Source organism: Papio anubis, chromosome 19 (genome assembly GCF_008728515.1).
Source record: "Papio anubis isolate 15944 chromosome 19, Panubis1.0, whole genome shotgun sequence".
Taxonomy (NCBI): domain Eukaryota; kingdom Metazoa; phylum Chordata; class Mammalia; order Primates; family Cercopithecidae; genus Papio; species Papio anubis.
Window position 1 is genome coordinate 930,758 of NC_044994.1, and position 101,809 is coordinate 1,032,566.

At 41.9% G+C, this 101,809-nt stretch overlaps 1 protein-coding gene across 10 annotated transcripts; it reads left to right on the forward strand.

Annotated features, from left to right (window-relative positions):
* The first annotated feature begins 1,052 nt into the window (after positions 1-1,052).
* Positions 1,053-98,676, forward strand: PTPN2 (protein tyrosine phosphatase non-receptor type 2). 10 transcript variants are annotated; one of them, XM_031658668.1, is made up of 12 exons: positions 1,053-1,334; positions 26,044-26,134; positions 48,510-48,610; positions 54,416-54,514; positions 59,969-60,103; positions 67,417-67,485; positions 69,341-69,550; positions 70,620-70,772; positions 81,477-81,658; positions 89,351-89,452; positions 90,267-90,359; positions 98,310-98,676. In XM_031658668.1, the coding sequence occupies exons 1-11, from the start codon at positions 1,266-1,268 to the stop codon at positions 90,316-90,318; spliced, it is 1,263 nt and encodes a 420-aa protein (XP_031514528.1). In that variant the 5' UTR covers positions 1,053-1,265; the 3' UTR covers positions 90,319-90,359; positions 98,310-98,676. The 10 variants fall into 10 exon arrangements, with proteins under 10 accessions (XP_031514528.1, XP_031514527.1, XP_021785609.2 ...); XM_031658669.1 differs by lacking the exon at positions 90,267-90,359 and having other exon boundaries at positions 1,058-1,334; XM_031658667.1 differs by lacking the exons at positions 90,267-90,359; positions 98,310-98,676 and having other exon boundaries at positions 89,351-90,154.
* The last annotated feature ends 3,133 nt before the right edge of the window (positions 98,677-101,809 follow it).

Genomic DNA, 101,809 nt, shown 5'->3' on the forward strand with positions numbered 1-101,809 from the left:
TTAGGTGGGAGACTTGCTCTCCCTGGGTAGAACACAGTATTCTTTGGTTGGAAAGCAATCTGATGAGCAGACTAATGCGAACGGTTACAGGATATTCTGTGAGATACCACGCCTTTAATCAACCGTAGCCAACTTTCTTTTTTTAACCTTCTGGCTAGGGTTTTCATTCTTTTATGTGATTAAGGACATTTTTCTGCCCCAAGTATTTTAGTCCTCTTAGCCGGCTCTGTCCAAAAGAACTGTCTTTGATGATAGAAACGTTCTACATATGTACTTTGTCACGTAGCAGCCACTAGCCATACATGGTTATACCACACCTGAAATGTGGCTGGTGCCACTGAGGAACTGAATTAATATTTAAAATTTAAATGCCAATACTGGATAGCACGGCTAAACCTCTCCTAACCCTTCACGTTTCTTATGAAGATTATATAGGAGAATATTACAAGCACTAAAAAAGAGCTATCTTAAATCTGGAGCAAGATGACTTCCCTAACTAGTACGTTTGTTTGGTAAAAGAGGACGTGCTCTTTTTTACAGTTAACTCTAATTCGTAAGTTGTAGAACGTTTTCTTAACAACGTGTATTCTCCCACATTCCGGGACAGGCTGCCTTTCCTTTTGCTCCAGCGGTTTATTTGGCATAAAATCTGCAGGCTTACAGGAGCTGACACCAGGGCAGAAAAGAATGAGGAATCTGTTCCCAAGTTGGTCACAGGCCGCTAAACTGACCTAGAAGATGTTTAAAATGAAATTCAAATACCGCACTTTAAAAAAATACGAAGGCTGAGAAGAAAACGAGAAATGGGAAAGCAAGAAGGCGGAGCGTGCCGGCGACTTCTCTGGGGACTTCCTCAGGGGGTCCTGTTCCAGTAACCCCGCTACCCACACCACCGCCTCCCTCGTGTCGGAAAAAGCCAGCCCAAGAGGCTGCCACCTCGTGCTGCGCGCCGCGACCACGGCCGCGGGTGGTCCCCTGGCCCCGCCCCCTCCCACCTGGGCGCCCCGAGCCCCGCCCCCGAGCGCCCCGCCCCGCCCCGCCGCCGACTCCGCGCGGCGCTCGGGCGCCGAGTCTGCGCGCTGACGTCCGACGCTCCAGGTACTTTCCCCACGCCCGGCCGGGCTTGGCGTGGGGGCGGGGCGCGGCGCGCAGCGCGCATGCGCCGCAGCGCCAGCGCTCTCCCCGGATCGTGCGGGGCCTGAGCCTCTCCGCCGGCGCAGGCTCTGCTCGCGCCAGCCCGCTCGCGCCAGCTCGCTCCCGCCGCCATGCCCACCACCATCGAGCGGGAGTTCGAGGAGTTGGATACTCAGCGTCGCTGGCAGTCGCTGTACTTGGTGAGTCGCGGACCCGCGCGGCGGTCGCCGACCTCCTCCGAGACCCGGGCTCGTGCCTTGCCCGCAGGCTCCCTCCCGCCTCCCCCGCCTCTCGCCTCTCGCCTCTCGCTCGGGGCGGAAGTGGCGGCGCGGGCCGCGTCAGGGGCGCGCCTGCGCTGACCGCTCTCTTGCGCCCTTTGGGGCAAAAAAAAGGCATGCTTGGGTTGAGCAGCCTCTTGGTTAGCGCAAGCGCAGTTGGTTCTGGAGGGCGGCGCCAAAGCGCCTTCTAGGGGAGCGCGTGGATACGCCACGGGCGTGGAGCGGCCGGGGTCGGGGTCCTTGGTGACTCTGTGGGGCCGCCGGACCCCGCAGCCTCGCCGTCGCTCCCACGCCGCTGTGCGTGGTTCCTGCTCGCGGACAGCTCGTGGTTCTTCTCTGGCCAGGTGTTTTGTGGCCGGGCAGGCAGCCGGCGTCCCCGGGAGCGGCGAAGGCGGGGGCGGGCGAGCGGGGCCGCGGCGTCCGGGTCCAGCTGGCGCTCGCGCAGGACCTGTCGGAGCAGGCCGCCGTGGGCGCCGGGCGGGCCGCCGCAGCCCTCCGCGAGGCGAAGCCCGCTCTCCTGGCGGAGCCGCGGTGGTTGGGGGTGGCTCGTGGCCTCGGGCGAGGGCGGCGCTCCCGGCACCCTCCGTCTTCACATTCCCCCGTAGCCCAGCGGCGCCCCGCGTGGGGTCTTCCCCCGCAGAATCTTCCCGGAACGAGAGAGGCTCTGCTTGTGTTCGTCCAGTGATAGCGTGTCATTCTCTTTATAGTTTTCCTTACTGAGGTATGCTTTCCCTGCAGTGAAACGAAGATCTCATGTGTGCTCCCAAACGAGTGTCACAAATGAATCCCCCCTTGCAAGCCCCCCTCAAATCAAAACAACCTTTTCTTGCCCTGAGATAGTGCCCTGTCCCCTCCCCTGGGGCACCCTGTTCCGACGCCTGTCGCCCTAATCGTGCCTGTTCAGCTCACGTAGATGCAATGTGTAGTATAAACACCTGTGATTCGCTTTTGTGTGTCAACTAGACTACCTTTTAATTCAAACAAAACTTTCTTTTAAAATGATTTAATTGCTTTCTCCTTCGTTTAATCCTCGCCGTATTCCCCAGATTGAATTTGGTGACGGTTAAGTTAATGCTGCTTCTGATGTTTGCTTCTCTGTGTGTAAAGTAAAAGAAAAGACGGGCTTTCCTGTAAATGTGGATGATCCTGGGTTTTTCCCCTTTCCATTTAATTAGATGACAGTGAAAAATGTGTTCAGAAAGTAACGTCTTCTTCTTGAACACTTTAGTGGGAAGTATAAATATCCTGATTCCCATGATACAGAGTTTGTTAGAATAGGGCTCCAAGTTTTAAAGAAATGCTGTTAAGGACTCTTCCAATTATAGACAATCTGAAACGCTAATTCTAGTAGGAATCTTAATGTGAAAGAGAGCCTGCCAGCTGTATCTTCTCCAGTTACATTTGTTTTAGCAGAAGCTGCTGTATCTGAGGGTTAGGTTATATATATCGAAATAGATTTGAAAAGAGAAAAGTGAATGTAACTTTATTCAGCTTAACATTTTGGTTTAAGAAATTTGATCTTCTTTAGTATCATTAATATCCTTGAAAATTCAATAAGAATTGTGATTCCTCTTTCCAGAAAAATAAAGTTACTCTCATCCACTGGAGTATTTCACATCCATTTTCAAAGAGATCAGGAAATCCTATAGATTCTTACTGAGGAATCCTGTAGTTTAATTGGTTGGTCAATACTCATATTATTATTTTTTCCTAGTGGAAAACAAGACCATTCGTTTGGTCATGAAACCATGACCATGCACACTGGTGTTACAGTAAAAGTAGGTCACAAATCAAGAAAGTTAGTAATGGAAAGCAAGTCAGGAAGTTTGGACTGTGTGTTTTCCTGTGGCCTTAGAGTTAGAACATCCATTCAGCCATTCCACAAATATGCCCGGACCCCCAGTGGAGTTGCAACTTTTGCTCCTGGCCGTGGGGATTCAGCAGAGAATGCTCCTGACAAGGTTCCTGCCCTCGAGGTGCTCACACTCTAGGGCTTATTCTTTTGGGGCCTCATCGTAGTTCCATATTTTCCTTCATTAGTTCATAACATGCTTGTTACGTGCTAGTGTTAGACACAGAGAATTCTAGTTAAAAGACAAGAGTCCCAGTTTTTCAGGATGCAGCCCTGTAAATAGGTAAGCAGATGAAAACGGTCAAGTGATACATGTAAAGCTAGCCTGAAGCACAGGGTGTTGTGGAGTTGTGTACCTAGGAGTCCTGTGTTTCCAAAAAAGGGGTTCACATGGGAGTTCTGGTGAAGCTTCTGGGGGGAGGGAGGACTTCACCTAAGTCTTGAAAGACATTGGCCAGGGGAAGAGGACAAGGGAGGTAAAGGGAATTAGTGTTCCAGCAAGGAGGGAGTGCACAAAGGCACTGAAGGAATGCTGAGAGAACCACCCACAGTTTAGCTTGGAGACTGGTGTGAAGTTGAGATGCTGGAGAATAAGGCAGAGCCTAGAAGGCCCTTGTAGATCAGACTAAGGAATTTGAGCTGGTTAATGGGAACTGACTGTGGAATCGTAAGCCTGGAAATACCATGATCATATTAACGGCTTTTTTTTTTTTTTTTTTTTGACAGAGTCCCGCTCTGTCGCCGAGGCTGGTGCGATGTCAGCTCACTGCAACCTCTGCTTCTCGGGTTCAGGTGATTCACTTGCCTCAGCCTCCTGCATAGTTGAAATTACAGGCACACACCACCATGCCCGGCTGATTTTTTTGTACTTTTAGTAGAGACAGGGTTTTGCCATGTTGGCCAGGCTGGTCTCGAACTCCTGACCTCAGGTGATCCCACTGCCTCGGCCTCTCAAAGTGCTGGGATTACAGGTGTGAGCCACCGCTCCCGGCTGATCATATTTACTTGTTAGCAAAATCGTTCTGACTGCTAGCGGGCTGGATGGGGAAAGTGTAGGCACGCGGCACAGGGCAGTAGTCGGTTGGAGTAAACCTGAACAGAAATGATGAGCTCCTGCACTTAGGCAGTGGCAGGAGGGATGGAGGGGAGATAAGAAATTTGAAATGAAATGGTAAAGGGGTATATGTTATGTGCAAGTTTGGTTTTGAAACTGTTTGATTCAATTTGAGGTACCTGCGAGACACTGAAATTAAGCTAGTTGAATGTATAAGTTTGGAGTTCGGGAGAGAGGTCTGAGTAAATGTGATTTTGGAAATCATGAACACATGGGTGACATTTGAGGTCTTGAGACATTGATGAGATCATCCAGGGAAGATACAGAGCGTTTGGAAATACCAAAGGCCAAGGACAGAATCTTGACAACATGTAAAAGGATGGGTAAAGAAAGAGGAGTTTGCAAAAAAGACTGGCGAGGAACAGCCGCAGAAGTGGGGAGGAAAGCAGTGGAGGGAGTTGAGGGTGAGCAGGGCCGCCTGACAGGTAAGGGCCAGCCTGAGATGGCCATTACATCAAGCAGCTAGATTAACAGATACCTTAAAGGGAGTCGTATCAGCAGACTACACAAGACAGATACGAGGAGTTCAGGAGAGAGGGTAGGAAGAAATGCAAACCACCAAGTGTACACTGCTCTTTAGAAACCCAACTTGAAGAAGTGGGGACAGACAGCTAAAATGAAGCAAAATGGTGTGACTTCTCACTTAAACGCTTTAACAGCTTCCCGTTGCTCACAGTGTAAATTCAGCCCTTCCTCCAGCTCACAAGACCTCACGGCCTGCATCTCGCTTGATTTCCCTGTTGCTTTCCTCCCTCTTTTCCACTGTGCTGTATTCTTGGAAGTGTGTGTGTCCATTCTCCCCTTAGGGCGTTTGTAAATGTCGTTCTCTCTGCCTTGGCACAGTTTTCCCCCCTTCTCTTTCCTTTCTTGCTTAAACTACCTCCTACTCATCCCTGAAGTCTCACTTCCTTGGCAGGCCTTCTTGACCTGCCCGTGCTGGGTATGAGCCCCGGTTGCGTACTTCTCTAGCATCCCAAGACTTCCCCTTTCGTAGCGGGAATTGGATGTCATACAGCAGCAAATGATTTCGGGAACACAATTTGCATGAAGCAAACCACTATCTTTAAAGTAACACAGCTTGAGTAGGAAAAAAGTGTTTAAGGTGGCTTTCTGCTTTGTTTAGCACAACAGTGGGTGATGTTTCTGATGATGTTTTTGAAGAGTTGTGCTTTTTTTGGTAATGCTAATGAAGCTGGGAAAAGAAAGGCTTTGCTCTTGAGCAAAAACTGGATACAACTAAAAGCCGGACTTAGTAGTAGGGGAACTTGATACCTTGCTGAAATTCTTGCAGGAGAAATGAATTTAGTATTTTGAGTCTGAAACTCTGGTCCCTTACTCCTTTTTGCTCCTGTTGAACAGTATCTTTTATTTCATGACTTTGATAATAGGAGGTTTCTTAGAAATGAATTCTTAGGTTGGAGCAGAACAGACTGTTAATCTGAATTTATATTTTTTACTACCTCTTCAGAGCTTTGTGAAGGCAGTGCCAGTGCTTTGCACAGCACCAGATGCTTAGTAAGCACTTGAAAATATGTGCTGAATGAATGACTTTTTACAAGGAAAGGGCAACTTGATATATTTATGTGATTGCAGGGATGAACCTAAAGAGAGAGGTGGAGGTTGAAATAGAAGGGATGATTGTTGGAGCCAGAAATCTTGGAAAGCAAGAGTCAGTGGGACCAAGAGCAACAGGTGGAAGAATTGATCGTGAAAGAGTGCTGGCCAGGCGGTGGCTCATCCCTGTAATCCCAGTACTTTGGGAGGCTGAGGTGGGAGGATCCCTTGGGGTCAGGAGGTTAGGGCTGCAGGGAGCCATAATTGTGCCACTGCAGTACAGACTAGGTGACAGAGTGAGACCCTGTCTGTAAAACAAGAACAACAAAACAAAGGGTGCAATTGAAAAAGTTTAATTTGGTCTCATTGTATGAGGTTAATTCTGACTTTTTGATTAATGTTCATGATCCCTTTTTGGCTTTTCTTTTCGTCACTACTGATTGGTGTCTGCACCAGGCTGACCTTTGAGAAAGGCAGAGAGAAGGAATGGAGTCTTTGTGCCTACTGAGGAAAAGAGTAAAACTGGGGAATCGCAAAAGCTGTGTTATGGGATGTTTCTAAGAAGTGATGACTCAAAGAGTTTATTTATTTTTAAATTCCTTTCTTTTTTAAAGATGGGTTCTCACTCTTGCCCAGTCTGGAGTGCCAGTGCAGTGGTGCGATCATAGCTCACTGCAACCTCAAATGCCTGGGCTCAGGTGAGCCTCTCACCTCAGCCTCTTGGAATTTGGTTGATTAATCAGGGTTTATAAACAGTGGAACTCCTGACTGACTTCATTTTTCTTTTTTTTTGCAACCGAGTCTCACTCTGTCACCCAGGCTGGAGTGCAGTAGCGCGATCTTGGCTCACTGCAACCTCCGCCCCCCAGGTTCAAGCAATTCTCCTGCCTCGGCCTCGCAAGTAGCTGGGATTACAGGTGCCTGCCACCAAGTCCGGCTAATTTTTGTATTTTTAGTAGAGACGCAGTTTCACCATGTTTGTCAGGCTGGTCTTGAACGCCTGACCTCAGGTGGGCCACCCGCCTCGGCCTCCCAAAGTGCTGGGATTACATGTGTGAGCCACCATGCCCTGCCACATTTTTCTTTTTCTTTCTTTCTTTTCTTTTTGAGACTGGGTCTCACTTTGTCACCCAGTCTGTAGTGCAGTGGCATGATCTCAGCTAACTGCAGTCTCAACCTCTTGGGCTTAAGACATCCTCCTGCCTCAGCCCCCCACATCGCTGGGCCCGGCTAATTTTTTTTTTTTTTTTTTGTAGAGACAGGATTTAACCATCTTGACCAGGCTGGTCTTGAGCTCCTGAGTTCAAGGAATCCATCCACCTCAGCCTTCCAAAGTCTTAGGATTACAAGCATGAGCCTCTGTGCCTGGCCATTTTTCTTTTTTCTTTCCTTTTTTTTTTTTTTTTGAGACAGAGTCTTGCTCTGTTGTCCAGGCTGGAGTTCAGTGGCGCCATCTCGGCTCACTGCAAGCTCTGCCTCCCAGGTTCAAGCAATTCTCCTGCCTCGGCCTCCCGAGTAGCTGGGACTACAGGCGCCCACCACCACGCCCGGCTAATTTTTTGTATTTTTAGTCGAGACGGGGTTTCACTGTGTTAGCCAGGATGGTCTCCATCTCCTGACCTTGTGATCCACCCGCCTTGGCCTCCCAAAGTGCTGGGATTACAGGCGTGAGCCCCCGTGCCCGGCCGCCATTTTTCTTTATTAGAAATTTGTAGTTCAAATATTGTTAGAGAACAGTTTTTACCATTTGTGAGTCAGCTAATTTTTAGAAGTCAGATGTCAGGTGCACACTGTTCTTCTCATACTTACAGTGGGGCAGCCAGTTAGGCAGGTGAATCAAAGCTGTCTTATTCTTTTTTTTTTTTTTTTTTTGGACCGGGGTCCGGCTTTTTTGCCCAGGCTGGAGTGCAGTGGCCGGATCTCAGCTCACTGCAAGCTCCGCCTCCCGGGTTTACGCCATTCTCCTGCCTCAGCCTCCCGAGTAGCTGGGACTACAGGCGCCCGCCACCTCGCCCGTCTAGTTTTTTGTATTTTTTTAGTAGAGACGGGGTTTCACTGTGTTAGCCAGGATGGTCTCGATCTCCTGACCTCGTGATCCAACCGCCTCGGCCTCCCAAAGTGCTGGGATTACAGGCTTGAGCCACCACGCCCGGCCAAAGCTGTCTTATTCTAAAACACTTCCCTTGCCTACTAGTTACACATTCTCCTGCCTGCTGTCTGATCTCAGTGCTTTTACATGGTTGCACAAACTCTGAATTGCCTTGAAGATTGGCTGCTGTCTTACACCTTGGAATCTTCATATGTTGGATATACTCCATGCCTACCGTATCTATTTGGGAAACATCGTCAAGACTAGACTCTAGTCTTCTCGGGCAAGAGAAGACTTCTTCTTCTCTCGCTTCTTAGTTCACTATATTCTTTTATTAGAATATGAACCGCATTGTTTTGTAGCTGTCTACTTCTCTGTGGAGCTCCTTGAGGGTGGTCGTCTTCTTTGTTTTCCCACCACCTACCTGTGGGACCTGAAACATGTTAGATTCCTGGTAAATATTCAGTAAACACAGGAAAGCTGCTTCCTTTTAAAATGTCAGCACCTTAGTTTATTCCAAACCCCTCATTTATGGCTGAGGAAATACTGAGCTAACACTGTTGTGACTTACCTGATTTACAATATCTGCTAGTAACATAACTGGGACTCAAATCCAGTCCTTCTGATTCTCATTTCAGCACTGTCCTAATTTACCCGTGTGACTACCTATAGTGCTTTCTTCGTGTAATCTATTTGAGATCAGTGGCACAGAGGGAATCATCTTAATTTTGATGGCCAGGAGGGAGTGGATGTGTTATAATAGGTAGGGTCGTTTTGGGACTTGAGGCCTTTAAAACAGTGTCTGGGATCCAGGATCAGACTTGAAAGGTATTTTCAAATCTCCTGAAACTGCTAAATTTTATGTACGTGTGTTCACAGGTATTTCGTTTCTAGGTGATTCCTTAGCTTTTGTCAGTTTCTTAGTGGATATGTCTGTGATCCCTCAAAAGGTAAAGACCACTGCTTGAAGGGAAAGCAGCCTTGGGAAGGGTGCCCCAATGGGGAATGTATACCTGGAAATCATATTGTTTTGCCTTTGACATGTGTTTTATAGATTACCGATATCTATAATTACAGAAATCCAGATAGTTGCATTTGTCCCCTAGCTTTTCTAGTTGCCTCTTTTTTGATTTCTTGATTTTAACCAGAATCTTTTTTTTTTTTTTTTTTTTTTGAAAAGGGGTCTCACTCTGTCACCCAGATTGGCATGCAGTGATGAGATCGTGGCTCACTGCACAGATGCACGCCACCATGCTTGGCTAATTTTTTATGTTTTGTAGAGACGGGTTCTCATCATGTTGTCCAGACTGGTCTCGAACTCCTGGGCTAAAGCGATCCTCCCGCCTCACCCTCCCGTAGTGCTGGGGAGCCACAGTGCTTGGCCAACCAGAATCTTAAAAGCCCTTTTTACTTTTTCCAGATTGTTACTCTGCAGAGGATTCCTGATTCCCAGTTGGAGAACCATTATAGCTCTCTCAGTCTCCTCATGTTCTTTTAGCTGCCTTGTCTTTGTCCTCTTACCTGCCCACTCTCTTCTCCCTTTCTTTGCTTTGGTCCTCAAAATAGTCTGGGTAAACCAGAGAGATGGACAGATAAGGTCTGGGTATGCAAAGTTCAAATTAACATAAGTGTGCTCTTCACTGTCTCAAATAAACGTTATGTATGATTTGTTTCCCTTGGAAATCCTCATCTAAATTCTCTACTTTCTATTCCTTAACTTAATACCCCATTAAGGTAGTTTTTTCTTAATGGAAAGCTGTTGAGAGTCAGAGGATATTTAAACCAACTAACAAACTGGAACTTTTAATAATACCAACCTTACTTTGGATAAGAGTGATTAGCCATATACTAAATCCTAAATCAGTTTAACATATAAACTTTAAGACATAACAGATGATAACTGAGGAAGAGATACAGTTCCACAGACTAACTTTAAAGAATATAAGCTCTGACTCTCCTGAGTAGAAGAAAACTAAACTTTTCTGTTACATTCTTTTTTTTTTTTTTTTATTGAGACACGGAGTCTTACTCTGTCACCCAGACTGGAGTGCAGTGGCACGATCTTGGCTCACTGCAACTTCACCTCCCTGGTTCAAGCGATTCTCCTGCCTCAGCCTCCCAAGTAGCTGAGACTACAGGCATCTGCCACCACGCCCGTCTAATTTTTGTGTTTTTAGTAGAGATGGGGTTTCACTGTATTGGCTGGGCCAGTCTTGAACTCCTGACCTCAGGTAATCCACCCACCCTGGCCTCCCAGAGTGCTGGGATTACAGGCGTGAGCCATGGCATCCAGCCTGCTATATTCTTCTTTTTTTTTTTTTTTTTTTTTGAGACAGAGTCTCCCTCTGTCCCCCAGGCTGGAGTGCAGTGGCGCGATCTTGCCTCACTGCAAGCTCCGCCTCCCGGGTTCCCACCATTCTCCTGCCTCAGCCTCCTGAGTAGCTGGGACTACAGGGACCCGCCACCACGCCCGGCTAACATTTTTGTATTTTTAGTAGAGACGGAGTTTCACCGTGTTAGCCAGGATGGTCTTAATCTCCCGACTTCATTGTCTGCCCACCTTGGCTTCCCAAAGTACTGGGATTACAGGCGTGAGCCACCGCGCCCGGCCCAGCCTGTTATATTCTTAACTGGAATAACATTGCCTTACAGTGCCATTGTGTGAAATAGCTTTTAAAAATGAATGTAATGCCATTTTAAATGTATTTAAACATAGTGCCGATTTAATGGTCTATATATGGTACAGTAGTACTAATGGTTCAAGAAGTTGTTTTGACTTAAGAGTGAAATCCTTGCTTTTAAAGATCATAGATGCCTTTAGACACATATAAAATGAAACATGTTCATGAGAGGAAATGTCCACACAAATACAGTCCCCCCAGACTCAGCATGTGATGTTAGTAGGTTCATAGGCCCACCTGGTGATCCCCAGGATAAGAAATTGTGGTCAAGAAACCGATTCCAGGGGCCAGGCTGGTGGGTCACACCTGTAATCCCAGCACTGTTTGTCTCAAAACAAACAAACAAACAAACTGGTTCAAGGTTGGATACTTTCCAAACGAAAGGAATGGAGGAAGGGAATACAATGAATAACTTTTCAAATCCAGGACATCTGATTTAATATGCCATTTGCTCTATCAGTTTCATTTGGTTCATGTCACTGATCATTTATAACCTTATTTCAAACTGCTTTAATTCCCCTAAGGAAAATCTGATACTGAATTGTTTTATTTCTTCTTTCACTATATTTGAACAGTTTTATACTCTGAAAGCTATCAATTTCTCATTACAGTTTGCTTTATAGTACACAGGAATTGTTCCTGTGGTTTGAGCTAAGGCTACAGGATTCCTAGAGTTTGTACGCCTCTAGTCCCAGTAAAGGACCTGGTACGTCAGGGTAGCCCTAGAAATTTGGAGTGACTTCGTAACAGTGGGAACTGCTTCTGTTCTATTTTTTTTTTTTTTTGTGGTTTTTTGTTTGTTTGTTTTTGTTTGTTTGTTTTGAGACAGAGTCTTGCTCTGTGGCCCAGGCTGGGATGCTATGGCATGATCTTGGCTAACTGCAACCCCTGCCTCTTGAGTTCAAGCGATTCTCCTGCCTCAGCCTCCTAAGTAGTTGGGATTACAGGTGTGCACCACCACACCCAGCTAGTTGTTGTATTTTTAGTAGAGATGGGGTTTTCCCATGTTGGCCAGGCTGGTCTTGAACTCCTGACTTCAAGTGATCTGCCTGCTTCCCTCCCAAAGTGCTGGGATTATAGGTGTGAGCCAACGCGCCTGGCCTACCTCATTCTTTGTACTGTAATAAAGTCCCGGTTGGGCAATAATCTAAACATAAAATAAATGAAACCATAAAATTATATAAGAAAACAATGCAGAAAATTTTTTGTAATCAACAGAATGAAAAAGGATTTTTTATGCCATGTCACAGAAACCTAGAGAAAAAAGGTTTGATTTCATAAAAATTTAAATTTTTGACATGAAAAAATAACATAAAGATCAAAAGATAAAAATTTTTGAATATTTGCAATATATGACAAGAACTGAACTTTCTTAATACGTAAAGAACTACATATCAAAAAGAGAGCGGAAATACAAATGGCTTTTAAAAACAAGAAAAGCTGTTCACCTTCACAATAATAACAATTGCAAATTATAACTATACTACCATTTTTCACCTATCAAAGATGAAAAAGTTTGTTAATGTAATTGGGTAGGTGAAGCTCAGGCACTTTCTTACATTATTGGTGACTATGCATTGATACAGCTTCTTTGAGAGGTTGTTCATAGCAACATTATTTGTAATAGCTAAAACCTAGAAATAACCTATATGTCCATTGTAGATGACTGGCTAAGTAATGAATAGTATTCAGTTGTTAAAAATAACTTATCATCTGTATGGAAGTATTTTGGTGTTTTTTTTTGGAGACAGAGTCTCCCTCTGTCGCCCAGGCTGGAGTGCAGTGGCGCCATCTCAGCTCACTGCAAGCTCCGCCTTCTTTGTTCACGCCATTCTCCTGCCTCAGCCTCCCGAGTAGCTGGGACTACAGGCGCCCGCGACCACGCCCAGCTAATTTTATTTTTTTAATATTTTTAGTAGAGACGGAGTTTCACCGTGTTAGCCAGGATGGTCTCAATCTCCTGACTTCGTGATTCGCCCGCCTCGGCCTCCCAAAGTGCTGGGATTACAGGCGTGAGCCACCGTGCTTGGCATATGGAAGTATTTTTAATATATACCAAGTGAAAAAGCAAAGTGCAGAACAGTATGCTAATATCTGTTTTGCGAGGGTGGAATGGATATATGGATGGAGGAAGACAGGCAAGCAGTCTGGCTTCTATAAGGATAGAGTATCTTTCGGAAAATATAAAAGACACCGGTTACAGTTATCACCTAAGGCAAAGGATTGAGGGAAAGGAGAAAGTGACTTAACTTTTTCACTATATATCCTTTTGTACAGTTTAATTTTTGCCATGTCCATATAATCCATATATACATAGAGGGCATATGTATATAAATATATGTAAATATAAGTAAAAAAATGTGCTAAAGTTAAGTCCTGAATTCCTATCTGTATCTACTGCCTCACTGCAGTATAGTCTTGGAAGTCTGTTTTTTTATTTGTAACACCTCTTAGATAACATACAGAAAGCACAGAGCACACGCCTGACACACAGTAGGCTTCAGTGACAATGAGCTATTCTGTTCTCTAAACTCTCTTCTCAAAGACAACAAATGTGATGAAGAAAAGAACTTATTCCACCGGAGATCTTCTCTCCCCAGCCAGTGGCAGGCATATTTAGGGCTAGAAGTAAGTAGTTATTTTACCATCCTGAAGTAATGGTGTTTCAAAGGATGCAAGATTCTTCACTGTGTCCTTTTCTGAGCATCTTTATAGAGAGTGTGTGCACAAACATCTGACTAAAAAGGGAACATTTTTCATCATACAATTTAGGATTCACTCAGAGACCTAAAGAAAGAAACTTAGATATGTTATCCCATAAGTGGAAACTCATTATCAATTTGGGATTATTTTAAGGTCCTACCTTATAAATTGTAAAATTAACAAGATTATTCTTTTCCAGTTTCTTCTTATTTGCTTCTACATTGTAGCAGTTCAACGGAGAATATGGTCTAAGAATGTAATGTTTTCTGTATGCCATACGTAGAAGAAAGCAATGTACGAAATACTAAAAATATGATTTGACATTATTTAATAAAATACTATAACTATTTTACCCCGATAATGATGGAAATTAGGTTGCAATAATACAGAATTTATAATAAAAACTTCAAAACCAAGCGCCATGGCTCACGCCTATAATAACAGCACTTTGGAAGGCCGAGACAGGCAGATTGCTTGAGACCAGGAGTTTGAAACCAGTCTAAGCAGCATAGCAAATAAATATAAAAAATTAGCCAGACGTGGTGGTGTGCCTGCAGTCCCACGCACTTGGCAGGCTGAGGTTGGGGGATCACTTGAGCCCCTGAAGTCAAAGCTGCAGTGAGCCGTGATCACCACTGCATTCCAGCCTGAGCGACAAGGCAAGACTTTGTCTCAAAAATATAAGTAAAATAAAATTAAAACTTTACTTATTTTTTTGGCTGGGCGCGGTGGCTCAAGCCTGTAATCCCAGCACTTTGGGAGGCCGAGATGGGCGGATCACAAGGTCAGGAGATCAAGACCATCCTGGCTAACACGGTGAAACCCCGTCTCTACTAAAAAATACAAAAATCTAGCCGGGAGAGGTGGCGGCGCCTGTAGTCCCAGCTACTCGGGAGGCTGAGGCAGGAGAATGGCGTAAACCCGGGAGGCGGAGCTTGCAGTGAGCTGAGATCCGGGCTCTGCACTCCAGCCCGGGCAACAGAGCGAGACTCCGTCTCAAAAAAAAAAAAAACTTATTTTTTTGAGACGGAGTCTCTCTCTCGCCTGGGCTGGAGTGCAGTGGCGCGTTCTCGGCTCCCCGCAACCTCTGCCTCCTGAGTTCAAGCGATTCTCCTGCCTCAGCCTCCTGAGTAGCTGGGATTACAGGTACATGCCACTGCACCCAGCTGATTTTTGTACTTTTAGTAGAGATGGGTTTTGCCCTGTTGGCAAGGCTGGTCTCAAACTCCTAACTTCAAGTGATCCGCCTGTCTTGGCCTCCCAAAGTGCTGGGATTACAGGCGTGAGCCACCGCACCCAGCCTTAAAACTGTAAAATTCAGAATATGAGCCTTTGTTTTATAGCTTCACTTGTTAAAACATAAATCAGGGGCCAGGCGTGGTGGCTCACGCCTGTAATCCCCACACTTGGGGAGGCTGAAGTGGGCAGATCACCTAGTCTCCATCTCCTGATCTCGTGATCCGCCCACCTCGGCCTCCCAAAATGCTGGGATTACAAACGTGAGCCACCACGCCTGGCCTGAAGTTTGATTTTTTAAAAAGAAAGGGAGAGTTGTTAGGCATAATTGTGTAAATAGTGGTAAAAATTGACAGCAAGAAAGGCGATAGAAAACTATGACGAATGAAGATGATGGCTCACGCCTGTAATCCCAGACTTTGGGAGGCCAAGGCGGGCGGATCACCTGAGATCCGGAGTTCAAGACCAGCCTGGCTAACATGGTGAAACCCTGTCTCTACTGAAAATACAAAAATTATCCAGGCGTGGTGGTGCGCACCTGTAATCCCCAGCCACTTGGGAGGCTGAGGCAGGAGAATTTGCTTGAACCCGGGAGGCGGAGGTTGCAGTGAGCTGAGATGGTGCCACTTCACTCCAGTCTCTCCGGTCAATCTAGACAGAGCGAGACTCAATCTCAAAAAAACAAAAATGAAACAAAAAAAAACCTATGACAAATGAGTATAATTTTCCAGGACCATTAAGGTCTTGTAATCCCATACGCTGGAAGCTTTTATTGTTGTTGTTTTCTGATTTATCATTGAAGTGACCAAAGCACAGTGGTAAGAAGAAACCTTTGTGATTACTTGACACTAGAGAAGGGTCTTTCCCACATATTTGAGACTTAAGGAATTGATAGTGAACAGTGTAAGGAGCCACACAGGTGTGGGTTAAGAACTGATGTATGTATGCACTTTCTGTAAAGATGACCAAACACACGTTGTTAGACAAATGAAAAATTCACCCCAAGATCATTGAGGGCCTGCAAAATAGTGTGAGATAGAGGAAGCTGTAATTCAGGTGTCCAAATACAAGAGCAGGTGGAGAAAAGAAAATAAACTGAGAACAGTAAAGAGTGTTTTTTTTTTTTTTTTGAGACGGAGTCTGGCTCTGTTGCCCAGGCTGGAGTGCAGAGGTGCGATCTCGGCTCACTGCAAGCTCCGCCTCCCAGGTTCACGCCATTCTCCTGCCTCAGCCTCCTGAGTAGCTGGAACTACAGGCGCCAACCACCACGCCTGACTAATTTTTTTGTATTTTTAGTAGAGATGAGGTTTCACTGTGTTAACCAGGATGGTCTCGATCTCCTGACCTCGTGATCCACCTGCCTCGGCCTCCCAAAGTGCTGGGATTACAGGTGTGAGCCACTGCACCCGACCTGTAAAGAGTTTTTAAAGTTACAACACACATTTGTTAAAATGGAATGTTCCGTACCAAGCTAGCAGAGTAGATAATGCAGAATACTGAGGTGGCTTGAGAAAAATCTCTCAGAACTCCGGAAAAAGGTGTGAGAAATGAGCGTGAGGCGCGAGCACTTCCCTGAGTCTGATGGACGTTCCGGAAAGGGAGCAGAGGAGACTGAAGCGAAACTCTGTTAAGTGACAAGACTCAAATGGAGAAACTAACCCAGTTCCGATGAAGACTCGGCACATACCTATAATGTATTTTTTTTTAAGTCTGCCAAAAGAAAATTTAAATTTAAGGTAAATTTAAGTCTGAAAGAGTAAGCAATACAGAAAAATCTTGACAGCAGCTGAGGACAAAAAAAAAAAAATACCGATATTGTTGAGTGTGAGGCAAAAACCTCACTTTCAGTCTTTCTTGAAAAATATTGGCAAAATATGCCCTTGATTCAGGAGTTCCATTTTTATTTCATTTCATTTTATTATTTATGTATTTTATTTTTTGAGACAGGGTCTCACCCAGGCTAGAGTGCAGTGGTGCAATCACTGCTCACTGCAGCCCTGACCTGGGTTCGAGTGATCTTCCCAGCTTTGCCTCCCAAGTAGCTGGGACTGCAGGCATACACCACCATGCTTGGCTTTATTTGTTTTTAGTGGGTTTTTTTGTATTTTTTGTAGATGTGTGGTTTCACCATGTTTCCCAGGCTGGTCTTGATCTCCTGGCCTCAAACAATCCTCCTGCCTTGGCCCAGAGTGTTTTTGTTTGTTTTTTGTTTTTTGGAGACAGTCTTGCTCGGTCACCCAGGCTGGAGTGCAGTGGCGCCATCTCGGCTCACCGCAACCTCCGCCTTGTGGGTTCAAGCATTTCTCCCGCCTCAGCCTCCCGAGTAGCTGGGATTACAGGCGCCCACCACCACACCTGGCTAATTTCTGTATTTTTAGTAGAGATGAGGTTTTACCGTGTTGGACAGGCTGGTCTCAAACTCCTGGCCTCAAGCAGTTCACCCGCCTCGGCCTCCCAAAATGGTAGTATGACAGACATGAGCCACTATGCCCAGCCTCAAAATTGCTTTATTTATTTATTTAGAGACAGGGTCTAACTCTCTCATCCAGACTGGAGTGCAGTGGCAGAATCTTGGCTCATTGCAGCTGCAATCTCCCTGGGCTCCCACCTCAGCCTCTGGAGTAGCTGGGAGTACAGGTGCACACCACCATTGCCTGGCTAATTTTTATTTTTTAGCTACAGGGTTTTGCCATGTTGCTCCGACTGGTCTAGAACTCCTGACCTCAAACAACCCTCCTGTTTCAGCTTCCTGAAATGCTGTGATTACAGACGTGAGCCACTGGCCCCCAGACTTCCATTTTTAAAGGGTTACCAAGAGGGAATGGATGTGGTGGCTCATGCCTTTGATCATTTCACGAGGCCAAGGTGAGAGGATCATTTGAGTTGAGCAATTTGACATCAGGCTGGGCAACATGGTGATACCTCATCTCTATTTGTTAAAAAAAGAAGTGCCGGCCGGGCGCGGTGGCTCAAGCCTGTAATCCCAGCACTTTGGGAGGCCGAGACGGGCGGATCACGAGGTCAGGAGATCGAGACCATCCTGGCTGACACGGTGAAACCCCGTCTCTACTAAAATACAAAAAACTAGCCAGGCGAGGTGGCGGGCGCCTGTAGTCCCAGCTACTTGGGAGGCTGAGGCAGGAGAATGGCGGGAACCTGGGAGGCGGAGCTTGCAGTGAGCTGAGATCCGGCCACTGCACTCCAGCCTGGGCGGCAGAGCGAGACTCCGTCTCAAAAAAAAAAAAAAAAAAGAAGTGCCAGGAAGTTGAAGAAGTATGTATAATAATGTCTAAGGATATTCATCATATTGTTTCTAGTAATCGTGAAGTTTTTGAAATTTAATTGCCGATGGAATTGGGTAAAATGATAGCGTATTCTATAACAAAAGATTTTGCATTTTGTAGTTGCTATGCTCTGAATGTGTATCCCTCCAAAAATTCATATATTGGAACCTAAATCCTCAATGCAGTAGTAGTAAGTGGTGGGGTCTTTGGGAGATGATAGGTCTTGAGTGCAGAGCCCTCATGAATGGGATTAAAGAGGCGTGAAGGAGCCTGCTTCCCCTTCTACCATGTAAAGATATAGCAAGAAGGCACCATCTTTGAGGCAAAGAGCAAGCCCTCCCCAGACACCCAGTGTGTGGCCAGCTTGATCTTGGGCTTCTCAGCCACAGAACTGAGAGAAATGATTTTCTGTTGTTTATAAATTACCCAGCCTAAGGTATTAATATTTTGTTACAGTAGTCCAAATGGACTAAGACAGTAGTCTTTAAAAATGATGATGAAACTGTATTGACAGGAAAAGATATCTTTATTTTAAGAGATTAAAGCGGGTATATAAATAATATGCTTACATAGTCCCATGTTTATTAAAAAAATGAAAGGTTTATTGATTCAACCATAAAGTGAAAAATCCGGGAAGTTTAGATTATCTCTGAATCTCGTGGTAGTAGACTTGACCAGTTTTCCTTTTGGCTCATCAGTGGAGTCCTCAGGTCTAACAGTGAATATATATTAATTTATTAAAAGGTAAAGATACTGCAGAAGATCTCACACAGTTAAAAAAAAGGTGAGGGGTGAAGGTATCAGAAATTCAGTGGGCTTCCAGGAAAAAAAAGAAAAAAAAAAAGGTAAAGATCCTCGTTTCTCTCCAAGGAAGTCACACGGAAACTAAAAGCACTTTGTGGCCACATAGAGATAAAGAGTTGTATTTACTTAACAGTCCCCTGAGGCTGAAATTAATGTGTGATGAAAAGGTTAAATGATACTTCTTATATTTTTGTTTTAGGAGACTGATGGGTTTTAGAAATCGTTCTGTGGGCCGGGTGCGGTGGCTCAAGCCTGTAATCCCAGCACTTTGGGAGGCCGAGACGGGCGGATCACGAGGTCAGGAGATCGAGATCATCCTGGCTAACAGGGTGAAACCCCGTCTCTACTAAAAAATACAAAAAACTAGCCAGGCGTGGTGGCGGGCGCCTGTAGTCCCAGCTACTCGGGAGGCTGAGGCAGGAGAATGGTGTAAACCCGGGAGGGGGAGCTTGCAGTGAGCTGAGATCCAGCCGCTGCACTCCAGCCTGGGCTACAGAGCAAGACTCCGTCTAAAAAAAAAAAAAAAAAAAGAAATAGTTCTGCGAAAATGTAAATATTTTACACTTTTAAAAATATCAGTTATTTAGAATATTTCCTTTTTTTTTTTTTTTTTAAGATAGGGTGTCACTCTGTCACCCAGACTAGAGTGCAGTGGAGTGATCACAGCTCACTGCAGCCTCAACTTCCCAGGCTCAAGTGGTCCTCCTACCCCATCCTCCCAGGTAGCTAGGACTACAGGTGTACACCACCACGCCTGGTTAGTTTTTGTATTTTTTTGTAGAGGTGGGAGTTTTTCACCGTGTTGGCCAGGCTGGTCTTGAAATCCTGGGCTCAAGTGATCCTCCCACCTCTGCCTCCCAAGTAGCTGGAACCACAGATGTGTACCACCATGCCTTGCTAATTTTAAAATTTTTTAATAGAGGTGGGGGTCTCTCTGTGTTGCCCAGACTGGTCTCAAGTGATTCTCCTGCCTCAGCCTCCCAAAGTATTGGGATTACAGGCGTGACTCACAGTGTCTGGCCTCAGTGTCTTTAAAGACCATCCTATAACACCAAGTTAGTTTGAGGATTCTACGAATGTCTGCTTAAAGACAACCTTCTGAATTCTCTGACCCTCTTGAAAAGCTTGTTGCGGTGAAGAACAAAGTGTAGTGATGACTTTGTGTGAAGTTTGCTGTTGGAATTTCTTAAGCAGGAATCCTGAAACTTTGGAGTCCCTAAATTTAAATAGTACCATTTAGGCACAGTTACTGCTTATGAAATGAAGAGGACCTGGATGAATAGAGAAAGTCTTACTCTTACATTTCAACCCAGCATTATTTGAGCCCAGCAAAATTGCTTCTATAGTAGAATCAGTTTAGTTCCTTATTTTAAGCCATACATATGTATCAAGATATATCTATCTATATATATAGATATATATATATAAAATTTCAAGAGGGATTAAACGGTATTATGTGAAAATATTAGGAGGTGAAATAATAGGAGAAAGTAAACACATTGAAAGTAGGTATGTTCAGACTGGGCGCGGTGGCTCACACCCGTAATCCCAGCACTTTGGGAGGCAGAGGCGGGCAGATCATGAGGTCAGGAGATCGAGACCATCCTGGCTAACACAGTGAAACCCCGTCTCTACTAAAAACACACAAAAAATTAGCCGGGTGTGGTGGCAGGCGCCTGTAGTCCCAGCTACTCGGGAGGCTGAGGTGGGAGAATCCATTTAACCCAGGAGGTGGAGGTTGCAGTGAGCTGAGATCGCACCACTGTACCCCACCTGGCAACAGAGCAACACTGTCTCAAAAAAAAAAAAAAAAAAAAGTAGGTGTGTTTAGAATTTAAAATCTTTGGGCCTAGAGATAAGCTGTAAGGCGATTGATTAGAATGGACCATTTCATAATGTCCCAAAAGTTAGACGACTTTGGAAAAAGAGGTGGTGGGTGGTCTTAATGTAGGCAATGCACATGTGTATAAATTTCAGATACAGCTAAGGAGCTAAATGGATTTTTTTTTTTAACCAAATAGCATGTATTAATAATAGCTCAGTTCCATTTACTGATTTGTTTTTCCTTTGTTTATGTCATATGTTATCTTTCCATGAGACTGTGAGTTTATGCTACTACCAGTGTGGTATGAGGCCTGTTTTTAAAAGAGCTGCATGCTGTTCAGTTGGATATACCACGATTTGTTCAACCAGTCTTTTCTTTGTCATTAGACATTTAGTTTATTTAAAGCCTTTCAACATTATAAATAATTGTGAAAGATATCTTTGTTCTGTGAGTTGCCTACGTTTTGGATCATCGCCACTAAGAAAGAAATTAACTAGTGACTCAATTCTTCCTTGCTTTTTCTGAGCAGAAATCATATTAAAAAGAATTAGGTTTAAAACTTTTGGTTACATTATACTTTAAAGCAAAGATTCCTGCCATTTAGATCTGGTTTTGATTAAAGGTGTGGTTTGGTATTAAATGAGAACCGTGGTTTTCAGCTGCGTGTTGGTGGGAGGTATGTTCGTGATGGATTTTGCTGTCGAAGGACATTTGGCAATGTCTGGAGAGATTTTTGGTTGTTACAGATGCGGGGAGGGGTGCCGCTGACATCTAATGGGTAGAGGCCGTGGATGCTGCTTCCTAACATCCTGCAATACACAAGACAGCCCCCACTGGCTCCCCCCCCCCCAGCCAAAATTAGCCAGCCTAAAATGTCAGTAGTGCTGAGGCTTAGAAACCTTGGATTAACAGGCTTCACTGCTGATGGGAAACATTCTTTTTTTTTTTTTTTTTTTTTTTGACAGGGCCTTACTTTGTTGCCCAGGCTAGAGTGCAGTGGCGGGATCCTAGCTCACTGCAGTCTTGAACTCCTGGGTTCAAGCAGTCCTCCTGCCTCCGCCTCCCGAGAAGCTGGAACTCCGCACGTACACCGCCATCTCTGGTTAATTAACATTTTTTTTTGGCCGAACTGCTGTCTCACTGTGTTGCCCAGGCTGGTCTCAAACTCCTACCCTCAAGTGATCCTTCCACCTGGGCCTCCCAAAACACCAGGATTACAGATGGGAGCTGCTGTGCCCGGAAGGAAACAGTCGGAATGTCTCTGTGATTGAAGGGGAAAGTTTTAGCACCAGAAGACAAGTAGAGCTGGCTTTGCCTTACGTGATAGACCCAGCGAACAGCTCAGCTGTCTGCTTTCCCAGTGCCAGTTAGACAGACACAATATATTTTATAGCTTATGCAATGAACTTAATACATTTTTTTTTTTATTTTGAAAGGGAGTCTCGCTGTGTCGTCCAGGCTGAAGTGCAGTGGCGCGATCTTGGCTCACTGCAAACTCCGCCTCCCAGGTTCCCGCCATTCTCCCGCCTCAGCCTCCCGAGTAGCTGGGGCTACAGGCGCCTGCGACAACGCCCGGCTAGTTTTTTTGTATTTTTAGTAGAGACGGGGTTTCACCGTGTTAGCCAGGATGGTCCCAATCTCCCGACCTCGTGATCCGCCCACCTCGGCCTCCCAAAGTGCTGGGATTACAGGCGGGAGCCACCGCGCCCGGCCAGTGTGCTTATAAAATTATTTAGTTTTGTGTCTTGGGTATTCCTGAAAATGCCTCATCAGTGACAGATCTAGTTGTTGAGATTTGGTTTTGCTGTGTATATTAGTTACAGACCTAATTTAGCTACATTGGAAAGAAAATTCATCAGTAACTGATTTAACAAATAGGAGTTTAGGTTTCTCATGTGATATGAATTCTGGAGAGAGAATTCAGGGCTCTTACTGTGGCTTCTTGATGTCACCCATGACCCAATGCTGATATTTCTGCTTAGCTTTCTTAGGAATGTACATTTTACCTTGTCACAGGATGGCTCCTGCCTGTTCCCACCCCTCACCCCGACAGCAAAACCTGTGTTCCAGGCAGGCAGCAGTGAGGACAAAGGTACCTGGAGCCAGTCCTCTTTGTCAGCGTTTTCCTGCAGCCCAGCCCAGTGGTTTCTGCTTATTCCCATTGGCCAGACTGTCACAGGACCTTAGAGGCTGGGACAGATAGTTTTCAGCTGGGCTCATTGTGGTCCAAAAGCAAAAGCAGATACCTTTAGTAAGAAAGAAAGGATATTGGGGCTGTGCGCGGTGGCTCACACCTGTAATTTCAGCACTTTGGGAGGTTGAGGCAGCCAAATCATTTAAGGTCAAGAGTTCGAGACCAGCATGGCCAACGTAGTGAAACTCCGTCCCTACTAGAAATACAAAAATTAGCCAGGCACGGTGGCGCATGCCTGTAATCCCAGCTACTCAAGAGGCTGAGGCAGGAGAACCTCTTGAACCCGGGAAGCAGAGGTTGCAGTGAGCCAAGATTGTACCACTGCACTCCAGCCTGGGCAACCGAGTGAGACTTTGCCTCAAAAAAAAGAAAGAAAGAAAGAGAAAGAGCATATTGGAATAAACAGCTATTATGCATCTCTGGGAGCTGCTTTTTTAAATACTGGTTCTTTTAAGTTCACTGAAATTTTTTTATAAAGTAAGAACAAATGATTAATGTTGGAGATTTGAAAGAATGGACTCAATGCAAGAGATCTTACTAGCTGAGAAAATAAAATGTATTTATGTTATGAATATATTTCTTAACCCCAAGAACTTGGCTGTTGTGTTGCGTTTTGTAAATTTTAAATCTCCCTACCACTATACTGGGCGCCCTACCGTCTTTTGTATAGTGCACACAAAGAAGTGTGTTTCTCTGAGCTAAAAATAGAAATCTGCACCTGACAGATGGCCTTAAGTGTGGAAAATGGGTGTCTATCACAGAAGTAGAAGAAGTGGAGGGAGTCCTGTGCTGCTTGTTGTTTTAAACCTCCTTTCCCCGCAAATCAGTATCTTTCCTATACACTAGTAATGGCCAATAGGTTTCTATTTTGTTTTAATCCCATTTACAGTAGCGACAAAGCCTATCAGGTTTCTGAGAATAAACCTTTATCATACATTTATGCTAACCTTTAGCATACCTTTATGAAGAAAACTACAAAATTAATTAAAATATCATGAACTGCAATGCAAATGGGGAGAATAAATAGGGGTCAACTTGCGTTCCAGATACATTGATTACAAAGCTGTAGTAACTAAAATTTGATACTGTCTCAAGAGCAAGCAAATGGTTCTGTGAAGTAGAATGAGGATCCAGAAACAGACCCCTGCTGTGCTGAAACTTGGTTTATGATAGAACAGGTGTTACTGATAAATGCAGAAACCAGTAAATGGTATTAAGTCAATTAGCTTTCCATTTGAAAGGGATACAATTAAATTTCTTTTCCACATTGCAGGCTAATAACAGTGTCTTGTATCTTGCAAAAGTACTGTTACCAGTCCATTCACCTCCAGAAAAATGTATATATTAGAAATTTGTGCATCATGTTCCCTAAATAAAAACTTCAGATACTTGGCTGGCAGTGATGGCTCAAACCTGTAATCCCAGCACTTTGGGAGGCTGAGGCAGGCAGCTCACTTGAGCCCAGGTGTTCTAGACCAGCCTGGGCAAAAAGTGAGACCCTGTTTCTATAAAAACAAATAAACAAAATGGCACCTAACTTTTAAAATGCTTCTTCTTACATGTGATAGTGTGAGCAAAGCACAATTTAGTTTTTGCCATTAAAGCATGCTTTTTTTTGGTTTCTGTTACACTTCTGTATTTCCTTTAATTCTTGGAATACTGTTTCCTGGAAGATCAAACCTGACCATTCTGGATACATCAGTAGTGAGAGCTTAGTGCAGATACAGCCTTACAGAATGTCTTCCACGTTGAAGTGCAGAGAACCCGAAGGCACCTCGGATGAGCCTCAGGCCTGCTGGTTGTTGCAGTGGTGCAGTCTCAGCTCACTGTGATCTCCGCCTCCCGAGTTTAGTGATTCTCATGCCTCAGCCTCCTGCGTAGCTGGGATTACAGGTGCTCACCACCATGCCTGGCTAATTTTTGTTTTGTTTTGTTTTTGCCGTCTCACTCTGTCACCCAGGCTAGAGTACAGTGATACGACCTCGGCTCACTGCAACCTCTGCCACCCAGGTTGAAGCAATTTGCCTGCCTCAGCCTCCTAAGTAGCTGGGATTATGGGTGCCTGCCACCGTGCCTGGCTAATTTTTGTAGTTTCAGTAGAGATGAGGTTTCACCATCTTGGCCAGGCTGGTCTTGAACTCCTGACCTTGTGAACCACCCACCTTGGCCTCCCAAAGTGCTGGGATTACAGGTGTGAGCCACTGTGTCCAGCCTAATTTTTGTATTTTTGTATTTTATGTTATGTTATGTTATGTTATGTTATTTTTGATAGAATCTTGCTCTGTCACCCAGGCTGGAGTGCAATGGTATGATCTCATCTCATTGCAACCTCCACCTCCCGGGTTCAAGCAATTCTCCTGCCTCAGCCCTCCATGTGGCTGGGATTACAGGTGCCCATCACCACACCTAGCTGATTTTTTGTATATTTAGTAGAGACAGGGTTTCTCTATGTTGGCCAGGTTGGTCTCGAACACCTGAAGGTGATCCCCTGCCCTAGCCTCCTAAAGTGTTGGGATTACAGGTGTGAGCCACCGCACCCGGGCAAATTTTTGTATTTTTCATAGAGCTGGGGTTTCACAATGTTGACCAGGCTGGTCTTGAACTCCTGACCTCAGGTGATCCGCCTACCTTGGCCTCCCAAAGTGTTAGGATTATAGGCGTGAGCCACCGTGCAAGGCCTGTTGCTGAACATTTATGGCTTTAGAAATAATTTTTTTTTTTTTTTAAGGAGAAGTAATGAGAAACATGATAGAAATAAAATTTGAGGATATTTCTGGGTTCAAAATAAAGTAACAGTTAAATAGCATGAAGATGAAGAAATAAATATTTTCAGGTAGAAACTCCAAAATTTAGGTAGATGGTATGAGTTTTCGTCAGAATTTGACTGTGATGTGGCTGACCATAGATACCTCCGTTGCATTAATTCTGCTTCATAGAGAGTTTGATGCTTGCTTGTAGGTATTGAATAGAGCCTCATTAGCAGTAAGTAAACAGATCTAGAGCACAGACTTTGGCATCTGGAGGACCTTGGTTCAGTCCTGGGGCTGGCACTTACTAGCTATGGGACCTTTGGTGGATTTTTAACCTTTGAAAACCTTTCATCCCTCAGATAAAATGGGAAAGAAATCGTTTCCATTAGTATTGTGAGGATTAACTGAGGTGATGTAGACAACGTGCTTTGCCTAGTACTTGGCATATCATAAGTGCTTAATGTTATTTTACACTGGCTGGGAAGATGATGTTTTGCTGTGGAAAATTTAAGAGGGATATTAAAATATATTTTTGTTATTTTAAGGAAATTCGAAATGAGTCCCATGACTATCCTCATAGAGTGGCCAAGTTTCCAGAAAACAGAAATCGAAACAGATACAGAGATGTAAGCCCATGTAAGTACTTGTGGGTTTGTGTGCATGTGTATTTTTTGGTTTGTTTTAGGACGCAGGGTGTAGTGAAAAGGAGGGCTTGGGGTCAGTGTTGATAAATACAATATTTTTTTTTTTCCTGTTTACATAAGACACATTCTTTAAAGAAGAATTTAAAGGCGTAGAATAGTAGAAGGAAAAATAATTACCCATAATTGTTTCATCCTTCAAACATAGGCACCATTATTTTGGTGTATTTCCCACCAACCTGTTTTTCTTATACACAATTTTTCTTTCTTTAAAATAATTGTAATTATAGATGTCTATATAATATCCATATATATTTCCTTTTCATATTATTCCGTGGCCTTTGTAAGTTTTACTTAAAATAGTTATTGGTGTAGTTTGGTTTCTTTCCTTGCCCAAGTTATAAGAGTAGTATGTACTCACTGTAGAAAACTTAGAAAACAGAGAAAAGTATAAGGAACAAACTTATTTAAAAATAAATAATAACAGGTTTATATTCTTTGGAGTTTTTAAAAATAAACATTTTAAATGGAAAATTAGAATCTTGCACATACTTATTTGTAGCTCTTCTTAGCAGTACATTGTAAACTTTTGTTTATTATAAACACAATTTTTAATTGCTTTGACAGTGGCTTTGGATATACCACTCTTGCATAAGTTCCCCTGTTGGACGTTTAGATTATGATGTATACACATACACACACAATTGTGTGAACAATGATAATACTAGAGTTTTGGTGTATTCGTCATGCAGTGATTTTATTTTTTGTTCTGATTCATGCAGCTTATTCAGATACTAAATTGGGCCTCCTTCCTGCTTCAGCATGTTTCCCTATGTTTGATTTTAGTGGGCTAAATGTAGGTTTTCTCTTTAGGGCTCCTTGTTATAGGGACTTGAAAAACAGTATCAGATTGATCATGTTCTGGTTTTTGCTTGTTTCTGGTTGTTCCCCTGTTGACTAGGGTATGGTGCTGCCTGTTAAGATCTCCTATGTAAGTTGAACGATTTCACTCTGTTCAAGGACAGACTGTATACTTTTATATACTTTGTAGTCATTGGTTATAGGTAAGATATTTAGGGTCTGGATGTACCACTGAAAAATCCATCAGTTACTGGAAAAAAAAGTCCTTATTTTTATTCTTACACGAATAGAATGTTTTTCTTATGTTGACCAAGTACATTTCCAAGAAAGGTGTATTGGCTGATTTTGGGCAAATCAAATGAGAAGCAGTCTCTCAAAATAGTTCATGTTTGTTATAAATTACTATTAAATACTATGTTTCTCTTACATGCTTTTTTCTTTACTACCAGTTAGAAGTGTTCTTCAAGATAAGTAGCTGGAAGAGTGGTTTTCCATTTTCTTTAGTTGCAGCACACTTGAAGATATGACCCACTTCCTCTGAAACGTGGCTCATGGCGGTGGCAGTTCTGGTGTGGATGTGTGTTCAGGGAATAGCGGGTGTGGGCAGTAATTGTAATACTTAGGTGCCCTTCCCCTGCCTCCAAATCTCTGAAAATCACTGAGCTAGAGAGAATAATTCTCTAATGTTACTATGAGTTTTGAAGACAGTATTTTCCAGTTTTACACCTTGCTTTGATGCTTTTAATTTTTTAAAAAACTTTTTATTTTGAAAATTGTAGATTTGGATGCAGTTGTAAGAAATAATACAGAAAGATCGAGTATACCCCTTACCTAGTTTCCCCCAGTGGTACCATCTTGCATAGCTACAGTCCAATATTACATCTGGAAACCTGAAACAATACAGTCCGTCCAGGTTTCACCAGTTTTACATGCACTCATTTGTGTGTGTGTAAGTTCCGTGCAGTTTTATCACATGTAGATTCCTGGGATCACCACCACAGTCTGGATGCAGACCAGTGGAGCATTCCCGTCACAAGGTCACTTGCACTGCCTTTCTGGGGCCACCGTCTCCTTGCTTGCATCCTCCTTCCCCAACCTGGTATTGCCTTTAATTTATATATATTTTTTGTAATTGCAGTTATTGGATGTACTACACTACATTTGAGTCCTGTAATTAGTTTTATCAAATTGATCTAAATGGGATTTTTGTTTGTTTGTTTGTTTGAGAGGGCGTCTCACTCTGTTACCCAGGCTGGAGTGCAGTGGTGTGATCTTGGCTCACTGCAAACCCCTGCCTCCTGGATTCAAGCGATTCTCCTGCCTCAGCCTCCCGAGTAGCTGGGATTACAGGTGTGCACCACCACGCCTGGCTTATTTTTGTATTTTTAGTAGAGATGAGGTTTCACCATGTTGGCCAGGCTGGTCTTGAATTCCTGACCTCAAGTAATCCACCTGCTTCAGTCTCCCAAAGTGCTGGGATTACAATCTTGAGCCACCACGCCCTGCTGATAATTTGTTTTTCAACTGGAATGGAGACTTTTTTTTTTTTTTTTTTTTGAGACAGTCTCGCTCTGTCGCCCAGGCTGGAGTGCAGTGGCCGGATCTCAGCTCACTGCAAACTCCGCCTCCCGGGTTTACGCCATTCTCCTGCCTCAGCCTCCCGAGTAGCTGGAACTACAGGTGCCCGCCACCTCGCCCGGCTAGTTTTTTGTATTTTTTAGTAGAGACGGGGTTTCGCCAGGTTAGCCAGGATGGTCTCGATCTCCTGACCTCGTGATCCGCCCGTTTCGGCCTCGCAAAGTGCTGGGATTACAGGCTTGAGCCACCGCGCCCGGCCAACATTTTATTTTAAAGTAAAAACATTTGTAACTTAAGTTATCCTCAAGTATATACATCAATAAAACTCTTATGATTTGTCTCCTTAGCTTTTAGACTTAACGTTGTATACCTGCAGTTGAAGGCTGCAGGGAGACTCTGTTTAAAATGTGCGTGTCAGGCCTCCCTCCATCATCGTTGCTACCAGGCTCTTCCTGTATGCCTTCTCATTGAAAAGCACTTAGCCTTAAGAGAACCGAGCTTCCCTCCTGTGGGCCACACAGTGGTTGTCCACTGGAGCTGTGCTCTGCTGGAAACAGCCCCCAGTGCATGTTCTCTCTAATCTTCTTCTTCTTTGCCCCCTCCCTCCCCACACACGCCTCCCTAGTAAGCCATGTTCTCCTGAGCTCTCACGTGGAGACTGCTCATTCTTGCTGCTCATGTGGCCACAGGATTTTCTAGTCTGAGCCAATACGCTTCAGCCTGCAATTGGAAATGATCTCTTCCAAGGCTTGTGGGGCCAGCACGTCCCCACACCACCCTGGCGCCTCTCCTCTCCTGACTTCAGTCGTTCACTGTCTTTCTCCTTACCCTCTCCTTCCCACCTTCCTCAGTCTGGGTGACTTCATGTCTCTGGGAAAGAACTACGGCTCATTGCTCTGGAGTTCCTAGGCCTGTTCAGCTCCAGTGACACTGACCTTTAGTCATGTTCCCCTCTGAAATCTGAAACTCTGCTGCCTTGAGGCTACTTTCTGTCATTCCAGCTTTCACTTGCTTACTCCCACTGCACCTGCTCTTTGACTTCAGCAGGATCCTTAGTTGACTTTTTCATGTGTTGTGAAGTTGGAAATGTACTGAATTGAAATTTCGATTAAAAAATGTAGTGTAGCATACTACGTCGTCCTCTAACCTAACTATTAATAACTGTCTTGCGGTTTTTATATTTAAAAAATAACTGTGGATTTTTAAATTTCACCATTTTGTGAAGCTCCAGCTTGGGAAGAGTCAGTCGTTCGTCCTCTCTGCCCTTTGGGCAGACGAGCGTGTGCCTTGGGTGGACTCCGGTGTCAGGTGGGCTCGGGGTCGCCTTGCTGTCCTCATGCCCTCTTCAGCTCCACTGCCACTCTGCTCCAGCTCTGCACCGAGTGAATCATCTCTCAGAGCCCCTCACCACACTCAGAATATCGTCCTGCTTTCAGTTCTACAGATGAAAGTTGTAAAAATCAGGAAACACCACCTCAGCTTCATGTTCTAGCACCTGGAAACTCACTTTCTTTTGCCCCTGTCCTTCCCTAAAGTCCCAGGAGAGAAGCCTCCCCTCCCTCTGTCCTAGCCGAATCCTTCGTTCCCATCCTCCTCATGGGCACTGCTCCTCCTCATCACTGCGTTTTGTGTGTTTTCAGCCTCTTTCTGTCTCATAACTTCTTCCCTTTTGTATAAATGTGGTTCGCTCTCTTTTGTCTCAACCCTTATATCCCACCCCAGCCCCCACGTCCTTTCTTGCCTGCATGGGTGGGCATTTCTTACCTGTGCACAGGCACACACAGGCTTAAAAGAATCACTGTGCCATTTGTCTCTCCACCCTCCCCACCATGCATGATTTAGCCTGTGCTTCTTCCCCAGCGTCCCCACTGAAACTTACTCTGAAAGCACTGTAGCTCCAGTTGTCAAATGCAGCGAGAGACTTTCCACTGCTTTCCTTCTCTGTGACTTTTGACATTATTCTCCTGCCTCAGCCTCCCAAGTAGCTGGGGTTACAGGCACACGCCACCACGCCCGGCTAGTTTTTGTAATTTTAGTAGAAACAGAGTTTCACCATGTTGGCCAGGCTGGTCTCGAACTCCTACCTCGAGTGATTGGCCCACCTCGGCCTCTCAAAGTGCTAGGATTACAGGTGTGAACCACCACGCCCAGCCGACCGTGCCTTTTTTCCTAACCCCGTAATTTTTCCGATTTTCCTCTTTGGCCGTTCCTTTATTTTCAGGGTGTCTCCTCCTTACTTTGCCTTTATTTCTTCAGGAGTCTGTTTCTCTCTCCTTCTCACTGTAACACTTGGATGAATGATCCCGTCTGCTGTGAGTCTAGTTTCCATCTCTGCTTATAACCCCAAATCTCATCTGCAGTCGTGGACTTTTCTGTCTACAGGTCTGTGTATCCAAGTCATCATCTCTGTCTGGGTGTCCTGTAGCCACCTCAGACTCAGTATGTCTGCACACTGAGTGAGTGTTCCTCCCTGACACAGTTCACTGGCCTTAGCCCCACAGCTGCCTTTTCTCCTTTTCCCCATGTTCATAAGTGGTGCCGTTATTTACACGTTTTCTGAAGCCGGAAACAGATTCTTCCCTCATTCAGCTCCCACGTCACTAAGTAATACTAATTTCCATTTCCATGATGTATTCTTTTTTGTTTTCTTTTTCTTTTTTTTTTTGAGACAGGGTCTGGCTCTGCACAGTCTCGGCTCACTGCAACCTCCGCTTCCCAGGTTTAGGTGATCCTCCCGCCTCGGCCTCCTGAGTAGCTGGGACTACAGGTGCATGCCGCCATGCTGAGCTAGTTTTTTAGATATTTTTGTAGAGACGGGGTTTCGTCATGTTGCCCAGGCTGGTCCCAAACTCCTGGACTAATGCAGTCCGCCTGCCCCAACCTCCTGATGTGTTTGGGATTACAGGTGTGAGGCACCGCGCTCAGCCTCCATAATGAATTTTCTTTCTTTCTTTTTTTTTTGAGACGAAGACTCCCTCTGTCGCCCAGGCTGGAGTGAGTGGCGCGATCTCGGCTCACCGCAAGCTCCGCCTCCCAGGTTCACGCCATTCTCCTGCCTCAGCCTCCCGAGGAGCTGGGACCATAGGCGCCGCCACTACGCCCAAATAATTTTTTGTATTTTTAGTAGAGATGGGGTTTCACTGTGTTAGCCAGGATGGTCTCGATCTCCTGACCTCATGATCTGCCCGCTCGGCCTCCCAAAGTGCTGGGATTACAGGCGTGAGCCACCGCGCCCGGCCCATAATATATTTCAAATCCGTTTTCTTCTCCGTTCACGTTGACTTGGTTCAGGCCCTGCTATGCTTTTCCTCATCATTACATTAAGCCTCCAAACCAGTCTCCTTGTTTCCCTCCTGTCCCCACTTCAGTCCGCTTTCATAGTATCCGGAGTGATTTTTGTATAATGCAAGTGCGTTTTCCACTCCCCTCTCTAATAGTGCTGCACAATGTTTATGAAGAAGTTAAACTTCTTTAGCGTTATGATGCTGGGCTTTCTGGGGATCGACCCTTTACACACCTCTCTGAATCTTTTCTAGCCATTTTCCTAGAAATTATTCATTTCAGTAAAACTGAATCACTTGGAGTTCTTCCAGTGTGACTGGTTTTTAATACCTCAGTGTCTTCAAATATGTCATTTCCTTTTTGAAATATCCTTCCCCTCCTGTCTCTGACCCACCTCAATCAAAGTTCTCCTTCTGCAAATACCAGCTCAACACCCTCTTTCCCGTGAGTGGCGTTCTCATCCAGTGGAGGTGGTGGTTCTCATTCACTAAGTCCAGGGGGGCTCAGGAATGTGTATTTTTAGAAAACTGGGATGGTGTTGATGTGCCTTTTCTAACTGCTGATAGTCATTATGTCATTTAAAAATGTGTTTCTGGGCTGGGCGCGGTGGCTCATGCCTAAAATCCCAGCACTTTGGGGGGCCGAGGCGGGCGGATCATGAGGTCAGGAGATCGAGACCATCCTGGCTAACAAGGTGAAACCCCGTGTCTACTAAAAAAAAATACAAAAAAATTAGCTGGGCGTGGTGGTGGGCGCCTGTAGTCCCAGCTACTCGGGAGGCTGAGGCAGGAGAATGGCGGGAACCCGGGAGGCGGAGCTTGCAGTGAGCCGAGATCGCGCCACTGCACTCCAGCCTGGGCGGCAGAGCGAGACTCTGTCTAAAAAAAAAAATGTGTTTCTGGCTGGGTGCTGTGGCTCATGCTTATAATCCCAACACTTTGGAAGGCTGAGGTAGGAATATTGCTTAAGGCCGGGAGTTTGAGACCAGCCTGGGCAACATAGATCCCATCTCTACACAAAAAAATTTTTTTAATTAGCTGGGGCGTGGTGATGCATGCCTGTAGTCCCAGCTATTCGGAAGGCTGGGGCAAGGGGATCACTTGAGATCGTTAGTTTGAAGCTGCAGTGAATTGCAATGGCACCACTGCATTCCAGCTTGGGTGACAGAGCAAGACTGTCTCTAAAAATTTTTTAAATGCGTTTCTATACATAGTACTTGACAGTTGTTGATTTGGTTCAGAAAACATTTGTTGAAAACCAGCTACATGTCTGATACTGTGCTATGTATTGAGCATGCAATGATGAATATATGTGGTCTGCCCTTGAATAATTTACGGTATACTTGAGGAGATTAACACATAAGCATGTTACAGATATTTTAAGATATGACAGTGCATCGATGGAGCTGAGAAGAGGCTCTGCCCAAGGAGGTGGGGATGGCTTTTAAGAAAAAGAATGGTAGCCCCAGCTGGGTAAATAAAGGGGAATGGAAAAAGAATTTTTTAAAAATTCAGAGTCCCAGATCTTTCTTTTCTAGATGTGGATTCAGCCGGTCTGGAAATGTTTATTTTTAAACAATCTTACATGATTCTTTTACACTCACCATGGCACCATTCCTCAGACTGACATATGGAAACTACATTTGGAGTTCTGAATATGAGAAACATAAAGAAAAAAGGATATTTTAAAATAGAATTAGGTTGGGTAGCAGCACATGCTTGTAGTCCTAGCGCTTTGGGAGGCCGAGGAGGGAGGATTGCTTGAGCCCAGGAATTTGAGGCTACAGTGAGCTATGATTGTGCCACTGCACTCCAGCTTGAGCAGTGTGAGACCCTGTCTCAAAAAATGAAGAAAACTGAAAGGATTTGAAGAGGTCCACCGTCTTCATTTAATTGCTACAATCCAGAGATGCCTTAGTTGTCTCAGTTAACTGTGAGACAGTATAGAAGAGATGGACAAGAACTTGGTTGTTTGAAAAGAGAGTAGCTTGTGATGGTTACTTTGGGAAATGTCTTTATGCTGTTAGAGACTACCGCCAAATTTTTGAAACCTTCCTATTTGCAGTACAGGTAGAAATCCCAGTTTACTATTTGGTCTAAAAGGGAGTGCCAGCAATTGAGTCAACTGTCATGTCTTTTCACTGGCCATGAAAGTGTGTGTGTGTGTGTGTGTGTGTGTGTGTGTGTGTTAAAAACCCATAACATAAATTTCTTGTGGGTGTGTATTAACAATATTGTTAACTGTATGAACATTGTTGTACAATAGATTTCTGGAACTTTTCCATCTTGTGTAACTGAAACTAAATCCATTGAACAACTCCGTATTTTCCTCTTGCCCCAGCCCCTGGCAGCCAGCATTCTGCTTTCTGTTTCTATGAGTTTGATTACTTTAGACACTGAATATATGTGTAATCATGCAGTATTTGTCTCTCTGTGACTGGTTTGTTTCATTTGACATACTGTCCTCAAGGTTCATCCTTGTGAAACAGTCAGACTTTAAAGGAAATTAACAGACTCATGATTCTGGTGGTGTCAGGTTACATAGTCCATGGTTTCTTGCTGCTACAAAACAAAAAGATTCTCAAATAAACATATTTTTTAAATGAGTTACTGGAGGGGGAAGAAGGAAGGGAAAACTTCTATGCTTCCTGCCTGCTCCCCCTGTGATCTTAGCAAGTGGCATAGCTACTTTGAATGCAGATGTCAGTATCAGCTCTGAGATTTGCATGCAGCTAGTAAAGTAGCCTCAAGATGTATTAAGCAAAAATGAATAGAGTTGTGGAGAGAAATTGACAAATCCATGTTCATGGGCTTCTTAATGAGACAAGATATTTGTAAATAAATAGATTTATGTAATATTGTTAACGTTAATATAAGAAGAAAAATATATAGAACCCTATATCCATCAATTGGAAAATGCACATTTTTCTAGGAGTTACATGGACTATTTGTAAAAAATAGACCATTGACTAGGCTATTAAGTATATCTTAAAATTTAAGAATTCCTGGCCGGGCGCCATGGCTCATGCCTGTAATCCCAGCACTTTGGGAGGCTGAGGCAGATGGATCACCTGAGGTCGGGAGTTTGAGACCAGCCTGACCAACATGGAGAAACCCCATCCCTACTAAAAATACAAAAATTAGCCGGGCGTAGTGGTGCATGCCTGTAATCCCAGCTACTTGGGAGGCTGAATAAGGAGAATTGCTTGAACCCGGGAGGCGGAGATTGCGGTGATCCGAGATCACGCCACTGCACTCCAGCCTGGGCAACAAGAATGAAACTCGGTCTCCAAAAAAAAAAAAAGAATTCCTATCTTATAGCTCATAATTTTTTATCTTAATGTAATTAAAATATAGATTATTAATAAAAAGATAAACATTTCCATAAATTTGGAAATTTTAACATTTCTAAATCATGAGTCAAGACAAAATTATAATAGAAACTTAAAAATACTTAAAAATAAGGCCGGGCGCGGTGGCTCAAGCCTGTAATCCCAGCACTTTGGGAGGCCGAGACGGGCGGATCACGAGGTCAGGAGATCGAGACCATCCTGGCTAACATGGTGAAACCCCGTCTCTACTAAAAAATACAAAAAACTAGCCGGGCGAGGTGGCGGGCGCCTGTAGTCCCAGCTACTTGGGAGGCTGAGGCAGGAGGATGGCATAAACCTGGGAGGCAGAGCTTGCAGTGAGCTGAGATCTGGCCACTGCACTCCAGCCTGGGCGACAGAGCGAGACTCCATCTAAAAAAAAAAAAAATTAAAAAAAAAAAAAAAAAACTTAAACAATATATAAAATACTGCTTATCAAACTTGTATAAAGCAGCTAAAACAGTACTGCAAAGAAAATATATTGTCTTAAATATTTATATTATATTGTATTTATTGTTAATTTTTAGATGGAGTCTTGCTCTGTCACCTAGGCTGGAGCGCAGTGGTGTGATCTCGGCTCACTGCTCTGCCTCTCAAGGTGCCTGCCACCGTGCCCAGCTAGTTTTTGTAGTTTCAGTAGAGACGAGGTTTCACCATCTTGGCCAGGCTGGTCTTGAACTCCTGAACTCGTGATCCACCCACCTCAGCCTCCCAGAGTGCTGGGATTACAGGCGTGAGCCACCGTGCCCGGCCTCATTTTTGTATTTTTTTTTTTTTTTATAGAGTCTCCCTCTCGCCCAGACTGGAGTGCAATGGCACGATTTCGGCTCACTGCAACCTCCACCTTCCGGGTTCAAGCAGTTCTCCTGCCACCAGGCCTGGCTAATTTTTGTATTTTTTAGTAGAGACAGGGTTTCGCTATGTTGGCCAGGCTGGTCTCAATCTCCTGACCTTGAGCGATCTGCCTGCCTTGGCCTCCCAAAGTGCTAGGATTACAAAAGATATTCTAATGTTAGCTACCCTTACATTCCTGCAATAAACTTAATGTGAACATGATGTATTATCTTTTTAATACATTGCTATATTCAGTTTGCTAAACTTTTGTTAGAATTTCTACATCTATATTCACTTGCATTCATTTGCATTATTATGAAACATGCCTGTAAAATCACGTGGTCCGGTGTTTTCTTTGTGGGTTTTTGTTTATTAATGTCTTTAACTGTAAGTGGACTCTTCAGACTCTGCTTCTGCTTGAGTCAGTTTGGTAAGTTATATTTTTCTAGGAATCTCTTCGATTTTTTCTAATAATCATATTTATTGCCATAAAATGGTTGGCAGTATTCAATTCACGCTTCAATTCCTTGTATACCTATATTTATGTGCCCACTCTTTCTCCTTATATTGTTTATATGCAACTTCTTTCTTTCTTGTTTGATTGTTCATGCTCAATCTTGACAGAGTTGGTCAGTCTTAACTGAGGTCAACATGGTGAAACCCCGTCTCTACTGAAAATACAAAATTAGCTGGGCGTGGTGGCTGGCACCTGTAATCACAGCTACTCGGGAGGCTGAGGCAGGAGAATCGTTTGAACCTGGAAGGTCGAGGTGGCAGTGAGCCGAGATTGCTCCATTCCACCCCAGCCTGGGCAACAAGAGCAAAACAAAAAAACTTCATCTCCAAAAAAAATTTTAAAACTTCAATTTTAATCAAAGCCAAATCAAAGCTATTTATGATGTTAATAATTTATTCCTGTGAGCCATTGATGCACTGGAGTGGTTCCAAGGAAGAAGAACTAGAACTCTTAGAGAAGAAGCTAGCATTGATTAGACAGGGAAAGAGAAAACCTAAACAGAACAGCACGATAGCTGACTTCAGATACCTGAACTTTATATGGAAAAAGGAGTTCTTTATCCTGTGTTAAGCCCAAAATATAGAACTAGGGTTCATGAGCAAATAATAGCATTGGTGAATATCAGGTTAGCATTAGCTCTTAAAAGCTGTTCTAAACCTATGAATGAACCCTCTGAACTGGTATACTTGTTATTGGAGGTATTCACGCAGAGGGTGGATCTTCTCACTGTCAGATCTTCTAGAGAATATTTGTGAATGAATTATAGAGGGTTGTATTAGATTACTTTGATCTGTTTCTTGTGTGCTTCATTTCTTGCCCCTATTCATCTCTTTCTCACCTTCTTCCTGCATTCACCTTTTTGTCCTATTATGTTGTTAATTCCTTAACAGGTGCAGCTTTTTTTTTTGACTGATAACAAAAATTTTTACATAGTTTTGTTATAGGGTAGTAAAGTGGGTATTAAAGATATCATTAAGCTTCTCCTTCTCTCTCCCTGAATAATTAAAAGCACTTGGGGTTGGGCCCACATGTGGAAGACATGTAAGTAAAGGTGGTAATGTCCTTGAAGATGAAGCCTGTGATGTTGGGTTGGCATTAGTGAATCCAGGTACGAATGAATGCATGGTTTCAGTGAGTATAGATACACAGATAGGTACGAACATAGGTGTATATACATGTATGTCTTATCCCTGTCCACGGAGAAATTTTGAGAGCAGTGATAGCTGATTAGCATTGGGTATGCTTAGCTTTTGATATCCAAATTTTATTCTCCACTGGGAGGAAAATAGAGCTTTGGAGAAATGACTGGTTTCAGGTCACGGACAGGGGAAGTGTAAGAATAGCCTGGAATGTCTTGTAGTGACAGAACGTAAAGACATGCTCAAAAAATGACGACGACATATCAGAAGGATGTAGAAGCCAACTTGAGTCCACTGGCCAAATCTGGGATAATCTAAGCATGAAAATAAATAAGATTACAACCTATTGAATAAAATAGGAATTAATGAGCCTATACTGATGTAAAGAAACAAATGAATACATAAATGAGGGATAGGGAAAGTTCTACCTTTGTATAGGTTGCCAACTAATAAATATTGAAATGGATGCTAAACTTAAGTGGGTGAAAATTTGGTGAAGGACAAGATATTCACATAATCTTGAAGTATCCCTTTATAAAATACTTATTAAATATAAAAAGAGGAATAGTAACTCTACACTGGAGAAGTCTGGCCAACACCAGCCTTAAATATGTGATCATGACCAGTAATGAGACCTATCACGTCAGAATCCTGAACCACCCGGTAAGATGCAGTGAGCACATAGCATCCCTCTGAGATGAACATGCCAGACATACACAAACTGAACTCTTCTGTAGGGAGAGAGATATCTGACAACTCAAATGGAGGAACACTGTAAAACAACTTAGAGTTTTCAAAAGGTTAAAAAATACCAGGAAAGAACAGATTGTATCCTTTTGTTTAAAGGACATTGCGGGGCCCGGTGGCTCAAGCCTGTAATCCCAGCACTTTGGGAGGCCGAGACGGGCGGATCACGAGGTCAGAAGATCGAGACCATCCTGGCTAACACCGTGAAACCCCGTCTCTACTAAAAATACAAAAAAAAAAACTAGCCGGGCGAGGTGGCGGGCGCCTGTAGTCCCAGCTACTTGGGAGGCTGAGGCCGGAGAATGGCGTGAACCCGGGAGGCGGAGCTTGCAGTGAGCTGAGATCCGGCCACTGCACTCCAGCCCCTGCACTCCAGCCCGGGCTACCGAGCAAGACTCCGTCTCAAAAAAAAAAAAATAAAGGACATTATTGGGACACTTGGTGGAATTTGAATGGTCTCTGGATTAGTAAAGTATTACTGTTAATTTTATAATTTTGATGACTATACTGTAAGTAGGATTATGTCATTGTAGAAGATTAAAAAATGGAATAATCAGTTATGTTTGCAACTTGCTGTCATGACTTGGAAAGAAAATTCTTTGTACTTTACTTGGAATTGTTCTGTAAGTTTTAAAATCATTCAAAAATACAAATTAAAAATATATATAAACTTGGGGTACTGAATCCTAGCCAATACATGAAGTCAAGAAAAGGAAATAAAAGGCATACACGTTGGAAGGGAAGAGATAAAAATGACCTTATTTGCCGATGACATGTAGAAGATCCCAAAGAATCTACCCAGCAGTGTCCTGGAATTAGGGAGTGAGTTAAACCAGGTTGTGGGATACAAGGTCAGCATATAGAAGCCAATTGTATTCCTGTATATTAGCAACAAACACATGGAAACCAAGACTAAAAACACATTGTTGTTTACAACTGCTCTAAGAAAATGGAATATGTTGGAATATATCTAACAAAATATGTATAGGACCTGTATGTTGGAGAGCACCAAACACACTGATAAAAGGAATCAAAAGATGACCTAAATAAATGGAAAAGGCCTACCATGTTCATGGATTGGAAGACTTAGCATAGTGAGTCAGTCCTCCCCAGATTGTTCTGTAGATCTGTAGTGACTCATGGTGTCAAATTGTTCCTAAAGGTATAACACAGTTTCTGTCAGAATTTCAGGAAGATTTTTTTGTAGATAAAAAGCTTATTCTTTTATGTGGAAAGGCAAAGGAACTAAAATAAAATGGCTAAAATGATCTTGAAAAATAAAAACTAGAAGCAGCAGTCTACCTAATTTTAAAACTTAATGCGTAGCTACAGTAATCAAAACAGTGTGGTAGTGGCAGAGGGATGAATACGTAAGTCAGTGGAACAGAATCTAGAAATGGACTTGTAAAAGTATGGTGAACTGATGTTTTGACAGAGGTGCAAAGCAATTTAAAATGAAATCTCACACCTTACACAAAAGTTAACTGAAGATGGATCACAGATGGATCATAATGTAAAAGCTTTCATTAGAAAATGGGAGAAAATTCAGGATGTGAGGCTGGATGAAGAGTTCTTAGCTATGATACCTAGAGCGCAATTCATGTAAAATATCAGTAATTTATACTAAATCAAAATAAAAAACCTTTGCTCCTCAAAGCACCCTGTTAAGAGGATGAAAAGATGAGTACAGACTGGGAGAAAATGTAAACCAGGTATCTGACAACTCAGATCTAGACTATATATAGAATTCTCAAAATGTAACAGTAAAAAGAAACAAAAACCCCATTTAGGAAATGGGCAAAAGATTCGACACAGATGGCAGAGAAGCCTGTGAACATATAAAAAACCTCGTTAGCCATTAGGAAAATGCAAATTCAAATCATGGTGGTGGGATGTCACTAGACATCTGCTGAAACAGCTAAAATAAAGAGATCACAAAACCCTAAAAATGCAGAGAAGCTGGATCTCATATATGGCTAGTGGGAACGTAAACTGGTCCAGCCACTCTGGAAAGTAATTTGGCCGTTTCTTTTTTTTTTTTTTTTTTGAGACAGAGTCTGGCTCTGTGGCCCAGGCTGGAGTGCAGTGGCGCGATCTCGGCTCACTGCAAGCTCCGCCTCCCGGGTTTACGCCATTCTCCTGCCTCAGCCTCCCGAGTAGCTGGGACTACAGGCGCCGCCACCTCGCCCGGCTAGTTTTTTTGTATTTTTTAGGAGAGACAGGGTGTCACTGTGTTAGCCAGGATGGTCTCGATCTCCTGACCTCGTGATCCGCCCGTCTCGGCCTCCCAAAGTGCTGGGATTACAGGCTTGAGCCACCACGCCCGGCCTTGGCCGTTTCTTAAAAAGCTGAACGTATGCTTCGCCTGTATGACCCAGCGCTTGCACTCCTGGGCGTTTATCCCAGAGAAACGCAGTCGTCGGTCCACACGAAGTGTGTGCGTGAATATTCACAGCAGCTCTATTTGTAGTAGCCCCAGATTCGAAACAACCCACGTGTCCTTCAGTGGGTAAGTGATTAACTATGGTGCATTCATAACACAGAATACTACTCAGCAATAAAAAGGAAGAAACTTGATGTAACAACGTAGATAGCTCTCAGAGGACTTACGCTGGGTGAAAACAATCCAGTTCCCAGTGATGGCACAGCACATGATTCCATTTATGTAACATTCTTGAAATGATGAGACTTCTCAGAGGGAGGGCAGATCGGTGCTTGGGGTGGAATGGGGAAGAGTGTGCCTGCCAAGGAGCACGCAGAACCTTTGTGCTGATGGAATAGGTGTGTCTTGTGGTGGTCATGTGAATTTGTTTGTGGTAAAATGGCATGGAACTGTACACACACAAATGAGTGCCTGCAGAACTGGAGAAATCAGAATAAGGTCTGTTGATTGTAGCAGTGTATTTTCACGCTTCTGAATTTAGGAGTGGGGCTCTGTGGTGAGCCCGACGGTGTCCCTGGCTGCAAAGAGCTTAACTCTGGCAAGAAGGCTGCTACTGGTCAGGCTTGGCTGCTCCTGCTGCCCTCCCCCAGCGGAGCTGATCAGAATCTTGCCCTAAGAGGCCCCTCTTAAAAGCCACAGCACCTTGGGTGGGCTGGCCTGCCCTAGAGCACTTAACGCTGGGCTGAGGGAGCTGCAGAAGCGTGCAGAGGGAGTGCTGGAGTCCAGGACAGTCAGCTGTACACGGGATTGGGGCGAGGGGGTGGTTGTTTCTAGATTAAAATGCAGATACATGATCAAGTAGAATTTTGAAATTCCTGTAAATTTTTAAGGTAAAATAGTAATTACCAAGGAATTTTGTTCTTTAATACCCTCTTAGGGTATTAAGGAGGGTTTGTCAGTGAAAATAATCAAGAAGGACTGGTCCAATCGGACCACTGATTTTGACAGACAAGAGAACAGACCCCAGAGTGCCCCTTATCAGAGGACTGTCAGCGACTGGGATGCTGATAATGTTTCTCAAGTAGTAGTCACCCTTTTCTGGGAAATCGTGGCTCTGTCTGAGATCATGTAGGCTGGTAGAGCCAAAGCAGAGATCAGAATCCACATCTTTAGATCCCTCGAACTCCCCTCACCCGTGTTCTTCATCTGCACCGCAAAATTCCAGATACCTGTACTAAAAAGTCCTGAAGGTTTCTGCGCTGAATTAGTTTACGCTTAAGAAAGTCAGTGAACGTCAATTCATTTCCTGCTTATGCTTCAGAATGGGTTGATAGTGATTTGTCATTCTAACAAAATTCTAGCAGCTGTGGGAATTTGAGTATGTGAAAATCTTCAGGAATTCATCATATAAACAGTGCAAGTACTTGCTGACTTAAATTGTTATGACACTCTACCAGGTAGGCACTCTGAGAAAATGGAAGTAGCAGCCCTTTTTCCCTGATTGTCAAATTTAGGAGGTGAGAGAAATGAATCAGTACAGGATTTCTCGACTCTCCGAACCTAACTGCAGACTGCTCCTCTCCCCTTTGTCCCCGTGGCTCAAGCCACATTCTTCATGTCCCTCTGACATGTTAGGTATGTACCACCTTAAGGCATTGGCCGCTCTCTGTGCTTGGAAGACTGTTAACTAAAATATCCGTGAGACTGACCCCTTCCACATCTGTGCTTACATGTGACCCACCTGGGTGGTCAGTCACAAGGCCGATCCTGACCACCCTGTTTAGAATTGCAGTCTGCCCCTCTCCCCAGTGCTGTGAATCCCGTTACTCTACCTTTTTTTGTAGCATTTATTACTCATGTACTTTATGCTTAATGCTATATCACCGATAATAGATATTTGGTCCACATTGTTTGCATGGTGTCTCATGGGCCTTTGGATGTGATGAAAGTAAAATCCTTTCCCCTAAGTCCCTCTACCCTCAATTTGTTTAGGTTCTATCTCTCCTAGAAGCAGAGAGTCTGAGTTTCAAAGAAAATGGTGCAATACTGCTGGGCGCTGTGGCTCACTCCTGTAATCCCAGCACTTTGGGAAGCCGAGGCAGGTAGATCACCTGAGGTCAGGAGTTCAAGACCAGCCTGACCAACATGGAGAAACCCCGTCTCTGCTAAAAATACAAAATTAGCCAGGCGTGGTGGCACAGAATTGTAATCCCAGCTACTCGGGAGGCTGAGGCAGGAGAATCGCTTGAACCTGGGAGGCGGAAGTTGCAGTGAGCCGAGATCGCGCCACCGCACTCCAGCCTGGACAACGAGAGCAAAACTCCGTCTCAAAAAAAAAAAAGAAAGAAAGAAGAAAAAATGGTGAGGATACTTACTGATTATTTTAAAGTGAAGATTAGTATGTCTTATTTTATACAAGCTACCAAAGAGGAAAAATGTCCGTTTTCCAAACTAATGAATTTTACCTATTTTGTAAAGACACTTCTCAGGTATTCTTTTCATTGCAGACTCTTGGGGACAGATTAAAGAGGACTTTTTCAATTGGGAGGTTTGTGGAATCAGAATTTAGTGACATTGTCCTGGCAACTTTAGGATCTTGAAATCATGATGGATTGAAAGACACTGACAATTTCAAGGGCAGTAAACTATTGTTTGGAAAAGGTTGAACTTAAAAATGTTTCCTAAACAACGTATACTTTATTAGCAAGGTTGTGATGGTGCTTCCTTGGAAATACTCTTTCCATTCCCACTGCCGCTACCTGATTCAGGCCTCATCACCTCTTGATTAAGCTTTCAGTGTATTGGTGTATGAAGTTGCCTTCCTCCTCGTTCAGTCCATCTTATATGCTGCTGAGAGTTATTTTTGTGAAAATCAAATGTGTTTACACCAGTCCTTTAAAGAACTTCACTGGCTCACGCCTGTAATCCCAGCACTATGGGAGGCCGAGGTGGGCGGATCACGAGGTCAGGAGTTCAAGACCAGCCTGGCTAACATGGTGAAACCCCATCTCTACTAAAAATACAAAAAGTAGCCGGGCGAGGTGGTGGGCGCCTGTAGTCCCAGCTACTCAGGAGCCTGGGGCAGGAGAATCTCTTGAACCCAGGAGGCGGAGGTTTCAGTGAGCCGAGACCACGCCACTGCACTCCAGCCTGGCAACAGAGCGAGACTCCGTCTCAAAAAAAAAAATAATAACTTCACTGGGGCCCTGTCCAGAGCCTGTGCCTGTAGCACAGCCCACATGCCCTTCAGGGTCTGCCCTTAATGTGTTTGGGGACCCCTCTTTCTAGCTAGCTCGTCAGCCTTTCTGAATTTGCCAGTCCTGCACACTACACCGTTCCCTGTCATTCCTCCTTATGATGTGTCCTCTGCTGGAATTTCCGCTTCCTGCTGATCTCACTAGGCCTATTCAGGTAGCAGCTGCTCAAGCTGCTTCCCATGGTATTTTATGCAATAAAGTATCAGTACTCAGAGTCACCGCCTGATAGAATTTCTTTTTTCCTTTTTAAAAGCTTCAAACAAATAATGTCTTACCTTTAGATCCCTATAGGTTAAAATATATTTGTTGACTAAAAATTGTGTATGATTACTCAAAGTGTTCAATGCAGGGAACACACCAGTTCATCATGGAGGCATTTCATCAGAGAGTCTAGTTAGAGAAGATACGTCATGGACTGCGTCGTCACAGAAGTGGGGTTTGTGTGAGAGAGGAGTTGGAAATCACACCTGAGTGGAGAGCAGCGTGAAAGGTGATGTCAGCAAGAATTTAGGATGTATAGAAAGGATGGTAAAGACACCAGCTGGATGGATCAGGGAGACAGGGAATGCAGAACCCAGGAAATGTGTAATCTCTTAACTTGCACAAGCCTAGGTTTCATTTTTGTGTTCTAGTGTGTTACACTGGCGATGACTTTACTTCCCTGAGTGACCATGAGATGGGTGTGGTCCATATTCATGTGCACTTCGTAGGGCTCTGAGGACTGAGAGAGGTGACCCAATGACTAGTGTCACACAAACGTGACATGTCGTAGGCACCAAATGATTCTAGACAGTGGTTCTGGTTGGTTTTGTGGTCAATTAGAAACCTTTCATCAAGTGAAACTTTCTTTGCAGAGCAAACAATTGAAAAGTTAATATTCTACATGTACTAAGGTTTGTATTCTCCGTTAATATGGGGGAGTATATGGTAACCTGGTGTTTAGTGCTAGCTATGTTTTTGGCTCATTGCTCAGTTTATGAGAGAGAACGCATAATATTTGTTGTTCGACCATTTTACTTGCAGGATTGAAGAGAGTTGACATATCTAGAAAATGCTTTGAGTTCTTGGACATCACTATTTGAAAACGTACTGATTACCCTTAGTTGAGAATGGGAAAATCTAAAGGGGAAAAGTCACTGGTTCACGCTGTACTATTAGAATTGGTCATCTTCTTGCCTGACTTGTAAGTTAAGGATGCTTGATCTTTGCTGTGATGTAACTTGTTGAGGATGAATTGTAACCAGTTACAATGAATACAAATTCTCCTTTCTGTTTGACCTGGAAAACTTTCCAAAAGGAGATGTCTTTACAATAATGATATATTTGGTGAAACCTGTGGGTTTTTTTTTTTAAAGAGCTTCTGATGACAGTATTGAAAGAGGAAACTAATCTGTATTGTCAGCATAGCCACAGCTAGCACTAGTCATTTCTTGAGAGGTGGAGCTGTTTCTCAGAAAACACGCTGTTTAAGGGTAGGAGGTGAAGGGACTCCTTGTCAGAAATTGGCTTAATTTTTATCCAAGTTATAAACCACAGTTCTGTTTGGGTATTGCATTTCTTCATTCACTCAGTGACAAGAATTAAGGCAGATGATGCTTGTAGGAAAAAAAGTGTGTGTTCTTGATAGTTCTGCTACTGGTGCTAGTAGAGGTTGAGAAATAAGATTTCCTGTGAAGTGTGGTTTGGTTGTTTTTGTGGTATCTCATGCAAAAGAGTTTGAACTATGTTCATTTTTCTCCGTTTATTGGATCCTTTAAAAGATAGGAAAGGGTGAGATAACCAGACTTACAATGATGGTAGAGTACTGTGGGCTTTGGGACTCCTGTAGCCCAAAGGTTATGGGATGCTGCTGTCACGATAATCTCATTTCAGAGGTTCCTGTGGAAGAGGAGAAAGGATGTACCTTTCTGTGTGTTCTCATTCAGAAGTCAAAAGTTTTTAATGATTTTTAATGGTTTTTAATGATTCGTTTACAGATTTGGAGCTAGCCGACTGATAGTATCTGGGCAGGGTAAAGAGACCTGTGACTCAGGTTGTCAGGGAACCTGTGTGTGCGCTCACAAACTCGGAACTATGTGTTATGATCCTTAACTGGAGAAGAGGCAGTGCCCTTCTTTGTTATCTTCACTAAGGAATATGAATTATAAAGTCACAGTTTCTCATAAAAAGGCTTTCATAGTTTCACTTCCTGAAATGTGTATATTCACAATCTTTTGCAATAGTTATTTTAAGGTGATGTGTTTTAGTTAATTTTTGTCTCTACAGCCTCTTCTAAATCAAAAAGTTATATATGCTTTTAATTTTATATTAATCTTTTTAAATTTTTGTTTTTTGTAATTTTAATATATTTTTAATTTATTTTAAAGTTTTATATCTCTTTTGCTTTAAGATTTTCCTTTTTAAATTGTTTTTCATTTTTCCTTCATATGTATTTTTCTTAATAGAACAGAAGAATTAAAATAATATCTAGTGATGTAGGTATTTGAGTTTTGTTTTTAATCAGCCTTGAGAAGAAAATGCAGGCTCAAATAACATTTGTAGTTGTAAATAGCTATAGAGTTTTCCCAAGGATTACCTTTCTTAGTATTATCTGATAACAAAATTTAAAAAAAAAAATCCTGAGAAAATTCACTGTTCCTTTGCTTTTGTTGACTCTATAAATTAATGTGAAATAGGAAGCGAGGCTGCTGCCAGGGGCTGAGCCCTGTAGACCCAGTGCCCTGCAGGTAGTGCCCTCCTCCATACTGCCCCCCAGTACTGCATCTGGGCCTTTCTGGTTTGTGGTTACTGTGCTTATAGAGCATTGAGGTAACCCCTGGTGCATATTTTACAGATTGAAGGAAAGTAACAGTGAATTTTAGTTCAGAGTCCTGAGGGTGTCAAATAACTCTGGCTGAAGGTCTTTCTCTAGGTTTACTTCCTCCATAGCTGGGCAAGGGTGTGGGGTGGTGCCATGTGGGGTAACCAGATTCCCAGCACCCTGTGAGGTAGACCTTCCTGGGTTTTATGGATTCCTACCGCATGTTAGTCAAATGGCTGTTTTCAGTTGTGCAATAGATATGAGTAGCCTTTGGTTTGTGTTCTTTCTGTGATTACAACATGAGGAAATACATTCCTCTGGTGTGATATTTTAGTGGAACTTTAATTTTAAAATCATGTAGCATTCTAAAACCAGGCATTATTTTTTTGATATGTTGTCTAGGAGATACGTGGTCTTTATTTTAATTAGGTTGCTGACCTTTTTACTGTTTTACATAATATAACAGTTAAAGGGTGATTAAACTGTTAAAAAAAAAAGTGATTTTTAAAAAAGTGCTTGTTGACATCATCTTTCCGAGAACACTAGTGTATGTGATTTACTATAACAAGACCTTAGTTTTTCCTGTTGGCAAATGACATTTATATTTACAGAGGTCTTGGGTTTAGTCCAGCAGAAACATCTCAGATAAATTGATGTGTGAAACTAAAGCCATTTTACATTTCCTTTCATATGGGGATAATATAAACAGTGTTTTCGTTTAAAAGTAAAGAGAGACTGGCTATTTAGTATGGATTTCTTTGAGGGGACAACTTGCAATAGTATGCATTCTCTAGAGTTAAACATCAAACACCATGTTTTTAGTTTTATAATTCAGTGATATGCATCCGGCAGTTGTGTGTTGAGGATTCTGAGTTAATTCATGGGCTTTTTCTCCTGGTGTCATGCTTGTCTTCCTTTTCCATCTAAATGTATAAGGTCACATTTTGTATTTCACATATTTAAATTAGCATAAATTCTCAATCTATGAGATTTTTACTTTTAAAAACTAGAAATATCTCTAAACTGTTAACAGAGTCTAAGTAGTGAAGTATGTTCAGTGGCCTTTTAGAAAATTCAATTGGAATATTTCAACTGTCTGTAAATATTTTCAGCATTTAACCTAAACACAGTTCAGTGCTAAAATGTATTTATAGTGGAATTCTTATCTATTGAGCAACGAAGAGGGTGAAATATAGTAACCTCGGAAATGTAGTCTCATCTATTTGAGACCAGTTACCGTTTTGTAGGTAGACCAGTCAATTCTTAGGTACCAAGAATCTGAATGATCCTTTTACTTTTAGGAAGGTAAGTACTTTATTCATTTAACTATGTTTACTTCTGTTCGATTTTTCAAGTCACAATGGCTAATGTGCTACAAACAGAAGCACTTCCCTTCCAGCACTATAGTAACAAACAAGATTACATTTTATAGTTCTTAAACAAAAGTAGAGAATAGTTTAGGATTTGTCTCAACTCTCTTATGATGCTAATCCATTTTTCTTATTTCTTCTATCCTTTTGTAAATACCTAGAATATTAATATGAAGATAAGAAAACAGTAAGTTTGAAATGACAGTTGTGGTTTATCATTCTCTGTTTTCAGATGATCACAGCCGTGTTAAACTGCAGAATGCTGAGAATGATTATATTAATGCCAGTTTAGTTGACATAGAAGAGGCACAAAGGAGTTACATCTTAACACAGGCAAGTAGTACGATACCAAGCAAATGTCTGAAAATGATATGTTTGTGGTTGTTCTGCTTTAAATCATAGGGAAAAGTATATCTTGACTTCTTTTGGAAATGAAATGGTATTTCAGTTTTTTCTGACGATGTAATGAATTTTGGACGTTATAAAGTTTTGAAGCTTTGAGTATTTAAGATAAAAGGCAAGTTATTTTTAATATTACACATTCTGTGAAGGAAAATTGTTATGAAATGGCTTAGGCCAGTTCTTTGGGCAGGTTGTTCCTTACATTATATCTGACGCAGAGCTCTGCAAATGCTTCTTAGCATCTTCTGTTTCTCTTCCCATACCCTGTGGCAAAACCAGAGGCCCTAGACGCCTCTTCTGTAGCTCCCCCTGCCTTGCATATATCTTCAGAGAGTACGCCAAGCCCTGGATGGTGTATGGTCATCGTTGAGGACCTGTGCAGGTGCTGAGACCAGGTGTTCCAGAGGCCCAGCTGCAAGGCCTTGTGCTCCCTTTGGCCTTCTGTCCAGTTGCCTCTGAGCGCATCAGCCACACCTGTGTGCAAGCATGATTTTCCTTCCATTCTGAGATAATGGGAGAGATTTTTGTGTATCCACAGCTACTCTTTATTCATCAAGTAATAAAGACTTGATTAATGGTGCTGTCACTTCCCCCTAAAGATTTTTAAATATTCAAGAGATACACCATAATATTTGATATTTTTGAAAACGTAACTCGAATCAGAATGATTTACTTGAAAGAGAAAAATGTTTGATAAGTAAAAAGATAGGCAGATTAATGTAACTATGAGCTATTAGACTACATCAGTTCAAAGGAAACTAAAATGCATTATTTTACTTGAGGTAATACAGCTTCTGCAAGTCAAAAATAGAAAAACAGCCCATGGAAAAAACTGGCATAGGACATAAACTCCTAGTTCAAAGAACGAAACAAAGGTGGACACCTTGCACTTGAAGAGATGCTCCCTTCATTCAGCAACCAGGGAATGGGCCTTTCCCCTGTCAGAACAGGAGAGATTTCGAAGTGTGTAGTACTCAGTCTTCAAATACTCTGACCGACCAAGAAAGTCTACTTAGAGAAATACAGTCAGACATAAAGACATACATGATAGGCGAGGCGTGGTGGCTCACGCCTGTAATCCCAGCACTTTAGGAGGCTGAGGCACATGGATCACCTGAGATCAGGAGTTTGAGACCAGCCTAGCCAACATGGTGAAACCCCATCTTTACTAAAAATACAAAAATTAGCTGGGTGTGGTGGCGGCCACCTATAATCCCAGCTACCCAGGAGTCTTAGGCAGGAGAATCACTTGAACCTGGGGGTTGGAGGTGGCAGTGAGGCAGGATAGCACCACTGCACTCCAGCCTGGGCAAAAGAGCAAAACTCTCTCCAAAAAAAAAAAAAGACATACGTGATCATGTTCATTGCAGTCTTATTTTAACGCATCAGACTCAAGCAATCTGTAAGGGACTGGCTAAAGAAGTTAATCATACATACACCATTAGTGGTTATTTTTGGAGCTGGGGAATAGAGACTTTAATTTTCCATTTTCTTCCTTTCTGTAATATTAGAAGTTTTTTTAAATGTGCATTCGTATTTTAAACTACTGTTTAGAGTTAAAAATTTTATTTTCTGTTTGAAATAACTACAGTTGACCCTTGAACCACACAGGGTTGAACTGTACTAGTCCACTTACAGGCAAATGTTTTTCAACCAAAAACGGGTTGGAAATACGGTATTCATGAGATGTGAAATCCATGCATACAGAGGGCTGACTCTGTGTATCTGCAGGTTCTGCAGGGCCACCAGTGGGGTTTGGACATGTGTGGATTTTGGTATCCTGCAGTGGGTGGGGGCGGATTGGGTCCTAGAACCAGTCCCCTGTGTATCTCCAGGAACTAATAACATTACAAAATAGAGAAGAATTACCACCCTAGATCCCTTATCACAACACTCTCTCCCTCTGTACCCTTTTTCTCCTTTTCTTTTGTGTTTTGTTTTTTGTTCTCTTCTTAGTTCTTAAAAACACAAGTCTTTCTCAAGATTCTAAATTAGCCTTTTTTTTTTTTCTTCCCTCCAGTCTGCACTACAGCCCTTTAAGACCATGGTTTTAACCTTTGTAACCTAAGATAGGGTAGACTACTGTCATGGTACCTGTGCTTGAATCTTGGTGCCAGCACTTCATTGGGTATTCACTGACCCAGCAAAGACTTACTGAGACCTACTCTGTGGCAGGCATTGTTTCAATAAAACAGACTTGTTAAAACCCTACTGTTATGAATTTTACATTCTAGTGGGAAATAAAATGAATAACAGTTAATAATTTTGTAATAGTGTTTTTACATGCTTTGTATAATTTAAACCTTAAGACAACCCTCTGTGGTAAATAGTATTACCTTTACTTTATACACAAGGAATCTAAGGAGATCCAGAGATATTAAATAACTTTTTTTTTTTTTTTGAGATGGAGTCTCACTTTGTTGCCCAGCCTGGAGTGCAGTGATGTGATTTCAGCTCACCACAACCTCTACCTCCCAGATTCAAGTGATTCTCGTGCTTCAGCCTCCCAAGTAGCTGGGATTACAGGTGCTCACCACCACTCCCAGCTACTTTCTGTATTTTTAGTAGGGACGGGGTTTCACCGTGTTGCTCAGGCTGGTCTCAAACTCCTGGCCTCAGATGATCCACCTGCCTTGGCCTTCCAAAGTGCTGGGATTACAGGTGTGAGCCACCGCGCCCAGCCTCCTAGTGATTGGTTTTGAACTTCTTGTCGCTGTGTGTGTCCTGAAGGAGCCCTGCACATTTAATGCGAGAACTCAGACGCCTGTGTCTGGCTTTTTGTTCTCTCCTGAGTTCCTCTCTATATTTGTCAGGTCTCTATTGGATATTTTTACTGGATTTCAAAATCTGCACGTTTTCTATCTTTTTTACCAAGGCAGCTGCCTTCCTATTTTTCTCATTGGGATTGAAACTGTCCTCATTGTCTGCCAAGTTCTTTCTGATCTTCTGTTGCCCCTCCCTTTTTTCAGAGCTCTCTTCAGTTACGCGTGTCCTATTGCAGCAGCTTTTTAAGGTCTCCCCTTGCCACCATCCTCGTCACTCTACTGGTGTAATTGCCGACTGCATCCCTCCACTTCCACTTCACTGATCTATTTGTCTTTCCCAAATATGCCCTAAACTTTCATGCACTTTGCCTTATGCTTAGAGGGCCTGGAATGGACCCTAACTGCCTCCCATTCTTCTGCATTCCCTCTCTGTATTAGGACCTTTTTTGAGGCTCTTCTGTAGTTTCCTTCTCAGCCTTTCCTGCTCCCTAAAACCTGGGTTTAATTTACTCATATTCTTGTGGTACTTAACTGTGTCCACTAGTCATACAAGTATTTCTCCTTGCCACCTGTGCAGGCTCTTCAAGAGCCAAGACTGCACCTCAGTCTAGCTCGTGACCTTGCACCCAGCAGGTTGTTTAGAATGGAGGATACAGAAAACTAGAGATGCAAAATGCTTATTACCCCAGCTCTTCTGATTGTCCTTTGTAGATTATTGTTTCAGTCATCTTTTTCGTCTGAGTTTTATGAATTAGTATTTTTTAAAAATCACCTCCTTGGTGTATTATGTCTGTTTTGCAGATGAAGAAAATTGGTGGCATTGCTAGTAAATAGAAGAGCTGAGAGGTGAATCTCTGTCCCTCTGATTTAAAAACCTGTGGCTAGGTGTAGTGGCTCACGCCTGTAATCCCAGCACTTTGGGAGGCTGAGGCAGGTGATCATCACCTGAGGTCAGGAGTTTGCGACCAGCCTGGCCAGCATGGTAAAACCCCGTCTCTACTAAAACTACAAAAATTAGCCGGACATGGTGGTGCACGCCTGTCATCCCAGCTACTCAGGAGGCTGAGGCAGGGAGAATTGCTTGCATCCAGGAGGCAGAGGTTGCAGTGAGCTGAGATGATGCCATTGCACTCCATCCTGGGCAACAGAGCAAGACTCCCATCTCAAAAAAAGAAAAACCAGTGTTCTTTATACTATAGCAGCTATGTTCCTGTTTATTATTTAGTCTTTAGGATCACCAGTGGAATGGCATGGGATGTGATTGTGTGTATACACCAAGGAGTGACCTCACTGGCAAATTGCTACATCCATTTTTTTTTTTTTTTTTAAATAAAGAAAAAGGCATTCATTTTACTGGGGCTTTCCTCATTGCTGTTTTTACCTCTAGACTGTGTTTTGTTTTGGAAGTAGATCAAGTAATAGAAAAACAAGTTGAGTGAAGAAAACTCTATTCTCAAATACTAGGTTGTAGTTTGTCGGGATCCTCACTAGACTTCTAGCATTTTTACAACTTAACCTAGGTTTATTCATTTAAGTAATATTTATTGAGTATCTGCTACATACTAAGGAGTACACCAGGCCTAAAGATGCTTTTAGTCGGCCAGGCACCATGGCTCACACCTATAATCCCAGCACTTTGGGAGGCCGAGGCAGGTGGATCACTTGAGGTCAGGAGTTCGAGACCAAACTGGCCAACATAGTGAAACCCTGTCTCTACTAAAAATACAAAATGTAGCCAGGTGTGGTGTTGGGCGCCTGCAATCCCAGCTCCATGGGAGGCTTAGGCAGGAGAATCTCTTGAACCTGGGAGGCGGAGGTTACGGTGAGCTGAGATCGCAACGCTTCTCTCTAGCCCGGGTGACAAGAGACGCCATCTCAAAAAATAAAAAATGCTTTTAGTCTAGAACCACTTTGACCCCCTTGTTGCACGTGGGTCTGAAGTTCTGGGCAGCCCTAGCCCCCACTCCTGACTCTGCCCCTAACTCTTCCCACTCTGCTACATTCCATGTGAGTTGAACACATGTTCAGAGTTACTTTAGGTGTAGCAAAACTACATCTCATTTTAACCTTCTCGTTTAAAACTAGTTAAAATTTGTACATAGGCTTTTCATCTCTTATTAGTCCTTTCTTTTACCCTATGCTATCATTAAAATGTGAAAGCAATTGGAAATACATGAAATATTTTGCTTTTGTCCCCGTGGCATTGTTGTAACGTGGACTGTTGCCCCTTTTTGACTCTGCCCAGTACTCTTCCATTGAGGCCATACATACTGTGCATTTGTAGATGAACAGTTTCATTGTGGTTCAGGTACTTGAATGATTCCTACTTTTTCTAGAAATCTTTTTGTAGTTGACTTGAGTTGATTGGCTGGCCAGTGATAGTGGACTTTTTCTCGTGGATCTTCTATGATGTGTGGGAGGCAGGTCCTGTCATTTGACGGCGGAAGATGAAGAGGACAGAAATTTCCTTTGTCTACCTTCTTTGCAGCTGGAACATGATCTGTCAGACACTCCTGCTTGTGATTTTGTCTCTGGTTTGCCTATAGATTGTTTATGAATACTACAGCCACCTTCATGTGGCAGTGCCAGCAAAAGCAAGGGGACAGTAGTGACAGTATCAAGAGCAGCATCCCAGGTTGACTTTCTTTGTGGCAGGACCTTGCTTGTGCCTCAACCCTTGGTTCCTCCCCAAGCTTGGCTCTCTAGTCCTCAACTCTGAAAGCCACCTGATATCTTAATTCCTTTTTTGCCTAAGAAAATAAAAGTCAATTTTGATAATTTACAACCACAAATCCTAAGTAGCACAGACCTGGTTTTGAAATCAGGTGGATTGGAAGTCTTGGTTTACTTCTTATAAGCCCATCCACTGTCTGTCTTGTAACATCCCAGGAGCAGACTTGACGAGGCCTTCCTGGAGCCTTGCTCTTTCTGTCTGCTTCCCTCATCTGCTCTTTCTCCTCTCTCCTCACAGGGTCCACTTCCTAACACATGCTGCCATTTCTGGCTTATGGTTTGGCAGCAGAAGACCAAAGCAGTTGTCATGCTGAACCGCATTGTGGAGAAAGAATCGGTGAGTAATATTTAATATTTACAGCTTAGTATACTGCATGTGATCATTAGCATATAAAGATTTTCATTTTGGGGCCAATATTCATTCCTTAGTTTTGGCCTTTAATTGCTAAAGGCTAGTGGTCAAAGTGTTTCTGTCCAGAAAAACTCATTTATCCTTTTCCTTTCTTATTTTAAGTATTTATATAACAATTGCAGACCTTTCATCTCCAAGATAGAAATATAATGGAATAAGTACTGACCAGCAGTGATACATAGATCTTTGGGATCCCTAGGAATCCTTATTGACCTGTTGTCAGTAAGCCCTCTTCCAGCTTTAAGATCTTGTACTGTTCTACTTCAGATTTCTTACTTTATTCTACATTTCATAATTGCTGGTTTTTACTGATGATGAAAATTTCCTAATCCACTTCTAATCAGATGTGGCAATGACATGCCAGAATTTCCGGCAGTGTCAGCATAGTCGTTTACAGTGATTTTTCCTGATCTTCAGTATCATTTAAAAATTAGGGATTAGGCCAGGCACAGTGACTCAAATCTGTAATCCCAGCACTTTGGGAGGCTGAGGCAGGCAGATCACTTGAGGGCAAGAGTTTGAGACCAGCCTGGCCAACATGGTGAAACCTCGTCTCTACCAAAAATACAAAAATTAGCCGGGTGTAGTCCCAGCTACTTGGGAGGCTGAGGCAGGACAACCGCTTCAACCTAGGAGGTGTAGGTTGCAGTGAGCCGAGATTGTGCCACTGCACCCCAGCCTGGATGGTCGAGTGAGACTCTATCTCCAAACCACTGCACTTCAGCCTGGGCGATAGAGCGAGACTCCATCTCAAAAAAAAAAAAAAAAAAAAAAAAAATTAAGGATTATGACATTGTCAGTTTGAGCAGCATTGCAGACTAAATGATTTGCAAATTTCATTTTTCTCATTTTGGAGTATAATTACTGTATTAATAAGATAACACTGCCACCAGAATTTAGAAATCATGTTTATGGTGGTCGGACCTGGATGGTTAACCAGTGTCAGGTTTAATTATTTTGGGGAAGATTACTTCAGAGGTGGTGGGTAATGTGCTATTCATCAAGAGACCCATAATGTCTGATTATTGTTCTTTTTATTTTTATTAATAGCCATTATTGGTCAGTGCTCAGCTTCTTAATTCATTATGGGTTACAGAGGGTGATAATCCAGTTCTGTCATTACTTCTTTTAAAAGCAGTTTTCCAAAAAAAAGTGGATTCCCTGTTGAGGTCATCTGTCCTCAACAGATGACCAATTAGGAGTTTTTCTGGTGGAGAGTGGCAGGAGAGGATGAATTATTATGGGTTTAGACATATTGGGTTCATTTTACTCCTTTGCAGTTATTTTCCTTATTTTTGATCAAATTATCCTGTCATTGGCTAGCAGCAATCTCTTTAGGTTGGGTCCTGAGTCCTTTTTGTTTTTGAGATGGAGTCTCGCTCTGTTGCCCAGGCAGGAGTACAGTGGCATGATTTCGGCTCACTGCAACCTCCACTTCCTGGGTTCAAGCGATTCTCCCGCCTGAGCCTCCCGAGTAACTGGAATTACAAGCACCCACCACCATGTGGCTAATTTTTGTAGAGACTGTTTTACCATATTGGCCAGGCTGGTCTCAAGCTCCTGACCTCAAGTGATCTGCCCATCTCAGCCTCCCAAAGTGGTGGGATTACAAGCATGAGTCACCTCACCCAGCCCTGAGTCCTTTTTAACAAACCTTTTAATAGTTTCCTTGGCTGGGTGCAGTGGCTTACACCTGTAATCCCAGCACTTTGGGGAGAGTTAGGTGGATTGCTTGAGCCCAGGAATTTGAGACCAGCCTGGGCAAATGGTGAAACTCTGTCTCTGCAAAAAATACAAAAATTAACTGGGCGTGGTGGCGCATGCCTGTAGTCCCAGCTACCTGGGGGACTGAAGCAGGAGGATCGCTTGAGGCCAGGAAGACGGCTGCAGTTAGCTGTGATCCTGCCACTGCACTCCAGCCTGGGTGACAGAGAGAGACCCTGTCTCAAAGAAAAATTTTCTTTTTTTTTCTTGCTATCTGTAATGACTGCATATTGCAAGCTCATCTGGAACGCTTGCTGCCCAGACCTGGAGCCAGCCATTTCTCTGCGGAGCTTTGGTTTCTTTTAATGGGCGGTAGTATTTCAAGATCACAGCAAAAATAAGGATATGTGTTGCTACTGGACTGGTCATTGTTTTTAGGGCTTTTCAGTGGACAAAAGCTAAGGAACAATATGTATATGTTAAGATAACCTACTTTAAGAGTTCATAATATTTCCAATTTAAATTTGGAGCTATAAGGGCTGCTTAGCCCCTTCCATCTTATATCTGCTACTTCCTTTTTCATACCAATAATCCTGGTTCTCAAAGAGATGAGAGATACAAGCTATCTTGTAATGATCATTTCCTTCTTCGCATATCACATACAAAACATAGCCATAATCATGATATCATCTACTACCAAAATAATTACTGAAAATGGTTTACAATTTTTAATATTTTTTTCTCTTCCTGAGGTTTCTGAGTTGTAGTTTACAAATGTAAGTCTCTCCCTTATATCCCTTGTAGACTCTTAGTTCTATAAGCAAGCATTAGTTAATATTCATCAACAGTCTTTCTTGATGTCTCCCCAGTCACTCTGACTACAGCTCATTCTCTAGTGGATCCTAAGGAGGGACTTGTGAGCATTATAGTCTCCGATTTTTTTACATGTCACTGATGGTTCATCTGCTGTCTTAATATCTGAAAGTCAGTTTGGCGGGATATAAAATCCTTGACTCACGTGCTATTCTTTGAACAGCTTAAACATTTTTCCGTTTCCTTCTGGTCTTCCACCAAAGTCTAATGGACATCTTATTTCCTTTATAAGTCTCTTGTTCTTTTTATCTACACTACCCAATAAATTCCTTTTTTCTTTTTCCTCAGGTATTATTCGTTTTACCAAAAATATGTCTTAGTGATTGGCCATTCTTGGTCAGTTTTTACAGGTACACGATGTCTTATTGAGTGTTTGACTTCGAGTACTTTTTTCTTAGTTTTTAAATACTTTTTGTTAAAGAAATATTTGTTGAGTTACAGTCCTTAGTATTTGTTCTGCTCCCTTGCTTGCTTTAATGTTCCTCTTTGGGTCTTCCTATTATACATATGTTGGATTTTCTTTGCCTATCTTTTTTGTTCGTCACATTCTCTTATCCTGTTTATCTATTTCTGTTTTACTTAAAAAAGATTTGTTTTTTCTGGCCAGGTTTGAGGGCTCACAGCTATAATCCCAGCACTTTGGGAGGCTGAGGCAGGAGGGTCCCTTGAGCCCAGGAATTCAAAACCAGCCTCGACAACAAAGTGAGACCCTACCTCTACAAAAAATACAAAAAGTAGCCAGGTGCGGTGACATGCATCTGGAGTGCCAGCTGGGGTTGGGAGATCACTTGAGCCCAGAAGATTGAGTCTGAAGTGAGCCAGGTTCACCCCAGTGCACTCCAACCTGGGCTACAGAGCTCTTAAGACCCTGTCTCTTAAAAAAAAAAAATTGTTTTCCTCTTAAGGCATTATTATCTATTGTGTTTAGTTCTCTCTTCCTTCCGGTTTAATCCTCATTTCTGAAATGATGTGTTCTATTATTTGAACTTTTCTATCTTCTATCTTGTTTCTGAGTTGTTCTAATTTTTAGTCTTTTACTTCTTATATCATTTTTTGTTTGTCTTTTAACACCTTTTAAAGAATTAATTCATAGTGTTTATTGGTTTGGGAGATGTTTTTATTGTTTGTAGCTGTTATTTGGAAAAGGAGAAATGGCCATTTTTTTAAAATATTTTTTTCTGGTATTTTTGTCCTACCGAAATGACTATTTTGCCTTACTTCAGTCTGCTGGCTTCATACTTTGGCATTTGGGAAGATATGTTTATTGTCACGGATTTGAATTTCATATCAGTAGTTCTGCCAAACTCTAGGTAAAAGGGGTTTATCTTCTCATTCTCTCCCCCAGTTTAATTTTAGTAAGCAAATATACAACGTTAATTTCTAAATGTCATTTTTTTGTTTGTTTGTTTTGAGACTGGGTCTCACTTTTGTCATCCAAGCTGGAGGGCAGTGGCACAGCCTCAGTGCAGCCTCGACTGCCCATGCTCAGGTCATGTTCCCACTTCATACTCCCGAGCAGCTGGGACTATAGGGGTGCGCCACCGCACCCAGCTCATTTTTTGTATTTTTTGTAGAGACAGGAATTCGCCATGTTGTCCAGGCTGAATTTCACGCTGTTGCCCAGGCCAAACTCCTGGGCTCAAGTGATCCACCCACCTCAGCTTCCCAAAGTGCTAGGATTACAGGCGTGAGTCACATGTGCCTGGCCTTAGATGGAATATTGAGTAGTAGATTCATAGGCATTTGTGGAAAATACTTGTAAAATAAAGCCTCTTCAGCAACATATTTTTTTTTTTTTTAAACGGAGTCTTGCTGTGTTGCCCAGGCTGGAGTGCAGCGGTGCGATCTCTGCTCACTGCAAGCTCCGCCTCCCGGGTTCATGCCATTCTCCTGCCTCAGCCTCCCTAGTAGCTGGGACTACAGGCGCCCACCACCACACTTGGCTAATTTTTTGCATTTTTAGTAGAGACGGAGTTTCACCGTGTTAGCCAGGATGGTCTCAATCTCGTGACCTCATGATCTGCCCGCCTCAGCCTCCCAAAGTGCTGGGATTACAGGCATGAGTCACCATGCCCGGCCAGCAACATTTATTTTGAAGATAAAATTATTGGAAGGGTTTGATAATTTTAGAAACATAAAGTGAATGTCCTGACGTTAAAATATAGGTAATCATGCTTTAAAAATGATAATTTTTATTTTATGAATATGATATCTGTGGCTTTTTTAGTTTATACGTTACAGAAACACTTTAAAAATGCCTTATAAGACTGGACGCGGTGGCTCATGCCTGTAATCCTAGCGCTTTAGGAGGCTGAGGTGGGTGGCTCACTTGAGGTCAGTAGTTCAAGACCAGCCTGGCCAACATGGCAAAACCCTGTCTCTACTAAAAATACAAAAATTAGCTGGGTGTAGTGGCAGGTGCCTGTAATCCCAGCTGCTTAGGAGGTGAGTCTCACGACTAGCTGGGATTACAGGCACCCGCCACAGTGCCCAGCTAATTTTTGTATTTTTAGTAGAGATGGGGTTTCACCGTGTTAGCCAGGTTGGTCTCGAACTCCTGACCTCAGGTGATCCTCCCGCCTCAGCCTGCCAAAGTGTTGGGATTACAGGCGCGAGCCACACCCGGCTGTAAAATTTCAATCTTACTAAAATACATTAAGCGCAGAATATAGTAGTGGCTTCTTAGTTTTGGGTACTTGAAAAAATATAACATGTACATGTGTGGTTTGTTTTCATTTTTTAACTTTATGGTTTCATGATGTCTATAAACTAAAAAAAACATATACATATTTCTAAATTTAGGTTAAATGTGCACAGTACTGGCCAACAGATGACCAAGAGATGCTGTTTAAAGAAACAGGATTCAGTGTGAAGCTCTTGTCAGAAGATGTGAAGTCGTATTATACAGTACATCTACTACAATTAGAAAATATCAATGTAAGACCTTTCTTGCCCAAAAGTCTGGACTTTATATGGTGGTTTAAAGAATTATTCTCTATTATTAGATTTGAAGTTTGATAAGCACATGCATTTGGATAATACCTATAGTATCTAGTCATAATCACTTTGTGTGCCTGCACGTAGTAACTTTCTGAGGACTCTAAAGAAACAGTAGAAACTACGAATTTCAAAGTTCAGGTTGTTATTTGGGGATTGAAAATTGATTAATAGAAATACATGGGGATTAATAGAGAGGCCTTTAGAGTCAGGCAAACCTGGATTCAGATCCAGCTCTGCTACTTAGTAGAGGTATAATTTAGACTTGTTGCCCACCCTCCCTGAGCCCTTCCTCATCTGTAAAATGGAGATTACTGCGCCTCCCCTCCAGGGCTGTCCTGAAGGTCAGATGAAGGTATGTATGCAGAGCACCTGACCTCAGTAGATGCCCAGGAAACAATAGCTCCCAAGACCTGTGACAGCCAAGAATAGCAAAATCGTCAAGAAAATAACTTACAGGCCGGGCGCGGTGGCTCAAGCCTGTAATCCCTGCTGGGAGGCTTGAGAAGCGGGTGAGATCACGAGGTCAGGAGATCGAGACTATCCTGGCTAACATGGTGAAACCCGTCTCTACTAAAATACAAAACAGGCGTGGTGGCTGAGCCTGTAGTCTCAGCTACTTGGGAGGCTGAGGCGGGAGAATGGCGTGAACCGGGGAGGCGGGCTTGCAGTGAGCGAGATCCGCGCCACTGCACTCCAGCCTGGGAGCACAGCAAGACTCCGTCTCAAAAAAAAAAAAAAAAAAAGAAAATAACTTACAAAGCTATTGTTAAGTGATTCACAACACAAAAATTTGTCCTGAGTTGTGAAAAAAATGAGATTATTTTATATATATGTAACACACATACATATATCCATACATACATATACATGTATAAATGTAGCATGTGGTCTCAAGAACATTTACTTGGGTGTTTTTTATATATATGTAACACACACATACGTATATCCATACATACATATACATGTATAAATGTAGCATGTGGTCTCAAGAACATTTACTTGGGTGTTTGGTGGGTTGGTTGGTTGGTTTTTTGAGAGAGTCTTGCATTGCCACCCAGGCTGGAGTACAGTGGCATGATCATAGCTCTCACTGCGGCCTCCAACTCCTGGCCTCAAGAAATCCTCCCACTTCAGCCTCCTGAGTATCTGGGATTACAGGCATGAGCCACCATACCTAATTTTCTTTTTTTTTTTTTTTGTAGAGACGGGGTCTTGCCTTGTTATCCAGGCTGGTTTCAAACTCCTGGGCTCAAGCGATCCTCCCACCTTGGCCTCCCAAAGTGTTGAGATTACAGTCACGAGCTACCATGCCAGGCCTTACTTGCATTTTTCTTCCCCAGAAACATACGAAGTGTTCCTTGGGCCTTGGCTGAGATACATACACATAGTGGGTTATGAACCTGCTGTTGCCGGGGTGATGATTGGGGCATTTCTCCCCCTTTTGCCATTTACCTCTTTTGCCTTCTTTGTGTTATAATTAGAATAAACTAGAAAATAATGAAATGAGAGTAATTCTGAGATGCTAATAGAAACTGTGATAGCTTGAAAATAGGAAAATGTTTAGCCTCATATGACTTTAGGAATGTATGTAGTCTTTAAGTGAAATACTGTTTTAGTTAACCATTAAGTAAATTAAGTGATCACTAACAACACAAAGCCTTAAAGAGAAGGGATACACACACACACACACACACACACACACACACGTATACACACGTGCTTTTTAGATGTGTGGCAATCCCTTTTATGGTGGATCCCTTGAAACACTTGTGTTTTTTGCTGCATTGAGTAAGCACAGGTGCATGCTGTGTGCGTGACGCCTAGGTTCTGGTTTTCCTTCTGTCCAGCTTCCCATGACATCCATAACTAAGCTTATTATGCAGTCTCTTCAGTCACCTAAAAAGGCTCAAAATTAGGAATGATAATGCTTAGATTTATTTATAAATTCCCATTAGTATATTTATTTTGTCCCAACTCTTTCCATTTACATGTGTCTTAAACTGCATTGAGATACATCAATAACTCTTTGATACTGGACTGAGCTGTACATTATTCATTCCCAGAAACAGAACTATATTTCCACAAGGTTCTCAAAGTTCTCTGAATCATCTTCTCTTGGTATTTATCCCAGGTAATTACTCATTTGCTTATGGCATTAAAATTGATTTAGATGAAGGGCATCGATGTGTTTCCCTATTTCTGGAACAGTCCTTATTGAGAATTGATGGTAACTGAAGTAATAATAAAATGAAATGATTTTTGTGTTTTGTTTATCAGATTCCAAAATGCTTTCACATGTATATCATTTGACCAATAGTCTTCAGTTAGTGTGGACAGTGTAAATATTCTTATTATCCCCATATTTTACATTATAAAAATGAAGAGTTACGTTAAAATCCATTCGGTTATAGGACTTTTTCTACTGATTACTTAGCTAATAAGTGACAGACTGAACTCATTAGTTCTCCTGGTCCCCTATGTTTTAAGACAGAATCTCGTTCTGTTGCCCAGGCTGGAGTGCAGTGGCATGATCTTGGCTCATTGCAGCCTCCACCTCCTGGGTTCAAGTGATTCTCCTGTCTCCGCCTCCCGAGTAGCTGGGACTACAGGTGTGCACCGCCATGCCTGGCTAATTTTTTGTATTTTTAGTAGAGATGGGGTTTCGCCATGTTGGCCAGACTGATCTCGAACTCCTGACTTCAGGTGATCTGCCCGCCTCAGCCTCTCAAAGTGCTGGGATTACAGGTGTGAGCCACTGTGCCCGGCCATCTCCTAACTTTTGACATGGGGATAAGTCCTTTTGAAAAGATGCTAATTGTTGTAAAGAGAAATACTGATTCTGAAGCATGTTTCTGGAGTTGAGGCCATCATGTGACCTGGCCAGCCACCGTGTTTTAGTTGCTAGCAACTGTGTGGTACAATGACATGATCACTGGATTTTTTTATTGGCCTGGGTTTAGAACATACCATAATGTAATAGCAAGCATTTGTTTGTGTTCTACTTTATAATGTTTCATTAGAACTAGGGATTCTTTATTCTTTAGAAGGATAAAGTGGCTTTTCAGTATGAAAGGCAGAATTACATTTGCCTAAGTAGATAAACTGTAGAATCAGATAGCCTGACTTTGAATCCTGACTCTGCCACTCTTGCTGAGGGACTTGGGTCACATTACTTCACTGTGGATGATAAACAGTACCTGCTTTATCATCTGTGAAATGAGGGTGTTGATGTACCTACTACATAGGATTGCTCTAAAGATCAAGTGAGTTAATATCGTGACAGTGTCTAAGACATAATGCGGGAGCCGCAATTACCTTTTTAGTGTATCAGTTTCCTTTCTGTAATAGTAATGAATTGGAAGGGACAACAGAAACGGGGAGTAGTTGAAAAGGATAAGTTTAGAGAGAAAGAACGAACCAAGGGAGTGAGAAAAAGTGATGATGAAGTAGGGGGCTGATAGCCAACCTCAACCCGCAGATCTCTGTCTTTATTGAGGTCTCTGCGGTGCAGAGATCCAGTGTGCATCTGAGGGAGTCTGACCTATGTCTGTTAACAGGTCCGAAGGTAAAGCTGTTGTCTAAGCAAGCCCTGCGCCGCCTCCAGTCTAATGGAGCAGCACAGTGACATACGAGGAGCCCTTTACAGTGACTTACTTAAAGCTAAAAGTTTGGACCCTTGCCCCTGAACGAAGAGATTGCATCTCTGCAGTATGGCCTGTGGCTTAAGCTATGGAGATAATTTTGAGGGGTTTTAAAAATACAAGGTCATCTAGAGTACTTGTCTTTTAGTTTTTTCTTTTTAGTTGCCCTTCACTATTTTTGTAATGTTGTTGGCCAGCTTTATGTTTAGTGAGTTCCAGGAATACTGTTATAATGCTGACTGTCTTCTATTTCCCTATCCCTATAGATTAAGCAAGATGAGAGTCTAATTATTATGATGCTTAGCTGGGATTTGATTCAAAATCGTTTAAACAGTTTATTCTACCTAGAATGTCCTCTCTCTTCTCTGCCTTTGTATCCTACACGTCCTTAGTAACCCCTGTGGCCCACTTCTTTCTTAGGTCTCTCCTGACATATATCTGTGACACATTTATCCCTAACAGCTGTGATTCTTATACTTTTTCAGTAATTTAAATATTTTTTTTTTTTTTTTTTTTGAGACTGAGTCTGGCTCTATCGCCCAGGCTGGAGTGCGATGGCCGGATCTCAGCTCACTGCAAGCTCCGCCTCCCGGGTTCACGCCATTCTCCTGCCTCAGCCTCCCGAGTAGCTGGGACCACAGGCGCCCGCCACTTCGCCCGGCTAGTTTTTTGTATTTTTTAGTAGAGACGGGGTTTCACCGTGTTAGCCAGGATGGTCTCGATCTCCTGACCTCGTGATCCGCCCGTCTCGGCCTCCCAAAGTGCTGGGATTACAGGCTTGAGCCACCGCGCCCGGCCTTTTTCAGTAATTTAAATATTATCATTCTACTGCTTGTTCAGTACTTCTCTCTGTCTAAATCTTGACTCCATAATGAGGTTTTTAACTTCCAAGGGGCTGGGAGTTATCTGCTGCCTTGGCACTCCCCGGCCATTGCACGGAGTACATTTTAACCACATTGCACCTGAGTGATTGTTGTAAAACACAGATACAGTCTTTCTACCGGCCTCTAAGAATTCTTCTGTAGCTCCCGTTGGTCACTAAAAAAAGTGTCTGTCCAGTGCACAAGACCGTGACCCAGCCCAGCCTGGTCCTTGCCTCCTTGTCTAACTCCCTCTCCTTCGGGTATCCAGGATTAGTCCATGCTAACAGACAGGCTTGTCTAATAGGTTAGTTCCTTGGTGGGGGTGGGTGGCTACCTTTGCATATTGCTTTCTCTCTGCTTAGAATGCGAGCCTGTCCCTCGCCACTTCTGCCGCTCCTCCTCATCTAGTGAGTTTGATCTGTCTTTCACAATGAATTGCAGTCAGTAAATATTTATCACTGACATACTGACCCTGGCAAAAATTGATGAGAGACCCAACTAAGGCAGTGATAGTGAAGGTACAGATTGGACATCTGGTTAGGACATAGGGTTGACAAACTTTGTCACTCTTTAGGTGTAGAGGAAATACCCAATGAAGAGGTTGAAAATGTGTTGAGTTTTACAATTGACTGGAGCTTTCTAGGGGCCACAGTAAAGGCAATTGGTGAGTATAGTTGTTTTAAAAATACCCAGTATCTGTTAAGCATTTACCATGTGCAGGGATATGGCAGGCACTTCACATTAATTGTTTCATTTGTTCGTTACAACAGTTTTGTAAGTTAAGTAGTATTATTAACCCTATTCACAGATGAGAGAACTGGGGCTTAGTGAAAGTCTTTTAGAAACAAAATCTTGGTACCCTCCATATATACCTAAAGTGTGAAAGTAATTGGGCCTGGGGTCATAGAGCTGTACAGATTTTTTATAATTGGAAAATGTATAATCTTATTATGTATTTATGATGATTATTAACTTGCATTTGAAGGCTGTGAACAGGGCATACACTTAAATTGCTGTGGCCTAACAATTCCTGTTGTTACACCTGCTCAACTCACAGGCTATTTTCCTGGCTTCATCTATGCAAGTTTGACATCCCTATAAAAAGACTTTAAATTTAGAATTCTCTTTTAAAAATGTAAATGGGATTTTGCCTTAGAACAGCAAGCCGCTGACATTTTGTGCAGAATGTAGTATACATAATGCAAAGTTTTAGACAGAAAGTTTGGCAGGCATGTGTGGAGCAGCTGCAGACAGGGACAGCCTATAATTGTGGGTGCAGCCTGGGTGTGTGTAGGAAGTGGGGTGAAGCAGCGAGAAGCTGGGGGGCAGCGGCTGGGGATCAGAGGGGAAGTAGTGTGACTTGGTGGGCTGGGGGGCAGCGGCTGGGGATCAGAGGGGAAGTAGTATGACTTGGTGACCAAGGAGAAGAAAAGGGTGCTTCTGCAGTTTTGAAAATAAGGAGTTTGCCAAAAATTGTAAAGTCTAAATGCAGACCTTGTTTGGAATAAAGATGAGTTTTGTTTTAGCTTTGTATCCTTTGGCAACCCTTTTTTCCCTCTCATTTTTTTTTTTTCCTGCATGAAAAAGAGGGAAAGGGGTCCATCCAGTCATGCATATGAATGTTTCTATTACCAGAGTAGTAAATATATGAATCTTATGCCTTCATGTGGTCCTTTGTAACTGTGAATTACATGATTTTGGAAAGCTGTGTTTTTTGAATCTTGTTTCTGTAAGGATAAATTAATCAAAGTTAACCTCTCAAAAAGTCCTGGTTCTGTAGGGGGAGAAAAAACAACAACTGATTTTCAAAAATCTATTAGTGGGGAAGACTTTATTATACAAACAGTCATGAGCATTTCTGGGAACTGGCTTCCAGTATCCCAGACAGTGTGACCTGAATTTGAAAAAAATTGAGACCACTAGTCTTGAGCCAAAATCATACAAGCAAAGAGAAAGCAAGCCGTTGCCCAAGATTGTAGGGCGACCATATGTTTGAGCCAGGACATGATGAAGTAATTACACGCAGGACCCCATAGGAGCTCTGGGCCAGAAACCACAGAGCACTGCAGGCTCCTGCTCAGAGTGGACCACAGAAAGGCCCACACAGACTGAGTCTGGTCCTGCCGATGGCCACAGCAAGTAAGAAACAAAGTGGGTTATTAATGTCACTAGAATCTTAACCTCGTTTACAGGAAAACTTGGAGTTAACTGTGTCCCGCGCTGTCGAGAACCTGCCTCTAGCCCATTCCTGTCTGTGTTGCCTTGTTAACTGCCCACCTGCTGTTCTGTAAAAGGACACGAGAGTTTACCCTTCTTATTTTAGAATGTTTTGCATTCTCTTTTTTAATGCAATAAATTTACCTTTTTTTTTTTTTTTTTTACCTACAGTAAGATTGACTCCTTTTGGTGTACAGTTATGTGACTTTTGACAGTGCATTCAGTCATGTAGCCACTGCCCACAGCAGAAACGTAGATCGGTTCTGTCACCGCTCCCCTGCCCCAGATGTTCTTGTGTTGCTTGTGTACAGTCATGTTCTCTGCCCCCAGCCTCTGGCAGCCAGTGATCTGGTTTCTGTTTCTGTGAGATTCTGCCTTTTCCAGAATGTCGTATAAACGGAATAGTATAGTATGTAGCCTTCAGTCTGGCTTTATTCACTTACCATAATTAATTTAAAAAGAAATGTCTTAAAACGTAGAAACCGTGATCATTTTAATTCGTAATGGAGAAATTTTTTATTGCTTTTAGTATATTGAGAACTTGTGGATCACACTGTATTTGAAATTATTAATGCTGGATGTTAAAAGGTCACTAAAAGTATGTACTTTTTAAAAAATTTATTTCACTGTACTTTATTAGTATCATACCTTATATACTGAGTCTGGGATGTAGAAGTCAATTTCTACTGCAAAATAGGGGTTTTTTGTTTGTTTGTTTGTTTTTGAGATGGAGTTTTGCTCTTGTTGCCCAGGCTGGAGTGCAATGGTGCGATCTGGGCTTACCGCAACTACTGCCTCCCAAGTTCAAGCGATTCTCCTGCCTCAACCTCCCAAGTACCTGGGATTACAGACATGCCCCACCACGCCCAGATAAGTTTGTATTTTTAGTAGAGATGGGGTTTCTCTGTGTTGGTCAGGCTGGTCTCAAACTCCTGACCTCAGGTGATCCACCCACCTCGGCCTCCCAAAGTGCTGGGATTACAGATGTGAGCCACCACGCCCAGCCAAAAATTTATATTTTTAAAGTGAAAGCTAACTTCTAATTTTGGAAATTTTTATTGGGAGCAGGATATTATAATAATAGTCTTTAGTTATTACACCATTAAACATCAAGGTTTTTTACGTTGTTTCTATGCCTCCTCCCTCAAAAAAAACCTCCTACAATAAAACTGAAAAATTGCGCAAAGACGTATTAGTGGAAGACCACTGCTTAATTTACACCAATGAAGAATATAAAGCAGAGAAGTGCTCCTTGGGGCAAAAGGCAATTGGCAGAAAGCTGAAGAACATTTTCATAATGAGTTAGAAATACAGACCATCAGGAATATCCAGGAAGCGTTAGTGATTGCCAGGCAGGCCTAAGAGACAGGAAACATTTAGCATGTTGGTAAACCATTTTAGCACATCAGCAAAAGCATATAAACAGCTTTAGGACTGGAAATTATTGCCATGGGGAAAGGCAACAATTAGAGGAACAATTCCAATTAAAAATGTAAAGATTGGTTCTTTAGATTAATTCTTGAGTTGCTCCCCTATGCCTGTGTAGCAGAATCTAACAGATAATCATGTTAAACAGGAAATTATATTTTAAAAATAAACTCTGAAATTCATAAAAAGGAAAATGTTAAAGAATGTAAAATTACACTGGTAGAATTTTTTTTTTTTTTTTTGAAAATGGAGTTTCACTCTTGGTGCCCAAGCTGGTGTGCACTGGCATGATCTCTGCTCACTGCGACTTCCACCTCCTGGGTTCAAGCAGTTCTCCTGCCTCAGCCTCCCAAGTAGCTGGGATTACAGGCACGCGCCACTACGCCTGGCTAATTTTTTGTGTTTTTAGTAGAAATGGGGTTTCACCACGTTGACCAGGCTGGTCTCGAACTCCTGACCTCAGTTGATCTGCCCACCTCGGCCTCCCAAAGTGCTGGGATTACGGGCATGAGCCAATTGCGCCTGGCAGACATTTTTTAAAATAGAAAAAAATAGTCCATTCATGATGCATGAATTAAAGAAAATATTGGTAACGTGTATGGTAACAGATTAGTAACTGAGAACCCAAAGGCTGCCCCAGGTTGCTTCGAATCCTGGTTCTGCCATGTTCCAGCTGTGTGACCTTGAGCAAACTACTTACCCTTTGTTTCAGTTTTTTCACCAGGAAAATGGGTTTTAATAGGATTGTTGTGTGGATTTAGTTAATAAGGAAAGTGTTTAGAACAGGCTTCCAAAATAGTAAGTGTTGTATATGTTAGCTATTATTAATACATCCCAAATTTCCACTAAAGAAAATCTTCCCTAATTTGTATATGGGATTGTCAGAAAACAAATGGAAAAATCATAGTATAAACAGCCTATATGGCTGTAAAGGATTACACAAAACACATGATCTTTCTGAAGTAGTTTTTTTAAAAGAAAAAAAAATAGAACTAACTTCTCCTCCCTTGATTTTCACTTTTTAGAGTGGTGAAACCAGAACAATATCTCACTTTCATTATACTACCTGGCCAGATTTTGGAGTCCCTGAATCACCAGCTTCATTTCTCAATTTCTTGTTTAAAGTGAGAGAATCTGGCTCCTTGAACCCTGACCATGGGCCTGCGGTGATCCACTGTAGTGCAGGCATTGGGCGCTCTGGCACCTTCTCTCTGGTAGACACTTGTCTTGTTTTGGTAAGTGCTTCTTGCGATCTCATTTTAATCTCATTGATTTTTTTTTTAATTGCTTCCACTGGCAAGGAATAAGCACTGATGTTGTATCATAGAACTGAGGTTTTTCAACTTTTAACTTCTACTTTTGGAAAAACCTAAAAATCTCATTTCCATGTTTGCAACTGCGCCTTATTCATGACTGGTAGAAATGTATCCAAGATGATTTTAGAGGTTCCTAAGAAGATGTTTTTCTTCCTGGTAGCTTTATATTACAGAAATAATAGGTCTCTTCCCCTCATTTTTTCAAATATAAATTCATATGTAATACTGACTTCCTCCTCAGACAAATACTTTATCTCATTTTTTTAAATTTAAAAACTAGGGATAATGATAGACATATTTCACAGGGTTGCTGTGAGAATTCAATGAATTAATACATTAAGGGACACTTAGAAGAGTCCCTGGTGTTTTCTGAGCATTCCATAAATGTCAGTATTACTGTTACTCGCCTGAGGTTCCTGTCTGTGCCCCCAAGGGCTAATTCTTTCTGCACCAGTCAATCCCAGTCCCAGCCTGTATACAGCCTAAATCTTTTTTTCTGTTTTTAGGACCTTTATTTTTTCCTTACTGGCCTCTTTCCCACCATCTTTAGATGGGTGCTGTGTATCCAGAGATCGTGTCTGTAGTGCAGACATGAAGGAGGCGGAAGGGCAGTGAGCAGAAAGGTTGACTCCTGCCATGACTTAAAAAAAAAAAAAAAAGTCCTTATACTAGTCAGAACTGATTATAAATCCTTCCTTTAACCAGTGACTGACCAGAAGGAATGAGATTACTATGACTGGTTTGGAATGAAGTGTGAATCAGCTGAAGAATCAGAGTCCTCCATCTACTTGAGTGGTTGAGATGTGGGGAGGGATGAGTAGGCTGGGATAGTTGCTGTGTATGTAACAGTTATAGCTGCAGGGTTAAATTATCGTTGTTCTTTCAGAGGAGAAAATGCAGAGCAAAAATCTTAGCAATGATCCTGCATTGATTCTGTTTCCTGGGTTCCAATAACAAAAAATTTGTCTGATATTTGCCTTTCTTGCAGATGGAAAAAGGAGATGATATTAACATTAAACAAATGTTACTGAACATGAGAAAATACCGAATGGGTCTTATTCAGACCCCAGATCAACTGAGATTTTCATACATGGCTATAATAGAAGGAGCAAAATGTATAAAGGGAGATTCTAGTATACAGGTAAACTTTATACACGTTTAAAATCATATCTATTTGTTAAATACACATAGCATCAAATAACTGCACTCCACTTGAGCCCTTGTCTTTGTTTCAAAAAGTATGTTTGAATTTTTGTGGTAAATCCAATTGGCTGTCTTAAAATTGTAAAATTTTAGCTAGCTTCCTCATATATACTCAGCCTCAGGTTAAATCCTGTCTGTTACTTAAAAGCCCTTGTAGAAACAAGATTTCATTAAAGAAACTGAATTTTTCATTTTGGGGGTGGTTAAGCTTTTAATTATTAAAGTAGCTGGAAACTTCAGATACTTTTGCCCTCATTACACACTAATACTTGGTTTATATAATATTTGACTTTATAACAAGCAACTTGAATATTTATGGCAGATATAATGAAATTCCAGCAAAATGTTACATTCTTCTGGTTGATGGCTTTATTCTCATGAAGCTATTTTTACTGCATATTTGTAGAACCTAAATTCAAAGACTGATCAGAAGTTTGTGTTATGCACTAAGTTAAAATGTAAAATAGAAACAACCACAGACTCCATTTTTTGTATGGTTTAATCACATCATATTGGACGTAAGCAGATACTGTAAATTGATGCGTAATATAAGATAGACTGACTTTTCATTCTATTTCTCTTATGTGAACATATTTACTAGCACTTTCATTTCTGTGATTAGTAGCCAATACAGGAATATAACTTAGACCCTTGGTGTCAGAATAAAGGTTTGTTTTAAAAGATTTTTTCCAAATCTTTAAATAGCATTAAAATATTCTTAATGAACATAAACCTTAGGGTACTCAGAGCCAAAATACTCAATGTGTGGAAAACTCAGCCCACAGAACATGTCCTGCTTCAGACACTAGACTTTGGGAACACTGGCTTTCCTGGGATTACTTTGGCAGTGATCAGTGATTTAGGTGAAGTAAAAGTTATTTCAGATGTTTAAGATTAGGAAAATTTCCCTTTCTAATCGCAGTGAGCTTTCACCAACTTAAATCTGGAGGTCAAAAAGAAAATCAAGTAGTTCAGTCAGATTTCCCCATGCCTTCACAGCCTGCTTCCTGGCTGTGGTGAGGTGGGTCACTGGGAGGGAAGTGTATGGTCCTTTGGATTGTGTCTTTCCTACCACTGCTTTTTTTAAGTTTTGTATCTTTAGTTTTAGAATACATGCTTTATCTGAGGATGGATCCTTTTTATCACAGAGATCAGGTTTTCTGGACACTGTTTTGTGGAGTCTTTGACAATGCAGTTTGTGGCTAGGAAGGATTTTTTTCTGTTAATCTGGTATGGTAGAGTCCTCAGACTCTCAGTTCTACAGCATTTTCTGCCCCTGTTCCAGATAGGACATTGGAAACGTCTTTGTCCTTCAGGTACTCAGGATCAGAAAAGCCTGCTACCCATTCCAAGGGGTTAATTTCTGCGGAAATGGTCTTGGCATTCTGAGAATCTCTGTCTTTTAATTGGTGCATTTAGACCATTGGCATATGAAGTGATTACTGATAAAGTTGGATTAATACATACATACCACACGTGCTACTGTTTTTTTTTCTTTTTTTGAAACACAGTTTCGCTCTTTTTGCCCAGACTGGAGTGCAATGGCGTAGTCTCGGCTCACTGCAGCCTCCGCCTCCCAGGTTCAAGTAATTCCCCGTACTCAGCCTCCGGAGTAGCTGGGATTACAGGTGCCTGTCACCACTCCTGGACTAATATTGCATTTTTAGTAGAGATGGGGTTTCACTGTGTTGGCCAGGCTGGTCTCCAACTCCTGACCTCAGGTGATCTGCCTGCCTTAGCTTCCCAAAGTGCTGAGATTACAGGCGTGAGCCAACACACCCAGCCCAAAGTGATTGTATCTTAAGTCCGTAAATATGTATAATTATAATCTTAAAGTATGTATTCATTTACAGAAAACTTTCAAGGACCTTGACATTCCTGTAGATATATAGGCTATTTGTAATTGCCTTTCAGCACAAGGTCAGGCATAAATACTTAAGCTGGTTGCTGGTATTACCACATATTGATTAGCAAATTCCCAGTATTGATGACAGTAAACCTCCCAGAGTAAATATCTAGTTTGGCAATTCAGAACTAATGTTGTAAGAGCTACAAAAAATTAGCTGGGCGTGGTGACACATGCCTGTAATCCCAGTTACTTGGGAGGCTGAGGTAGAAGAATTGCTTGAGCACGGGAGATAACGAGTGAGGGCTCAGGAAATGTAGTATCTTCTAGAGGCCGAGGTTGTAGTGAGCTGAGATTGTGCCACTATACTCTAGCCTGAGTGAAAGACGAGACTTGGTCTCATGGAGAAACCCTGTTTCTACTGAAAATACAAAATTAGCCAGGTGTGGTGGTGCCTGTAATCCCAGCTACTGATCTACAGGCACGTGCCACCACGCCCGGCTAATTTTTGTATTTTTGGTAGAGAAGGGGTTTCACCATGTTGCCCAGACTGGTCTCAAACTCCTGATCTCAAGTGATCCGCCCACCTCGGCCTCCCAAAGTGCTGGGATTACAGGCATGAGCCAGTGTGCCAGGCATGCTTTTTGCTTTTTAATACCTCTGGTACATGATGACAGTGAGACAAATTAGAAACTAGTTTATCCATTCTATGAATGGATTTCCCAGAGACTTTTTAAAGATCTAAATACAAGCATTGCTTTTAACAGTACCATATTGCACAAGAGTAACTCCAGGGAATGAATGTTCCATAAGTTCCAAAAAACTGTAAGTTGCAATATTACATCTCTGTTTAAAATCATTAAACTCCTCGGGCAATAAGTAGAGTATTCCTTATTATTTTTTTGTTGTTGTTGAGTCGGAGTCTTGCTCTGTCGCCCAGGCTGGAGTGCAGTGGTGCGATCTCGGCTCACTGCAAGCTCCTCCTCCTGGGTTCACACCATTCTCCTGCCTCAGCCTCCCGACTAGCTGGGACTACAGGTGCCCATCACGCCCGGCTAATTTTTTTTTTTTTTGTATTTTTAGTAGAGATGGGGTTCACCGTGTTAGCCAGGATGGTCTCGGTTTCCTGACCTCGTGATCCGCCCACCTCGGCCTCCCAAAGTGCTGGGATTACAGGCGTGAGCCACCGCGCCCGGCCAAGTATTCCTTATTAATTAGATCCAAGACTCCTTGCTTCCTGGATAAGATCTTCAAAGAAGGCCATCCCTGTCCATACTGAGTCATTTGGGCCAGTGTAGTCATAGTTAATCAAAACCATTGGCTCCCACTGCTTCTACCTGTACCACCTGCCACTGGCAGATATGTAGATGGTGGTCATGTCCTCATCCTTTCAAGGACTCGAGAGACTGTAGTCGCAGTGTGTAGGTTATATATGCCTTTTTCTTCTCTGGCATGTAAGTTGTCACTGCTTTCATCTGCAGGGCCCAGATGCACTCTTCTTCCTCTACCTTCGTCCCTAGGAATGGTGACAAGTGAGGAAACGTAGTATTTTCTAGACATGATGCTGGGCTCTTCACATGCCATCTCATTAATTACAACTGTCTCCCAGGGTAGATGATGACGTCCTCTTTCATAGAAGAAACGGAAATTTCTCTTCATTTTGGTCCGAATCCTGGTTTGGGTTGCCGTATACTCCTGAAGTCCATGCTAGAGGCATGCTGGAGGGTGTTTCCCTAGCCCAGTGGTGGGCTAGCCAGCTGCCTGGGGCTGCTAGTGTACCTGATATCACAACCCTGACAGTTAAAGTCCTTTAGCGTCATAAGGACCTACTTGGAAATCTCACTGTTGGTTCCGCCCTAGACTGAACAGTGGCAAGGAGCAAGAAGGTTCCAGATCACATTCAAGCACCACTGTGGTCGGCACTCCAGTGTTACATACCTGTGGATTAGACATGGATTAAGATTCAAGCAAAATCTACCTTGGCTGAAATCTTTTTTAAAAAATTTGTGGTTTTTGTGCAGTGCCACTGTATTTTTTTATTTTTTTGTTTTGTTTGTTTTATTGAGACGGAGTCTTGCTCTCTCGCCCAGGCTGGAGTGCAGTGGTATGATCTCGGCTCACTGCAACCTCTACCTCCCGGGTTCAAGTGATTCTCCTACCTCAGCCTCCCAAGTAACTGGGACTACAGGTGCCCGCCACCACACCCAGCTAATCTTTTGTATTTTTAGTAGACATGGGGTTTCACCATGTTAGCTAGGATGGTCTCGATCTCCTGACCTCTTGATCCACCTGCCTTGGCCTCCCAAAGTGTTGGGATTACAGGCGTGAGCCACCACGTGCCCCGGCCTTTGTTTTTGATTGACACTTAGTAATTGTACCTATTTATGGGGTTCAGTGAGATATTTTGATACATTTACACATTATGTAATGATCAAATTAGACTATTCAGCACATCTGTCACCTCATACATTTATCTTTGTGGTGAAAACATTCAAAATCCTCTCTTCCAGCTATTTTGAAATGTATATTTCATTATATATTATTATATGCTAATATATTTCATAGTACTTGAAATATATATGTATATGTAAATATTTCAAAATAGCTAGAAGAGAGGATTTTATGTATATATAAAATGTGTATGTATATACATTTTTTTTGAGATAGGGTCTCATTCTCTTGTTCAGGCTGGTGTGCAGTGGCACAATCATGGCTCACTCATTGCAGCCTCAACCACCTGGGCTCATGGGATCCTCCTGCCCTAGTCTCTTAAGTAGTTGGGACTGCAGGCACATGCCACCACATGTGGCTCATTTTTAAATATTTGTAGAGACTGGATCTCACCATGTTGCCCAGGTTGGTCTCAAACTCCTGGGCTCAAGTGATCTCCCGCCCCAGCCTCCCAAACTGCTAGAATTGCAGACATGAGCCACCACACCCTGTCTGAAATATTAAATATTATTAACCGTAGTCATTCAACTGTGCAGTAAAACACCAGAACTCATTCCCCTATTGAACTATTGTTCAAGTTCTCCCCATGCCCACTCTTCCCTACTCTCCAAAGCCTCCAGCAGGTACTGTTCGACTCTCTGCTTCTATGAGGTTAACTTTTCTAGATTCCACATGAGAAAGTGCACTATTTGTCTTTCTGTACTTGACCTAATGTCCTCCAGTTTCATCCATTTTGCCACAAAAGACAGGATTTCTTTTTTTTTTTATGGCCAAACAGTATTACTATATATGTGTGTGTGTGTGTGTGTGTGTATGTGTGTATATATGTATATGTTACGTATATACGTATACGTGTATATATAACATACGCATATATATGTGTATGTATAACATGTGTATGTATATATGTTATATATACACGTATACGTATATACGTGTGTATGGGTATATACATTCCACATTTTCCTTCTCCCTCCATTCATTGATGGACATTTAGGTTGATTCCGTATCTTGACTATTGTGAATAGTGCTACAATAAGCACAAGAGTGCCAATATGCCTTTGAAATCCTAATTTCATTTCCTTTGGATAAATACCCAGTAGTGGGATTGCTGGATCTTATGATAGTTCTATTTTTAATCTTTTAAGGAACCTTTATACTGTTTTCCAAAATGGCTGTACTAATTTACATTCCACCAGCCATGTACAGGAGTTCCCCTTTCTCCACATTCATGCCAGCATTTATTTTTTGTCTTTTTGATAACAGTCATTCTAATTGGGGTGTGGTAATATCTCAGTGTGGTATTGATTTGCATTATTCTGATTAGTGATATTGACCATTTTCTCATGTAGCTATTGGCTCTTTGGATGTCTTTTAAGAAATGACTATTCAGGTCTTTTACCTGTTTTTAATTGGATTATTTGTGTTTTCTGCTCTGCTATTGAATTTCGTTTGAGTTTCTTATATATTCTGGATATTCATCCCTGTCAGATGTGTAGTTTGCAGATATTTTCTTCCATTCTGTAGATTGTCTCTTCAGTCTGTTGATTGCTTCCTTTGCTGTACAGAAACTTTTTAGTTTGATGTAATCCCATTTGTCTATTTTTGCTTTTGGGGTCTTATACAAAAGACCCTTCCCTTGCCCAGACCAATGTCCTGAAATGTTTCCCCTATCTTTTCTTCTAGTATTTATATTTGGGGTCTTATATTAAGTCTTTAGCCCATTTTGAGTTGATTTTTTTAATATGGTGAGAGATAGGGGTCTAGTTTCATTCCTGGACATGTAGATATCCAGTGTTCCCAACGCCATTTTTCAAAGAGGCTGTCCTTCACCAGTGTGTATTCTTGGCGTCTTTGTCAAAAATAAATTGGCTGTAAATACGTGGATTTATTTCCATGCTCTCCTGTTTTATTGGTCTTTACATCCATTTTTATGGTAGTAGCAGGCTATTTTGGTTACTGTAGCTTTGTAGTATATTTTGAGGTCAGAGAGTGTGATGCCCCCAGCTTTGTTCTTTTTGCTAAAAATTGCTTTGGCTTTTGGCGTCTTTTATGATTCCATACAAATTTTAGGATTATTTATTCTGTTTCTAAGAAGAATGTCATTGGTGTTTTCACTGGATTGCATTGAATCTGTAGATCACTTTGTAGCATGGACATTTTAACAGTATTAATTTTAATCCATGAACATAGGCTATCTTTCCATTTATGTCCTCTTCAACTTTTTCCATTAATGTTTTATAATTTTCATTATAGAGATCTTGCACCTCCTTGGTTAAATTTATTCCCAGGTAATTTTTTTGAAAATGGAATTGCTTTCTTGATTTCTTTTTTTCAGGTAGTTTGCTAGTGATGTATAAAATTCTACTGATTTTTATTTGTTGATTTTGTATCCTGCAACTTTACTGAATTTGTTTATTATAACAGTTTTTTTGTAGAGTCTATAGGGTTTTCTATATATAAGATTATGTCTTCTGCAAACAGAGACAATTCGACTTCCTCCTTTCCAGTTTGAATGCCCTTTCTCTTTCTTTTGGTTAATTGCTCTGGCTAGGGCTTACAGAATTATGCTGAATAAAAGTGTTGAAAGTAGGCATTCTAGCCTGATGCCACACCTGGAATCCCAGCAGTTTGGGAGGCTGAGATGGGCAGATCACGAGGTCAAGAGATTGAGACCACCCTGGCCAACATGGTGAAACTCTGTCTCTACTAAAAATACAAAAATTAGCCGGGTATGGTGACACGCGCCTGTAGTCCCAGCTACTCAGGAGGCTGAAACAGGAGAATTGCTTGAACCCGAGAGGCGGAGGTTGTAGATCACACCACTGCACTCCAGCCTGGTGACAGAGCAAGACTCCATCTCAAAAAAAAAAAAAAAAAAAGGGCATCTCTGTCTTGTTCCAGATCTTAAGAGGAAAAGCTTTCAACTTTTTCATGTTCAGTATGATACTAACTATGGGTTTGTCATACGTGGCTTTGTGTTGAGGCACAGTTTCCTCCATACCTAATTTGTTGAGAGTTTTTATCACGAAGGTATGTTGAATTTTTTTTTTTTTTTTTTTTTTTTTGAGGCAGAGTCTTGCTCCGTTGCCCAGGCTGGAGTGCAGTGGCGCAGTCTCGGCTCACTGCTGCCTTCGCCTCTTGGGTTCAAGCGATTCTTGTGCCTCAGCCACCCAAGTGGCTGGAATTACAGGCCTGTACCACCACATCCAGCTGTTTTTTGTATTTTTAGTAGAGATGAGGTTTCACCATGTTGGCCAGACTGGTCCCAAACGCCTGACCTCAAGTGATTCACCTGCCTCAGCCTCCCAAAGTGCTGGGATTACAGGTATGAACCACTGTGCCCAGCTGGTATGTTGAATTTTATCAAATGGTTTTTCTGCATCTATTGAAATGATCATATGGTTCTTGTCCTTGATTCTGTTGATTTGATAGATCATGTTTATTGATTTGCATATGTTGAACCATCCTTTCATCCCTTGGATGAATCCCACTTGGTCATGGTAAATGATGTTTTTAATATATTGTTGAATTCAGTTTCCTATTATTTCATTCAGGATTTTTGCGTCCATGTTCATCAAGGATATTGGCCTGTAGTTTTCTTTTTTGTTGTATCCTTGTCTGGTTTTGGTATCAGGGTAATGCTGGCCTTATAGAATGATTCTGTAAGATTTCCCTCTTCAATTTTTTGAATAGTGTGAAAAGAATTAGTATTATTTAAATGTTTGGTAGAATTTAGCCATGAAGCCATCAAGTCCTGGGCTTTTCTTTGATGGGAGACTTTTTATTACTGATTCAATCTCACTCTTTATTGGTCAGTTCAGGTTTTCTGTGTCTTCATGGTTCAGTTTTGATAGCTTGTGTGTCTAGGAATTTAGCCATTTCCTCTAGGCTTTCCAATTTGTTGGCATACAGTTGTTTATAATAGTCTCTTACAATACTTTGTTTATGGTATTAGTTGTAATGTCTCCTTTTTCATCTCTGATTTGAGTCTTTTCTTTTTTTAGTCTACTATAGGTTTGCTGATTTTGTTTACCTTTTCTAAAAAACAGTCTTTGGTTTTGTTGATCTTTTGTATCTTTTTTAGTCACTTTATTTCCATTCTTCTGGTCTTTATTATTTTCTTTGTTCTGCTAATTTTGGGTTTAGTTTATTATTTTCTAGTTCCTTTACATGAGGTTGTTTATTTGAGATCTTTCTACTTTTTTTTTTTTTTTTTTTTTTGAGGCAGAGCTTCACTCTGACCCCCAGACTGGAGTGCAGTGGCACGATCTTGACTCACTGCAACCTCCGCCTCCCGGGTTCAAGTGATTTTTATGCCTCAGCCTCCCAAATACCTGGGATTACAGGTGCCCACCACCACGCCCGGCTAATTTGTGGTAGAGACGGGGTTTCACTGTGTTGGCCTCACCTCCTCACCTCAGGTGATCCTCCCGCCTCCACCTCCGAAAGTTCTTGGGCGTGAGCCACCCGCCTGGCCTGACTGTGATTTTTTTCTTTTTTTAATTTTTTGAGACTTGTTTCGTGGCCTAATATATGGCCCATCATGGAGAATGTTCCATGTGCTGATGAGAAAAATGTGTATTCTGTGGCTGTTGGAGGGAATGTTCTGTAAATGTGTGTTAGGTCCATTTGGCCTAGAGTGCAGTTTAAATCCTGTGTTTCTTTGTTGATTTTCTGTGTGGATGATCTGTCCATTGCTGGAAGTGGGATGTAGCGTTCTCTGCTGTTACTGTATTGCAGTCTGTGTCTCCCTTTAGGTCTGATAATATCTGCTTTATATTGTGTGCACCAGTGTTGGGTGCATAGATACCTGAAATCATTACATCCTCCTGCTGAATTGACCGCTTTGACCTTTGTTTCTTTTTACAGTTTTTGGCCTGAAGTCTACTTTATCAAAATATAGCTACTCCTCTTCTCTTTTTGGTTTTAATTTGCATGGAATATCATTTCTCATGCCTTCACTTTCAGGCTTAGTGTGTCCTTACAGGTGAAGTGAGTGTCTTGTAGGTAACATAGAGTTGGATTTTGTTTTTTGTTTTTTCATCCATTCAGCCACTATGTCTTTTCAATGAAGTATTTAATCTATTTACATTCAAGGGTATTATTGATAGATAAGGACTTACACCTGCCATTTTGTTAATTATTTTCTGTTTGCTTTGCATATTCTTTATTCCTTTCTTTCTCTCTTATTGTTTACCTTTGTGGTTTGGTGATTTTCTATAGTGAGAAGCTTTGATTTATTTCTCTTATTTGTGTGTCTGCTGTAGTTACTTTTTTTCTTCGTGGTTACTATGAGGCTTACATTAAACATCTTATAGTTACAATAGAGTGTTTTAAGCTGATAACAACTTAATGTTTGTCTCATAAAATATTTTTGACTTTTACCCTCCCCTCAAACTTACACTTTTGTTGCTTAATTTACATCTTTTTATATTGTGTGATCCTTAACAACTTGTAGCTGTAGTTACCATTAACCATTTTTTACTTTTAACCTTCATAATGAGGATTTGAAAGATTATATTCCACAGTTATAGCAATGGAGTTTTCTGAATTTGGTAATTAATTTACCTCTGTCGGTGAGATCAGATTATCGTATGTTTTCATGATAGTAATTATACTTTTGCTTCCAGTCGAAGCAACTCCCTTAAGCATTTCTTGTAAGGCTAGTCTATTGGTAATAAATTCTTGCAGCTTTTGCTTGTCTGGGAAAGACTCCATTTTTCTTTCATTTCTGAAAGATAACTTTGCTAGTAGTTGTATCTTTCAGCACTTTGAATATATTATCCGATTCTCTACAAGCCGTTCTTTCTTGGCATGAACAGGTTTTCTGAGAAATCTGTTGATGGGAACCTGCCGGATTCCCTTACACGTGACTTGATCCTTTTCTCTTGCTGCTTTTAGAATTCTCTATGTCTAACTTCTGATGGCTTTATTATAATGTACCTTGGAGAGAGCACCTCTTTGCATTGAATGGATTTAGCATGCTGTGAGTTTCATGGATCTGGATACCAATATTAAAATTATGTAACTATGACTAATAGTTGAGTGTGGTCCTAGTATAGTTTGCCCTCAAATAGGTAAAAGTCTACGAGATTTTATTAAGATTATTATATTCAACTATATACTGATGTACATAAATATTAAATGCTTTATTGTTATAAAATTTTGAAATTAAAATAAGCATAGTTACAAGCTACAGTATGGCAAAATGCCTTTTTGTTTTTCACTCATCTTTTAGCATCATTGGGTTTTCTTAACTTGAATATATGATTTTAATTCATAAATTTTTTTTATTTAAGGAAAATAAATTTTTAGTGTTTTTTATTTCTCTTCCCTACCTAGAAACGATGGAAAGAACTTTCTAAGGAAGACTTATCTCCTGCCTTTGATCATTCACCAAACAAAATAATGACTGAAAAATACAATGGGAACAGAATAGGTCTAGAAGAAGAAAAACTGACAGGTGACCGATGTACAGGACTTCCCTCTAAAATGCAAGACACAATGGAGGAGAACAGTGAGAGGTAAGCTTTCTATAACTACATGCTGAAAGATGAGGCTTTTTTATTTTAGAAATAAATTTTATGGGATCAGGTGCCATAGGATTTCAGGTATGTAATTTTTATATTAGGAAAATACAATCACGCCTGTAATCTCAACACTTTGGGAGGCTGAGGCGGGAAGATCACTTGAGTCTAGGAGTTTGAGGCCACCTGGGCAACATAGTGAGACCTTATCTCTACAGAAAATAAAATTAGCCAGGTGTGGTGATGCGAGCCTGTGGTCCCAGCCACTCTGGAGACTGAAGTGGGAGGATTGGTTGAGCCGGGGAGGTCGAGGCCGCAATGAGCTGAGATAACCACCACTGCACTCCCACCTGGGTGACAAAGCAAGACCCTGTCTTATAAATAATAATAAATAATTATGTGGATATGATATATGATATGAAATAATATAGGCCCTTTTTTTATTGAATTAATATAACCTTTTTTTTTTCTCTGTCACCCAGGCTGGAGTGCAGTGGCACAACCTCAGCTCACTGCTCCACCTCCTGGGTTCAAGCGATTCTCCTGCCTCAGCCTCTTGTGTAGCTGGGATTACAGGCACCCACCACCACGCCTAGCTGATTTTTGTATTTTTAGTAGAGAGACGGTTTTGCCATGTTAACAAGGCTGGTCTTGAACTCCTGACCTCGGGTGATCCACCCGCCTCAGCCTCCCAAGGTGCTGGGATTACAGGCATGAGCCACTGTGCCCGGCCAAAGAGCCACTGTGCCCGGACAAATTAATACAACCTTTGTTTCTTACCTGAGGGTATTTGATGACAAAGATGTTCTCAAGGAGCTTTCAGCCAATACTTATAAATAGAAACCAATTCAAAAATCCTTTAAAACAATCATGATTGAGTGTAAAAGTTAATATAATTAGGTGCTAAAATATATGGTATGGTACAGAAAGTAATACGGATATCTGCCATTTGTACTATAGTTATAATGTAACTGATAATATGCCTTTAATAAAACATTTAAACATGTAAGCTTAATTCCATTACTGGAGGAATAAAAAGGCGTTTTTAAAAAAAATCCGTATGACTGTGGCATCTATTCAGAATTTTAAATTACAACTACATTTCTAAGACTGTCTGTCACAGATTAGGAAGCTGGTAACCTGGTATAAGTCACATAGCAAAGTGAATGAGCTTTTTATTTGCTCTGTCCTGCATGTCTGAATACCTTTTCTTCACTTTTTGCCAAACATACTTCTTATTGTGGGGATTTTATCTTGTGGTTGTATTTGTTAGATTGGAATGAAAATAGTCAAGGTCTGCCACACATTATAGCTTCACTGCTCTATTTTCCTAATATAAAAGTTAAACGTGAAATTTTATCAGTGCTAATAACATATTCCAATACATAATACATGTATTATTATAGATTACAGTGGAAGAGTTTATTATGGTTTAGCAATGTTATTCCTAATTTTTGACTTCAGTAGTTTTAGACTGCAAAAGAAAGCATGATGTTTTTTGGTTCCTTTTTTCATCTTAAATAGAATACCTTTAAATCAGGAAGTAATAGTTTTAAATTACCTTAGCTTTTTCAATAATAAGGCTTTCAGATTCCTAGTGTTATTGCTTTTTTCCCCCTTTTATCTAGTACTATCTGCAGAATTAAATGAAAAACAGGCTTGATGACTGAAATGGCGTTCTTAGTATTTCAGAAGTGTTGAGTTTTAATCTACAAAGATTCAGACCGGCCATGTTAATCCCAGTGAGTTAAATCACTCATCCAAGGCTGCGAATACAGAGGAGACTAGAAAAACCACTCCGGAGTTACAGAGTGATTGCCAAAGGCTGTTTTATGGGGTCTCTGTGTGTATGTGCCTGTAATGTTTTCACATGTGGTGGCGTTGTTTTCTTCTTTCCCTTTTTTCCTTTCGTGTCTGATAAATGAGACTGGTGCATGTTTGAAAGCAGAGAGAGAGTCCCAACAGAAAAGTAAGTGGAGAAGGCTGATTGCAAAAACAAGGTTACAGAAATAAAAAAGAGGAGGCCGGGCATGGTGGCTCACGCCTGTAATCTCAGTGCTTTGGGAGGCCAAGGCAGGCAGATCACTTGAGGTCAGGAGTTCGAGACCAGCCTGGCCAACATGGTGAAACCCCGTCTCTGCTGAAAATACAAAAATTAGCCAGGCATGCTGGCACACACCTGTTGTCCCAGCTACTTGGGAGGCTGAGGTGGAAGAATTGCTTGAACCCAGGAGGTTACAGTGAGCCAAGATCATACCACTATACTCCAGACTGGGCAACAGAGCAAGACTCTATCTCAAAAAAAGATAAAAAGAAATGTAAAAGAAGAGCATAGGATCAGGGGTGTGAAATAAAGGTTACTCTGAACAGTTTTATTTTTTAATCAGTCCTAGTAATTTTTAATACCTATAGATAGCTTTGCATTAAAGATCTTAATAAGTCTTATCGAAAGAATTTCAACTTTTTTTTTTCCCCTCAAAGATGGAGTCTCGCTCTGTCACCCAGGTTGTTGGAGTACAGTGGCGCAATCTTGGCTCACTGCAACCTCCGCCTCCTGGGTTCTAGCAATTCTCCTGCCTTAGCCTCCCAAGTAGCTGGGATTACAGGCCCCCGCCACCACACCCAGCTAATTTTTGTATTTTTAGTAGAGACAGGGTTTCACCGTGTTGGCCAGGTGAAACCTCCTGACCTTGTGATCCTCCCACCTCAGCCTCCCAAAGTGCTGGGATTACAGACGGGAGCACCATGCCTGGCCAGAATTTCAACTTTCAAAAGAAATAGAACACAGTACTTTCTTGTATTCATTTTCATTGTTGAATATCCTCCAAAGCAGTGGTTTTCAAATTGAAGGTCAAATCACATAGTTGTGAAGTTTATTGGATTATAAACATTTTAAAACATTATCAGCATATCAAAAATAATAACATGAATTTAACAGATGCTGGCGAAGTTGTGGAGAAAAAGGAAAGTTTAAATGCTGTTGGTGGGAGTGTCAATTAGTTCAACTATTGTGGAAGACAGTGTGGTGATTCCTCAAAGACCTAAAAACAGAAATACTATTCAACCCAGCAATCCCATTACTGGTCTACACCCAAAAGAATATAAGTCATTGTACTGTAAAGACACATGCACGTGTATGTTGATTGCAGCACTGTTCACCATAGCAAAGACATGGAATCAATCTAAATGCCCATCAATGATAGACTGCATCAAGAAAATGTGGTACATACACAGCATGGAATGCTGCGCAGCCATAATAAAGAACGAGATCATGTCCTTTGTAGGGGCTTGGATGGAGCTGGAGGCCATTATCCTTAGCAAACTAATGCAGGAACAGAAAACCAAATACCACATGTTCTTACAAGTGAGAGCTAAATGATGAGAACACATGGACACATAGAGGGGAACAGCACACACTGGGGCCTGTCGGAGGGTGGAGGGTGGGAGGAGGGGGACAGTCAGGAAGAGTGACTAATGGGTACTAGGCTTAATACCTGGGGGATGAAATAATCTGTACAACAAACCTCCACGACACAAGTTTCAAGCTTACATAACAAGCCTGCATGTGTACGTACCCCTGAACTTAAAAAAGAATTTTAACCTGTTTTTATACATGTATGTGTGATGTATAAATTCCGTATATTTACATCTACGATGTGTACATATGTAAGTGTGTGTGTGAGGGTACTCTGTTGTGAGGCTGTTTCTTACTGTAGGTTACAGTCTGAGTTTGAAAGCCAGTATTCTCAATTACAGTCCAACCCAGAAACCCAGTTCACTGAGAGAGAAACAACTTGGACATATGAAAAGTCTGGAGCAGGCGGAGTGGCTCATGCCCGTAATCCCAACACTCGGGGAGGCTGAGGCGGGTGGATCACTCGAGCCTGCAGTTCAAGACCAGCCTGCGCAACATGGCAAACCCTGTCTCTACAAAAACTACAAAAATTAGCCAAATGGGGTGGTACATGCCTGTAGTCTCAAGGGAGGCTGAGGTGGGAGGATTGCTGGAGCCCAAGAGGTTGAGGCTGCAGGGAGCCATGATCACACCACATGATCTTCTGTGGGCAAGGGTCCACGGGAGGCATAGGGTCCACGGGAGGCATAGGGTCCACGGGAGGCATTCCCGTTGATTAATGGCCTAAGTTGCATAAATATAAATATATGGGAAAACCTGGGCAGGTCCCACTTGGCAAGTGATTACACAGACTAATTTCTTTAGGCCCCACTAGGAAGAAAAGATTTTATCACAAATCGAGAGTAGTCTGTCATTCTCTGGAATTGTGTTCTTAAATTAGATAAAGGCATGCCTTGGTATTTGTCTCTAGTCCATTCCTGAATCATGTAGTGCACTTTTGGAAAGCAAAAACCTCCATTCCATTCTTTTAAATGAGAAAAATAGTATGTTCTCAGCCCAACCAGAGAGCATAATCAGTTCCCCCAAATATAGTACAAAACCTTTTAAACTCCTATATAGCATTTAAAGCACTAATTATGTAATCATACAACACTTAATGGACTCATTATTGGGCTTATATGGTAAATGACAAAATACTAGATACAAATTATAATTGCCTTTTATACTGCAATGAAAATAAAAAATGAAATAATATGTTAAAGATTATATCTAAATTGGAAGCTTGTTACCGATACCCCCAGGCTCCTGGCAAAAGCTGAGAAAGGGTCCATGGGAGGCTAACCCCCCCTCTGGTTTTATACATATTTTGCCTACGCTTGAACACAAATGTTTTTCACTAGCAGGTACATGCATATTTGTGATAGTGAATTTTCAATTCAGAGAGTGAATTCTGAGTAAGAATTTTTGCAAGTCATTATAGCAAATATTCAGATGGAGTTCAGACAGCCAGGGATACCTAGGTATATGATAACAAAAAGTGAAAAAGACATGAGAAAGCACCATAAGATGAACAAAAATAGCAAAACACAGTCCGTCCTCAAGTTGCGGAATATGTTATGAAGATAAAACAAGTACCCAAGTTAGCACATTATTAGTAAATTATAAATTACTTCAAATTAAATGCCGTAGAATAGAAGGGCTAGAGGGGGTGGAGCGAGGATAATTGAGTATAATTGAAATGAGAGGACAGGAGAGAAGGGAAGGTTTCTATTTTAGTGGGGAACAAATTTGGAGAACAGCAAAAAATGGCAAGAACAAAGTTCTGCATAGCAGGAGAATATTGGCAAGCACTTGTGTGGACATGTGTTCTCAGTTCTCTTGGGTACGTATCTAGGAGTGGAATTGCTGGGTCATATGGTAACTCTATGTTTAACTTTTTGAGGGGCTGTCAAAAGCTGTTTTCTATGGCAGCTGAACCATTTTACATTCCCACTAACAATCTCTTGGGGAGAGAAGGTTCCAGTACACCAAAGAAGTGTAACATTGATTAAAGTATTCTAATACATAATTCAATTCAGATTTCTCTTGTCTGAAAGGTTCACCATATAGCTTTTTTAATAAACAGTTTTATGGAAAGATAATTTATATGCCATAAAGTTTACTCCTTTAAAGTATACGATTCAATGAATTTTAATACATTTACCAAATTGTGTAGCTGGCACCACGATCTAATTTGAGAACATTTTCCTGATCCCAGCTTCTGTAGCTGTTTAAAAAATATTTCAAGATTAATCAAAGATTCATACTGTATTTAGTTGATGTGAGTCTTTGGTCTCCTTTAATCCCTACCTTTTTCTTCCTTCCTTGACATTTGTATTTTTGAAGCTTCTAGACCAGTTATCTTTTAGAATACTTCATGCAATGCATTTCTTTAATCTTTATTTATCATAGTTAAATTCAGGTTAAACATCTTGACCAGGAAAAAAGTAGTCTCAATGTAGGAGACATTGAAGAGGGATTTGAGATTTTTAAGCACTATTGTGCACTAGGCCCTGTAACCAAAAAAAAAAAGTTTTAAATCAAGCTGCATGTCTAGGAGTATGCTCTAGAAAAATTACCATGGCAATAATATTTAATTTGAGGGTAGGGAAGCTAGTTAGGCCTTTGCTGTAATACAGAAAAGTGAAAAGGGGGGATGGAAGAAATAGTAACCTACATGTTGCCATTGGCCGTTTTTTTGTTTTTGTGTGTGTGTGTGTGTGTGTGTTTTGTTTGTTTGTTTGTTTGTTTGTTTTTGAGACGGAGTCTCGCTCTGTTGCCCAGGCTGGAGTGCAGTGGCCAGATCTCAGCCTCCCGAGTAGCTGGGACTACAGGCGCCCGCCACCTCGCCTGGCTAGTTTTTTGTATTTTTTTAGTGGAGACGGGGTTTCACCGTGTTAGCCAGGATGGTCTCGATCTCCTGACCTCGTGATCCGCCCGTCTCGGCCTCCCAAAGTGCTGGGATTACAGGCATGAGCCAACGCGCCCGGCCTTGTGTGTGTTTTTTATAGAGAGGCAAGATCTTGCTGTATTGCACAAGCTGGACTTGAATTCCTGGGCTTAAGCCATCTTCCTGAGTAGCTGGGTGGCATTATTATTTATATAGAACAGGACTAAGTATCTTGGGAGTCAAGAGACTTTCCATTGAAACAAAATTTCTGAGACCAGACGCAGTGGCTCATGCCTGTAATCCCAGCACTTTGGGAGGCTGAGGTGGGCGGATCACTTGAGATCAGGAGTTCGAGACCAGCCTGGCCAACATGGTGAACCCTCATCTCTACTAAAAATACAAAAAAAAAATTAGCAAGGCGTGGTGGTGCACGTCTGTAATCCCAATTACTTTGGAGGCTGAGGCAGGAGAATTGCTTGAACCCGGAAGGCGGAGGTTTCAGTGAGCCAAGATCATGTCACTGCACTCCAGTCTGGGCAACAGAGCAAGACTCCATCCCCCACCCAATCCCCCCACCCCCCCAAAAAAAAATTCTGTATCGACTACGAAAATGGGAGCTAGAAATGTGTATGGTCAAAGAAAAGAATAGGTGCTCCCACAACAGAACAGAACATTCATGGAAATATTAAATAGATAGCTTTTATAAGAGCCTTAACCGTCAAACATGACCAGGAAAGGGGATCAGATGCAGGCAGTACCCCCTTGTGTTCCCACTCCTGCTTCTGCTGACTAGTTAACAAAGAAGGAAAGAAAACTAACAGTCATCATTTCACATTTCCAGAAAGTTCCTTGCTTATTTTCAGGTCCCACTAAAAGCAGTTATCAATATAAAACTGTACCAGGAATGGTTGTCAAGGTACATCTCTGAATCATTTAAGAATATTGAGGCTTTTCTTGGCCGGGCACTGTGGCTCACTCATCTCAGCACTTTGGGAGGCCAAGGCGGCTGAATTGCTTGAGGTCAGGAGTTCGATCAGCCTGGCCAACATGGCAAAACCCTATCTCTACTAAAAATACAAAAAATTAGCTGGGCATGGTGGTGCACGCTTGCAATCCCAGTTACTCGGGAGGCTGAGGCACGAGAATCACTTGAGCGTGGGAGGCGGAGGTTGCAGTGAACCAAGATTGCACCACTGCACTCCAGGCTGGGTGACAGAGCAAGACGCTATCTCAAAAAAAAAAAAAAAAAAAAAAATGAAGCTTTTCCCCTCATTATTCCTGTGTTCAAGTAGGGTGAAAACTATGTGGATACGAATGGTTTTATTTGCGCCTAGGTCCTCTGTGTTAGAGTACTCAAGTCCTGCCCTGTGTGCACTTCCTTTTACTTGTTTTTATTTCTTCATAGTGCTCTACGGAAACGTATCCGAGAGGACAGAAAGGCCACCACAGCTCAGAAGGTGCAGCAGATGAAACAGAGGCTAAATGAGAATGAACGAAAAAGAAAAAGGTGGTTATATTGGCAACCTATTCTCACTAAGATGGGGTTTGTGTCAGTCATTTTGGTTGGCGCTTTTGTTGGCTGGACACTGTTTTTTCAGCAAAATGCCCTATAAATAAACAATTAATTTTGCCCAGCAAGCTTCTGCACTAGTAGCTGACAGTGCTACATTAATCATAGGGGTTTGTCTGCAGCAAACGCCTCATATCCCAGAAACGGTGCAGTAGAATAGACATCAACCAGATAAGTGATATTTACAGTCACAAGCCCAACATCTCAGGACTCTTCACTGCAGGTCCCTCTGAAACCCAAACTGTAAATGGCTGTCTAAAATAAAGACATTCATGTTTGTTAAAAACTGGTAAATTTTGCAACTGTATTCATACATGTCAAACGCAGTATTTCACCTGACCAACATTGAGAAATCCTTTATCACAGGATTTGCTTTTGGAGGCTATCTGGATTTTAACCTGCACTTGATACAAGCAATAAATATTGTGGTTTTATCTACGTTATTAATGGAAAGAAAATGACATTTAAATAATGTGTGTGATGTATAATGTACTGTTGACATGGGCAGCAACACTTTATATTCTTAAACATTTCAGGGTAAATATATTTTATAAATATTTAATCTTTTGTAGTTAACTGTACTTTTTAAGAGCTCAATTTGAAAAATCTGTTACATAAAAAAATAAATTGTGTGTTGATTCAATTGTACTGGATACATTTTCCATTTTTCTAAAGAGAAGTTTGATATGAGGAGTTAGAAGTCGGAATAAGCAATTTCTACTATACATTGCATTTCTTTTATGTTTTACAGTTTCCCCCATTTTAAAAAGAAAAGCAAACAAAGAAACAAAAGTTTTTCCTAAAAATATCTTTGAAGGAAAATTCTCCTTACTGGGATAGTCAGGTAACAATTGGTCAAGACTTTTGTAAAGAAATTGGTTTCTGTAAATCCCATTATTAATATGTTCATTTTTCATGAAAATTTCAATGTAGTTGGGGTAAATTATGATTTAGGAAGCAAAAGTAAGAAGCAGCATTTTATGATTCATGATTTCAGTTTACTAGACTGAAGTTTTGAAGTAAACATTTTTCAGGTTCTTTCTACTTCAATAAATAGTATGATGATATGCAAACCTTACATTGTCATTTTAACTTCTTAATATTTTTTTAAAGCATACTGTTTAATGAATTTAACTGCTCATTTGAGTGCTAGCTTTCTTCAGATTTCAACATTCCATTCAGTGTTTAACTTTTTTGTCTTAAACTTGAAATTGTTTTGTAAATTTAATTGCTAGGAGGCATGGATAGCAAACATTATTATGAATAGCATACCTTATTTCAGTGGTTTTCAAACTATGCTCATTGGATGTCCAGGTGGGTCATCAAGTTACTTAAAACCACAGCTTCTCTGCCTTGTCTCTTTATGTGCCACTTAAGGTGTCTGCATAAGGCTTAAGTATTTTAAAGGGGGCAGTTATCATTTAAAAACAGTTTGGTCGGGCGCGGTGGCTCTTGCCTGTAATCCCAGCACTTTGGGAGGCCGAGGCGGGTGGATCACCTGAGGTCAGGAATTCGAGACCAGCCTGGCTAACAGGGTGAAACGCCGTCTCTACTAAAAATGCAAAAATTAGCTGGGCGTGGTGGTGGGCACCGGTAGTCCCACCTACTCAGGAGGCTGAGGTATTAGAATTGCTTGAACCCAGGAGACGGAGGTTGCAGTGAGCCGAGATCGCGCCACTGCACTCCAGCCTGGGCGACAGAGTGATACTCCATCTCAAAAGAAACAAACAAAAAACAGTTTGTGGCCAGGCGCGTGGCTCACGCCTGTAATCCCAGCACTTCGGGAGGCCAAGGCGGGTGGATCACGAGGTCAGGAGATTGAGACCATCCTGGCCAACATGGTGAAACCGTGTCTCTACTAAAAACAGAAAAATTAGTTGGGCGTGGTGGCACATGCCTGTAGTCCCAGCTCCTTGGGAGGTTAAGGCAGGAGAATCGCTTGAATGCGGGAGGCAGAGGTGGCAGTGAGCCGAGATTGCCACTGCACTCCAGCCTGGTGACAGAGCAAGACTTTGTCTCAAAAAAAAAAAAAAAAAGTTTGAAAACCATTGGTATAGATAGATATTTTGAATTGATTTGCATAGTCTCCTTGAATGTGTTAAATTATGTTGAAAGTATGAAAGCAGGATGTAGGTGGTACTATATATTAAATAAGATTTATATAACATGTGCCTGTGTCCTGATTCAGTATTACTGTGTCCTGTAACCTTGAAATGGAGAGGAGGTAAGAGGGACATTTTTTTATGTCTGTCTGCATTAAACATGTGTTGAGGCATCCAAGACCCTTCACATTTCAGGTTTTTATTGGTTTAAAACCTCTTTCCGGTTTGTATTGGTTTGTCTTTGCTAAATACAGTATGTTACTCTGCAAGTCACATATAAGTAGACCTTATGACATTTCCAGTTGAAACTAGGCTTGTTTTCGGTACACAGGTGAAGACTTGAGGAAGCCAGTGCCAGGGAGGACGTGCCTCACCCCTCTGCTGGCTGAATGCGCTTCATCCGCTTATGCTTTGCTTTCTGTATGCTTTCTGTCCTTCTGGGTGGTGTCGTGTATATTTTTAAAACCACATTCAGTGTGATGAACACTTGTTGGTACACTTCTAAGGTTAGTCATCTTTCCTTCTCCACGCAGATCCTTGAGAAGGGCATTGACAGTGGATGCGTTAAATAGTGTTCAGTGTTTACCAGTAATCATATTTTTTGGTGGATGTCGTGAAAACACATGACATCGTGTTGTGCCCATGATCATTATCCTGACTTTTTATTTGGTGAGGTGTGCTGGTCAAAGAGACAGACGTGGCTGCCTTCTCTGGTAACAGCCAGAGGAAAAAGTTAGCAATTCTAGATGGGCTCTACAGCTTTAAAAAAACTGGTTGTATCCTTAGGTCCTCATGATATTAAATATTTTCTAATTTTAACAGATTTTAAGAGTCAGATATTATACTTTGACTTGAATGAGGTAGTGTTGCTTTTTGAATAGGTTAAGGAAGAAAAAATTTTTAAAAACAGGGTTTTTTTTTATTTTCAGGAGTTTTTAATTCGTATCTAGCTCATTTCCACTCATATCTATTTCTGCTAATAGATTGACAGCAACCTTTGGTTTAATGCCGTGTTCTCTAACTACACCAAGAAGTTATATATTCCTTTCCAATGTTAGCCAAGTATTTATTTTATGTTAGCCTATGACTGACTTTTATCTGTGCTTGCACATATATAGAATGTAAAAATATAATTCTCCATGTTTAATGTATCCATATAAAAATGAAAATACTCATTTTCGGCATTCTTAAAGAGTTTAAAAAAGTAACATGTAATAAGTACATGGAGGACTTTAGAGCAATATAAAGGCCATTTCTTGTGTTGGAGGAGACTTTATACATTTGTCAGGTTTTCGGCCTTTTGGTCCTTTTATGTTCTTAGTCCATTTCATTGTTGTTCTAATGTTTTTACCAAGGAATGAACAAGAAAAGAGAAAGGAAGGGAAAAAAATGTGTTAATTGTTTTCTTTTAATGGTATGTCAGTGGAAGGGGTTCTGACTCTAAGTTAATGTGCACTTGTTGTGCCTGTCCTCTTTGTCTTAAACTAAAGTTGGTGGTATGAATCAAAAAGTGTTTATTGGTTTAAAAAGCAGTTTATGATATGAAACGGTCTTCCAGTTTTTATATCAACTCCTTTGCTTTCAACAGTCAGTTCAAAGCACCATTTATTGATCGTTTATTGTATTCCAGACACTGTATTTTTTCTTTACTTATTACTCTACTTAATCCTCAACACAATTTTATGAAGTAGGTATTGTTGTTAATCGACCTGAAACTGGCATTTCTCCATCCTTTTATGGTGCTGTCATTGAAAAGTCTCAGATGTGTAACATGTACTAGAATTAGATAATTCTCAAAGAAAGACTGCAACTGCAACTCATTTCCCTCTGAGAAAAAATACCACTGACTAGATTACATATCTAGTTCCAGACCAGAATCTATTGCAACTCATTTCCCTCTGAGAAAAAATACCACTGACTAGATTACATATCTAGTTCCAGACCAGAACCTGGTGGTATTAAAAGTGTTTTGGTTGACTGTTCTATACCATAATGAGTACCTACATTCCCAAATTGCCTGCCTGGTTATTGTACAGACTTAAAAATCTAGTCTGCCTTGATTTTTACTTTTCAGATACAGATGTTTAAACAGATTTTTGCTGGGCACAGTAGCTCACACTTGTATTCCCTGAACTTTGGGAGGCCAAGGTGGGAGAATTGCTTAAGCCCAGGAGTTCGATCAAGATCAGCCTGGGTCTCTACTTAAAAAAAAAAAAAAGAAAAATTTTAGCTGAGTATGTTGGCATATGCCTGTAGTCCCAGCTACTCAAGAGGCTGAGGCAGGAGGATTGCATAAGCACAGAAGTTTGAGGCTGCAGTGAACTATGATGGAGCCATTGCACTCCAGCCTGGGCAATAGAGGAGACTTGTCTGTCTCTATATATTTGTGTCTCTCTCGTGCGCGTGCATGTGCGCTCGCTCGCTCTATAGATATACACGCACGCACATACATATAGAGAGATGTATATAAAATAGATATAAACATTTTAAAGATATATATATATATATTTTAAAAATATATATTCTATTATAAGCCAAATGTCATCAGGCATGTAGTCCATTTTCTGTGTTCAAGCAGGAGTTCCAGTTCTGTAAACATTGGTTTATCTTTTTTTCTAGCAGGTGCACACATGGGTTCTCAGTGATGTGTAGCCAGGGCATAGATTCCTCTCGGTCTGTTGTACCCTGCAGGGAGAGGTGTCTGAGGCCCTCCCTCACCTGGCTGTGCTTGACGCACAGTGCATAGCAGAAATGCCTGTTCTGCATTCCCATTTATACATCAACAGCTACTAAAGTCTCTTTTACTTTTAAGAGGCCCTTATTTGACTTTGACTTATTTAGATGGTAGGGGCCTAGAATCTTATTAATGAAATTTTGAAAAATAGTAATGTATTTTTTCACGATTTAAAAGCCACCTGTGTGGTTTACTCTGGAGTTGACCTGTTCCACTCATCCTTCTCCCCAGTTCATTTGTTTGGTTTCAGTTCCACTTTCCCTTATACCTATCTTCAAAGCAGTGTTTGTGGGACAGCGTTACCAAGAGCCCTGACTGGGCCTGGCTTGGAACTCACTCCTGTAATCCCACCTCCCCCTAGAAGTGCAGCTACACTAGAAATTACAGCTGTCTTTGTTCCAGTGAGTATGTATAAGGGGTAACATGTCTTGGTGGGAAGCAGCTCAGATTGTGTGGCCTCCTCAATCCCTGCTCTACCGAGAGCTCCCCAGTTCCAGTACTGGACACTCAGTGGCTCTGTTCTGTGTGCCTGGTCCTAATACAGCCATTGTGTTGTTCATCCAGAATTAAGAATTTAAGCTTTTCACTCCTCTTTGGGTAGTAGTATTTAAGTAAGAACTTCTAGGAAAATAGTATGAGTTTGGTTATTTCTCCCTCAGCAGCAGGAATTTTCTGAATATTTAGCACATTCAGTTGCTCCAAGAACAGTATTGAGCAATGCTGCACATGTGCTTTCTCCTAAGGCTGTCTCCCCTGGCGCCTGGGTTCTGGAAAGACTCATTGTCCTTCAGGGAGCGGAGCGTTTTTCCTCACTGCCATTGCTGAGCCTTTTCTCCTGCTGTGTACGGTTTAGCCCAGGATAGAGCCATCGCTGACTGTAAGCAGTGATGGATAGAAGTGTTTACTTGGTTTGCGAGGCCTTGTCTCTAATGGGTAACAATCTGACAAGGAAAACATTTCAAAGAGCCCTGACCGGGCCTGGCTTGGTAACTCACTCCTGTAATCCCAGTACTTCGGGAGACGGAGGCTGGAGAATCATTTGAGCCCAGGAGTTCGAGACCAGCCTGGGCAACACGGTAAAACCCCATCTCTATTTGGAAAAAAAAAGCCCTGACCCTCTCTGGGCATTGGGAGAATGAAAAGTTCAGACTTTTGAACTCTTCCTACTTTATTTTTTTTAATTTTGGATGGAAGGTGGGAATTACGCAATTTGGTGAGGATGTTACAGAAACTGCTTCAGGCCTTTCTGGTTTTGCGTTAGTATGTTTTGAGGAGCTCCAAGAACTGCACAGGAATTTTTTTCTTTATACAGACCATTTTTTAAAGACACATCAAGTTCTTTATTGTGGCTCTAATTTGGCAGATTTTTCAGAGACAGGTTGCTCTTGATATATCAAATTTCTGCTATTAAAAACTTCAGTTATTTTGAGTTTGGTGAATTCAGGAGTGGGAACCTAGGTAAGTCATCTGTAGGGCATCTTTGCACCTTAAGAGAAGTTTCTGATTAGCCTCAATTCAGTTTAGTAGAATATTAGTGTGGATATCTGGTGGCACAACCTATTCTTGGTGCAGTTTGGCTTTCCGTGGCCTCAGGCGTAGAGCTGACTTAGGAGTGGACCCTCTGTCCACACCCACCCGACCCTTGCGCCTTCCAGCATAAAGCGGTGTGTGAGAGCCACCGTCTCCACAGAAAGCACCACGTTTGTTTCATTTGACTTGTTTGAACCCATTTCTCTTGTCTTTGCCTTTTTAAATAAAAATAGCAAAAATTGATTCAAGTGAATCTATAAGAATTTTTTAAAGTGGAGCCCATTTTACTTTTCAGTCTTGCAGGTAAAGTCTTTAAAACAATTAACCCTCCCAATGATTTAACTGTATTTTCTTACCCCCCTCCCTGAATAATATTTACAAATAAATAATGTGAATTTTTAAAAACACTGTCCTTCAGTTGTTATAAATGATAGTTCATTCTTGGTAAGTATATCTGTAACAAAATACTGGGGAAGGACATGAGGTATGGTGAACACCTACAGTTCTGCCAACCAGCTTAAATACATAATCTATATTTTACCCACGTAACATCTCTTCTAGGTAGACAGCATTCTCCCTATTTTCAGATGAGAAAACTGAGTCAAAGAATAAGTAACTTGCCCGATTGCACAGCTAGTACATAACAGAACTGAGACTCACTCTCCAATCTGTAGACTTCCAGTAACTCCCAACCTCATACTTTTTCTATTGTGTTACACTGACTCTGTTGTTTTTGTTGTTTTTTTGGAGACGGAGTTTGGCTCTGTCACCCAGGCTGGAGTGCAGTGGCGCAGTCTCACTGCAAGCTCTGTCTCCCAGGTTCACGCCATTCTCCTGCCTCAGCCTCCCAAGTAGCTGGGACCACAGGCACCCGCCACCATGCCCGGCTAATTTTTTTGTATTTTTTTTTTTAGTAGAGACGGGGTTTCACTGTGTTAGCCAGAATGGTCTCGATCTCCGTGATCCGCATGCCTCGGCCTCCCAAAGTGCTGGGATTACAGGCTTGAGCCACTGTGCCCGATCGACTCTGTTTTTAATGGAATATTTAAGTGGGAAAGTAATAGACAACCACTGTTACCTGTTAAAATCCAGAGTAATTCTGTTTTTTAAATGGAGCACATTTAAAAAACTTTGTGCACCAGTTTGAAGTACCACTGCAACAGAGAAATACTAGAACATCAGAGTATTCTCTAAACCAGATCATTATTTCATTCACGTTGATTGGTCGAATTAAGTTGTTTATTTTTAAAAAACATGGATGCATGGAAAACATATATTTTGCAGCACTTAGAATCAATAAAAAGTACCTTCAGCCATTTGGTTCAGGTTCTGAAGATTCATGTAATAAACATCCATAGTAGTTTTGAACTCACAGATATCTAATGAGAATGTTTTCTTGATGACTTGACATTTCTCTGTCAGTGTTGGATAATCAAAGAAAAAAATGACTGTTCAGAACAGGTGCTTGATACAATTATGCCAGATACCCTGTCTTTAAAGGGAGTAGCCTAATTCTCAGCATTTGGGAGTTCTTGACTAAATGTGTGGGTACGATTTATATTTCCTATTTGTTAATATATATGTGAAGATATAATACTGACAAGTATTTAGATTTGGAGGTTTTGTGGTACTGAGGGGAGTTGGGGGAAGAATGGAAATACCATTGACCTCCTAAAAAGTTCAGTTTCTTGCAAAGTTTGTGAAGTGACATCAAAAACTCAACTACCCTTACAATAGCCATTCCATCTGTCTGTTGCTTATTTGAACTCTCATTTATTTTTACTTTTTGGCATTAAAATGCAATAAATCTGTCGATTATTTTATGTCTTTTATATTAATAGTAGCTTAAGATTGGGTCACTTCATTTCAGTAGATATAATTGTTAGTATTATCCTTCAGGGCAAAAAGCATCTGCTAACAACCTGTGATTTAAAAATATAGGCCGACTTTATGTTCAAACATTATGTTGATAATATTTTTAGCAGTATTACACAGTGGAGGTCCAAATTGGATTAGACTTTTGCATTGAATTCCAAAGTATTGGTAAGTCTAGCACATACTATAAAGTCTTGCTAAATTCTTGTGGGTACATTATTTTTAAAACCTGTCTGTCTGTCAGTATCACATAGAGGTCACTTCTTGAGTAAAACAACATGACCTTAAAAATTCACATAATTCTTGAAAAAGAATATAAGTCACGACGCCTCCACATGAGGCCGCGCCACCCCACCCCCGTGTGATATCCGACACCTCAGCCATTTTACCAAGATAACAGTGGGGCACTTAGTGTGGTTGGATGCGGCATGTGGGGATGATTTTTGGTGGCCTTTTCAGTTCACTGTTAGTCCTTTTATGTTTGTGTGCATCTGTGTTCGTCTGTGTTTGGTAAATATGAATTGAATAGATGACTTCTTATTTTATGTTTTAGGCCAAGATTGACAGACACCTAATATTCATGACTTGAGAATATTCTGCAGCTATAAATTTTGAACCATTGATGTGCAAAGCAAGACCTGAAGCCCACTCCGGAAACTGAAGTGAGGCTCGCTAACCCTCTAGATTGCCTCACAGTTGTTTGTTTACAAAGTAAACTTTACATCCAGGGGATGAAGAGCACCCACCAGCAGAAGACTTTGCAGAACCTTTAATTGGATGTGTTAAGTGTTTTTAATGCGTGTATGAAATGTAGAAAGATGTACAAGAAATAAATTAGGAGAGATTACTTTGTATTGTACTGCCATTCCTACTGTATTTTTATACTTTTTGGCAGCATTAAATATTTTTGTTAAATAGTCTTATGTTGGTTTGTGTGCATTATCTTAGGACAGCTCTGCTTCTAATAATGAATATTTTCCTGTGGGTTTATAATTTCTGTAACAAGTAACTGACATATTGCTGAGGCGGGCGGATCACTTGAGATGAGGATTTGAGACCAGCCTGGCCAACATAGCGAAACCCCGTCTCTACTAAAAATAGTAAAAAAAAAGTAGACCTGGTGGCAGGCACCTGTAGTCCCAGCTACTCGGGAGGCTGAGGCAGGGGAATCGCTTGAACCCAGGAGGTGGAGATTGCAGTGAGCCAAGATTGTGCCACTGCATTCCAGCCTGGCAACAGAGCCAGACTCTGTCTCAAAAATATATGTGTAACAATTTTTTTTATTTTGCCAACTTTGAAATTCATAAAATATTCATAAATACATCTATTTCATATCTTTAAATGACTTAGGTTCCTTTTTGCCTTATATGCCAGGTTTTCTGGGTCTATTTTAGGAGTACGTAAACTATTCCTGCTAGATATTTCCCGAAGGATGCATGAAAAGTTTATTATACTACAAAGTCGTATGGGAAGATGATCTTTCCGTGGTGTCAGCAAAGCTGCTGGCAAGAATCTACACTCCGCGACCTCTGTCTGCTCTTCCTGCACACACTACCCTACTCCCGAAATGACCCAGAAACGTCTGCTCTTCCTGCACACACTACCCCACTCCCGAAATGACCCAGAAACGCCATTTTAGCTTGTACTGTAGCTTAATAAAGCTACTGCTCTTCAGGTTTCCCTTCTGACTTCTTGGCAGCATCATTAAGAACTCTGTCTTTGAAAATCTCTCCTTCGACTCCGAAAGACTTGTCTCTGGGTTTTCTTCGTCTCAGTTCTTCTGCCTGACTCTGGATTATTGGGGTTTCCGAGGACTCCATTTTTGGGCCTTTTATTTTAACACACTTAACCTTGGGTGATCTGATGTTTCCGCAAGTCTTTAATACCTGTAAGCTGATTACATGCAACTTCTTCAACTCCAGGCCAGATGTCACTTCAGAGTTATAAACCATATATCCAGTTCCCTAAGTGGTCATTGCATAAGCTCCTTACCCTCTAAAATTTAACATGATTTCCCTCCTTTCGTCTCTTCCTACTGTATTCCATTTATCTGGTGGCACCCCCTGGAAACCTGAAATTCATCTTTAGTTCCTCCACTTAGACTTCGTGTCCAGTTTGGTTACAAAGTCCTGTCAGTTCTGCACAGTGACTCTCGCTCCCACTGCCCCTGCCTTGGTTTAAAGTTCCATGCTTGTCCAACCCATGGCCCACGGGCTGCATGCCACCCAGGATGGCTTTAATGCGACCCAACACGAATTTGTAAACCTCCTTAAAACGTGAGGGATTTTTTTGCAATTTTTTTGTTTGTTTTGTTTTGTTTTAGCTCACCAGCTATTTTTTTTTTTTTTTTTTTTTTTGAGACGGAGTCTCGCTCTGTCGCCCAGACTGGAGTGCAGTGTCCGGATCTCGGCTCACTACAAGCTCCGCCTCCCGGGTTCACGCCATTCTCCTGCCTCAGCCTCCCGAGTAGCTGGGACTACAGGCGCCCGCCACCTCGCCCGGCTAGTTTTTTGTATTTTTTAGTAGAGACGGGGTTTCACCGTGTTAGCCAGGATGGTCTCGATCTCCTGACCTCGTGATCCGCCCGTCTCGGCCTCCCAAAGTGCTGGGATTACAGGCTTGAGCCACCGCGCCCGGCCTTAGCTCACCAGCTATTACTAGTGCATTTTATATGTGGCCCAAGACAATTCTTCCAGTGTGGCCCACGGAAGTCAAAAGATTGGACACCCCTGACTTAAACCTTCCTTGTGTGTGCAGGTCACAGCAGCAGGTTCCTGCCTAGACATGCCTGTTTGTGCCAATCCACTTAGCACAGCTCCCAACTAATTTAAGATCTGTTACCCTCCTTAAAATTCGCTTATGGCCGGGCGCAGTGGCTCACGCCTGTAATCCCAGCTCTCAGGGAGGCAGAGGCAGGAGGATAGCTTGAGCCCAGGAGTTTGTGACCTGCCTGGGTAATATAGCGAGACCCCGTTCTCCACAAAAAGGAAAAAAAAAAACACAAAAAAAATCGTTTATGGCACCTTAGACAATTTCATCTTCATTTTAAATCACAAAGCCTCAGCACCCGCCTGCCCTGATAAGGCACCCTAAGCTGCAGCCATCCCAAACGATTTGGAATTAGTGAAATATTGCTCATTTGCTCAGTGAATATGTAGTGAACACACTTATGTGCTTGGCACTATAGGAGACAGTGGATGTTCAGTGATGGGGGAAAACGACTGTAGTCTACTGTGGTCTTATGGGAGAGTTAAAACAACAAACCTGTAAATAAGTGAGAGACCAGGAGTAGTTGGCACTGAATGTTCTTTTGGGATGGCCACGTAAGCCCTCAGTTTGGAAAGGGCAGTGGCAAGACAAGACTCGAGCTTTCCGGATCGGATGCGACTCTACCCTGTGGTCTGCAGGACAGGCAGGCATGTATGCCCAAGGCAGCTCTGGAAGCCACGAGAAGCATCTCTGAAATAAGCCGTGTCTGCCACTGCCCTGTGTGGTCACTTATTTTTGATGAAAAACCAGTATCTTAACCAATAGAATCAGAAACTTATATTCTGCTTGGAAAATAATGGCATCTAAGTAGAAAACTAAAAATTCTTAATTCAGGCCGGACACAGTGGCTCATGCCTGTAATCCCAGCACTTTGGGAGGCAGAGGCGGGCGGGTTTACCTGAGGTCAGAAGTTTGAGACCAGCCTGGCTGACATGGTGAAACCCCATCTCTACTAAAAAATACAAAAATTAGCCGGACATAGTGGTGCACGCCTATAATCCCAGCTACTCAGGAGGCTGAGGCAGGAGAATCGCTTGAACCTGGGAGCTAGCAGTTGCATTAAGCTGAGATTGCGCCATTGCACTCCAGCCTGGGCAACAAGAATGAGACTCCATCTAAAAAAAAAAAAAAAAAAAAAAAAAAAAAAAAAAAAATTCTTAATTCCAATGCCCCCAGGATGACTTGATTTTAAAGCCAACAAATCTGCTTCAGTCTAACTTTGTGTGGAGCAAGTGGTAGAGACATTTACTCCTCTCCAGATACAGGTGGTTCTCCGTATTCGTG

Bases quoted from the DNA above. Each gene is read 5' to 3' on its own strand.
- PTPN2 (XM_031658667.1), top strand. From the start codon at position 1,266: ATGCCCACCACCATCGAGCGGGAGTTCGAGGAGTTGGATACTCAGCGT. The intron at 69,551-70,619 runs GTAAGTGCTTCT...CCTTTCTTGCAG, and splicing joins TAGACACTTGTCTTGTTTTG to ATGGAAAAAGGAGATGATAT. The intron at 70,773-81,476 runs GTAAACTTTATA...TTCCCTACCTAG, and splicing joins AGGGAGATTCTAGTATACAG to AAACGATGGAAAGAACTTTC.